Genomic DNA, 121,250 nt, shown 5'->3' with positions numbered 1-121,250 from the left:
AGCTGCTGATGCATTGAAGGTCCTTGTAGAGGCAGTAAATACTGACTCTTACCAGCTCAAGAAGAGGTGGATGAACTGGAGTGGCTCCCCCCCACTGCCATGCACTATTAAATGTCTTCTCTGCCCAACTTATAATTAGCTATTGTAGATTCAAATTCCAACCTAAAGTGTGGGGAAGAGAAGGCATTTATCCAGAGCTTGAATCCCTTTGACGTGCACAGTGGAGATAGCTATGGATCCCACTACCATGTCAATAGAAAGTGATACTATAAGACATGTTCATGTCGAATGGCATGATATCTCCCCAACTTCTTTTAACTGCTAGCTTTTACCAGGACTTGTATCTTAGATACATCAGGGTATCACTTTAACAATGGGAGAAAAAAAATGAAGAATAGCGAAATCTCAAAGGACAAACTGTACATCTTGAGTCTTGCTCTCTTTTTACCTCCGATTTATTATTTTTGTTTGTGTTAGATTGTGTCCATCCTGTTCTACTTAGGGTTTCTTCTCCTGTTATCTTTCTTTCGGTTGGTTGTTTAGAGACTCTCTGCTGCTTTGCTCCCCCATTGTAGTCTCTCTTCAAACCCAGGATTTCTGGTTTGGGAGCTCCATCTTTCCCGGCTTTTTTCGTTTCCATCTGCTTCTGTTTCCCTGATTTTGGCTTTTGGGGTTGGATCTTCTTTGGGTTTCTGAGTTGCATCCTTCCCTGTTTTGAGTCCTTTCTGTTCACGGTTTCTCTTTCTGTAGCCTCTTTTGTTAGCCCATCTCATGGGCCCATTTTTGCAGCCTTGTGTTTGTTTCAATATTTAGCCTCAGTGCTACACCTTTTTTATTCATTTCCTGCTTCCCCCCCCCCCCCCCCCCCCCTTCAGTGATTCAGTTACTTTCCCCTTTACGCTGTAAGTGATACCTCCCAAAACCCTTGCGGAGAAGAGTCATCTTCCTCATCCGATGGACTCCTCTCTAGGCATGGTTTGAGATTTCCCTCGCAGACCCTTCTTGGGGATTATTGAGAATTGTGATTTCAAGTCTAATAGTCTTGAATCATTACAACATTAGCTAGCTTCATCGAGACCGAAGAGTTCTGGAGTATTTAGATCTTGTTGGGTCGATCCAAAGTTTTCAGCCCAAGATTATGTGGTTGTTTCGCAGGCAACAATGGGTCTTATTGACACTATTGCAAATCCTAACCCTCAGCATAAGTGTATCTCTCCTTTAGTTAAATCTTATAGTTGTCGAATTGCATGGCTATGCTTTATTAAAGAAGGGAAAATTTTCCCTATTATGGATTCAATGAACCTTGGTTTCACATTTTGAAATCTTCTTTGCAGATGATTTCAATTGATTGGAGCTCGCACAATGTGGAGAAGCAGGTTCGAAGGCTGCCTGATCAAAAGCGGAAGAAGAAGAAAACTTCGGAGTCAAAAGCTTCTTCAAAGAAAGCGTAGCAGCTATAATTGGGGACAAAGAAACAGTACCAAGCCCTCAAGATATGATCCACCTAGCTAAAGAAATAATCCCTAATTGGAGTATCAAGACAAAGCTAATCTTCATCGATGGACCAAATGTGAGAGCAGTTGAGCTGGAGTTCGAATCCTCTCCCCACAGTTTTGAGTCTTCGTCTAAATCCAAGTCCAAGTCTGAGTTAAGTTTAGGATTTTCATTTCCTACAAAGTGTATTTATATCAGTCCCTCTAACCAATTTTATTAATGTAAACGTTGATTCCATTTATGCCCACTCTCCACCCTCCTTTCCATTAATGAAGATTCTAATGACCCTCCCCTGATTTCCTTAAAACTGGGGAAAAGTTAGAAGAAAAGAAAGCACAACCTGTTGAAGAGGAGTTCAATTTTGCAGGTTGTGCTTTCTTTCCTCACTCAAGAAAGAACAACCTATTGAAGAGGAGTTCAAAACTATTAATATACGAATAGAGGAGACCCATGTAAGCTTAAAACTAGAGCTTCCCTCACTCAAGAGGAGGCCGGATCTTTAATAGGATTACTAAAGAATACAAGAAAATTTTGCATGGTCATATGACAATATGCCTAGTATAAGCATCGAAATAGTGCAACATTTTTTGCCATGATATTCGGATACAAAACCCATGAAACAAAAATTAAGGCGACCGAGACCCAAATGGATATTAAAAATAAAAAAGTAGTTACCAGGCAACTTAATATGGGTTTCTTAGAAGTCATCACAAAGATCTGGAATGGCTTGCAAATATTGTACCTGTTCTAAAATAGGATGGACGGATAAGAATGTGTGTGGACTTTTGGTAGACAACACCGCGGGTCATGCCCTCTTATCCTTCATGGATGGATTTTCAGGTTATAACCAAATAAAAATGGCTCCAAAAGACCAAAAAACACATCTTTCATCACAGAATAGGGCACATATTGTTATATGGTAACGCCCTTTGGACTTAAAAATGTAGGGGCAACCTATCAGGGGATTGCCACTACCATCCTTCATGACCTCATGCATAAAGAGGTGGATGTGTATGTGAACGACAAGATAGTTAAATGTATAGACCGAGATGGGTCATGTCAGTGTTCTTCGTTAATTTTCATTGCATTCATTATTTGTTAATATTATGGGGGAGCAAAATGTTGATTCATTAAAATAACATACTGAGGTTGGTGGCGAAAGTTGTCTCACTCCATAAATATATTCTTTTTATGGATTAGCCTCAATATGTTCTTTTAATGGATCAAACTTTTGCTCAGTGAGGAGGTACTATATTTATCATCCCTTCCTTTTTCAATTTGGTGAAGAGTAGTGCAGGTGTCATGCCTCCAACGTCGAAGGAGAATCTATTTGATGCATGTGGTGTTGGAGGGTTAGTTTGTATCACAATCGAAGGGGTTGATGCTGTAAAAATCTGCATTCCTAATTGATGACCCAATCCTACTGCATTCACTTCTTGACTCTTACCCTTATTTCCTCTTGAACCTCGTCCTGATTAGGTTCCTATAGATTCATGGGAGGTGTTCTGGGCCTACTTTCCCTTGAACAATTTATCTTCGATACGCTTTCCGGTAGCCATGAGTGATTCGAAAGTTTTCAAGTGCTGATAGTAGAGACGACCATGGTATTCGTAGGTACCGTTTGGAGCCTCCTCTTGAATGTCAGGGTCTTGGATGGATCCGCCTAGCAGACGGGTTGATGGTCTGAAGAGTGTTATTTCTTCCACGTGGTCCCTTCGAAACTATTGGGGGGTTTGGGATAATACAATATTTAAAAATAAAAATGGAGTCGCCACCTAGGATTAGGCCCTAGGACCCAATGGGTGTAGCCCTATCCAACAAAATTGGAAAGGACTACATGATTCCATATGATCTGTTCAGAGATTTTGGGTAAGTGGTGATCAGTTTAGGAGAGTGTGAAGGTATTAGGCACCCATTTCGCCAGACTGATCGGTCTTTCTGCTAGATGCTTGATTTCAAATGTTCTCCCATGATGATGCACTTTATACTAACATATAAGATGATAAATATGCATAAACTAATGAAAAAGAGCATAAATATGCTAAAACAATTTACATTGTGCCAAAATAAATGGACCAAATGAAAATATGTATTTGACGGTGAAATTTATCAAAAACACGAAAAATGCGAAATGGGGGACCACCTGGCTCAGGTGGAGATGAACAGATTACCTGCCTCTCTCTTGATAGGCAAAATAATAGCTATAAATGATGTATTTCACTACTCAGACTTCGGGCAAAGTAGCAGCTATACCTTTGTAAAAGCAGGCTCGTAACTTAGGCTCGGGTAGAGTAACGGCTATAAGTGGGAGTCCTGCTACTCGGGCTTCAGACAGAGTAACGGCGTCACCAGGGATGAAAGAGCCTATTGCTCATACTTTGGGCAGCACTCGACGCCATATGGACTAAACACCGGCAGAGCTTCCTAGACACCGACGGGGCTTCCGTGGCATAGTCACCAGCAGGGCCTCCTGAGGGCCAAAATAAAGAGAAAACTGGAAAAATTGACAGAACTTCTCTAAGGACCAAAAACTCCCTTTTTTCAATCTGATTTTCAAGGAGAAGAGACCCTCTTTTTATAGAGAATCCCTAGGGTTCGGTGGCACCACCCAGGCTTTGGCAGGGCGGCCCAGGTTTGGGCTGTGCCGCCGGAGCTTGGGTTTTGCTACTGGTCCTGGGTTGGCTCCGTTTGTCTTTGTGTGGTCTTTGGTGACATCTGATCATTTTTTGGGTGTTTTTATGGGTTTTGGGGTAACTTGGGAGAGACGTCATCTGTCCATGTTCGGTTATCATCATTGTCGGGGGTTGACAAAATTCAATGTCTATAGTATTCCCCATAGATTTCTCTAGGTTCATCTCCACTTGTTTATTGCCGTTGAACGATTCCACATTTTTGCAGCCTTCTCCCTGAACCTCATAATGAAATTGGAGAACCCTTCAGTTGGCTTTTGCTTCGGTATCTCCAACTCTCGTCGGGTGATATCAACCTTAGGGTTGTATGGTTATTGCTTAGTGAAGGTTTTTACAACTGTTGACCAAGTCTGAGTTTGTGTCTAATCTAGTTGTGTTAACCATCACATAGCAAATCTAGCGATTAAATAAAGAAATGCTTAGCACAACTAATGTGACTGCCCAAGTGCGAGTGAGGCATTGATGTCTGTCCGTGTCCAATAATCGTCATCGCCAAGGGAGGGTGACAATTTTCAACATATACAATGAGCAATAAATAACTTTGGTGATTTAGTAAATCTTTTCAAAATCAAAACTAGTGAAAATAAAACAAATTTTAAACCTACTTGCCCTGTAATAAATTTTCTTATCATGTGGATCTGGGCAATTTCCCTATAATTCAGTTGATTTAATTGCTTGGCCTAAAGAAATGTCCTTCGTGGTGGCTTGGGTGAGCAGATCATTATTGCATTATTCAGTATGAAGCATTTCAATATTTTATTTAAGGGAGAGGGTTGGGCATGCTGTTGGCTTTCTTGGAGCTAGCAGCTATATGCCCAATGGAGGGTGGGATGGGGAGGTTGGATCTCCCAAAGTCCCAGCCCGAGTACAGTTCAGTTGGGCTTAGAGTTGGCGATTTGAGACTATGGGCTGGGCTTGGATTTTCCGCCACTGTCTTCCAAAATGCATAAGAGTGTTCCGCCAAAGAGATGAGCGACTTTAGTAAATGAAAGGAAGATAGAGCATTATTAGGGTCTACCCACGAGGGCAGTCACATTTAGTCGTGCCGTGCCGTGCCGTGCCAGTGCGTGAGCGTGAGTGCGTGACTTGCTACGAATGAATCAGTGGGCCGTGAGGAAAGAAACTCTCGTACAAGCCCAAGCAAGTAAACCGACATCAATACCGAAAGCCCTAACGTCTTCTCTCACAGACGCAGAAGTACGACGGTGAGTTTGTTCGTTTGTCTCCATGTCTACCGGCGACTGATAAATCTCAATTCATTCTGGTAATGATTATTTCACTTCTTCTTTATCTTATTTTCTCATTCTTGAGCTTTTTGTCTGTCTCAAGAGTTCTTCGGATATCTCATTATCTGAGTCTGAAATCCGCACTTTTACAACTTCTTCGATTGTTTGTGATGAGAATTAGATAACAGAAGGGATTTTGCCATGTAAACTCTATGGAGCCACTTCATAGCTCTGCTTCAGTCCACAAGAACATGAATAATCAGTTTTGTAGGGGCCAATGATGAGTGACCGACTCTCAGAAGCTGAAATTTTTAATGACTCTTAAGAGTTTCCTAAAAAGTAGTAAGAGCTGAATTTTCTTTGAGAACACACACTTGCAAGCGCCCACAAGACAATGACTCTGGATGGGGTTTTAACAATGTTATGGTGGAACTGTTAATAATAGTAAAACATTGGAGAATTGTGATTGTTTAACTTGAAGAGTTTCCTGCTTTTCAGAAATTTGACTTTTGTACCGCTGGAGTAGCTTCTTGGTTATCCTTAGAATCGTAGGCATCTTCTTGAACCTTGCTTTGTGATCAACCTTGTTTAGGTTGATGTCTTTATCTACATTATTTAGGTTGAATACTCTAGCATTTTATGGGACTGTTAGAATCGTAGACTTGTCCTTTGCTTGTATGTTCTAGTTAGAAAATGTTTTAGTTGAGTCTGCTGGGTTTCTAGTATTAAACGTAAATCTCTTTTAATTTTTTTTCTTGTTAGAGGCTTTTATCACATTAGAAGTTTCAAGTTCAATTGTGGTAACTTGTTGATGAACCAGTGAAATGAAAATGACCTGTCCCTCCTTGGGTGCAAATTGGACGGGGATGGGTGGAGATTAATAAATTTTGAGCTTGAGCTCTCTCCCCCAATTTTTTTTTGGGGTTCAAATGTAGTCCCATTTTATCATATTGGTTGGTCTGAGTTGCACCCCTCTGAATCTTCATATTCATTTCTCACCAATTTGAACTCAATGAAGAAATTGATAATGTTGAACCAATCCAGTCTTGATCACATTTTCTTCTTCTTTGGTCATCAGTGGACCCTAATTTTTTTTTTTGGTTTTGGGGGGGGGGGGGGTTGTATTAATGATTCTAAGAATGATGTCTTCTGGTTATATCTTTATTGTTTTTGGGAATTCTACAATTTCTGCAGTACTTTTAGTATCACTGTCATTCTAGTGATAGTTTCAGATTATCATGTAAGTCAATGGTTTGGTAAAATGATCTCAAATGTACTTTTAAGATTTCTGTCATGCTAGTGAGTTTCAGAATATCATATAAAGTCAACAGTTCAGTAAAATGCTCCCAAATAGGTCAAAATCTACCCTTTATCAATACCTACATGTAGAAATATCTCAAAATCATAGTTCAAAAACTCGGCGAAATTTCGAACTCCCTGAGATGAAACATCATATGAAATGTTGAAACCAAAAAAGACAATGTTTCGACCGTTCGGAAATTTTGTTTTGAAATCTCACTCATTTCAGTCTAAAAATGCATTGTTTTGTCGAAATTTGGTTATTTCAGTCATTTCGGCCTTTTGCACCTCGAGATGGCCGAGCAAAACTCATAGAAAATGTGAGAAGCATAGAATCATTTAGTAGCAAAAAAAATAAAATAAAATTGAACTTCACTAGTTCACCTCTCTTGTTTACTTAGTTTTTTCCCTCCTCTAAATAATGCTGTTTCTAACATATGCCGTAATGATGGTGCTAGATATAGTGGCAAATTAGTGCATAGATTCAATTTGTTTTGTTGTTTCTATAAGAATAATTATATTATTTCTATAACAACAAACACAGCCTTTTCCCTATTTAATGGGATCGGCTACATGGATCTAGAACAACAAAGAAAAAGGGTAATGAGGAGATGGAGAAAAGGGGGGGGGGGGGAAGGGGTTAGACATGAGATGAGGATTGCAAAATGACAAATGAGAAATGGAAACTAAAAAAAGAAAAAGGAAGAAAGAAAGAAAGAAAGAAAGAAAGATAAAAGATGAAAGTAAGAGGAAAGCGGCACATCCCAGCAAGTTAGGAGAATCTCAGCTAAATGGGGTGTGCTACATGGATCCTTGCCCTCGAATAGGCTCTCTCTAAGGTCATAGTAGGTAGAAGACCTAGACTATGCATGTCCTTCCTCACAACTTCTCCTATGGTCATTTTAGGCCTGCCCCTCGCTCTTTTAGCTTCTTCAATTAAACATGACCATACCACCTCAGATGACTCTCTCGGAGCTTGTCATTGATCGGGGCAACTCCCAAGTCAATTCTAATCCGTTCATTCCGTACTTTATCCCTCCTAGTTTTTCCGCACATCTATCTTAACGTCCTCATTTCCACTATGCATAGCTTCTCAATATGACACTTCTTAACTGCCCAACATTCAGCCCCATACAACATAGCTGGTCGTAGGATAGTCCTACAGAACTTTCCATCTTAACATCCTCATTTCCATTATATTATTGCTACGCTAGATATAATGGATACTTAAAAAAATAAAATAAAATAAAAATACAAGGGCACTTGGTGACGCCTAGCTGGGTGCCTTGTCACCTAAGTTCTTAGGAGCTGCTCCAAGGTCTTGGGTTGCCTAGGCACCTTGACAACTATGGCTGAAACTCATAAGCAGTCAACCACTTGTGAGAACTTCCATTCAATCTCGTATAAATAGAGGGCAGGGTACATAACATTACTCTTTAAATATGGATCCTACTATAGAACTTCGGTAGTCCCAATACAACTTAAACGACTACTTATTTGACCAATAATAGACTGAAAATAGTGTAACTAGACTCCTAATTTTACTAGGAATTAAAGAATAGCTAAAACTCCAGAAATCCAAATGAAACTAGGACTAAACCACATATTAGAATCTCAAATTCCTCAGTCTACTAGAAAAAGACTTGGAATTCGTGTACCTGATGTAGATCAGAACATCAAGAAGAGGCCAAAACACTGTTCACGTGAACAGTATCACAGCCCCTTAATTTGGCTTGGTGAGAATATTAGTGGAAGAACCGTGGGGGCAGAATAGTCTTTTATTTATTAGTGATTCAAGTCTTTAAGTAAGGGGTATACTTGTCTCTTTGGGCCTAAGTATTTAAAGGATACTTGCTAGAATCGATGGGGCTATATTGAGATGTGGGGACTACCACTAAAGAAAATCGGCAGCAATATTTGATCACTTAAAAAGTGGGGTCCATAATGAACAAGCATTGATTGGAATATTTAGAACTCCTAGAAGACTTGAAGATTATATCTAGTTTCTATTTTTGAGTCAATCCTAGTTACTATTTTCTTTCTATTTCCAAGCTTATTTTCTAATTTCAGTTTAATAGTTTCTATTTTCTTTTAACTTGAGGTGCAAGCATAGTCCTTTATATAATGTAAAGGCTGTAGAACTCCCCACGATTTGAATAGTTGAATGAAATTTGCTTTGAAGCATGAAAATTCTGTTATCCCCTGTGTGGATGAAGGGCTGAGAGGCCTGGCTAGTGAGAGCCAAAACCCCTAGGGCTGAGAGAGCCGAATCTCCTTATCCCCTATTTTCTATTTTCTATCTTCTGTATTCTCCTTTTCCTTGCAATCGATCCCTGTATTGTTGCTGTTCTTTGTTGAGCAATCCCAGTGCTGTGAAGACTCATTCAAAAGCTGCAATCAACCCCAAACCAAGGAACTAAAACTCATATCGAGTACAGGTTTCGACCAGCCAAATTTCCGAGTTGACTCGAGATCTCGCTCAAGTTGGGGTAATTTTTTTTCCAACTCGATGGCTGGTTTCGATGGGTTTTAGACCTATTTTAGGGCTGAAACTTGGTTATTCAGCCTATTTTAGGCCATTTAAACACAATGACACTATCAGATTTTGCTAAAACAAAGTCCAAATAGGAGTTTCACTTAGTGGGAAACCAGGATAGACACTTATACTAGAAACCAGGACAGACACAAGACAACCACTTATTTATGCCTAATATCAGATATTATTCATAAATAAGCAAATACCCCCCCAATTTGAATCCAATAAAAATAGTTAAAAAAGTCAAATTCCAAAAGGAAAAAAAGTCAACCCCCCAATTCAAGAACAAAAACTAGATTTTCAGCTGTTGGTGCAATTTTCAACTTTCTAATGCTGTGGTTTTTCTAAAATCTAAAAATTCCATAAATCTTAATGTGGTATAACATTGCTAAAAACCAAAAGTGCGGTAAAATATTCATTTGTTTTCATGTCCAAAAAAATATTTTCATTCAGAGCGATTTTGTCAGCATTCGCGCACACCAAATTAAGTTTGACCGGTACATAACTCTTTCAATAAATCAGATTTAAGCAATCTTGGACTTGACCGGTACATAACTCCTTCAATTAACTTTTTGAATTTGTTTAAGTAAATGAAATACAAATACAAAAACATTTACTTAAATGATATTAGGCATAAATAAGTGTCTGTCCTGTGTCTGTATACCAAGGTTTTCATAGATAGGTGTCTGTATATCAAAAGGGCAGTCTCAGTAGAACTCGACAAAGAACTCGTGAGTTCTGGAACTTTTAAAAGGCAAAAAGGGTCGAAATCTGGGTTGGGTCGAGATCTCGACTCGACCGAGATTGACTGAGATATTGTAATTTTTTTAACTCGGCATACATCTCGTCTCGACCATGGAAAAAACCAAGATCTCGTGAGTTTTAGTTCCATGCCCCAAACGCTCCAAGACTGTTGCTGCTGTTGCTGCCATCGATTGAAGCCTGCTGCTGCTCCTACAGGGTGAATTGTTGCTGCAACTCCTGAATCCATAACTTCACATCCCTCCATCAGAACCTGCGGAGATTTGGAGCATAGAATCACACCATCAACCACCCCACTTGATCCCAATCTTGGCCTATTCTGCTGGCAGGGTTGCTCTACACCACTAACCTTTTTCATCCCTAACTCCCGTCTCAACTTCTGGCCATCAGAACTGAACCAAACTTGCAGCAAAGCTTCTCACCATCAAGGCCTACACTCAATCTTCATGGAGCCCAAATACAGTACTGTTTGTGAGATATTCCATAACCTTCTATTTTGTAGTTCTTTTCGTATCTCAGCATTCAACCATCAGAATTGGATGAATTTTGGAGCATAAACCCTGTTCAACATCATCTTCACTTCACCTAAGTTTGACACTGTTCAACAGGCTGGTTTGGTCTCTACCTCCTAAGTTACTAATTCTGGTTTTATTGCTAGTATGATGGTCTGCTGCAACCTGTCATCGATCCTACTGTAGAGTGGTTCTTAGTAACCCCCTTCTACATTAGTACCCCCTTGGCTGAAATTTTTGGGCTTAATAATTGAATCCATAACAATAAAAAACACTAAAACCAAAGACCGATAACAATCTAATACCAAAACAGGGACTATTGTTGAAGCATTATTGCAGTAGGATAGAGTAAAATCCCTTTACACAGCTCTTGTGCTGCTGATCAGCAAGCACATTGTGAAAGAAGGGCTTCCATGAGGATACTATGTTCCTAGTAGGTAATCAATGGCTTTGTTTGCCTTGCTAGATGAGAGAGCCTCCGTGGATCTCTCTTGAAGATTTTATCAGACACATTACCATTGCTGATCCCCTTCAATCTCCTTACTCCAAATATTCAATGATGAGGAGAATCCAAAACCAAATATTAGTGCTTTTAGCTCTACTGTGACTGCAGCTACACTATTTGCACTAGAATATATATTCCTATTGCATTTTCCTTGCTGTCCCAGGAAGCACCAATGCACCACAGATAAGGCACTAATACTATGGCACCACCTATAACCTGTGTAGCCAAAGCAATAATGGTTCATATAATTCCAGTAAAATAAATGTGATATCATCCTCCTTGAATCATCCAATTGCAGTATAAATTGGTGTGAACTTGGTCTGGATCCCTCATCAATGGTTGGCTGAAGTGTGTATGATACCAATGCCAACAATGAAAAAAATGAGAAGACAGTGTTGAGCTATGGGTCGTGACAATATTCTCTTGTTGAAGACAAGGACAGATGTGAAACATTGTAACAGGTTTTTATTTCTTGAAAACGAGGGGGTAAATAAAAAGATTTTTGGAGAAACGTATTACCCAGAAAATGTATCTGAAGTCGTTTTCTGGGTAATGCCATATCCTCAAGTACATGTATCTGAAGTCGTGCTTCTTCCTCACTGTTTTACTATGGATCCTCCAAGACAGATATTGATGGAGTTATAGATTTTGTACATGCAACTAAAAAGCTGAATACATTAAAGAACTGGATAGGCTAATCAACTGGATAACTGAAATCAGGCCTTGGCAGCTCGTTTAAGGAGCATCTTGGTAAACTTAATAAGCCCTGAATATCCCTGCTTATAACTTGGAGGGGATTATTGCACTCCATAAAATTTCTTGTATTCCTGCCTTTCTATACTCCTGGTCTCAACAAATGTCAGATGTAAGGATTACTTATGGTTGGCCCAAACAAGTTGGACTACTAAGATATGTGCTGATGTAACTCAACATACCTCAAATATTATTTAATGCAATAGTTCTGAACATCATGAATTACCAGACAATACGTAAGTGATCCACATGCTCTCTCACGGTTTGCACATTTGTTAGGGATCATTTGACCTCTAGAAATCACCTGATCAACAGTGAGGATTTCGGGAACAAAAGTGTGTGTGAAAGACCCTATCCATGGTTGCACCTGCTTGCTTATATGCCGAAGAAGATTTGGTCCTCTCCTCATTCGTTAAGATGCAGATGTAAAATAATTTACAGTGATATGCCCTTGGAGTTAGTTCAAGATTCTTTAGTCTTTCATATAAAGGTGGATTCTTGAATTATATAATTTTCTCAAGAGATACCTTTTTCTGTTTATAAATCTTGCATTTTTTTTTTTCTCCCCTTTTGGGAATATCGGCTCTATGTAATGATTTGTTCTTTTGTTACAATGAATGAATCCGCTGGGATGGTGTTTTTCCTTGGAAATCACTTAAACTTGGTTATATCTTGCAAAACCTTTCGAGTTCCAATCCAGTTGCCTAAACTTTTTCTTTATCCACCCCAACTTAAGGGTATAAGAGTGCTCAAAATCATCATGAATCTCTCCAGTTTCAGTTTGGTTTTCTATATTAGATGTTAGCCTGGACCCATGTTGCTCACTTGGGCCACTTGAGTGGCACTTGCTTCACTTGCTTGTGCTGTCATTTGGTCACATCCTCACCATAGATTTTTGTGGTAAGCTCACCAAGGCATCAAAATCATAGTTGTCAAGGCGACTGGGCAACCCAAGACGTTGGAGGGGCACCCACCTAGGTGTGCTATGCGTGCAGTTCATAGTTGTCATGGCGTCGCCATGCCATGGCGACCTGGCGCTGGAGAGGGTTGCATGGCGACCTACGCCATGGCGTCCCTCTTTGATTTCTTCTTCCTGTCTCTCTTTCCCTCTTCGATTTCTTCTTCCTGTCTTCAATTTCTTCTTCCCTCTTCGATTTCTTCTGTCCCTCTTCAATTTCTTTCGATTTCTTCTTTCCCTCTTCGATTTCTTCTTCGATTTCTTCTTCCTGTCTTCTTTCCCTCTTCGATTTCTTTCGATTTCTTCTTTCCCTCTTCGATTTCTGAATTTTCTTCTTAAAACTTGAGAAACAATAGAGAAAAAATAAAACATGGCTTGAGTATACATCTATTAACACATTAAAATAGAGAAAATAAAAAATAAAACATGGTCGACATGCTCGCCATGTCGATATATCGACGTGACACCCCTCCACCGACTTGGATCGCCGTGATGCCGTGACAACTATGGTGCAGTTGTATGTAATATATCAATGATAATTTTATATAATTATGCTTATATTCATCATAGAAAACATGTCAATGCGATATAACTAATATGAGAAAACCAACATATATAATAAACAAAGCATAGGATATAATATAAGCATATCCTTGTCTAGGATAAGTTAACCAATTCTTGGTTGATCACAGGGCCAATGAGAATGAGTTGATGCATACTTTTGTCATTCAGTTTCTACTTGCACACTTTCTTGCTGTATCCTCAATTACCTAAACTTTCATTCATATAATATACAATAGAAATTCTGTTGCCTCCTTTTTCTGGAAGAACAGTTATAACTCTGTCAATAAATGTTTATATTCCCCCTCCAAAAAAAGAGGGGGGGGGGATCTCATTTTGCATGTATATGTGCTATTACATCTATGCAACAACTGCACAGAATATAGTTGAATTTTTTGTTCCATGCTTTCAATTTATTGAAAGGATTTTTCTTTTTTGTTATGCTTTTTGGGTACACTGATGACCAGCTCTACCCCTCCCCCACCAAAACAAAATTTTCAGGCTTTGATTTTCTCAAACATTGGAAAATCTCTAGATTATCATTATGGATAAGAACAGACCAGGTTCTTTCAAGAAACGGTTCCAATTCAAGAAAAAAATGACCAACAAAAAAAGCACAAGGCCGAATTTTAGTCATGAACAGAATGCTGGGTCTCCTAATGTTTCTGACACAGTTTATCGTATTCTCTGTCCGAGTAGCAAGATTGGTAGTGTTATTGGAAAAGGCGGTAGCATAATCAATGCCTTAAGAGATGAGACCCGTGCCAAAATCAGAGTTGCTGAATCTGTTCCTGGCGCAGATGAGAGAGTAATCATTATCTTTAGCTCTGCTACAAGAAAACCTAGGAGATACAATGCCAATGAAGATGATGAGGATGATGTTATCACTGAGAATGAACATGAGTCCATGCAGCCACATTGTCCTGCCCAGGATGCTCTGTTAAAAGTTCATGAACGAATTGCTGAGGAAGATGATCTATTTGGTGGCATAACATGTGAAGATGATAATGAAAACAATGTGGTCACTGCACGCCTTCTTGTTCCAAACAATCAAGTGGGGTGTCTTCTAGGCAAAGGTGGAAACATCATCCAGAAATTGCGGACTGAAACTAATGCAAACATTCGTATCCTGCCTTCAGAGCTTCTGCCTGCATGTGCCATGAGCACTGATGAGTTAGTGCAGGTAATTTACTGTCGCACCTGTTCACTGGTATCTCAGCATGCTTTTGTGTATCCTTGGTGTTTGGAAGCAACAATATGGTGCATTAAATTTAAAGTTTGTTGTTTTTTTAAATATTTTTGTTTATTTTTCATATAAGCTAACTGCATCAAGTTTGGAAATGCCATATAGAGTAAATGTTATCTATAATTTCTTTCTGTCGTATTGCATGATCTTTCTTCCTTAAATTACATAATTCTGCCAGATGAAACATCATCATGGAGGCAAGGTGATGCAGTTAGAAGTGGGGTTATTTAGGGATTGGTTGTATTTTTTTTTTATGGTAAGATTCGTAGGAAGGTAGAGTCCAATTAGAGTTGAATTTGTTTTTCTGTTTTAGATTAAGATAGAATTAGAGTTTGTTTTGGTGGAGTCCAAGATAGAGTCGATTTCTAATTTAGACTTCGACAAGGATTATGGTGGTTGAGTCTTTATGTACTCTTTGTAACCATCGTATTATTCAGATTTGATTTTGGAATTGAATTAAAGTGCTTACTGTGTTGCTGCCAGAGCTGTGTGCGCAGGTCTTTTTCCCGCCTGAACTCCTCTCTTGTTTCAGGTACAATCGACCCATACCCTCACCCTTGTTCTGTCATTCTCGTCTTTCTTTCCTATTTTATTCCTTCTTTTCTGTTGCTGTTTTCTATCGAACTACAAAAGAGTTAATACATCTCCTCTGTTACTGATTGGGTTGGCCAGATATTCTGGCCAAAGATTGCCCTTCCATAGGCGTCTCAAGCCCTAGAGTCTCGCTTCCCAAATTATTCCCTACCAAGAGTATTTGATCTGCAACTGGAGCTAAACCTGTACCAACCGCTGGGTTCTGTTTCAGACATTAATATTAATTTTCTGTTGGCTATTTTGGGTGCATGTTGAATTGATTCAATAGGCTCAAGGCTTGGAAACCTTTCCTTAAAATCTCAGGCTTGGAAACCTCTCCTTAAAATCTCATCTGGATTGGATTCCAATCGAAGGAGAGTTAAGCTGGCTTCCACTGGTTTCCATTGTGTTCTTGCTTTTAACGTGAGGTAGAAGAAGACGAGTTTCCTAAATTTACATAAGGACTGACTTCTTTTATTTACACTGAAGCCCATGTTTTTGAACTAATTTATCCCCAACCTGGTTCTAATTCCAGAATTACCCTTCATCTTTAACTTCAATTCTGGATTTATCCCTGCTACTGTTTACTTAGTTACTTTTAAGGACCAGTTTTGCTTCAAAATGTACAGATTTGCCACTGAGCCTTTAATTTGAAATACATATCATTCTTGTGGGCCCATAGTGAACCCGTAATCGAGGTATTGATTCTGGGATTGCATCACAAAGTTCAAAATTTCGGTTTCGACACGTGAAATGAAATCGTTATCAACTTCATATGAAGGACAGATTTCGGCGAAATGGTTAGCTGAAATGGCTGAAGCTTCGTAATGTTTCAATCATTTCGTCAAAGCAATACGAAGCTGTAATATAAAACCAAACTTCGACAAAATTCGTTAAAATTTTGACAAATTTTCACCCTTTTTGCCTGCAAGTCACTAAGAGCTTTGTAAACCCGGATTTTTGGTCAGAATCATTTGTTTAGCTTCTGGATCAAGGTTTGGTGGTCGACATTGGAGCATTCACTTCAAGATTTGGGTGGACTTGAGCAACGTTTAGCCAATCTCTAATTGGATTGTAAATTTCCTCGAATTTTGAATTTTTACAGTAACTGGGGTAAATATATGTTGGTTGGGTTCAATTTTTATAATGTTAGATAGATATCGTAAGCTGATCAATGACTTCATATGCTAAACAGAAACTCAATCTATGATATAAATTTCAGAATAAACAGATACTAAAGTTCAGATATTGATTAGCCTTCAAAGCAACAAGACCCCAATCCCACTTGTAGTAGGACTGTAACAACCATGCAGCAGAATCAGAATTTTATCTTCGAAACATGACTTAAGAAGACAAACCAGAATAAGAGACATAATTAGAAATAGAATGTTGATTACAACTACGAGTAACTTTCTGTTTAGCAATAGGGATATCAAGATTAGAAACAATAGGGTCAGCTGGAGGAGTACTTTCATCAGGATCTGTAGTGGAAGAAGACGTGACAGAGTCCGTGAGTACAGGAAGGGCAGCATATACCATCGGTCTTTTGCTGTAAACTTTTGTAATAGGAGGATGTTGAATAGGAGCGGTTGGAGCAGGACCCTGTAGCAAAGGAGACTGAATAACATAAACAGGAAAATCATCATCTAACTCAGATGCATTGACTGGTGCAGCATGGTATGGGGTGGACTCAAAGAAAGACACATCAGTTGTAACGAATTATTTACTTAAAACAGGAGAATAACAGCGATACCCTTTTTGGGTACATGAGTAACCAAGGAAAATGCATTTGAGGGCTTTAGGATCCAATTTAGACAAACCTGGCCGATGGTCATGAGTGAAGCAAACTCAAAAATACGAGGCAGTGTAAACAATGGCTCAGTAGGAAACAAAAGGGAATGAGGGATTCCTCCCTTCAAAATGGAGGATGGCATGCGATTAATAAGATAACATGCTGTCATCACAGCATCAGCCCAAAAAATATTAGGTACTTTCATCTCAAATAATATAGAGCGAGTAACTTCCATTAAATGTCGATTCTTCATGTCAGCCACACCATCCTGTTGAGGTGTGTCAGAACAGAAAGATTGATGAATCATACCATGCTGAACCATAAATGCTGAAAAATACTCTTTTGCATTGTCACTATGCAAAATTTTCACACAACCAAACTGAGTTCAAACTTCAGAAACAAAGGCACAAAAAATAGAGAACTCAGAACAATTTTTCATTATATAACCATGTAACCCTTGAATGGTCATAAAAAAATGTAACAAAATATTTGAAACCCAAGTTGGAAGTTACTGGACATGGACCCCATCATAGTTGTCAAGGCGTCGCCTAGGCGTCCAGGCGTGTTGCTCTCACCTTGTTTTTTGGTGTCACCTTGGTCGTCTTAGGCGACGCCTTGTCGTCTTGTTGGTGTCTACTTGTTTTTTATCCCCCTCGACTGCCTTGATTCGCCTAGGTGCCTTAACAACTATGGACCCCATACATTAGAATGAACTAAAGAAAAAGGAAAAGCTGAACGCTTATTGACTCTAGGGGGATAACCCACACGATGAAGTTTCCCAAACTAACACGACTCACATTCAAGATTAGAAAGAGAAATAAAACTAGGATCTAATTTTTTAAGACTCTCCAACAATGGATGACCAAGTCGACAATGAATTTTGTGAGGAGATGCAACACTGGAGCAAGCAAAAGATTGAGAACCTTCAAGTAAATACAGCCCCCCTGACTCCCGTCCTCTACCAATCGTCTTCTTCATAGTAAGATCTTGAAAGACACAAGAACCAAGATAAAATGTCATAGAACAATTAAAGGCTTCGGTTAATTTACTAACATACATAAGATTAAAAGGAAAATTGGGAAGGTAGAGAACAGAAGACAAGGATAGAGACGAATTGGGATGAACAGTACCAGTGCCTTTAACCTTGGCTAAAGACCCATCAACTAAAGTAACATTGGAAGATGACGAGGACAAAGAAGAAAAGATACCTGACATTCCAGACATGTGATCTGATGCCCCTGAACCAATAATTCAGGAATGAGAGGTAACGGAAAGACATGCAGTGGCAATACCTGGCTTAACCAAAGTAGCAGTGGAAGAACTAGGTTGTGAAATCTTGAACTAATTATATCGTGCAAACTCCTTTGACATTATGACTACCTTATCCTCAGATGATTGAGACTTAGGGATTGAATCAATGCTAGTAAGCTGAACTGCTATTGTGCTGGGTTCCCATGGAGCTTCCAACAAAATCTTTGAATGTGTCCAGGTTGGCCACAATGGTGACAAGTCTGTACAGTACTTAAGCCATCAGAAGAAGTACCCGACTGGCCAAACCTTGCTGATTTTGTCCCCTTCTTGTGCCACGGCCACTTCCACGGCCACCTCCACAGCCACGACCTCCCTCACGGTTTCCGCTATCTCCACCCTCCAATTCCAACAGCCCCTGTTTGCGATACCAGGGCTGAACTCTCAATTACAGGTCTAGCATCACGAGAACTCTTATGAGATACTTGAAGCACTTGAGAAAAGGTATCCGTGAATGAAGCAACAGTCTCACCACCAAGGATCTGGGATCTAATTGACTCAAATTCCTGTCCAAGTCCTCTCAAAAAACCCATAACCGCCAATTGCTCCCTTTGGTTTTGCATCTGCTTCACATCGGAAGAGATTGGAAGGAGGGAATTCAACTCCTCATACAACCTCTTGAAGTCTGCAAAATACTGAGTGATAGAACGCCCCTTCCTCTCAGTCCGATAGAATTCCTTAGACAACTCATAAATCCGAGTCAAGTTGTTCTGACCAGAATATAAAACTCCCAGATAATCCCGTAATTTTTTAACAGTATCGATGTGAGTAACCAAATCAACTATATGATTCTCCATCGAATTCAACATCTGTCCAAGAATTCTGGCATCGATAGTATCCCAAGTCGTATCATCAACAGGTTTGGTTTCTGTTGGATGTGCCTGCTGATCATGACCTGTCAAAACAAGGTTCACAATTTTTCTCCATTGCTGAAAATTTGTGATACCTTCAAGTTTTTTTTCCGTGATTTGATTGGAGGATGAGGACACAACCTCTGTGACCACTGCATTCTTTTTATCATCATCACCCATGCTATTCCTTTGAAGAAAACACCAATTGAATCATAAAAAATCGAGAAACACCTCAGCAACCTGCTGTCACCAAACCCTTCACATATATCACCACAAATCGAAAACATCAAATCAGCAACTTGCTGTCATCAAATTCCTCACACACATCACCATAAACACCACCAGAAATCTGCTTTTTTGTCGTTGAATAAGCAGATTTAAACCATTAGCTTCGTTCTCTTATCCGCAGCCAAAGAACAAACAAAAAGGAAGGGTGAAACCACCCCTTTTCTTAGACCTCTACGTAGTTCAACCAGAAATCGCAGAAACGGAAAAGAAAAAGAAGGAGAGAAGAAGAGGGAGGGAAAGGAAAATCTCGCAAGGCTGTGTACCAGTCCTAGTAACCAAGTTCTGATACCATGTAACCTGCGAAAAAACTGAGAAGAGAAGAGAAGAAGAGAAGGAGAAGAAGAACTTGCAGCCATAAGTAGTAATTCAATTAATGAATGAAAGAGATACAAATATATAGGTCTAGGGGCAAAGATGGAAAAACCAAAAGTGAAAGGAACAAAAATCGAGGCCCATAAGGACTCTCGGTATTAGTGCCAGGCGCTAATCCCGAGACCCAAGAATGGGCCCCACACGACACTTCCAACATGAATGTTAAGAATGATGAAAAAGGAAAATCCAGAAATGGTGTGTGACTGTGTGACATACTGACATTGGTACTTGAGCTATTTTGAAGATCCATTTAACTTGAGTTTTTTTTAATGATTCTTTACTCTTTTCTGAGACGAGATTTTATTTAAGCAGGAGGTTGTGCATAATTGGGAGGTGTACAGGGAATCAGGTTTCTTGACCCTCGCCTGATCAATGAAATGCATTTATGTACCTAGTTATTGGATATGGTTTCGTCATTGCTTTGACCAATTTTGCATTTATTTCCAACAGAGTTTACAAGGTTTGTGACCTTAGGTCCTAGAATCTGTGAATAAAAGGGCTTTAAACCTAGATAGTTTAAAGATGGTTGCACTACAGGCACAACTTAGTTATTTTTTTGGATCAGTGTGTGCTTGTTCTCATACTCTTTATGTTGTCCAAAGTTTGATCTTTGTTTGTTTCTAATGATTCATAATTTCAAGGTTTTCAACAGAGCATGTGTAATATCTATTCCTGAAACTTCTAATTCAATAGGCTTCTATTTTATGTGGTTGACGTTACATAGCAATTTGTCAGATCTATCTATTGAGGGTGTTATGTTCCCTATGTATCTATACTCTCTTTTCTGGGTCTCATATATTTGAGTACCCTTAAGTTATAGAGTTTTAGTTGTTCTTTTAGTAATTGTTGATGTTTGATTCTTCAAGCACACAACATACATGGTCTACAGGAGATTGGTTCTGGAGAGTCTTGGATGATCTTTGTTGTCCCTGATAAACTCTAATTTTGGAAGAAACTTTTCAGATATCTGGAACATCAGATGTGGCAAAGAGGGCTCTCTATGAAGTTTCTACTCTATTGCACCAGAATCCACGTAAAGACAATCCATCAGTGAATTATTCTATGCCTGCTGGGAGCCCGGGTTTTTATCCTTCTGGCCCTCCTGTGCCAAATATGTTGCCACAACGAAATCCAATGTGGTCTCACCGGAACTCTGGTGCCCATGGTACACCGCCAATACCATGGATGGGGGGATATGGAAGTGGTTTCAACGATGTTCCACCTGTAAATGCTGGGGAGGCATCAGATGAGTTCTCTATGAAAATATTGTGTACTGCTGGGAAGATTGGTGGGGTAATTGGTAAGGGAGGTGCTAATGTTAAACAGTTACAACAGGAGACAGGAGCTAACATTCAAGTTGATGACACAGTACCTGAGGCGGAGGAACGTGCAATTGTTGTCTCTTCTTTTGAAGTAAAGCTTTCTTCCCTTTAAATGACATCTCAAAATGGCATTCTTCATTTTGGTTAATTAATTAGCATTTTCACAACGATTTTTTTTTCTGTGGATATTCAATTTATATCTCATGTCAAATTGTGATTATGAACATACTGTCACTTCAACTGGTTTCAGGCTCTCTGGAACCCAAGATCAGCAACCATCGATGCCATTCTTCACCTTCAAAATAAAACAAGTGAAACGTCTGAGAAGGGCATCATCACAACAAGGCTTCTTGTTCCGTCAAGGTTGGTTGGCTGCTTGTTAGGACAGGGAGGTCATGTAATTACTGAAATGAGAAGACGAACGCAAGCAGACATACGTGTTATATCCAAGGATGGGAAGCCTAAGTGTGCTTCTGCAGATGAAGAGCTTGTGCAGGTGATGTGGTTAGCATCATACCTCATAACAACATATTTTCATGCATTGATAATTTAATTTTTCTGTTAATCAATTTTGCTTTTTCTAATCAATTATTTATAGGCTTGTGATTCTGCCAACTGATCTTACTTTTTGTGATATAGATATGCGGAAATTTTGCTGTTGCTAAAGAAGCCCTGTCAGAGATTGCATCAAGACTTAGAGTGAGAACTCTCCGAGGCTCAAATGCTGCACTGGAACCTCCTTCTCTACCTCCACCTTTTCAAGGATTTGGTCCTCCTGGTCCTATTCCTCCAGTTGCTCATGGAAACTTCCCTGGAAGAGCATTACCACCACCTGGCATGACTGGAGTTGGTGGCTCTGGTGGATATGAACACCTTCAGGTATTTCATTTTGGGTTCTGTTTATAAGGTCTGGTATTTATGCTTAAGGTATACAGATGAGGTCCACAGCATATTCATTGGTTTGTTGATTGTGGATGCTAAAGAGAATTTCTGGCTACTTTATGGGATTTGTCTGATTAAGATTACTAGATCATGTGTTGGCCTCAGTCAGTTATGGTGTCCCTTGTATCACCAATTTTTATTAAATATGTGAGGACCCATTCATTGAATTTTTCTGGTGGAAGATGTAAAACTTATTTCGTAAAGGAAACAAGAGAGTGCAGAAGGGAGGGGGGAGGGGGTAGGGGGGGTGAGGGGAGGGGGGAGGGGGTAGGGGGGGTGAGGGAGGGTAAGATATAAAATCTAGAACTTCTGTTGTAAAGAGAAAAACGGGGCACAGGGTGGGGAGTGGGTGGGGAATAGAGAGTGAATGATTGATATAGAACTAGGGTTCTATAATGTAGTAGTCCCCAAAGAGTGGAATCAAGTTGCTATTAATCCTAGGTTTTGGGAAGTAGGACAGGGAAAGGTTTCTGTTTTTGTTATGGAAAGTACAAACAGTTCAAGGAAAAATTAGTGTTTGGGGTGAAATTAGGTTAGGGTTCAAAAGGAAGGGCATGGGTGATTTGTATAAGCTAGGGTTTAAAAGAGGTAGGGTTTTGTGAAGTTCGATGTGAGGTTGAATAGGCTGTAGTGGATTCTGATATGACGGGAGGGAAAATATAAAGTAGGGTTGAAGGAAGATGATTGGGACAGTGTTTTGCTGGTGTTTGATGAAGATTGATGGTGGAAAAGGAAGCTGTGCGGAGCTTGAAGAAGCTGCTGTAAGCTGTAACAGACTAACAGTGACAGAAAGAGAAATTAGAAGAGAAAGAAGGAGAAGAATAGGTAACCCATCTTGGAATCCACCTTTGAAGGGGCATATGAATCAATGCAATAATAGCTCAAAGCTTGAGAGAAAGCTGATTTTGTTCAATCTTGTGCGAGGGGTACAAGCCTAAATATAGGTCAATGATAAACTCCAAATGGAAACTAGTTACCTATATAAACTCCGAAATAGAAATCTGTAACATTAAAAGTCCATAGAACACAAGAAACTGATTAAGACCAAGGGCCATAACCCAATTATGTCCAATTACCATATTGCCATTGCTACACAAAAACTTTGACTGAACATATCTTCTAATCTATTAAATTTATTGCAAAATTCTTTTAACCATTTATTCTACTTATTAAACCCTACTCTAGGACATAAACATCTACTCTGGAACCCAGAAGTAGAAAATCTAACTCTCTTCCTGCCACTAGATGCCTCCTTGGGCATATAACTTTTCTTCTTGAAGAAGGAAACTGAGATATTGAAAAAAAATTTAAGGCAGAAGAAACAGAACAAAAAAGGCAGAGGCATTATTGTCAACACTAAAAGTGATAGATCTCTTTTGGACAAATTAAAGAAGCATTTATTTCCAAGAAATTTTTTGGATGTTTTGCTTTCATGTCTTTCTAGTTACAGTATGGCCTCTGCCACATTTGAGTTGACTTTAATATGCAAGATCAACCCCGATGTAAATGAGGCAATATTTCAATGGTAAACTGCCTTTAAGCATAATAGATTTGGATCTTAGCTGAGATAGTGATTGCTTTTAGATATGAGAATTGGGAAGAAGATTGGAATAATAACTGTTAAGATATATGTCACTCGTGGTTAGATATTATATTTATCTTGGTTTTATTATTTCCTAGTTAGGCTAGACTTAGGCTAGCTTAGACTTAGACTTCTATTCCCATTGTAACTCTGTTTTACTTTTAATATAAAGGAAGTACTGCTGGTACGATAGTCTACACATGGATTCTATCGCCCAGCCTTCTCTTCTTCTCCCTCAATCTCTTTCTCACTTCTCTCCTATCTTCTATTGCAGTTGCTGGTTACAGGTTCTGGGGTCGTTACAATAACCATTGTAATTTCCATAAAATAAGGGTGAATGGCAGAACAGGATTCATGTAGCCAACCCCAATTTAGGAGTGGGGGTTTGGGTAAGGCTTAGTTGAGTTGAGTATTTTCCATATGTTTAGTGCTATGAAGGCGACTGAAGCAACAAAAGGAATAATTGAACATAAGACAATTGAAGAATTCATTTTGAAGATTGCAAGGTTTGGGAATCTGACTCCTTGAGTGATGTAGATCGAAGCATGAAGAAGACAGACAATTTAAAAAAAAAAAAAGTTACTGTTCACATGAACAGTACCACGAGTTAAAGTTCACGTAAACAGTGATTTGGGGTTGATGTGGATTGCTGGTGTGAAGATTAGGTGCTGGATGTTGGTGGAATATTCTATTAGAAGCTGCTATTAATTTAGTTTCTATTTTGGCATAGGCCTAGTTTCTATTTTGTTAGTTATTTGTTTCTAAGTTAGAGTTTCTATTTTAGTTTCTTAGTTTTTATTTAGAAGTTTCTATTTTAGTTTCATTGCTTGTAATCCAAGTCTCAGCCTTACAAGAGTTTCTATTTTATTGTTTCTATTTTTATAGTTTCCAAGTTTAGGATTTGTCAAAGTTAAAACTTTCTAATTTTTGTAACTTGAGGAGCAAGTCATTGCTACCTATTTATATGTAAGGCTTTTAGAAGCCAAATAGACGATTTAATGAAGTTGATTAATATTGCTTTGAGCAAGTTTTCTCTTGCCCATGTGTGTGACATGAGGGCTGGGAGGCCTGGCTGAGAGAGCCAAAATCCTAGAGCTGAGAGAGCCTGGTTGGTGAGAGTCGAATCTCCTTATCCCTTGTCCCTTTCCCCTTATTCTCCTATACTCTACTTCTTCTCTTAATCTATTCTCTACTGTTCCTGCTGTTGTGTGACTGCAATCAAGTGCTGCTACCTGCTAATACATCTGTGAAGACCTAGAAAGCATACTAAACAACAACTGAATCTACTGTTGCTGTCCAGAGGCAAAGAAAACCACTTTCCACACTTGCGCCTGCAGCAGTTCCTTATTCACTGCTGCTGATTCGAAGGTCTTGATCTCAGCACTCTTCCTCCCAATCAGAGAGACACTTGGAGGACTGCTTCAGGCCCCTAAGGAGCCCACTAGACCTTAGTCTTGAATCCTGCTGCTGTTCCTTTCAGGATCTCCTGCTGGTTTCCCTGGTTCGAGGTCGACTTTTGCATTATTGAGTAATGAGAAAAAGGTGAATTGGGACAAAGGGAGGGTGAATTGGGACGGAATTCAACATGTGAAAATTTTACATGTTGAAAAAGAGGGGAAAAAAATGATTAAATGTCATAGGGAACCCCACCCCGATATCATCCCTTCTCCTTCCTCTTCTAATTCTAATTCCATCATCTCACCCTCTGAAGACCTCACCACGCACAAGAACGGTCCCTGACTCGCCTCTAGTCCATGAAAGAACTCTCCAATCTATCTCTTGGTAACACAACTAAGCTCCTAAATGACATCAAAGCCACAGAGCAACTGGTTTCGAGTTGAGCCACCCTATTTAGTCCAAACTGGTCTTATTCCAAAAGAGATCTCAGCCGTAGGCTTTATCGTATGTGTCTAATGGGGTCAAGGGGCCTGATGCAGATTCATCATCGAAATGGGCTTATTTCTTTAGAACTAAGTCTAGGGTGGGATATATATATGTTGGGCCTTTGATCCCAAGGGCTTTCTATGTAATAGGCCACTTTTATGGGCCTAAAGTTGGGGTACATGAGTTGCATAAGGGATTAGCCCTATACTTAGTTTATTTTCATGTTTTAAATTGAACCGGTCCAAAATTGGTTTGAACCAGTGATTCAATTTAAGTGATTTTATTAGTTTTTCTTTTAATTGTTTAATTGGGCTGGATTAGGACTCTATTTTGAGTCTATTTCAGTTTCCTAGTCAGTTTAAGTTATCTAGTAGGTTAAGGAATGGGTTAGGCCTTTCCTTTTTAGTGTAGGAGTCTAATTTTGAGTCCTTTATATAAGGTTGTAAGGGGGCCAAGTATTAAAGACAAATTTGATTAAGCTTTTGTTTGCTGCCATAGCTGCTGCTCTGCTCTGTTGGGTGTTGCCTTGTGAGTTATATCAAGGTGAAGGGACTGGTGGATCTCCAGTTGACTCCTTGCGTCTTGTAGACTGGGAGGTTCTGTTATATGGGATTGGTGGATCTCCAATTGACTCCTTGCATCTTGTAGATCAGGAGGACCTGCTTCTAGTCTTCAAGCTGCTTCCATTGAAGACCTGCCTTACCAAGTAAGTTGTTACTGTTATTAGTCGTCCCCTTCTTCTCCTAATCCTCTAAACCCATTCCCATCGATCCCCAATGTCAATACTCAATCCTTACTACCTTCGTCATTCACCATTAATACCATAGATCCATTAGAACTCTAAAACCTGCAACTATTCTGCTTCCTTTCTAGAAGGTCACATACAAGGTGATTTTTGTGAGAATTCTGCCCAGCCCAATCTAACCGTTAGAACCTGCTAAAATTTTGACCGAGTCTTCCTCAAACCCTAGGAGAGACTTGATTCAAATTTCAGCACCATCCACCCAGCTGATTGTCTTAAATTACACTTTTACCCCTCTCCCCTATCTCAAGTAGGAAACCTCCATAACTCAAGATTTAACCATCTGATTTAGCTGTAACTTTCAGCGTATATTCCCCTCCACCTTACCCACATTCGACCTAACTATTAATCCCATTCAACCACCTGATTTCCTATTATTATAAACCCTAGATTCCATCATCTTCCACCTTTCAAAACCCTAACCCTAGTTGCTGCCCAAATCCATCTAACCTAGTTCTACCCATCAAAAAATTATAAAACCTAGTTCATGAGACTCCCCTACACCTGGCTAGCTTTACCATATAAGATACACTTTCATTGACCTAACCCTAACCCTAAATTTGACCTCAAACATCAATTCTGCCCCCATTGAACCAGCAGTTCTATAGGTCCTGGTTGTTTGGCTCCTAGTAGGTCTTCTACCTATCTAGGACTACATTAGGGCCAATCACTATAACATTCAACTTGAACATGGCTCTAAAGGAGAGTTCTTCTAAAGCATTGAAGGTGCTCATAAGGTCACGTGGATGGTTATCTTGTTGTAAGGCTTGGAAGTGTTCATGGAAGGTTAGGGGCGTAGAAGTGTGAGTAATGTAGTCCTAGGTGATAAGAGACCAGTTAGGAACCAATGAACAGGCAATCTGATTGGGGTAGAATAAGGGTTTAGGTCAAAATTAGGGTTAGGGTTTGAGGATATGGTTATGCTAGGCAGGTGTAGGGGAGTCTATCAGTATTAGTCCTGTGATGGTTTGATGAGCAGAAATGTGAGACTTAAAAGGCAATAGGTTAGGGTTTCGGGTTTTTGAAAAGAGGGATGTGATGGAATCTAGGGTTTAGAGGGGGACAAGGGCTTCAGGTCGAGTTCTCTAGGAGTAGAGAGGGTCACTCAGCCAAGGTATGGAGGTCTGATGATGGCTGGATGTTGCTGGACTGTAATTTAGGGTTTTGGGTTTTAATGGGAGTTAAGAGAATTTAGGGTTTTGATGATGGGATGGGGCAGAGGTCTGGATCGAGTGGAGGGGGTGTACTAATGATGCTGTGGTTTGAATTTGAAGTGATTTTGATGGTGGGTTAGGTCTGTGAGTGATTTAGGTTATGGGAATTTGAAGAAAACAAAAGGAGGAAGTTAGGGTTGGGCTGTAGAGGGCTTAGAAGAAGTATGGGATTGGGAATGTCTCAGACGTACTTGTAGTTGCAGAGAATGACCGGCAGCAGCAGAACCTTGTGTAAAAATTGAATCTTGCAAAGGAGAACTTGAAGGAGAGCTTGTACGAACCACCTGGGCTTCACACCGCAAGGTGTCGATTGGATCACACACCAATCCCACCTTGCTTTGATCAAACACAAAGCAGTCTTCACAGGGGAAGAGAAGCAGCAACTTGCACAAGCAAAAGGTTTAGGAAGAGAAGCAGCAACTTGCACAAGCAAAAGTTTTAATTTTTCAAAGTGGAGAATGGCTCCATGATTTTCATTAATTTAAATAGGGCTTCAAGCCTTACATCTAATCAAACTAGGAGTCTAAGCACCCCTAGCCGACTTAACTAGCCCACACTCTTCCCTAATTAGTGGGAGTGTGGTGTGGACCCAAAAAAAGAAAAAATTACATAATATCAAAAAGGGTGACTCAAGTCACTTAAATTGAACCACTGGTTCAACCAGGTTGGCCCGTTCAATTTAAAAACATATAAACACTTAAAAAACTATGGATCCACTACTAATACTTCTAACACTTCTACTTGGACAGCAGCTTCTTATTCTTCTTCTTCTTGCGGATGTAGTGTTTCAGGTTTCAGCTCTGCATCAGTGAGGGTTGGAAAAAGGAAGGAAGGTCCCGGTGAGTTAAGGGGGACAATCCTGGTAGTTCGTCTATGGAGGTTGAGGTTTCGATCATGTGATCATGGCACTCCAAGAAACCAAAATTCTCTTGTCACATTTTATCAAACAGCTCTCTTGTAGCTACAGCATCACAATATATACCATAAGCAGAGATAATTGAATTCCATGAAACTAAATCCAAAATCAAGCTCTTATTGAAATCTGATAGCAGATGGAAATCTAATTCCCAAATCAAGTCAGATCCCAAATTGTGAGATCTCTCCTTCAACCTTTATTTCCAAATTCCAAACGGAAGATGAAACTTCTAGTCAACGGGATTAAAATTTTCCAACATCCAACCTACCTCAAGAATGATTGCTTTCTCTATGTGCCTCTTTCCTCTTACTTTCATCCTTCATTTTTCTTTTTCCAGTTTTTCATTTCTCATCTTTGATGCAGATTCATCATCGAAATGGGCTTATTTCTTTGGAAATAAACCTAGGGTTGGGATATATATATGTTGGGCCTGTGATTCCAAGGGTTTTCTATGTAATAGGCCACTTTAATGGGCCTAAATTAGGGGTACATAGGTTGCATACTGGATTAGCCCAACACTGAATTTATTTTTATGTTTTTTAATTGAACTGGTTCAAATTGGTTGCATCCAATTGGTTCAATTTAAGTGATTTAGTTAAGTCTTTCATTTTATGTTGTTAGGGACAATTAGGTCTTTTTACTTTAAGTTGTTTTAAGTTATTTTAGGGTTAGCTACACCCTTCCATGATTTATGAAGGAAGTATTTAAATTGTATTAGGTTTTGGCCTATGGCCTTCTATTATAAAAGATTAAATCATGGGAGGCTCCCCCACAGTTGAATATTTGAAAAAAACAGAATTGTTGGCTGCCGATTGTTGCTGCTACTGCTCTTTAGAGTGTTTTGCCTTGTAGTTTTATCAAGGAAGAAGGGCAGGTGGATCTCTTGTGACTCCTTGCGCCGTGATGGCCGGGAGGATCCCTATCCGAAGGTGGTTCTATCCTTCAATCCTGTTCAAGCTGCTGCCAGTGGAGTTCTGCTGCAATTTGATCAATATCTTCTTCTTCTAATACTCTAATTCCCCCCCCTCCCCAATCGATCCCCTTTACTTTTGTTTGAATTCCATTAAACCTAATTCCATTAAACCCTAGATCTTGCTGTCCAACCACATTTGACCGTCAGAATTATTTCAACCTAGCTCATTAAACTCCCTAAAACCTGCCTAGTTTAATCATATAAACTATATTCTCATTACTCTACCCTAACCCTAGGAATTGACCTAAAATCCTAATTCTGTCCATTCGAACCAGCAGCCCTCTTTTTATTTGATCCTGTTGCTTGGCCTCTAGTAGGATCCCTCTCCTATCTAGAGCTACATTAATCTCTTTTCCCCATCTCTTCATTCCCTTTTTTTTTGTTTGGACCTCAGTTTTCCCTACTTAGTTTTGATTGGATCCATGTAGCCAACCCCATTAAGTTGGGGTATGGCTGAGTTTGTTGTTGTATTGTTCATCTTCGAAACCCCTTGCTTGAAATTCTCTGCCAAGGGATCCACGAAAAATATGGCTCGCAACACTGTTTTCTAAACAGAGCGATGAGCTCTTTCATGTTGTCGCTCAGATCGAGAAGAGCTTGCTAAAGGTTTTCGCTCTCTTGGCAGGAAAGGATGAGAGGTATAGCCATGACAGAATCAGAGGAAGCTCGAATTCAGGTATATCTAAAAGTGGAGGAGCGCAAAGCTAGGAGCAAAGGAAACTAAAAGCGAATGTGTTGAGCCCAATAGATTAGCAAGGAATGTTTTATGGCAATTACAGATGTAAAATTTGTTAACGTCTTTTCCGGTAAATGAGCAGGTGTTGGTAAAATTTTCCCTAATAAAAAATTTCCAAACTACAAAACAAATGGCAGAAAATCTGATTTTGCAGTAATATTTGTTATACCGACTATTTTGCGTCGAAACAAAAGGAGCCTTTTGAAGGAAAAAAAAAAATATAATGGTGATGTTAGTGTGAGGAAACTCAAATGAATTTTGTTATAGGAGCTTATTTTATTGTATAGAGAAGAAGCTTAGAAGTATTTATTCTTTTCTCATGAATACAATGTTTATGTTCATTTTGAAGAAGTTAAGAGGTAGTTTGATTCTACTGTAAATTTAAGTTGCTCTGCTTTGTGTTTGGCAATAAAGAAGCAACACAAAAAGAGTGTGGCTGAGGGATGTTGGCAGAACCAGGATGGATATAATCAGTACAGAATGCATTTGAGGAGCTTATGAGCAAGGTGTCTAGTATTGGTATTGGTCAGCGCATATTGGGAAGGTGGTTTTAGGAGATGTCTTGGAGACATATTGGAGACGTAAGATCTGCTATAGATAAGCATAGAAACACTTAAGAAACATATGGATATGCTTAGAATATATGCAAAATTCTATTTTGAAGCATAATACACCTTAAATAAGAAGTAATTAGGTTCGACCACAGGACGTTGTATCCAATATGTGCCACATGGCATATTAGTGAGATCCCAAATTTTGTGTACAAGTATGCCCTATCATACTTTGATTACCTGTCACTTTTGAACTCAATCAGAGTTGTTTGTGTGGCTGTATAAAGATATAAAAATTCATTACATTTAGAAAAACAGATGGATGGTTAAAAAACAATAGAAAGATACCAATACATGGGTGAAAATCAATTGAGTTTTGCAGTGAAGATTGATATGTAACGGTTCTAGACCATGCCCTTCCTATGCAACCATTGGATTTGCCAAATCATCTTTCCATGTGGCAAATTAAGTGGCAGTGCATAGAAGCTTCGATGGGTGGTACACTAAGGTGAAGATTACCTTGGATATAAAAGGGAAAAAAGGATAGAGGGGTGGAGGTGAAGTCGGTGGAGAAACCCTCCATGGATCTACAGTTCTGCGACGTGCTGCTATTGTTTCCCACTGCTACCGTTACCATTGTCGCTGCTGCAATGTTTGCCACTGCCTTCGCCCTTGCTGCTGCGCAGGTGAGTTAATCTCTGCCAGTGGCTGGTAGCAGTGGCTGTTCTTCTTCTTCTTCTTCTCTGCCAGTGGTGGTGACTGCTGTTGGTGGTGCTGCTCCGGCAGCACTAGCTCTCTTTTTTGCAGTTTTTAAGTGCGCATCGATCGATATGGTTGATACTGGTTCGATGAAGGTTATTTATTTTTATTTTGTTCAGTACCTTCTCCCTGTTGTGTTGTATTGGTACCTATTGATACTGATACTGTTAGAATAATGTACTCCAGAATACCGTGGGGGTATTCTGGTCCTTTTGGGGGTATTTTTATGTTATTAAGTGTTATTAGCTTATGTCGGCTATGTGGGTTTTAGTCCCACATCGCCTAGCTTCTATTATTTGTAACTTCCCCTCTATTATAAATAGAGGGGCCTTTCTATCATTAATAGAAGCCATTCTAGTTATTTTATTTCCTCTCTGACCCACGGTTCAACCAACATGGTATCAGAGCTGGTCTGATCTAGGTTAGAGAGAGAAAAAAACCCTATTTCTCCCTTCTTCTCCTCCAATCGATCTCTCCCTTCTCCCTTTTCTCGGTTTTTCTCCTGCTCCTGTTCTTCTTCTTTTCAGCCCAAAAACAGGGGCAGCACTAATGAGGTAAGCATAATATTGATGACTTAGTTGCTGTCCCCCCTTCTCTTCTATCGTTTTTTATTAAAAAAACCTGCTGGAGCCTTATCTGCGATTTGGAGTTTCCCTTCTTTGAGATAAGATCTCTATGAACCTGATCCTCTAATTTTGGAACACCCTATACAGCCTTTTTCCAGCCATATTCTACCCTATTCCTAAACCTAACTTCCCTGTTTCTTTATCTCCATCTTTTATTATTTGTTTTCCAGCCTAAATCCCCAAATCGATTTCACCTTATCAGGGTTTTGAAAAACCCTGACTCCAATCGATTTTGGGGTTTCCCTTGTCAGATGCAGCCAATATTTCAGGGATAATTCCCAACTAATCCAAGCCCTAATTGACCTTAGTTTGAACACAATCTGATGGTTGGATCTATCCCGACAACAAAATCTTTACATCCTGCCTTTTATGGTTCCCTGTTAAAACCCTAACTCAAATCAATATTAGGGTTACAAGTTTGAATTCTTGCTGCCTTTTTTTGAGGGATGATTACTCTACCTACAGACACCACTCAACCTCAGTATTTGCCTCTTTCCAAGTGTTTGAAGATCCCTACCCCAATCGATCCTTCTTTTCAGGGTTTTTTACAAAACCCTGACCCACATCGATTTTAGGGTTAGGGTTGTTTGCTGCTGTTGGAGTTTTTTGTTGATGGTTCTACCATCAAGAAGGACATTCTACTTCAACTATTTTTGGCTTGAAGAAGGTCTATTGCACATGATAGTTGCTGCCCTATATTTCTGCAATTTTTTGGTGTTTCTCCCACATGAAGATCAAATCTCAATTACCAAGGAGATTGGTTATTCGAACTGGAGATCCATTCCAGCAGTGGTGGCCAGCATCTATTACCAAAAGACATCACCTTTGACAAGTCATCATCACTTTGTTGAAGCCCCCTTCCCTACAATCGACCTTTACTTTCAGGGTTTTGTAAAAAACCCTGACTATAATCGATTTAAGGGTTATGGCAGTCCACTATTGCTGAATTTTTTTGGAGAGTTTTATCAACAACAGAGGAGTATTCAGCTCATTATTCAGCATCGTTTGTCAAGTTTTTTTTTGCAAAAATTACAGTTCATTCTGTTGGCTTGGTTTCTTCAATTATCAACCTGTTTTTCCTTATTCCTATGTGGCTGGCTGCTTCAACTACATATGGATCTGTCTGGTTATTTATCTTATATTTGCTGGTTATTTTGAGCTTTCATATCTACCTGGCTGGTGTTATTGATTGGCTTCTGTAAGCATGACTGGTTGATGTGTTACTGCTGCCTTTATGTGGAATACTGCTGCCCTATGATTGTGACTGACTTTCCTATTATTGGAGATCGAATTTCTTTCGTTATGGAAGACTCGAATCTGCTACCCTGGAGATCAGCTTATTTGGGACTACAACAGTGTGTTCCACGGTTATTGGCTGCACCTACGAACCTATTCAGTTATGTGAAGCTTTTCTGGTTCATTTCTGGCTCACCTTGGAGCTTGAATCATAGCATTATTACTAATTCAGATCTGATCAAATTTTTGTTGAAGCTTCTACAATCCATTGCTGTCCAGATATTTTCGTTTGTTCTTTTAAGCATGTGGGAGTTTATACATTGGGGTTTTTGCACACTTGTTCCTCCTTGTTTGAAGATTGATCAAGCCGTAAAGAATGGAGCCTTTCCTTACTTCAAATCAGATCTGTATACTTGTCAGATTTGAATATTGGAGTTAGGAGTTTCTCCCCTGCAGGAGTTTCCATCAAAGGTGTTTGTTTGATCGTTTGACGATGGTTGGAGATTTATATGTTACATTACTTACTCCGTACTTCATTATCCCACTGCTTTTTCCTTCACCACCTCCCAAACCATACCTTTGGCATTCCCTATAACCACCTTGGAAGTTAATGGTACTCTCTTCTTTACCATTTCTTCTTTTTTCCATTACACTTGGCAACCATTGAAAAATTCTGGAATGTTGTGTTTTGCCCTTTCTCTTACATCATCTCTCTTGTGTCCACGTGCACTACACGTGAGGGGGGGATTATATACAGTATAACTGCAGCCATTGCAGAGAGCAGAATATGCAGGGACACTTGGTGCAAAACATAGAAGGTTAGAGGTTTCACCATTGCCAATGGGTATCTACTTTGTTATTGGGTTAAAGTTTGTCATAAGGGGGAGGTTGGCTTTAAAGTTTTGAAGATGTTTGGTTATTGCCTGCCCATATGAGATCCTACAGTTTGGTTGTTTTTTTCCACTACTTGATCTTTACTGCTGCTTGACTCATTTGCCGGCTACCCTAGTTACTTATCATCAAGATTATAATTCAGAGATTCATTATTGGACAAAGATTGGTGAGAGATGCCTTTTTGCTGATCAAGTCTGTTCAAGTTTGAAGGTCTATTTTTTTCAAGTTCTTGAAGGTCTATTTGGAAGCTGCATTCATTTTGGAGCTGGATGCTACAACTTTTTTTCCCCATTTTATTCAAGTTGGGCATTAGTACCTTGTATGCGCCAACTTGAGGGGGAGTGTTAGCATTGTTATGGAGAGAGTTTTTTTCTTTAGTCCAAACTGGATCTTCTTTCTTTAGTATTTGTATAATCCAGCTTGAGGGGGAGTGTTAGAATAATGTACTCCAGAATACCGTGGGGGTATTCTGGTCCTTTTGGGGGTATTTTTATGTTATTAAGTGTTATTAGCTTATGTCGGCTATGTGGGTTTTAGTCCCACATCGCCTAGCTTCTATTATTTGTAACTTCCCCTCTATTATAAATAGAGGGGCTTTTTTATCATTAATAGAAGCCATTCTAGTTATTTTATTTCCCCTCTGACCCACGGTTCAACCAACAGATACCGATACATATCAGGCTGATATATATTGATACAAAGTACCATGCTTGTGTGTATCCACATTACATAGCAAGATGAAGGAAATTTGAGATGGTTTGGCCATGTGCAAAAGAGATTAATAAATGCGCAACTGAGAGAAAGTCATATGGTGCATATTGAGGGCCTTGTAAGGGCAGTGACAAAGCTAGAAATTGCCCATATTCAATTGTAGTAAAGACAAAATATTGGGGTTTCAACTGCAGATATGGCCTAATTAGGGTGGAGTGGGTGTCCTTGATTTATACAGTCAACCCCATGTAGCGAGGTTAAGGCTTACTGAATTGAGTTTCAAGTACTTGTAGAGATAAGGTCTTTTGGAGCTGAACACCCTTATTTGGAGTTATAGGTAAGGAAACAAGTTTTTAACATCTTCAATGAGAAAGTTTTGTGAATTGTTTGTACTTTTTGTTGATTTTATCACAAGCATCAATGCTAGTGTACTTGGACTGTGTGTTTCAATGCATCAAACATCCCCTGATGTTGCAGAGTTTTTACAGTCTTTTGATCAGGAAGGGAGATGCTACACTGTTAGAAGCTGTCGCTACTATGGAAGTGAAAACTAAAAAAGGGATTGTAAGCAAAAAATCATATTCCTATTCATAAAAGCATGCAAGGAGTGGGTGAGCCTTGAAACAAGTTTTTAACATCTTCAATGTGAAAAGTTTTGTGAACTGTTTGAACTTTTTGTTGATTTTATCACAAGCATCAATGCTAGTGTACTTGGACTGTGTTTCAATGCATCAAACATCCCCTGATGTTGCAGAGCTTTTACAGTCTTTTGATCAGGAAGGGAGATGCTACACTGTTAGAAGCTGTCACTACTATGGAAGTGAAAACCAAAAAAGGGATTCTAAGCAAAAAATCATATTCCTATTCATAAAAGCATGCAAGGAGTGGGTGAGCCTTGGTACAATGGTTAAGTTGCGCTATTGCAACCTGTTGGTTGCAGGTTCAAAACTTGGAAACAGCCTCTTCTGTGAAGCAGGGGGTAGGGCTGCGTACATTTGGCCCTCCCAGACCCTGCAGTAGCAGGAGCCTCGTGCGCTGGACGTTCTTTTAAAAAAAAAAAAAAATAAAAGCATGCAAGGAGCTAAAGAGTACCCAGGGTTCCACCTGTAGGAAATATATTTGATTCAGTGTATAAGTTGTTGGATCATTACATGTTTTTATTTTTGAAATCATAGAATCTTTGAAAAGAGAGAAAATGAAACCCGAACATTGTCATAGTATATCATCCACCTTATTTCAGTAATGTCCATTTATAAGTAACCTAATAATGTACTGTTCAATTCTATGCATGTATATTTAGTTGGTGATGCATCATTTGACGTGGATGTGGTTTATCACAGTAGATTTTCTGTTCTTTTATGTGCTACTTTTTAAGTGGCAGGCATCAAATAATTTTTAAATTTTGGATGTGTGTTGTGTAGATACACTAATATTTTTTTTTCTTTATCATGCATCCTATATTTTGGATCAAAGTAGAACCTCAATCTATGTTTCAAGACATCAGCATTAAAACTAGAGCTTGATATTCACCGCCCTGATAAGAGTGCAAACCGTCTTTGGTGTTTTACATGTTAATGCTAAACTAGTTCTCATTGTGATGCATTTTGGTGGTTCTCCAATGACTTCCTCTTATAATATTGTTGAAATGGTTTTGGTATCTATCCTCTCTGATGACTAAAATATTGTTTTCGATATTTCAAGGCTCCAGGATATAAATACGAAGGTCAGAGTTATCCTGTTCAACCATCTGCTACTGGGTACAGTATCTAATCTTCTTCATGCATTTGAATTTTGTTTTTTGAGAGTATGATTCAGAGGTTCTTTATCTTCCTTGTTCTCCAGATACGCAAATGTTAGCAGTTCTATGGAGGTTAGGGTTCCCAACATTGCAATAGGTTCTCTTCTTGGAACAGGTGGAAGCAGTATCTCCAATATTCGTGAGGTACGACTTTAAGCCTGTCCATTGTGTTAAAAAACGACCAAATTTCCAACTTCTGTCGGATATCCCAGATGGGCGTTAAAACCTGTTAGGATGTAGCTCTGTACTAGATTAATCTATTAAGGATTTATTCTATGAAGTTCTGATTTGTGATTTTATTAGTAAAAATGAGAACCTTTTGTTGGTGAAAAAAAGTCAACTTCCATTCTCTCTCCCAATCCCCCTCCTAAAATACAGGTTTCTGGAGCAAGAGTGAAACTGCAAGATCCTCAGTCTGGAGCATCAGAATGTGTTGTTGAGATCCATGGGTCTAATGAGCAAATGAATGCAGCTCAGAATCTTCTTCAGGCCTTCATTGCATCGGCAGTACAGAACTTCAATTCGCAGCAGCAAGCTCCTTATCAATAGTAACTCTGTCCATTTTTTTCTTTTATAGGTCTTGGATATTTTTGTACCATAGGTAACCTTTGTTTCTGCTCTTCATAAGGGTGATAGTAAACTCTTTGTGACAAATTAACCCCAATTAAAGTTGATTGTTACAGGCCTTAGCATTACTAACAGGATCACTAGTGGCTCTTCGATTTTCTCATGGTCATGTTATCTGTTTAGTGGCAGAATTAACTTGTAAAAACCCTCATAACTTTACCCAACTTGCCAATTTCCTCGTGAATAGGGGCCTGTTTTTTTTGGTATGGCATAATTGCAATACTAATTCCAATTAAATATGGGTAGTACAATCTCTCAGGAATCAGTATAACCCTTTACCAGGCAAGAAAGGAAAACTGTCCTTTTTCTTTTTGCAAGTTTATTTTGAACGACTAGAAATGAAAATTTGTTTAACATTAAAGAATTTTCCAAATTGTTCAAAAACCTCTATTCTACCTCTTCACCAGCTCAACAGACAACAGAGCTTCTTACTCAGAAATCCGAACTGCAAATGCTCTCCTGGAAGACTTCCTCACACGGTGATCAACAACAACCGAAAAAACCCATGCCTCGCACACCCTTTTAAAAAAACAAAAAGAACTAATACGGTATGAGGCCAAAACCACTGATGCCAATTACTCATTGTTTTTCATTAACTTTCCATTGCTAGAAAACTAGAATAGTAATGCTTACCAGTACTTAACCCTACATTATCTGTTTCCAATTCCAATATCAGTTTTGAGTACTTTGTCATTTGGAGATCTCTGTATGCTTTGCCTCATGTTTTTTTGGCATTGCTACCACCTCTGATTCTTTCCTTAGTACACTTCCCACTTTTTCCCTTTACTCTCTTGAATTGTCTCTCCTTGATGTCTTATATACTTCAAGTTTCGTGTTTAAACTTAAGAATAGATTCGTCATGATCTCAAGATTTTTCCCTTTTTAAGTTTGTTATAGACAGTCGAAGGCTGTTACAATATTATTGTGAAAACAGATACTTCGATCACTGGAACCATAAAAAACACTAGAAATATTTATCAGGAAGGGAAATAAGATATTGGATCCAATAATGCAGGAAAGGATCAAATCTTGCGTTATTTTTTCTTTCCTGTATCTTTATTGTAATTTTCTTGAAAAGACAATGAAAAAGTCATCTCAACAATGGATTTGTATATGTATTAAGTATACTAAAGGCAGTATTAAATCTTAATGTACATACGGACCTATTGTTAGAAGTTTTCTTTCGCAGATTTTGTGTAACATTGCCTTCCAATGATGGGTTAGGAAGCCTAAAGGCTATATATGAGATTGATTACTACCCTAGCAATAACATTGCAAATATATAGGTCCCATTTCTCTTGCAATCAGTGTAGCATAGGGTAGAAGTTCCAGTTGGGATCCAGGGCTTGACTTGTCGGCATTCATCTCTATGGCTTCAGGTACGCATTGCATTTAATTCATAATGACTATTTGTTTTTCTTATTCTATATATTGATTTTGAGATTATGGATTCAACATGTGGTATCAGAGTTTAACAAGAAATTCAACGAGGAATAGTCTATGGCTATGTTAATCAGATTCCCCATACCAAACACACCAATAGTCCCTGATTTGCATTTTCCCACAACCCGCGACCATGCTCATATTCCCACGTGCCATGCACCATGAGCCCTTAGACCATGAAGTTGATATTGACATTCTATTGGTGAAGTAACATATTGTTAGATGATAAATGTGGAAAATAAGGAGCAGGCGAGCAGTGGGAGTGGAAGAGTGAGGGGCTGGTGTTTGAATTTATTGAGATCCAAACTCTAGTTCGTAATATTTATAAAAAAATCAAGCGAAGCCCTTTCTCCATCCCAAGCCGCGGCCATGCACGCTTCAAGCAGTGAGGCCAAATCTGCGCCCCATACTCGTTCTGTAGCCCAAGTCGGATCTTCCCTAACTCGTTGGACATATCATAGCTTTAGATACCTTTTCCTTCAATACAAATTAATGGGGATTTTATCTAATTGAATTCAGGTTTGAGTGTAGTACTAATCTCACCCCAATCTTTTTATGTACTGCTTTAAGTAAGTAGTGGTTATAAGTTTGAAATTGGCTCATGAATGAATTTAAGTTTTTTTTTAGTCAAAACTTCTGAACTTAATAAAAAAAATATTTTTCTCAAGTCTGTGAATTTAAGAAGTTTTCTTTCAGGCCATTATTCCCACCTTAAAACTGTAGTCAAAGAAATCTGAATCACCCTAACCAAACCTGAGACCACAATATGTTAACTACACTTGTGCAAGCTCCAAAGCCAAGAATTAGATAGGCACCCAAACACTTCTTGCCTTCTATGGCTGTAAGCCAACAAGCTAGCCTATAGGCTTGTGGCTAGCAGCCGATGGCGATAAAACCTCCTCAGTTGGTCCTTTTGTTAGTTGTTGTTAGGGTTGGTTGTGTCTTAAATTCTACGGGTCCACATAATTGTAATTGGTTTGTATTTGTAATTGAGACGGGTTTTAGGTTAATTACATGTACAAAGGTAGAATTGTAATTGTGTGGGGATTAGGGTTTTGGGTTTTCCTATTGTCTATGTGTGGAAAACCCTAGTCACAAGTAAAGGAGAATACTTTGTGAGGTGGAGAGTGATGTAGAGAGTTTTTCAGGAAATAGTGGAAAATCTCTGGTTCTCTTGGGTGGATGTAGGCAATCTTGCTGAACCATAATAAATTCCTTGCATTGAGTATGATTGTTTGTTTGGGTTCTTCCTCGTGGTTGCACATTCGTCCCCAACAAGTGGTATCAGAGAGGAGTTCGGTTGATCATTATAGGCGATGTGTGAAGATCTAGGAAACAACGATGTGCAAGGAGAGAAGAAGAAGGTTCTTGAAGTACATGTTAGAGGTACAATTTTGAAGGAAACGTGAAAGAGGAGAGGAAAAACACAGGATTTGTGCATGTGTGTCGTTCTCAGAAAACAAACAAAACAGGGAAGCGCGTTTGCAGGGAGAATTTGAAATAGTGACCGTGACAATGTCGAAGTGAGTTTTTCTTTCTAGTTTTTTCTTTTATAGAAAGGTCAGTGTGACTGGGATTTGAAAAGAAAACAGTTGTAGGATTTATTCGTACAAGGATTTGAAGTTTAAAAAAGGTAATGATTATAGAAGAATAATTATTGAAACTACGAAAGGGAAAAAGGGGTTCTGTGAATTTTTTTTTTCCGAATTGGTACTGTATGAGTTGGCTTTGCACAGGAAATTTGATTTTGTGCAGAGAGTGGTACGGAGGTTAGCTATTCCTAAGATTTTTCATCATTCCAGATTCAGTGGAGGGGACGGATTGGCAAATTCCACTCCGTTGGATAGATCTTGTGGGGGTGAAATGACCAACCTGCCCCATGAAAGGCAGAAATTTCGCTCCCAAGATGCTAGTGCGTGTGCTCTCATTGGCTACTATACCTGCGTGGCCCTGTGTTCCCCTATAGAGAACGCTCTCCCTTTAAATTATTATGTATTTGTGTTTCTTAATCTATATATTGATTTTGGTATTACAGATCTAACACCTAATCATACAGAAGATATTGCTTGTTCTCCTAAAACGTTGTCATTCATTTAACAAAAAGAATTTCTATGATGTAAAATGAAAATCTTGAAACAACTATCCTATCATGAGTCACATCTCAATTCAACAGCTTCAGATTTCTTTTATAATGGTGACCTATTTGTGTTCATGACTATGTTGAGGTCCATTGTCATGCAATGATTGGATCAGACCACATCCTTGTTATGCTTTATTTACTCCCTCATTAGCGAAATCCTAGAGTATGATTTAGCTTTGAAGCTAAATGTAAATCACTTTGATCCTGTTAAATTTGCATGGAAGGTTACACCCGTTGGATCTGCGTCCGATAAACTTTCTTGTAGCTTATTGAATGTGGTGTCTAGTTGCGTCGATGGAGCTAAACAATTTTTTAGAATAGTAGCATTGAGATTGCAAATGTCACTTTTGTGCTTGAGGAGATTCAGGGAAACCTAAAGTGCTTCCGTTTCCTAACATTAGTATAGGACCTACAATATTCCATTTATATATTATGAATTTTGGATATGAAAACCATTGTATGATGTGTGGTTGGATGTACTATTGTGTGTGCTAAATGCGAAATAGATAAATGTTATCCAAGTAGCTGAAGAAGTATAGTTGAAGAAAGAACAAAACATGTTGATTGAAAGAGGAACTATTGAAGATGGTCTTCCATGAAGAGAGGACGGTATTTTGCATGCTTGAAGAATCAAAGAGTTGCATACTACATCAAATGGAAGATTCCTTAAAGACTTGGCATTAAGATTTGATTCTATTGGAATATCTATGTAATGAACATATTAAACAAGATGTGAAAAACCCAAAAAATGACATAAAAAATGACTTAAATAAAAAAAAACAAGAAACTAGGTAGTTTAACTTAGAAATCTAAGTCTTCTATCTATGATATTCTGTGAACAGGGACGGATGACCAAGTTTTTTTGGTGGATCCAAAATATTCTAAGTCTGAACTCAATGACAACTAGTTTAATGCTAAGGATCCGCAGCTGATCACTATAGTCTTTCCGTGTGATCTTCCATTTATGTTCGAGAGTTATCAGATTGAGTCTTCGTAAACGAATGATGTCACAATCTTTCGTGATCATATTCTGTACATATTTAAGAGTGACCATCTTAAGTCCCTGAAACCACGGTCTTTCATGACGGTTGCACAATATTCTGTACGATAGTGTTTAATTCTACATGATTAAGAAGTTAGAAATTCTTTGGCTAATTATTAATTACCACTTAGACTCTAATTACTTGAGTGAAACTCTTAAACATCTTCATTGATGTTAATGAGCTCTAACAATTAGTTTTTCTTAAAAATCATTAGTTAAATTTTGGAATACTTCTAACTGATTTATAATCTTTGTAGTTCCCCAACAACTAGTTTCTCTTAGGATTAATGAAAGATGAATTCAAATGTTCAAAGGAGAAACTTAGCTTGACTCTAATGATTAGTTCATTTTGTCTATAAATAGATGAAATCATTTGATGTCATGTATCAATTAAAAATATAATCTACAACAAGCTATAAAGTACTCAAATTGATCTATTATCTTGAGAAGAGTTATGTGCTTTATTGACAACATCATCTTGGAAAAGAGCTACTGTGAATGTGCTCAAGTGCCATATCATATTTGAGAAGAAGGGCTGAATACAAGAGCTTTAACATGTAAAGTTCAAAGTTGGAATTATCTTGTATTGATCATAGTGTGCTTAATTGGTTTACAATTACTATTCTTAAAATAAGAAGCTATTTTTGTTGTATATGAAGACTGTGAGGCTTAAGAGAAATCTTTGGTTTATGTGACTTGGGTAAAAATCCTTGGCCAAGGTGGTCTGGATCCTCAACCTTAAAAATTAGTTGGGTTTGTGTAAGGGCTTGATTCTTGCTTGGGAAAAAAATTAGTTAGTGGAGAAATCTCTGGTCCATGATCAAGGTAGTAAGCATAAGATAGGTTGGTGAGAACCACTCTAAATCCTGGTGTGCTTTCTTTCTCTCTCATTAGAAGACAAATACATAGATAAATAGGGATAATAGCAAAAACACAACAAATGGTTGAAAATATACGCCTCACACCAAATTGTTGGAGGCTTAGATAAATGAATGAAAATTAGGGAAAATGAGAATGCACCATTTTCTTTATTATCACAAGTAAAATCCAAGAATGTTGATGAAACATAGAGAGATGAACATTGGGTCATAGAAATGAATGAAGAGTTGAATCAAATTAAAAAGAACAACACATAGGATTTGGTTCTGAGGTAGCATACAAAAATGTGATGGATACAAAGTGTGTCTTAAAAAACAAGTGGAATGAAGATTGAAAGATTGTAAGAAACAAAGCCAGATTGGTCTGCAAAGGCTATCCCAGATGGAACGGATCGCCTTTGATGTGACATTTTACCTATTGCAAGATTAAAGTCTATTAGGATGTTTTTGGCATTGGTCGTGTTCAAGAGGTTTAAAGTGTACCAAATGGATGTTAAGTCAATAATTCTAAATGAAAATCTTGAAAAAGATGTCTAAATTGAGCACACAGATGATGTTTAGCTTGGAGATAATCTACATATGGTATGTAATTGAAGAAAGCACTATAGCTTGGGCATGGTACTTTAGGTTGGATACATATTTGCATTAGTTAGGATGAGAAAAGATAATATGGACAATAACCTTTATATGATGACAAAGGCTACTAGTCAGCTGGTGGTTGTGGTCTATGTGGACGACATCATCTTTGGGGGGACATTGTGATGAACGGTGTTAACCATTTGTGGAGAATATGAAAAGAAAGCTTGAAATGTCCATGTTGGGGGAGTTATCTTACTTTTTGGGTTTGCAAGTGAGTCAAAGGAAAAACATCTTCATTTCTCGAACGAAGTATGTCAAGGAGATGTTGAGAAAATTTATGGAGGATAGCAAACCAGTAGGTACCCGCATGGTTGTTGGTTTCAAGTTCGAGTTTAAATGATGAATCAATTTTAGTGGATCAAACAATGTACAAGAGTATGATTGGGAGCTTAATGTATTTGATAGCATTAAGACTTGCCATAATGCAGCCAGTCTACTTGGTTGCAAGGTTTCAATCGAATCCTAAGGAGACATATTTGTTGGCAATCAAGAGGTTTTTTAGGTATATTAGAGGTACAATGTAGTATGATTTGTAGTACACAAAAATTGGAAAATATGCTCTCACAATATTCTCAAATGCAAACTGAGTCGACAGTGTAAATGACAGGAAGAGTACTAGTGGTGTTGCATTTTTTATAAGAAAGAGTTTAGTGGTTTGGCACAACAAAAGCAGAAGGAACTTGTATCCTATTTTCCTAGATTCAGCTTCTTCATGGCACAAAAGGCAATGGAACTCCTTTTCGACAGATCATGTCATCAGTAGGAAGCCGTTTATGAAGCCATACACTCTTTTGGTTCTTTTGTTGGGCATCAGACAAACTTTGAAGCAGAATTATTAGGACTGACATGTGGTCTAAAGTTTGTAAAAGATTTGGGAATTCAAAACTTATGGGTGGAGTGTGATTCGATGACAGTAGTGATATCAGTATATTCCAACTCTATACTTTGGTGTGTGCGTCAAAACTGGCTTTTTCTTCAACCTTTTTTGGTATACATTGAGTGAAAAATTTCTCATTGCTACAGAGAGTCAAATCCAATTGCGGACTATTTATCAAAATCTGCTACAAAGAGTGGTACTTCTTTTGTCTCTCAGCCTTTTCCTCCTTCTATCATTGATGAGTTGGAGGTTGATGCTGTAGGAAGACCTTGTTTTTGGATATATTTTTAGTGTTTTTTTTGGGCAAGTCGCTTTCCTACTGATGGATTTGCCGTATGTGGGACTTTTTATCTTGCTTTTGTTGCTACCTTTGGTTCCCTGTCTACTCTATCAGGGTATAAATTCTCTTTTCTTATTACAAAGGATCTTTAGCGAAAAAAATGTATCACCTTCTACAGTTGGGGCAGAGTACATAACAATTGCAACTAGTTGTACTCAGGCATTATGGATGATAAGACATATTTTAGATTTTAGGATTCAAAACGATGAGCCAGTAGCTATTATGTGTGATAACATGAGTACCATCAACATTTTCAAAATTCATGTGAAACATTAAAGAACCAAGCACATTGACATTTGATACCATTTCTCAAAGGAGAAGGTTACCACGAATGAAGTGAAGTTAGAGTTTGTATCTACAATTGACCAAGTGACCGACATTTTCACCAAGACAATCCCAAAGGACAACCTTGAAAGACTCTGTGACAAACTTGGGGGTGGTTTCTTACAAGCCACCTTAGGTGGTGTTGGTGTGAGGGAGTGGGTGTATGCATAGAACATCACATTTCCATAGGATAGGAAGATGTGATGGACACTTCTATGGGTGAGTCTATGTAGGGGGAGCTCTTATGTAGGGGATAGGTATCACTCTTTGTATTAGGGGTAGAAGAGATGATATGGTGGTGTAATGTTGCCAACAATTCCAAAGGGGAGATTGTTGGGCATTTGGTCCTGTTGTGTGTTGTCATTGTTGGCAACGGTGTAGTGGTTGAGGTATTCAATGTATATCTCAGGTGCTTGGGCTTATTTGGCAGTGTTCTGAATAGTTCAAGGGCATTCTGATAATTTTCCATCAGCATGTTCTAATATGGCCTGGTATGTTACAACATGTTTATGGTAGTGACTAGATAGCTTAAGGGAATTTTTGTAATTTTACACAGGCTTTGGTATAGTTGGTGATGTGTCTAAGATGTTTATGCATAACAAATGATGTATATAGTGTATTATAGGTGTGGCAGAGCGTATTGAGTGCATGCGAGATAATGTGCATAATATATATATATATATATATATATATATATATATATATATATATATATATATATAACATGATGCATGGCCAATGTTTGATGCAAGGATGCATAGTTGTGTAGATGATGGATGGTGTTGTGCATGCAAAACATGATAGTGTGATGCAAGAAAATACATTAAGTGTAATGTGGATGTGGGACCCACAAGATGTTGACATGGCAGCAATGAATAAGGTGGTAGTACGGTCTGATGTGGCAAGCCACATGGCCACATAAGGCCCCGTATGGTCAAATCCAATCGACTAGGTAGCATGGTACAAGGGGCCAAATGGCCTATTGGTAGGATAGCACTAGGGCCATATACCACTGGCAGGAAAGGGGTACGGGGCCTCGCGTGTAGGCGGCTCATTACAAGCCATACCATGGTAGCAAGGCAAATTGTCTCCCTAACGGTCAATTAATTGAACAACTACTGAGGTTATTTATACTAAGAAAAATTTCCAAGGTCAAAAAATGACCCTCTCGGGAAGCATATGGGACTGAGACATTGTTCAAGTGTTTTTAATTGGTTCCAAAGTTTAATCGTCAGATTAGTGCATTCATCATCAGATGTCGATTCTAAGAAGCGGACAAAGGTGTGCAAGAATTATTTTGGCCTGAGGCATCCTATTGGTCCGAAACTAGAAGTTCATCCAAGTGGGGCACCTCAAAAGGTCGAATAGTCAGTAGGTTCGGAAAAAGATTCCTTCGTGTGAGTTTTAGTTGGTTACGCTGGGATGCCTTTGCATGCGAGGTCACACATTTTTCATGTCCTGCGATACACTGTACTGTGGAGTATGGCAGTGTACGACGTTCCATTGAAGTGTTTCCATTTAATAGGCCAAAACCATCAATTTTTACGCTGACAGATTTGAGAAGATTCAATAAATATTGTTCCATGTGTGAATTAATGCAAGATCTAACAGTTATTACGTCAGCTGAAGAATCTGTGACACATAGCTACATCATGCCGCCCCTCATGAAGTCCCTATTATCACGAAAAAAGTACGACTTAGATGTCTCGTATTTCTCAAAAAAGTGATTCGATTGATGGGATTTGGTATGATACTTATGAAATCGATGATCTTGATGAGATTGATATTCAAATATTTCTTCTTAGAACGTATTGATTTGACCCCATAAGCGGGACCACCACCCAATAGCATGTTGCTGCCAGAATTAGTAATCCAAGATTCCAGACTTTTATTAAATGAGAGAGAGATCCACCAGGGTAAAAAGACTATAGATGCAAGATATGGGAGGGGCGTGAATGCTTTCTTTTTTGGCATTTTTAATCTGTGAAATTGAAATCACCAAAATGTTCCCATACTTTAAATAGCCATATCTTGGCCATTTTAAGTCCATTTTGGTGATTCAAGTTGCAAAAATTTCATAAAAAATGAGAGGAATTCATTGAAAGTGAGTGTGGAAATATGATGGTTCTTGAAAGTGTATTTTTGGTGATTTTTTATGCTCTAGACATTGTGGGACTCCAGATCACGGCGAATCACATTATGTGCATTTTTTGGATTCTTTAGAGCATGGTGGAGTGCTACAAGAGGCTAGACCACTTTGATGATTTCTAAACCCAATCCCTTTGTGTTTGTAAATAGTATGAGTTAATTGTGATGAGATGTATTAGTTACATGTAGTTTGGGTTGGGATTGCAATTTTGGTATTTATTTTATTCATTATAAGGGTTGTTGAGTTTGTGCTCAAGAAGTAGTTAAATTACCTAGTTACATAGTTGGTACTATTGTAAGGGAGTTGTTGTCCTAGACCATGTTATGGCACTTTTAGATACAAAAGTAGGGGCTCTTGGATTGTTGGAGCAGTTGAATTGTAAGTGGAGTGTATCGGGTAAAATACGAAGCTCAGAGTTGGACATTACCCCATGGATGTAGGCACACTGCCAAACCACATAATATTTTGAGTGTTGGTTGCTATTTGTGCATTGGAGTGTATTCTATTTTGCAGGATGGGCATGCAAAGCTTGATAGGCTTGACCTCTCTTGGTTGAAGGCAAGGGTGCATGCGAGGTGTAGACGATAAAATTGGAGTGCTCCAATCGGTGGTGTGCACATGTATTTGATATGGTGACAGTTCAGTGTATGTAGTGGGTTTGAGTTGACAGCCTCTGGGAGAAAATTTATAGAACAGTGATTCAAACCCTCTTAGTGTGTACCTGAGAATATCATATTTCTTCAACTGATCCATATTAGTTAAATATGGTATTTTGATCACATCTGAATCCACTAGCTTGACGGTTTTTCCAGGAAGTATTTCTACTACAACAAAGGGACCACTCTAGTTTGGTGTGAACTTCCCTTGTGGATCATATATGAGACCCTTTGCTCTGTAGGACTAGATCACCATCTTGTAGTTGGCGAGGTATGATCCTTTTGTTGAAGGCAAGGGCCACTCTTTGCTGATATTTCTATATACTATCCATTATGCACGTGCACGTCTCATCTATGAGGTTGAGTTCTTCATATCTGGATTGAAGCCATTCGGTTTTTAGTAGTTGACAATCCATGAGAACTCTCAAGGAAAGAATTTCAGCTTTGCTAGAAGTATTGTTTCAATACCATACACCAACAAGTATAGTGTTGCCAGAGTCGAGGTGTAGATCAAGGTATGGTATGCACAAATTGAATAAGGCAACTTATTGGCCAATGTGAATTTGTGTTAGCCATCTTTTGTAGAATTCTCTTTATATTTTTATTGGTTGCTTCAACTCCCCCATTAGTCTGTGGTCTGTATGATGAGGATATATCTCTGGATATTAAACTTATCACATAATACCCTTGTCTCTTAAAATGCGAATCTTGATTTGATAGTAGCTCTTGTGGTAAGCCATGACGATAGATGATGTTCTCACTGATGGGTCTTTGCTTTCTTAAATAAAATCTACAATATTTCTTACCATTGTCGTCTATCTTCTGTTAAGGCATTAATGGGTGCTCAGTTATGCTGGTTAATGTCTTAATTTGTTGATCCTAAAAGATAGTACCTTTGAACCGGCGTGGCCTAGCTTTGACTATGGATTTCATCCTCTCAAATATGGTGCACTGCCTAGTGCACCCACGTGGTGCATCTGACGGTGCACCACACTTAAAAGTGATGGATCTTTATTCTTTTAAATGTGGTGCACCGTCTGATGCGCTAGATCCATCACTCTTCAGTGTGGTGCACCGTCAGATGTACCACGTGGGTGCATTGGATAGTACATTGCACTTAAGTGAATAAATTTCCCTTCAACCATGGAAGCAAGGGTTGCTAACGTGTCGACCAATCGATTATTATCCCATGAGATCTCGTATACAGAGATTCTACATTATTAAAAATATCCAGATCCATATACAGAAAGAGATAGTCTAAGTAAAAACACAATCCTTATCTTCTTAAATTTCCATTTGATGCTGGTCTCCCTTTTTAACCCCCAAATTTATACACATCATGCATGGCTGTACTTTCTGATTTCCATCCACTTATGTGTCTACAGAAAAATAAGTAAACTAACAAGACAGAGAGGAGAAGAAAGTCTCAGAAACGAGAGAGAGAGATAGATTTGGAGAGGGGGGTGGGGGACCGCAGCACAAACCGAAGGTTTAAACAGGAATAATTGAAAGGTAGAGACAAAATCCACAAATGGGTCTCATCCGTTTCACAGAGAGAGAGAGAGAGTGAAAGGATGAGACAAAGAGAGGGAGACGGACCCATTCTCAATTTGTATGTGGTTCCACAAGAAATCCCTTCATTAGACAGGTAGCCAATGGGAAGAGAGGGATTAGATGGACATTAGAAGTTCAGCCAATGAACGACGAGATAAGGCCTAAAAGTGGGCCCCCAAAGCGCAATCCTTCTCAGTAGAAATCAGAAAACTCCCAAAAAGCGCATGGAAGGGAGAGAGAAAGAGAGAAAGAGACTAGTTTGAGAGCAAAAGCACCTCTCCTTGTTCATTCTTCATTCATTCTTCTTAAAACAATAATTGCAGGCTTTGCAATATTGCACCCTCTAAATAAGAGCTGGGTTTGGTTTGGTTTGGTTTCCAATCAACCTTTCCTTTCTCTGCTCCAAAATTCCTCAACCAATGAGCTCCGATCGGAAAGTAGCCAGTGCTATAGGCGGCAAGACCGCCCGAGCCTGCGACAGTTGCGTGCGTAAACGCGCCCGTTGGTACTGCGCAGCCGACGATGCCTTCCTCTGCCAAGGCTGCGATGCTTCAGTCCATTCTGCCAACTCTTTAGCTCGTCGCCATGAAAGGGTTCGACTAAAAACTGCATCACTAAGGCCTCCCAATGAAGATGACAATTCTTCTTCATTCCAAAATTCTCTCCCTTCATGGCATCAGGGTTTCACCCGCAAGGCTCGAACTCCTCGAAATGCCAAATCAACTATGAAACCACCCAAAACCGAAGAATCCATTCCTTTAAACCCTCTTCCTCTAGTTCCTGAGATGGGTAGTGATGAAGCTTCACCGGACGAGAACGAAGAGCAGCTTCTCTATCGTGTCCCCGTCTTTGACCCTTTTGTTGCTGAGCTCTGCACCTCTACAGCATCCAGTGAAGCAGCAGCACCAGCTACCACTACTTCCTGCACAGTTTCTGCCGTAGAAAACGAATCTAAGGCTTCGTTTCCTGTTGCTATGGATAACTTACCTGAGTTTCTACCGTCAGATATGGATCTTGCCGAATTCGCAGCTGACGTGGAGAGTTTATTAGGTCGAGGACTTGACGAGAACTCGTTTTGCATGGAAGGGTTGGGACTATTGAGTGCTAAAGAGGAAGAAAGAAACATGGATACTACCATGGTGAAGGTTGAGGAAGAAGAAGAAGACGGAGATGACGTGGACACTGTTATTGGGTGCCACGTGGATCCAGACATTGAGATGGGGAGAGAGACACTGGACTTGAACTTCGATTATGATTCGCAAACAACCGGTGAGGAGGAAGAAGAGGAGAAATTTGGTGGTGGTGCAGCAGCAGATGGTTGTAGTGGAGGTTCGGCCATGATGATGAAGATCAACGGTGGATATAATTTAAAGCTGGATTACGAGGCGGTCATCGCTGTGTGGGTAGGCCAGGGCCAGGGTTCACCCTGGACTACCGGAGACCGGCCCCAACTCAACCTGGACGATTACTGGCCCGACTGCCCGGTAAGATCCGATAAGGCTAATAAAACTCTTCTTAATGTCTTCAAACAAATCAAATGGTTAAGTGAAGTGAAAATTTTCATTAATTTTTTCAGAATTCGAGTTCGATGGATGTTCATCTTCATCATCATCATCATCATCATCATAATCATATTCCATATGGGGGGGATATGGTAAGAGGAGGAGGAGGAGGAGGAGGAGGACACGTGGCAATGGGTGATGGAGGAAGACAAGCTAGGGTTTCGAGATATAGAGAGAAGCGCAGGACGAGATTGTTCTCGAAGAAGATAAGGTACGAGGTGAGGAAACTTAACGCAGAGAAGAGACCAAGAATGAAAGGAAGATTCGTTAAGAGGACTTCTTTTGCTGGAACTGGTTTTACCTTCTAAACCCAAATAGTCATGGACTGAATAACCTTATTGGAACTTACCTTATTTTTCTCTGCTCCAGGGGAACAATATTGGAACTCCAATTGTTAATTTCAGTTTTTACTTAAGTTACCTATACTTACACTAATGACAAGCTAATAAATTTATAATCTTTTTAGCTTAAAATCAATCGCTCTCTATCAATCTCGCTCTCTCTCTCTCTCTCTCTCTCTCTCTCTCTAGATTTTGAAGTCTGAAGATCCTTATCCTAAATTTCTGTACATATTGGGTATCATAGTCAATTAAGAAAATGACAGTAGAAGCAATCCACATACCACCATATCAATTCTCATGGGAAGATAAATAACAATTGGACTTTTCATTTTAACATACTAATCTCTCTCTCTCTCTCTCTCAGAGAATCTTCCAATCCAAATATGGCATTAATGTAGGTAGGCAATCCACATGCTCACATCAATTCGCATGCCAAACCATTTTCAAGAAAACTATTCGGGGAGCAGCCCACTTTTGTTGACGTTCTTTCTGGTATTATTAATTATTATTATCTGTTAAGGATTCAAGGCAATTAGATCCAAGAAACTAGAGATCGATCTTCAGCCCAAAAGGTTTCTTTAGTTCTTTCTAGATGTCAGCAGTAGTGAAAAAGGATTCTCTCTCTCTCTCTCTCTCTCTCTCTCTCTCTCACTCATGGGAAATAGTATATAGTTAGTACTTGTGCCATCAATACAAAAAAGACGTTTTTGTCTTTTTGTCTCGCACCATGGGTTTCTTTAATACTTTATGTACAGAAACCTTCTGAGAAGGATACGAACCACATCTAAAGCTTAACTCAACTCCCGTCTCGCAGAAGCAAAGAATTGAAGAAGTACCTTTTTTTAATACCCCAAAAAAATTTGAAGAAAAACCTCCGCTAGCCCCTATTTTCGTGTGTGCCTGAATCTTTATCTGTTTAATTACACTGTTTGTACTTGACATCCAGTACATCTAACAGAAGAAAATGGATCCCACCTCATGTAAGGGGTAGGATAATTATTTCTGTCTTTTCTATTAGATGTATTTGACATCAAGTACGGACAGTGTAATTGAGAGGATAAAAATTCTATACACCCTACATACAACGGGGGTGTGCAAAAGACCGCTTTATTCCTGCTCGAGCACCTTACTCGAATAGAAATAAAACGATCGTTGCACACTTTATTGTGTGTAGGACACAAATAAAAGAAGGGGCAGATGGAAATAGAGGAAGTAGCTTTTGTTTTTTAAAAAATCTGTGTAACGGTGTAGAAACGGAGGGGGAAAAAAACATCAAAACAATAAACGAAAACAAAAGGAGCAAATTGTACAAGTACCAACTTGGGTGCGGTCCCACTGTTTTGGCCAATTCCGTGTCTGGTCACAGTCTCATGACAAGGAACTAAACATGGATGGAACGAGAATGATGTAGAAGCATGATTTTTTTTTTTTTTTTTTTATTTAAAATTTTTTGTCAACAATGAAAATTTTTATTAGCTAAAAAATCGTGAATGGATGCTCGAGTCGATATTCTTCAACTTTCTGTGGTCCGGTCCGAACACAGAGAGAAAATCCACTACATTCCCTAAGAGTCTATTTTCAGGCCCAAGGGGGAGGGGTGATTGGGAATTAGCGGATAAAGACGTGAATATAACAGATATTTTGAAACAAATTTGGTGAATATATGGCTTCTTGAAAGGAATCTTTGTGGGCTTATGTGGGTCCACCACAGATATTTGAGGAAGGAAACAATCTGGACATGGACAGTGAATTGAAGACCACCCAAAACTGTTTCTGGGTGTGGAGGAAGATCATCAAATATCGTGATCCTGTAGCGCCATTTATCCATCATTTCATCGGAGATAGGCCTATCTACTAAGTTGTGGTTCGATCCTTGGTATCTTGATGGCATTTTGATTCTTAGATATGGGAATCACATTTGCTGCGATTTAGGTTCAAATAGATTCACTTGTGCTGGATCAGTTGATCTAGGACGGAAATGGATGGAGCCCTAGTCCAGCTTCCCCAATGGACCTTTGCCAGGTGTGGGATTGGTTGAGTACCCTAAAATAAATAGGTCAATGTTTAGTTCGATAGTGAGAGTGTCACTCCGGCCACCAACGAGAAAGAGGGGCGATTAAACAATATTGAGGGGTGACCCGCTTCGAAGGGAAAGATCAAACATTGAGAAGACCCTGTAACTCGAGTATAGGCATGAAAAGAGGCCTTTCAAATTGGAAAACGCAGTTGGATGGGCTTTTACTGCCTATGAGTGATGGAGATGGACTAGGAAAGCACAGGCAGAGCAGGAAGGAAGAGAAGCGGCAGATCGAATTCCTCCCTTTCGATTTTGAGCTTTCAAGTAGCCTTTCGCATTGCTGTTGAGTCATCGGACTTATCCACGTCCGCTAGCTAAAAAAAATCCCACTTTTGCATTGGGAGATTGAGGGGGAGTTGTCAGTTCCCATTTGTAAGAAGGGTAGCAAGTCTGATATCTTCTTTATCAGGTTGGCTTGGGATAACATCAGGTGCCAACACCCAAGGTGATGTGGGCGGATTCTATTTGGTTTCAAAACTTTATTCCTCGTCAGTCGGTTACGGAATGGAGATATTTGGTTGATGCTCTCCCCATATTAGACCAGCTTCATAGGTGTGCCCTACAGGTTCCTCCATTTTGTTACTTTTGCTGGGTGGGGTTTGAGAGTAGAGATCATCTTTTCTTCAGGTGTCCTTTTACCTCCCTTATTTGGGGAGATATCTTGGACCTTTTTTCTCCTCTAGGAGACCAGGGAGCTAGGAGAGTTATTTTGAAATCCCAATGGGTGGGGAAATCCTATTAAGGGTGGATGTATTGGTGGGATTGCCAAGGTTGCCTTCTGCTGCTCTATTGCCAACATATGAATGGAAAGTAATTTTAGGGTATTTTGGAATAAGACTTGGACCAAACCTGCTCTCATTAAGGACATACACTCTTATGTTGAGGACCATTGCCATGCCGCCATCCTAAGAGGCCTAAGTTGCCTAGAAAGCGAGAGCGTCCTAGATGAGGACATGGACCCTTAACTGATTGCTCAGGCTGGCATGATTAAGTTTTTCAAGGTCAATAAAGACCATATGGAGATCCTTCTTACTCTCTCTAAATTTTTCCATTAGTCTCCTTATTTAGTAGATAGCTTTTGTAGTGGATCTTCTAGACATAAAATCAAATTGATTATCTGAAATAGTGGTTTCTTTTCTTATGCGTGTTTCAATAACCCTCTCCCATAATTTCATAGTATGACTCATTAGTTTTATGCCCTATAGTTGCAACTTTGGATATCACCTTTATTTTAGTAAATCAGGGCTACAAAGCTTCTCCTCCGTTCATCTAGAATTCTCTCGGTGCACACAATATTATTAAAGTACAGCTTGGTTAACCAAGATAAGCCACATATCCCTAAGCTCTTCCATACTTATATCGAGATCCCATATGGGCCTAAACACTTGGCTATTTTCATCTTATTTAGTGCTTCTATAACTTCAAAAGCCCTAATTTTACGTATATTCCTCCAACATGTGTCATGATATGAGGAACCTTCTTCCACTCCATTATATCCAGGATTGGTTTCATTAAGTAGGCTATAGAAATAACCATTTCATCACTCCTCGATGTCCTCATTCCTTACTAGGGCTCTACCATCATCACTTTTAATGCATCTGACATGATCGAGATCTTTACTCATCTGTTCACTCATAAGCTTATATGTCAAGAAGCATAAAGACGTTTAAAGGGAGAACGAACATGGACGTTGGAAGTTGGGTATCGAGGAGAGCATATATTTAATTAGGAGATCCTTACCTGCTGCTGATAGAAAAATTAATTTCCATCCACCTAGAAAGCTTGGATTGAACAGTGTCAATGATACTTTGAAAAGAAGTTCTCTTCGAATGACTAAAAATAGTAAGAAGCCCTATATATTTCTCATGATCCTGAACCTCATGAGATCCCGTATTCCCTAAGGCTAGGATTCTAATATGAAGAGTATGGGGACTAAAAACGACACTTGATTTACTATAGTTAATAGTTTGACCGAAGATAGAGTGGTATTGATCAAGGATAGTCATAACTTAATTGCACTCTAACTACCCAAGCTTATTTGGAAAAAAAAGCATGCAGCCATCGACAAAAAATAGATGTGAGACCCTAGCTAGGACCCTGTCCTACTGGCAAGGGGATACTAGTGATGATGGTAAGAGGCCACCCCCACCGAGACTGTTAATGTGCAAAGGCGTATCACGAGGTCTATGGACCCGGCTAATAAATCCACACTCTTATATATGCTTACCATGAATTTTCTCTTTTGGAACATCCATGGTATGGGGAATAAGACTACTGTTATGGCGTTTGAAGTCTATTGTAAGATGTCCAATATATATAGACTTGGTGGCTATATTAGAACCAAAAATTGTCTTCAACAAGGCACCTTCAATTATGAGGAGGATTAATTGGTATGCATCAATGTTCGTTCAATGGTGATGATGGAGGGAATAGGATTTGGGTTTTCTAGAATTGAAGGACCATTTAGAGGTGGAGGTGTTGGAGGTTCACACTCAATTCGTTACATTGTCTTGTAAGGTGAAAGCTAGGCTAGATAGGGTCTTCTGTAATCATCTTTGGTCTTCTATATATGTTCCAAATTTCCAGGGTTCTCCATCTGAATAAAACTTGTTTGGATCACTCACCTGTTTAGTTGAAATTTGCTGCATATATCCACTTCTAGAATATCCATCATCTTCTTTTAAGTTCCAATAAATGTGGATCTCCCACCCGTAGTTTAAAGCTTTTGTGACTGACACCTGGTCTACTACTTTTGTGGGTACTCCGCTTTATGTTTTATTCTTAAAGTTGAAATATTTATGGGTTCGTCTCAAGACTTGGAATAAGGAGATATTTGGAAACATTGATCAAAATTTTAAAAATATCGAGGATAATGTCAACCGTGCAGAAGCAGCGTATGATCGACTTGGCCGGATTCCATTGAGAGTTCTTTTAACCAACTTCGTCTAGCTCATGACCATCTACAACAAATCCTATATCAGGAGGGAATTTTATGGAAAGAAAAGTCTAGGATCAAATGGCTTCAAGAAAGGGAGAGAAACACAAATTCTTCTATACTGTTGTTAATGTTAAGCGGAAAAGATGTGGTATATATAGCTAGAGAAGCTGGTAAATAGTCAGGGTGAGTGAGTTGTTGGGAGCTAATTAATGGTGTTAATGTAGAAGCGGTGAAGTATTTTGGTGATGATTCTCTACTGAGCCAAACATTCCTGATCCATCCGGATTTACTAAGGTAATTCTCACATTTTGTTACTGTAGATGATAATTCCCATCTTCTCTCGAGTAGGCTTAAAGTCTATGTTTTTTGAAGAGGGTGGTTTGGCAAAAAATATGTAGGCCAATGTGGGAGGGTGGTTTGGGTATTAGAACTCCAGAGAAATTCAATCTCTCCATGAGACGCAAAGGCCTATGCCCGGTGAGTTATATCTGAGTTCTCTCTTTGGAGCTCATTTTTTAAGGCCAAGATCTTTAAGGATGGTCACATTATTTTTGCCCAACCAAATAGAGTTGGTTCTAAAACTTAGAGGAATTCGATTGGCCTTAAAGACATCGATCATCTTATCAAAGTCTAAATGGATGATTGGGCATGGTAATGTTCTGTTGTGGCTGGATGATAGGAGTGGAGAAGTTCCTTCCTCTAATACATTACATGGATGGTGAGATAAATGTTGGGGTTGATATTCGAATTAAGGACGTGCTCCATGAAGATGGCTTATGGGACTAGGCAGTGATAAATATGATTGATAATGACTCTCTCTATACGTGAAAGAATTATCAATAGTAGTGTGAGAATCTCAGATAGGGAAGACATGTTAGTTTGGACTTCGGCCTCTAATGGAATTTTTTTTCTATCAAATAAGCCTGGAATATAATTCGAAATCTTTACCCTTTAGCTCCCTATGCCAAATGGCTATGGAATATGTTGATGCCTTCCAAAATCACTTTTTGTTTTTATTTGGCAGGTTTTAAATGGTAAAATTGCAACAAGTGAAGTAGTGATGAAGGTAGGTGTTTAGATGGCTTCCAAATGTGTCTGTTGTAGGAATCCTTGGCGGTAAACAGCCTCCCACATTCTTGCAATGGGAGTCACTACTTCAAGAGTTTGGGAGATTTGGTAGGCATTTTGATGTGGCAGTTCTCCCCACACAGGATGTGGGTAATAGAAAACTAGTTTTGCCACTTGCAGGCAGCTTCACACGGATTATGTGAATATATTATAGGGATTGTTCCTTCTTTGATTGTGTAGGAGCTTAGGAATGACAGAAATAATCATCGACATGGTAATAGAGGGCAGGCCTTGGTGCATTGGTAAGGTTGCTTCATTGTTACCAAGTGGTAACGGTTCAAGTACTATGGAAACAGCATCTCTGCAAAAGCAGACCTTCCCCAGAACCCACAGTGGTGTGCGAACGATCACGATGATTATTGAAAATATTAAACACTGGATTCGAGAAATCCTCTAGCCTCTAATTTCAAAAAGAAACCATCAATGAAGGATGAGTTGATTTTGGAAATCGTTCAAATTCCCTACTATCAAGTAGAGTGATCCCAATATTTGTGCGCCCCAACACCCCCCCCTTCCCCTCCTTAATGTTGATGAGGCTAGTAAAGGAAAACCAAGTATTAGTGGAGGTGAAGGAATTATCCGCGATCAAAATGGTAATTTTATTATGGTTTTTGCCAATTACAAAGGAGTTTGCACCAACTCAAATGCAGAGATGAGGGCTCTTCTAGATGGTATTTATATGCATGCCGATTTGGATTATACAGGTTGTCATGTCAGCTTTGACTCCCAGACTATTGTTTGCTTTGTCTCTTAGAGGGTTTGCACACTATGGAGTTGTTGGTATTGGTTCCAGGAGGTTGTCTCTTTAGTTGAATCTCTTGGGGTTAATCTTTTTTTTTTTTTTGTGTGTTTCGAGAAAGCAATTGTGCAACAGATTTCTTGGCTAACTTTGCTTGTGACTCTTTGGTTTGCACTTCTTTCCATGCAGGATAGGATCTTCCAAAAGACTTATGGTGTGTGCTATGGGAGGATAAAACTGGATTACCAGTAGGTGATAAGAATAGAAATGAAGGCCATCATTCAATGTATAGTATGTGGACCTTTAACCATGCCAAATCAAGCTTTCAAGATCCACAACCTTGCTGATTGTGGACTAAAGTGATGTTAATTATAATTATGAAAAGATATATTAACAATGGTGAAAAATTGTGGTTCACCTTTGCTGAAATGGCCAAAATAAGATCTGAAGCCAGTTGTCATTTTCATGAAGGATACAACCTCAGAAACTACAAAAAATTTGGGGGGAGGGGAGGCAATCTTTGTATAATAAGTTTGCTCAACCTCTTAGTCAACAAAGTCTTGTCCCAACTGCTTCACAAACGAAAAGTTAACAACTGTCAAGATCTTCCTTTGAGGACCTTTGAGATGGCTCTAATGGTGGAAGGTGTTGTCCTACAACATCCTCCAATGAGTTTGGCTCCTGAATCGCGCCATCTTGTTGCAAACAATTTGAACTTGTCATCGTCAAAACACTTGGAAGGCTGTAAAATCGAAACCACAGTAAGAGACTGATTGAAAGGACAAAGTAAAATAATATTAGAATGAGAATCCTCTATCAGCCAATTGATCTGAATGAGTTCACTGGATGGATAATTGATTGGCAATTGGTGGAGCATAGTTCAGAATTGGAATAATATCGATAACACACCCCAGTCTACTTTGCCATATCCATCCGATAGGTGACCCAAATTGACAGCAAAGTCAAAATGTAGGTGTAACACAGTCAGTAGGACACCATTCAACTTGCCACAGGTAATGAGGGAACTGAGGACTAGTAAATCACTATATCTAGAGTGGTCTCAAAAAGATAACAGAATTATCAACACTTGATGTAGACATGCAAACAGGAGATAGAACATAAACAAGAATTTACTCTGCACTCACCAGCCATCTCTTAGCTCTGCCATCCCACACCTCCCCACTATTGGGATAAACAACTATTGGTTTTTCAGTAAACTGGAAAAGAGAGAGCAATGCAATGTTAAAATCTGGAAATGACAGTTTAACTAAGAGACGCATGAAAAGAGAAGAATTAATCCATACTAAAGCTTACTGTATGTTTACCTTTTTAAACTTGCAAATTAGGCCTTCCATGAACTGGGGAGGTGCACAATTTATCCCAACTGCATTCACTTTGTCACTGCTATTTATCATATCAAGGCACTCCTTAAAGCTTTCCCCAGAGGGAGCATGCTCACCATCCACAGAGCTGAAGCAGATCCAAGATGGAATTTGGACTTTTTCTTCATCAAGTAGCTCAACACAGGCCTGTGCAATAGCTCTTCAGAAACCATGTTATAAGCTGTGCAATAGCTTTTCATAAACTAGTATAAAAAGTACTTTTTTTTCATTTCTTTTAAAAGAAAGTTCTTAGGATTAGATCGCTACAGAAATCAGTCCAGAGAGGTCAAACTATTTTTACTACTTTATTCTCACAGCTCAAGAGCAGGATAACATTGAAGCCTGTGGACATAAATGTAAATCATTTAATAATTCCAGTATCCAAAATTCAGCTTTGATCGACATAGTGACTGGAAATACAACAAATGACACATTACTGAAAACCTGCAGGGTGAAAATTTTCTTGTTCATTTGACAAAAATACTAAGAATAAAAAAGCATACGAAAGTGACACCTACTCAGAGAGTTGTAAAGTTTGTGTGTCAAGTAAGATGGGTTTTCCTGTTCACGCCAAGGGGTTGTGCAAGCACTAAGAAAATCGGCATACCAAAGTGAAGGCAATGTGCATTCTAGTCAAAATGTGTCAAAACAAGGCTACAATTACTTGTGTAATGTTGAAGGAAAATCCCTGCCTTTGGGCCAGTAAATAAGTTATCAAACCACGGCAATTGGAAAATACTGCTTCTGGTAAGCTAAGGTACTTGTGAGATGTTGGAGGAGAAGAAGTGAAACCGATAAATGACTTATTTAGAGTTATTCCTGAACATTTGACCAAATGTGCATTCGAGTAAAAATGTGTCAAAACAAAGCTACAGTTACTTGGAGTAGAAGGTTCATGTCCCCTTGGTTCTTGCATATATGACTCGACAACATCAACATTTAGAAAACTGGCTCATGATTTTGTTCAGTCCACAATCCACATCTGCAACTAAGAGAAAACTTACTTACTTCACCTAATTACATTCATGATCCATAGGTTTCTTGGGGAGTAGGAGAAGTACAGGTGGGACTCAATTACGGTTCATAGTAACTATATTGTGTTGGTTACACCAATAGTGTGCTGCAATTCCACTCTAGCCAAATATTTAACTTCACTGGTGTCCTCTTTGGAAAGGTCTTCCCCTTGTCCTATTAAAATTTGGTTTAGCCATTGGTCTTCATAGCATCTGATCAATCAATCAAATTGACCCTGTTGTCACACCTAATCTAAGTTCCTAAAAGTGCATCCCTTTCTAAACTAGGAGTTTAATGTAGATCACATATTTTTTATAAGGCAGATAGAGGATGAGGTTCTATGATTCCATTTCGTATGATTTTATTGAGGACTATGTTAATTAGACTAAAGCAATGAGAACATGCACGGTTAGAACTGTTGAAAGATGTTTCATAATCAAAAGGTTTTAAAATAACCAGGCTAACGGGATGCTGTTACTTGTTTTGTTTATTTAGGAGAACAGAGAGGTCAAAGACAGAGTAGCAGATTGACTAAGAGGACAAAGTGAAAGTGTGCTTCTTTGTAGTCCATGTTTTGCAAATTAGACCACGCTAGCATATTACAAGAATCTTCATATGCTTTTCTAGAGCCTTTATGTACTATGTTAATTAGACTAAAGCAATTACATGCACAGTTAGAACTGTTGAAAGATGTTTCATAATCAAAAGGTTTCAAAATAACCAGGCAAACGGGAATACCTCAAATTGAGGGTTGTTGTTATCTTGTTTTGTTTATTTAAGAGAACAGAGACATCAAAGACAGAGTAGCACATTGATTAAGAGGACAAAGTGAAAGTGTGCTTCTTTATAGTCCATGTTTTGCAAATTAGACCACACTAGCATATTACAAGAAACTTCATATGCTTTTCTAGAGCCTTCACACAGCCTTGGCAAGTGAAGCACAAGATTTGTGTCAAAGTCCTAAGTGCACCATATGCCAATAGGTATATGACAACAGATCTGAACTTATCAAGAGAACTATTGAATCAGAAGATTGATTGACTACATAAAATAATTCAATTAGCAAAATAATTTTTTTGTTGGATCTACAAATTCATCACCACAATTCATGTTAAAACTTCACTCGAAGTTTCGTCTCTGGCAATAAGAGCAGGCAGATGAGAAGAGAATCAATATAAAGTGACACTATTACATCAAGCAGGGTTAAGCTTTCAGAAGTCAGCTAACATGGACAGAACTTGATACCAGAGTAAAAGCTACACAGAGAACACAAACATAAATGGGGAGAAGTGCAGACCTGAGCTTCAAGTTTATTGGGTATGGTCTCAAACGCAAGCAAGTCTGGACCCGCCTCCACAAGAACTTGCAATCGACGCCTATGGAAATCTTTCAACTTGTCCAAGCTGATCTCAGGTCCATAATTCCCACTATATGTACATGCCACAGATACATCTAACTCAGGTAGCAATTCCAAACAAAGCCAAGTATATAAAAGAATATTAAAGTTACAGGGTCTATAAAAGAATATCAGTGTATCAAACAACAGAAATGTAGAAAAGTTTTAATAAATAATGAGAAATCACAAAGCACCTGTACTCTGAACCATCAGCAAGATAAGCCCCGTAGCTTCCGAGAGACGCAGCAACCAAAGCCCGGTTATAACTGCGATCAGGGATATTTTGTGCAACAGCCCAAAATTCATCACGGGCTTCCAGAGTCAATATGACACTCTTTCGAAGCAGCATTTCTGCTTCTTCAATCGATAGTCCCCTGGACAAAAATCCTGGAATTGTTGCCTGGAACCCCAGAAGCGTTTGAACCCAGAATTAATTGAAGCATTAAACTGAAAAAAAAAACAGAGAGAAAACAATACAAAAATTGCAGGAGTGCCCAAATTAACCTGATAGGAGGAAGTCAACAATATATCTGCACCGGCCTCAAGGTATTCAAAGTGAACCTGAATCATTTGCACATTAGTTAATATATTTTTCTTAATCTTCAGAGACACTGTCACATTGGAGAGATCTGAAACAAATGAGGGAGCAATTAACAAACCCGTTGGACAAGTTCGGGGTTCTTGATAAGGCAAAGAGCGCTCCAGAGAGGGTCGTTAATGGCTGCACCGTGCTTCTCAAGCTGGGTAGCAAAACCTCCGTCGATCACAGCGCACCCACCTGCCCTCTTTATCAGATCTTCCAGCAATGTCTCTCTAGCAGAGTCTGTCACCTTCCCTAGCCCCATCTCTCTCTCTCTCTCTCTCTCTCTCTGGAATGGCTCTCCCCGAGGCCTCGAGTCTTGCTTGACCTGTATAGAAAACCGAAATAACTTATAGTAGTTGGGCGTCGATAACCAGGGTCGATATGTCAATCGTATGAGAAGTGAATCGGGACGAAATAAGGTTCAGGTTCAACTGTGAATGGAGACGAAATAGGGTTTAGGTTCGATGGGTCAGTTACCTACTTCTACCATTTGGTTTGAGGATTTGAGCCTTTTTTTGGATTAAGAGCTTGTATAATTGGGGTGGGGATAGGTCCAAGATAGTTTGAACTCATGACCTCTTATTGAGGAGTTGGTCTTTTCTCAACTGAGTTGACCCCTTAAAATGGATTTGAGGCTTTTAAATTTTAAAAAGAAAATGGGTATGAGATCCATCATGGTTCATATTCTTGGTACCGGTGCATTGGATTGGTATCGGATCATCTTTGATCAATCTCGATATGGCTTAGATTCTGGCTGATTTAAACGCATTTACCCTGATTTTTAATAGAAATCCAATTTTATTATCTTTTTACCCTTGAATGTACTAGTGGATCGAGATCCGGATTGATCTCAATTGATATTAATCCGATCCAATCAACATTGATCGATTTGATCCGAGATTACGAAACTTGGGACCGACTCATACGCAGGGTTTCTTATGGGTCTTCTGTCTTCAATGTTTGGGAACGGGTCTGGTGTGCAGATGAGTCGGGCTCTGCCTTACCCCTGCAGTTTTTTTTTTATAATAATCTAACCCCTGCATTCCTAAATCATAATACACTAGAATCCAGCTGGGTCCTGTCACTTGTGAGCTGTGACCAGGAAGATTTGGTTGTCAGAGAACCTTAAAAGTCTAAAATCTTCCCCTCTCCAAAAAGTGTTTCACACGTAAGTGGAAATAGGTGAGATGTGATGCTTATCTTTACTTCAAAGAATGAGTTTGGTTACAGTTTTGGCCCCTAAGAACTTGAAAGTATTCTTGCTTCACAGATCATTTCTTATTTCTAATTTTTTAATTCTACATTTCTAGAGTAATGTGAAAATAAGACAAAAAAATAAAGAGGAAATTTTATTTTATTTTTTTGATAAACAAAAAAGAGGAAAGTAGATGGAGTCTTAAGGTAAAAACAAGGTTGGTGAATTGACTCTAGACTTTGAGAACCAAATATTATTAAATATGCTCACCTACCAAACCATACACATTTCTTATTTCTTTGAAAAATATAAGAAGTCAACAAAACTCTTTCTCAAGGTTAGGATGGAAACCGCATCGATGGCCATGGGTGGAAACGGGGAAAATTATCGCCCCCAGGTGCTGTGCGTATTGTGCGGCGTAGCATCGCCCATGTGTGCATAGTAGGCCCCATTGTGCACACGTGGGCGGTACTATGCCGCACGATATGCACAACACTCCCCCCCCCCCCCCCCCACTGGGGGCGATAAGGACCCGTGGAAACGATGACAAGGTCTTCCTCTTTAGTCTTTATCCCTATTCGTAATGTGAACGTCACATGCAAGAGTTCCACCACATGGATTTCTCTCAATTCTAAATTTTTTATTTTTTTTTATCAAAACTCAAATTTATTTAGGGGAACAGAACGATAATTGGTGGCGCTCTAGATGTGGTTTCCATGTCTAAACACATAACCGATTAACAATCTAGGAAATGAATGCCTTGCTTTGTGGGATTTTTGCATTTCTATGGGGGCAAGTCGGTCATTTCCATGATACTTAGGCAGTTACTATGTTTAGGTATTGGAGCCACGTCTAAAGTGCGACCGGTTAACGTTCTTAAACCCATTTATTTATTAAGAAATACTTGTATCAAAAAATTTTCAGCTCAAAAAAGATGTATAACCATGGTTTAAGTAATCGATATCAGTAACAGTATTCGTCCCGTAGGGAGGCTTTTCTATCGATCCCACTTAAGGGTGGCAAGAAGGGGGTAAAGGATCATTCTAAGGGAGATGGCAGGGACTCTAATCTATCCCTGGGTAATTCTAAATCTCCAAAGCAGGAGGGTGGGCATGGTACTGGTAAAGGAAGAGGAAGAAAAGGCGGAAAAGAAGCTAATGGGAGGAAGACATTCAATAACAATATCGAGGTTGGTTTTGGTTCCTCATTATTGGTAGTGGCAAGTGGTTTTCTATTAGCTGCTTATTAGGGTCATGGTTCGGCTTCTTATTCTTTTTAGTTGTGCTATGAAGATCTTATATTAGAATATTCAAAGGTTGAATGCTCTTGAGAAATGCAAGGCAGTAAAAATTTTGTTGTATTTTTTATGTTTTTTAATTAAAGATTTAAAATACGTTTTTGTTTTGTGTGTTAGAGGGTTGAGTCCTTTTCCTAATAGGCTCCTAAATAACCAATGAGTGTGTCTATTGGAAGACTTGTTTGAGTGGTTAACAAACAAGCCTTATGGGAAAAGACATGATTTGGGGCATACCTTTTGGAGACATTCCTTAGTGGTATCTCTTCTTCTCTTATATAAAGAGGGGTCTTGCTTATTCTCTAACAATTGTTTTTGAAAACATCTTTAAAAACAATTTTAGTTTATGTTTTTCTTCTCCACCATAGTCTGTCAATGTCAATGATCGAGTTAGTGAATATAGTCTTTTAATTTCCTTTATAATAACATTTGGAACTACAACCTATGTGATTAGACAGAGTTGTTTTATCTTGGAGGTATAGATGCACGGTCAACCTGGATTGCAGAATTGGGGCATCTAAAAACCTTAAGGAGAGCATTGTTTGATGTGACTCAACTCTACCATTTACTGTTTGGGTTACACAAGAGGATGAGTATTGGTGTATGTAGTTCTTTCTACACGGTGTCATACTATCTACCATACCAATAATATAAGTCTTGTATTTATTGTTTATTTATTATATTTCTAGTCTTATACTTCCAGCCCATCTTATTTTATTCCAACAAAATTTGAATCAAAATTCCTCTACTTGTAAGTATGTGATACATGAAACAAAGATCAAGGAAGATGTAGTCGATTCCATTTTTAAGCCTTTGCTCTAGGGATGGAAGTTTTGCTCACAATTGTTCTCCGTCCTTAGCTACTCAGATTTGGGTGGGTTGGAATTCATCAATTCTAAAGGAGGACATTGATCAGGTTATTTCTCAGATGATCCATTTGGGAATCAAATTCTTGTAATGTCGATTTTCGTCACGACCCCAGAATGGGATGGGTTGGACTGATCCCAAAAAGCCAGATTTGGTTGGGACTGCGCAAGGTACAACAATAAATCATAAATCATAAACATCAAAAGCAAAACATTTGGGTAAAATAGGATAAAATGTTATCATTAATATGAAGCATTTTAAACATTCCTTCCAACCCCAGAACCAACATAAACAAAACGTGAGGGTAAATCTGATGGCTTTCTAAACAAACTTAATAATGTCCTATATATGAACATTGTCCAACCATTAAACATCAACATTATCTTCCAATATATAGGAGTCTATAAAACTTGACCTTCAAAATATAAATAAAAAGACACCCAAAAAGTCTTGAACCTTAGATCAAGTTCTTTTAGCTAGGCTCAACTACACTCTTTCCTTTGTCTCTGACACCTTGATCTGAAGAAGAATAAATCATTATAGGTGAGCTTATAGCTCAGCAAGCAGAGCATACATAACCATGTTACACCTGCGTACAAATACACCCTAACTTTTGTAGGTCAGATTGAATTTTTCATTAATTGGTGTGGCAACGCTGCCAACGGTCGACACCTATGACCTTAGGCCGTGGTAGTCAAGGGGAAAGCTTGATCAAAGAATGGAATTTTGCCTTGATGGCCAATGACACCAGCAAAGGGTGAACTTTTAAGCCTAGATGCTATGTGTGCATGTTACCTTAAAGTCCTTGAGGTGCGGGCCGAAGCCCGGACCTTTTTAGATTGTTAAATGCCCTATTCCTGCAGGAATCACCTACTGGTCAAATTCTGCTACTTTGGCAGATTGAACCTTGTTTAATTAAAATGACATAACTTCTTCATCCGAACATCATTTGCTTTGATTCTAATTTTTTTAGAAACTAGATTCATATATCTTCGTTTTATTAGAAGGAACCATTGTCCAAATCTATCACGCCCCCATCCCAGCCAAGGGATGAAATACATTATATAAAGGGTGACTAGGACGACGCGTGTCATCCTACTAAACTGCCCGGATCACTGACACAGTGTCCCAACGCACAGTCAAATCAATATTAACACAATATAATATTAGAACGCGGAAAAAGGAATATTACATTTCAAGCATCAGTAGTATTGCGGAAGCGTATGAATCGAATAGTTACAAGATGTTCAAAGGCTAGATGATAAATACAGTAATTAGTTACATTTCCAATGACCATCTAATAATTATCAAAATGGTATATAAGTAAATATTTCAACATAGGCCTTAGCCCCAAAAGTAAATCAAAAGGGATCAAGTCCCGAATATCCTCACGGCCCGTAGGCACAATCATCGCAAGGACACCCGTCGCCATGTTCCTCAAACACGGCCTCCGACTCCTCCTCACCAATCTCATCGTATCCCGAGGGCTGAACTCCAAGTCCCGCGAGATATCCGTCACCGGCATCATAATCTAAAAAAATGTGCGCACGAGGGGGTTAGCTCTACTAAGCCAGTGAGGGGATGGGGATGCACAAACACGCAATTCACATAGTCCAATGATGCATGCACATGTTAAGTCCATTTTTCCACCTAACAAACAACTAAGTCAATGGCATATGCTACTGTGACAACTCGGGAGACACTGTGGGACACTTAACTTATCGCCACAATGAAACCTCAATTGTCACGTGGGACCTACGCCGATCGAAGCCTCCAAGACCACTCAGTGGCAGACCCCTGATAACCAATACTACCATGACTGGTCTCTCCCACCTCCACAGAATCCGGTGTACTGATTACCCAACACCTAAACCCCTGTTGGTAAGGGTCGTAGCATAAGGGTGTGAAATCCTAGCCACAAATATACTACATGCAAGTCCTATCGTCCCGAGAGGTAATCCGGGTGCATCAACTTTTCATCTGGTTTAGTGCCCGGTTACCAGCACGGCACGGCACATACAGTTCAACATGGCATTCAACATAATTTCTTCATAAATGTATATAGTATTCGGGGTTCCGGCACCGGTACCCACCGGCATCGAGACCCATCAAAGTACAACATCTCCCATCAACATTATAATAATCATATATAAAAGTATGCAATATGCGCAAACATGCTTAATAATTATAATGATTACATAATATATGTAATGCAATAATAATATCAAGCCCAAACAACCAAACCCACTCACAATGTATATGCCAAGCACCAAGATTATAAGTTGTCGCCTCGATCAAGCAATAAGCCACAAGATGGATATGTTAACCTAAACAAAGAGTAAAATAAGGTTAAACGAGCGAAGGGAAAGGATCCCCAAAAGGTCTCCCATAATCACTTAAGTATAAGGTTTCAGAAACAGAGTGGTTGCAGGAGTGGTTTCATGCCCAAATTCTACAACTACATGTAAATCCTAGGAAACCAGGGGTTCAGGACAGTTTTAGTCAAGGTCGGTTGCAGATGTGGTTTCATGCTCAAATTCTGCAACCACATGTAAATCCTAGGAAACCAGGGGTTCAGGACAGTTTCAGTCAAGGTTGGTTGCAGATGTGGTTTCTCAGAAAAATGAAACCGCCCATAAATCCGAGCTTTCCAGGGGCCTTCTTAGGGAGGTAATTTCAGGGTGATTTCTTGCAGGTCTGAAACCACATGTAAATCCTCACACCTGCAGGTCCAAAATCCGAAGGATCCCCCTCCAAGGGCTCCATTTTCAAGTGATTTTAAAGCATAAGAACATCTAGGAAACTCCATCCTAAGCTCATTAGGGTCCTAAGACCTCTCTAGGTCCATTCAATCACAATAGGTTCAAGAGAAGGAACCGAGAAGAACCTAACCTAAAGCATAATAGGGTCCAACCTTAAATTTCTCAAATGGAAATGAGAACCCTTACATTAGAGCTCATAATGGAGTGAAATAACTCCACCATAGCTTAGGCTTTAAGGCTCCATCGACTTCTTAGGTTCCAAGAGAGCTCTAGGTCAATCTCTCCCATTACCCAACCCCTTTTAAAATCCGAAATAGAAGAAGGAAGAAGCTTCATTAGCTTACCTACCCCCAAGATGAGAGAGCTCCACGATTTATGGCTCCAAGAGATGGGGTCTCCACCTTCCACCAAGCTTCTCCACCTTCCTCCTCCTCTTTCTCTCCTCTACGGTTTAGGGTAAATGAGAATGATGAAGGAGAAGTAAATGTTCTCTCTCTCCCTCTTGGACTTATTTATAATAAATGGGTATTTGGGTACCTCTAGTCAAATGGGTCATGAGGCTTAATGGGTCGACCCATTAGTTCTATGTGGGTAAGTGAATGGAATAACCCATCATTGTGTCAATTGGTTAAATGGGCCCTTAGTGAAATGGGCCATACTAGTTAAATGGCTTCTTAAGTTAAATGGACCTGCCCACAACTTTAATTAGGGAAAAGCCCATTTTTAAGATGGGTTCATATGAGATGGGTATAAGTCCCCAATGTACTTCCCAAAGGTAAGTGGGACCCGAACTTAAAATATTCCCTTCTCTCATGAAATAACTCGAGCGGTTCAGGCTTGGACCCGCACTTCGAGGTCACCAAGGGAAGAATAAATAATAAGACTTGAGGGCTAGAACTTACTTTTCCCTTGTCATGGTTTATCACCCATGACCCCGAATAGCTTCGCCACGGCAATGCCAAGATCATCACTGAACGAATTATCCAACTGAGGTGACGGTCCAGGATGCTCTCTCCTAAACTCCTCGCTTCCCGGGCTGGTACTTGGAGGATAGTCAATGAAGTCGCCGTCAACGAACTTTCCCCACTGACGGTTGAGGAATCTTTCCTCCACAGGCAAACCCGTACTGTGGTCAACGATTTTGTAGCTAGGTTTGACCATCATGGAGAACAGGTCACCAGCATACATGGTAGCGGTATCTACACGTCACCAGAAGAAATAATATTTAATTATATCCCGGGGTACGGGTATAACAAATTCTGCCTCCAAGTGATCTGGAATTTCACTTCAAGTTGCTGTCATGGATTGAATTCTTCTATTCTGGCAAATTGACCCCTGTTCAGTTAAAATTAAATAACTCCACCATATGAACCTCGATTGCCTTGATTCTTGATTTTTTAGAAACTAGATTCATAGGACTTCATTTTGTTAGAAGAGACCATTTTCCAATTCTACCTCCAAGTGAGCTGAAATTCCACTTCAAACCCAAATCGTTCTGCTGTTGTTGTCTCTGGTCGATCAACACTGGTCGATCTGGATCAACCAGTTTGATCGACTGGTGTTGCCATCTTTTGTGAATTCCATTCTTGCTATATGGGGCCTTGTGTCTCGTACTCCGGATCATCTCCCCACGCCTTAATCCACCCGTGGAAATGTTGCTCCGATAATGCGACCATGTGGGGTCTCACTTTTAGGGTCTTGTGCTTAGGAATAAGGCTATAGAATGTATTTTTCATAAGACTTCCACAAGCCAAATAGACCCTAAGTTCCCTCTATATAAACCCAAACTTAATTCTGAAACTCATTTCTTCAGCCAAAAGAAATTGTTGAGAGAGGGAGGAGAGAAAGAAGAGAAAGGAGGAAGGAAGAAGAGGAGAAGAAGAAGCAGAGAAGGCCTTGGAGCACTTGGACCTTGAAGATCCAAGGTAAGCCCTGCACCCGCACGAAATTCTCTTCCCCTGTACCTCTCTTTAGGTTGTGATTATACCATTTCAAGTTCAGGCCATGGGATCACCAATCCCTTGACCTCCATGCCCATTTTGCTATGCTATTTTAGCTTTGGATCACGATTCCTAAGCATGCAAGCCCAAACCCCTCTTTGATTTCTTCCCTAAGCTTCAAGAACCTGAATTTACTTTGAATCTTAGGTTTCAAGCATAATTTAGTTAATTAAAATGATAGCCCATGGTCTCTATGCATAAACCCCATGAATGGGACCCAAACCTCCATGCATGCAAGCCAACTCAAGACCCAAAAGCTTAATCTAGTACTGTCATGACTTAGAAACATGGATCCCTTCATGCATGTCGAAATCTACTTATTTTCTTTACTATTAACCTTCCTAAACCCAGATTCATTGTGGATATCATTTCTAGCTTAGGAATGATTGTCTACCATGCTAGGAAATGAGTTTAGAACATGGTTTTGTAGCATAGAACTTGAATTCCTTGCATACATGATCAATCCAAGTCCAATTGTACCGGTACTGTTTAGATATAATCCAAGTTCTTTCCCTTTTAAATTCTGAAATTTATTCATGTATGAAGCTCATTTACAGCCATGCATGATAGGTTTGATGGAATATGAACCAAATCCATCATGCATCAATCTTCTCATTCAACCATGAAATCTAGCTCAAATATGACCTACCTGTGTTTCTTGATCATAAATATCAGCTTTGGATTAGTAGAATCAAGCCAAAAGACTGAAACTATACAAAATTCTTGAGTTGTATAGTCACTGGTTGATTGGCACTAGTCGATTGGATGAACCAGTACCAATCGACCACTACTAGAAACTTAAACCAGATTTAAACCTGATCAACCCCATGGCCTGAAACATCATATTAGTGGCCATTTATGTAAATCAAATAGGAAACCTTGCCCTGTCGCTACCTTTGGGCAATAGGTTGATGCACTCGGGTTGATTGGATCAACCAGTGCAAAACCCTGGAATGAAAACCTGACCAAACTATGTAGAAATTCTTAGCACATCACCTGAAAGCCCTATGGTGAGAAACCATGTAAAATTCCATAAACCCCTTTCAGTTTTGCTGTTGCCAGCACTACTGGTCGATTGGATCATCCAATCCAATCAACCACTGTTGTTGTCTTCTCAGATTTAAGTCTGGCCTTGGTTTAGATTTAAGACCAAGGGTACCCTTCGACTCCATGCCCACTTAAATACTATTTAATGCTTGCTTTTGATGCAATTAATCTTAGGATATAGCACTTTGCTTGACGAAGAGTATTGGAGTACGATCGAGAACCAACAACTAGTTGAACAACGAGATACTAAAAAAGGTGAGTGGGTTTGGGTGACTGTTTGGGTTTGACTATATGTATGCATATCTAGGGGTGCAAGTTTGGCCCTGTCGGCCCGAACCCGCCCTGGCATGCCCTGAGCCTGAACAAGACATGGGCTGAGATATTTGGCCTTGAGGGCGGGTCAGGGCTAAAAATTTTTGACCCTGAGTTAGGGTCGGCTAGGGTTAGGGTTGAGGCCTCAAGCTAAGCTTGGCCCGGCCCAGCCCAACCCTGATTTAAGTTATACTATAAAATATATATTGATATAATTTATACATTATAAACTTTAAATTTCACCCATATTTTTTTATATAATATATTATATATGAAGACAATAAGTGTTATAATATATTTTATTATATTGTTATTTTATGTAAAATTGATAATGTTCTTCCCGGCCCATTCCAGCCCATGCATTTCTTTCCCTCCTCTCCATGATTAGGGCCAATCAGGGTCAGCCCGGCCCGACCCTGAGGGAGGGTCAGGGTTGGATTTTTCTGGCCCTGAGTCAGGGTCGGGTTGGGCTTGGGCCCATCTAAGGGGACTTAAGGTTAGGCTAGGGTTCTATAAAGCCCGACCCAACCTGACCTTATTGCAGCCCTATGCATATCCATTATTATATTGAATTACATTCAAGCATGTTGCATACTTGTATTATATTATTGATTGATGGATTATATGATTTTGGTTGCCAATTGTATTTCATTGCTTATGCCGGGTTACAGTGCCGGGAGTGCCGGTACCAGAACCCCACAGAATAAATTGCTATTGCTTGTCATATTGACTTGTATACGTCATGTTGTGCCGGTACCCGAGTACTAGATGGTATGGGACGTTGATGCACCCAGAATAGCTCTCGAGATGATAGGATTTGCATGTAGTATAATTGTGGTTAGGATCTTTGTTCCCTATGCTACGACCCTTACCAACATGGGTTTAGGTGTTAGGTGATCAGGGCTCCTTACCTGTGGGGGAGAGAGGCCAGGTCAAGGATGACCACTGAACATCGGGGTCTGCCTCTGGGTGGTTTTGGTGGTTTCGACCGGCTCGGATCCCCGAGTGACAATTGAGGTTTCATTATGGCGATAACATAAATGACCCACAGTGTCTCCCGAATTGTTATAGTAGCATATACCATTGAATTAGAACTGTGTGTTAAGTGAAAAATCTATTAACATTTACATGCATAATGGACTATTTATGAATTGCTTGTACTTGCATTCCCCATCCCCTCACTGGGCTCAGTGGATCTTACCCCTCGTTGCGTAACCCTTTTTAGCTGTATGCAGGTGGTGTTTTGATGGTGCTCCCCCTTTTGATGAGAACCAATCAGAGCCGGTGATCTAGGGCTTCGATTGCTGGCGTACATTTGAGGACTATGCCCTTGGGGCATAATTTATCTTTTATTATTTTGTTTATCATTTGCATTGTATAAATTTGGTAATACTACTGCTGTTTTTAGTTTTCAATTAATCTTTTGGGATAAAGTGTAACATATTTAACTATTTATCACTTATACTTGAACCCTTTTTATAATGTAGACGCTTCCGTTACTTTTGATCTCATTTTTGGAATGTAACATTTCTTTATTTTTCGCACTCTGATATTACTGTAATTTAATATTGGTTCATGACTGTGGATTGGGTCATTGTATCTATGATCCTGATAGCTAAATAAGATGACGTGTGTCGTCCTAATCACATCTTTTATTGTATTTTATCCCTTGTCGGAATGGGGGGCGTGACATAACCATGCTACAATACAAGCATACTACAAATTCGACAAGTAAGAATAAAAAAAAAGGTTATTATTTTTGTACGACTTTAATTAGGTTAGTTCGGAGCATCTTTTCCTTTCATTTTCTCATGTAATGGTTTAGATTTTACATTCCTCTTTTTAGTTGTTACAAGAGTTATTTTTCATTTACTTCATAGCCTCAATGCCTCATAAAGTTCACTTTATCCTTTTTGTCAGGTCATATATTGGTCAAAATCTCAATGCTTCTTAAAGCTAATTGTTGGGGTCATGTTTTGGCTGGAGCCTTAGTGCCTCTCAAAATTCAAGTGTCGAGTCATATCTTGGCCAAAGCCTCAATGCATCTCAAAACACATATATCTCATTGGGCTATGTCTTGGCATCATTCATTATGCCCGTCGGCAAATATCTTTTACTTTTTTTCCTTTCTTTTGAATATTAGAGTGTTCAATCATTATCATTCATTTTCTTTCAATTTCATTGATATATATTTATCATGATAATTCATGATCCTTCGTTAATGTAACATCAATTCACATGGCAAGCATAGTAATCAATTAATCATTTTCTTTCTTAAAGAAAATAGTCATACATCATCATATATAATACTCCATCATAATAGTGTATACTCAGCAAGTAAAGTACCAAGGAAAACAATCAATTAACCATACATCATATCGTCATATCATTGCCTATGTAAATCTTACTTACCTTCAATCACTGGTAGTCCGATTTGCCTTAATTTTAAACTACAATCGTATTTGGGAAGCAAAAGTCCCTAAAAAGATACAAAATCAATCATAAAATGTTTCAACCGGATTCGAATTCAAGGAATTTGGCTCACCGGTTAGTCTACGAGCCAAACAAGATATATGAGATCAATGAGTAACCGGCTCAATATGGTTGGAATCTAGCTCGCCGGATCAGGTTCCCGAGAGCAACTGGATCAATCCGAATATTAGTCTTGGTATCAGAGCTAGGTTTTTGATCCTGGAATCTGTGGGTTATGGGCCCACCTTAATATTTCAAGGAAACACTTTAACACAGACTTAGCAAAACTTCAAACCCATTTCAATTCGTCTTAAATTACTAACTCAACATCACAAATTGTCTAATATTCTGATTCACCTTGCATTTGTCAACTATTTTGTATTAATATCTTATTGAACATTCTAACAAGAGTAAAACTGAAAAGATTAGGGGGAAATGTTGGCTTACCTCTTATTTAACTTCAGTTTAATTTTCCCCTGCCCCTTCTATTCAATTTCACTTTAAGATTTCTTCAATTCACTATCTAAGTAATCATTTATCCATGTCATTACCTCATTTACCATAATCTATTTATGCAAATGAAATCTGATGTTGACACCTACCTATAACTCAAACTTGCTCATGGTTTCAATCTTCATCTAGTAACTTGCTTCCACACTTTCTCTCTTCTTTCCTCCTCTTTCTTCTCTCCTTGATTTCTCAACAACATAGGATACTTGGTGAGATAGCAAATGAAGTACTAAGTTCAAAACTCTCCTCATATGGGGCTAGGGCTTAAAATGTAATTTGTTAACGCACATGATGACTTTCAACTATACCCCTCTAAGATTCTCAATTCCATTTACTAGCCCGCCAATAGGGATCCATCATGCAAGGCCACCAACCTCTTTTCTTTCCCTTGTTGTTTTTGGCTTCAATCCAAAATTACCTTTGAACCAACCATAAACCAAATTACTTAAATTGGACCAAAGAAACCCATTAAACCAAACTAACTTCAACTAAACCAAACATTGGTCCAAACCATGCCAAACCAATATCATTGTACTAAAACAATTACAAATCAAACCAAAAGAATCATCAATACAACAAAATAAAATAAAATAATTTAACAAACATTAGGATTGGCCAAGTAATCATTAAAATAATAATAATATAACCCCACTTATAATAAAATAAAAGCCATATAATCTTGACAAGCAATTACACCAAAAATCATCAGCATTAAAATTTCATTATTTCTAAACTTACAAAAGATTCCACAGCTTCTGAATTGGCTAGTCCATCATCACAGGATCAACCTGTTGTGGGTACCGTGGTCCTTCGAATGCGGGTTTTTTTGCTTTACTGGCGGGTTTTCGTTTGGTTTTCGGGGTCCCTTGGCGACAGGGATTATAGTTTACTATTGAGCTTCATTATTAAAATGGGGGTTTGGGATCATGCCCTATATATACTAAAATAAAAAGGAGTCGCCACCTAGGATTCAGGCCTAGGACCCAATGAGTGGTAACCCTATTCAGGGTGGGTGGAAGAGTTACCTGATTTCATATGGTCTGGTCAGAGAGTCCAAGTAAGTGGTCAGGTTACAAGAATGGGAAGGTGTTAGCAGCGTATCTCGCCTGGTTAAATCGATCTTTCTACTAAATGCTAGATTTTGAACATTCTCCCATAACGATATGTCCTATACCAACATGCAAGGCTAACTTAAAACGCATTAATCATAAAAAAAAAAAAAGTAACCATGCTATTCTTGTAAAAAAATACTGTGTGCACTAAAACAAGTTACTTTAATGGTCTATATTTTACCAAAAGTAAGAGGAAAAATAAAGATATATACCTGCTAGGGGTGCAAGTTTGGCCCTGATTGCCCGAGCCCGCCCTGACCCTCCCTCAGCCCAAACTAGGCTTGGGTTGAGATACTTTGTCCCTGAGAGAGGGTCAGGGTTAGGAATTTCTAGCCCTGCATCAGGGCTAGGCTGGGTCAGGGTTGAAGCCTTGGGCAGAGCCCGGCCCAAGCCGACCCTGTCTTCTTCATCCTCTATTTTCTCCTTTCTTCTTCTTTTTATTTTTGTTCTTCTTCTTCCCATGCCAGCCCATACACATCTCCCTTCCCCCAATGATCAAGTTCAATCAGGGTCGGTTTGGCCCGACCCTGAGGGTGGATCAGGGTTGGATTTTTTGGGCCCTGAGTCAGGACCGAGTCAAGCTTGCGCCCAGCTAAGGAGACTCAAGGTTGGACTGGGATTTTAAAAGGTCCGGCACAACCCGACCCTGTTTCAGCCCTAATACTTGCAATTAAAATCAATAAAATAAAGAATAATGCCAAAAGATACGAAATGAAAAATGTCTCCCGGCTTGGGTGGAGACGAACAAATGACTTACCACTCTCTTGTCGGATAGAGTAATGATTATGCGAAATGGGTTCGGGTTACTCAGACTTCGGGCAGAGTATGACTGTAAAACGAATTTTTGTTACTCGGACTTCGGACAGAGTAACAATGTCACATGAGATTAAAGATGATTTACCTAAAAAGGGTGAGGGTAGCAAAGTAGAAAATAGGCCAAAATATATAAGATTTCAAATAGAAGCCAGACATAATTGCGATCACACGAATGTAGGTATGACACGATAAAGGGAAATCAAAATAAGTGAAATGAGGGTATGACAAGGCTCAAAAAGAGGGAAAAGAGATTGTAAATTCAAAACCCTGAGCAAAAGCATGGTTCCCAAAGCACTAAAAGACACCCTCTAGGACGGAATTATTTTTATCCAAATGGATGATTTATTTGGGATGGAGAACAAATTCCGACCCTATTAAGAATTTTTAGGGACGGAGATCTGTTCCGTGCCAAATTGACTAACCTTTTGTATTGTATTAAAAATTACCGTCGCTCCTAACTTTTATTAGAGACAAAAAATAATTTTCATCTCTAAAAAGTGTCATTAATGCACTTTTTTTTTGTTGTAGTGATTTTACTAGTTGGGCTGTACTGTGTCAACCCAAGAAAGAAGGGGGACTAGGTCTGCACCGTACAAAAGACATGAACAGGGCTGCTACTATCAAGCTTATATGGGAAGTAACATTTAAAAAACAGAAGTATAAAGGTGGATTGGGTTTACTCTAGGTTTTTGAAAAGGGATTCCCTTTGGACATCAATCTATCCTACAGACTCCCTTGGAGTTTGGCGCCATATCCTTAATCTTAAACACCTTGCTTCAAATGCCATTCAATACAGTATGTATTGATGATGGTTGCAACACTTTTCTATGGTTGGATAACTAGCACCCACATAGAGTTCTAATCAGCACTTATAGAGACAGAGTTAGGTATGATGTATGATGTAAGGTGGGATAGATTTGCTCTAGTATCAGAGATCATTGATGAAGGAGATGGGGCCTCACCCCGCTCTACTTTTTTCAGAAACTTGGGATAGCTTCCAGAGCATCAACAAAAGACCTAGAGGGAATGGAAACAGTTATATGGAAAGCTACGAGGTCAGGTTTTTTCACCTCCTCCATGGCTTGGAATCTTGTGCAGACCCAAGCCCCTAAGGTCCCTTTGGCTGGAATTACATGGTTTTTAGATAAGATACCTCGTCAGAGCTTCATTAAATGGAGGGCTTTCTCTCTAACTCTTCCTACTAATTCATTTCTGCAATAGAGATGGATCGATTCCTACCTTCACGCAGGGGATGTTAGGAAGGTTAGGGAGTTGAAACATTTAATTCCTTTACCTCTATGACAAAAGGAAAATGGGCTTCATACCAAAAAAGAAAAAAGAAAAATGGGCTTTAATTGGGCTTGGCCCTTTGACTCCTCAGCCTAAGCCCAAGCTTATACTGGAATTAGCTTTTTCCAATCCAACCAGCAACAGAAGTGAGGGTTGGGTTGAGTTTGGGGTCAAGTTGGCTTGGCCCATGTCTTCCATGGAAAGGTTGAGTCACAACCTTGGCTATTGTTATTGATACTGATGAGAATAGTTTCATTTAATTTTTGTTTTAACTTCCTATGTATATTCAACTAAAGAAGGATTCTTAATTCTTAGAGACACAAGCAGGTAGCCTGCTGATGGTGACCATCAAGGTAGCCTGATGGTATGTGTAACTTCTTTCCTTCCCTTCTTCTTTTTATGTTGGTTTCTCATTCTCTTCTTCATTATTTATTATTATTATTATTATTATTATTATTTTTTGCAACTGTTTGCACCAGCCATGCCACGTATAATCTTCTGATTGGTTAACAGAAGTAGTGGGGCTTGGTAGATCTAGATGGAAATTTTTGACACAACTCATCTACACAAACATGAAGCCCAAGGTAGGGGCGTAAGTTAGAGAGAAATTTGGCTTGGCAAGATGGTTAATCAGTGGGTTATGTTAGGGCTGAAAATCTGGAAGTCATCCAACATGTTTCCCATAAAGGTGGAGGAGTTGGAGGTGGTGCTGGAGGTGGGGTTTCACGGTGGTGATGGTGTTAATGGTGGGTGGTGGCGGTGGTGGTGGTGGTAGTATTGGGTATGTAAAAGAAGATGATGATTTGGAGAAGATGAGGGCATTTTGGTCTTTTCAAATTTTAGCAAATAGGTTAGGGTAATTAAGTCTTTTCAAAATTTAGAAAAGATAGAAGAAAGGGTAGTTTGGTCATTTTTTTAGCATTTAACAACCAGTGTGGACTTAAATGGCTTTAGGGGGTAAAGTAGGGGTGGTCGTGGAATTTTCAGGGGTGGTACGTGGACTTGTCAGAACCTTATGGGATACGTTGGGTGCATTTTAGGGGGGTAAGCATATTTAACCCTTAATTTTTTGGGGCGCTGTTCTCTGTGCCGCAGCGCAAGCTGCGCCCAGGCACATGGGGGTGGGCGCAATGACCACCCTGCCCCCCTAAGTGGCAGGCCCATGTGCCTGGGTGCAGCCTGCGCTGCGGCCTTAAGACCATTCTCCCTTTTTTTAATGGGGAAAAAGAGCCTGTCTGAAAGTGCGGCCCCTGTGGCTAGACATAGGATAAGGCAACCATCCCACCCCCATGAAAAGCGAAAATCCCAGTCTCGTTTATACTTCTGCACGCGCTCCCGCAATGGCCTCCGCACTGCCATAGGGGCCACGCCTTTAGAAAGAAAACTCTTCCTCCCTTTTTTATAGTAAAATCTAAAAATAAATAGGGGAAAAGACTCCTAAGACGTATACTTCAATAAATGAATAAATAATGTTTATGTGAGAGACTGGAGAATTGACACAGTAGAAGAAAGGTGGGCTAGATATCGTTCTAGCACAAACGAATCCTGAATCCACAAGTAGAGAAAAGCAGGAAAATTTCTTCTATTCAGAATGTAAACTACCTACAAATGATATTTCAAAACCCTTATATAGAGAGGTTTGCTTATAGAAGAAGAAAACAAAAGTTCGAAATTCAAAATTCAAAATTCAAAACTTCGGCGGACTGTTTTGCCTTCGAAACACGCAAAAAATGATAAAAAAACGCATACGCCAATTTTGATACCAAGACTGCATTTTGTATGATTTCTTGGAATACATTATTGACCTACAATACATATCAAATGCAATCTGAGTTAGAAAAATTAGTCTAATTTGATTAAACATAATATATTAATAAAAATTAAAAAAAAATGATATTAGCATGATAAGTTCATATGGGACAAACCAACAAATCCAATCAAATTACCACCCTAATAGGAATGGAAATGGGATGGGTTAAACCAATGCCTACCTCTTCCTGGACCTACTAATTGGTAGGTTTGGTGAGTCATTCCACATAAGACGCCAAATTGTCATCCCTATCCATGTGTTAATTGAGGATGAGAAGCAGTGCTTTAAGTAGAGACCATATGGCACACATGGTACACATGATACACATGGCCTCTACTGTGCCGCAGGAGGTGCACTGCATACCCTACAATACGACAGAAGATTTTTAGGCGTTTCAGAACATGAAATTAATTTGAAGTTCTAATAATTAATCATTACTTTGATGATCGGTTTATGAGGAGTTTGACATAGGAAGTATCCATTCAGTTGGATCAAATAACCCCACCACTAAACCATATCCACCTAAGTCAACCAAATCATATCCCCCTAAGTCAACCCTTGAGCTCCACCTTTGACTTCTCAAGTGACGGTAAGAACCATTGAGATACAAGTAGGTAAGATCCTCTTGGGGGTCTTTCCTTCACATGGATGGAGACAACAAACAAGTAGGCATTGTGGGAGAGAAATTCAAAGCTTTTTCGCCGAACACAAGCACTATGGAGCTGGCAACAAAGGTGATGGGAGTGGATATCAAACCTTTAAGTACGTAGTACTGTTTGCACTCTTCAAAACCATGATTACAAAATCAGCTTATTCATAATTAGGTTATACTTGGCACTAGCTACTACACCTTATGCACATTTTGGTTGTATATTTTACCATGTGGACCTAAATCTGAAACTTATGCTTGATATATACTCCTGTGCATTAGATCAAGACAGATATAAGGATACAAAAATACGAAAAAGAATGGAAATCACAAACAAATAATCACATAATGCAAATACGAAGAATTACATGGTTCACGGGGAGATGAGATCTGTTTCACTATCAACGGAGAATAAGGTTATAGTCGCTTGTCCTCACGTCTCTCTCAGATTGCTTACAAAGAAAGAACCCTCACTACAAATTTATAGTGAAATCTTATACAGTAGTGTGCCGAATTGAACTAACCGTACAACCCTAAAAACAAAATTTTTTGACCCAGACCTCGAGGATTCTAGTCCTATGGCCCTTTTGAATCAGTCCACTTATACAGACGATAGAATACAAGACATTGTACCCCAACAAAGGATTGCCTAATTTTGAATGGGTGGTCTCCTTAACATTTCTCCTTATATTTAAGGACAAGTTGGAAGAAAAATGGTTCAACTTGGAAGGACATAAGATACTTAAGTTGTGTTTGGTATACATTCTAGAAATTATTCTGAGTCTATAACATATTCTGAAGTGAGAAAATAGAAAAGAAAAAAAAAATCAGATTTAAAAAATGTGATCTAGACCCAAAATCTATTCCAAGAATACATACCAAACGGTGCCGTAGTCATCTATACATGCAAATACCAATACTTGTTTGTTGATGATCACCATTGATGACCCATTAATGGGCTTAGCAAGAACCATAGGGGCACTTAAGAAATTATTTGAAAACTTTCTTGCAAATTACAATGATTGATGATGGGGTCACCATATGAAATTTTGTTAAATTATTGCAAAGTGGATTCACTATTCTCTCTTATTGCCAAAATCTTATCTTCTTATGTGTGGGGCACAATGGAAACATGTTATGGATATTTTCCTTGATATAACAAATAAGGTTATGATAATGAACCAAAACTTTAACTCATATACGTACGGGGAACAGCTCCTTTTACTCGTCACCAAACAAGTGTTCGTTGTTTTATATAATCCATCTCTTTTCCTTCTCATGGAGGAGGATTATTTTTATGAAAAGAAAATATAATTCAAGAAAGAAGATTAATTACAAAGTTAATGTTTTTGTTAAACGTATTTAATTTCAATCTATGAGTCCTAGTTCTTCTAGCAAAAGAATACATGATAGTAGGGGTGTAAGTTTGGTCCTCTCGGCTCGAGCCTGTCCTGAGCCCGAATAGGGCCTGGGCTGGATTTTTCAACCCCAAAGGTGGGCGGGTTAGAGTTGAAATATTTAGGTCCGAGGTCAGGGTCCGGCTGGGCCAGGATTAAGGCCTCGTGATAACCCCAACCCGGCCTGCCTGTGTTAGGTTATACCTTACATTTATTGATTACATTGCAATTTTTGTTTAGTATCTAATATTCTAATTGTCAATTGAGTATGAAACAAACCACTACCCAATCAGATGAAACTAGTTAACAAGAGCCAACCATGCTCTAGCAAAAATCAGGGTCAATGAGGGCCAACCCAACCCAACCTGCAGGTACAAAACATCGCAATCTTACGCTAACAAAACCCTTTTCTTGCGGGGTGGTCCTAACGCCTCATGGCATTGGAATGTCCCTCTCTCCTCAACGACTCGAGTTAAATGAAAGGATGGAGTATTGTGTGATTCACTCTTATAAACTAGTGATGGGGGTGTGGGGAAAGCACAATTTAAAATAACAGAAGGGAGTTGCCACCTAGGTTGTGAAGGGCCTAGAACCCTAAATAGGTAACCGGCCCAAATCCTGATTAGAGGATAGGGCTAGATTGATTCTATATGATCTGGCCACAAAATGGGTAAAAGGTCAGGTTAAAGAGATGAGAAAGTTTTACGCACCCCACTCCGCCCAGAGGAGCCGGTCCTTTGTGTCACAAATTCTTTTTAAATAAGGTCTCATAGAATAATATGCAAGATTGATCTAAAGTCAAAATATCATGATCATACATCATAAGACATTAAATATGCAAATCAACATAAAATAATAAAATTACCAAAATACCCTTGAAAGACATAAAGGCATAAAATGCAAATAAAGTCATGTTAGAGCATCACCTCAAATATGACAAAATGTATTAAAAACATATATATGACATTCCAAATATCAAAAAGGCAAACTACTCAAAATGACATTAATTGCGAAAATGCCCTTAGAGGGCAAGATTGTGAAAAAGACATGTTTAAATATCACCAATGATATTAGACATGACCAGATATGTCAACAAAACATGTATGAAATATTCCACATATCTAAAGTGCAATCCAGCATGAAATGATAATAATTATCAAAATATCCCTGGAGGAAAAGATTACGCATAAAACCATATTTAAACATAACCAATGATATTAAACATGACTAAACATATCAACAAAACATATATGAGATATTCCAAATATCTAAAATGCAATATAGTATGAAATGACAATAATTACCAAAATGCTCCTAGGGGACAAGATTGCACATAACACCATATTTAAACATTGCTAATGATATTAAACATGACTCGACATGTCAAAAAAACATATGTGAAATATTTCAAATATTAAAGTGCAATCCAGCATAAATTAACAATAATTACTAAAATACTCCTAGAGGGCAAGATTCCACATAAAACCATATTTAAACATTGCCAATAATATTAAACATGACTAGACATGTCAACAAAAATTATGTGAGATATTTCAAATATTTAAAGTGCAATCCAGTATGAAATGACAACAATTATCAAAATGCCCATAGAGGGTAGAATTGCAGAAGATGCTTGCAAATAATGCTTTGTGTCCCAAAACATGTGTTAGAATTATTAAGAGTCCTTTTGGGATCCTAAACAAATTTTGACTACAAAATTACCAAATTGCCCCTAAAGGCATAATGGTAAATAAGTGTAAAAAAAGACACTGTAGGATGTTGCAAAGATCAAAAGTGATTTTAATCAACTTCATATGACCAGACATACTAAATAGTATTATTGGAATGAGATTTCAGGCCTGTAATTGGTAAATTACCAAAATGTCTCCGAAGGGCACAAATGTAACTAATGCGAATAAAATCATATTTGGGAATCACTATTTATTAAAAACTTGATTAAAATGCATTTATATGTATGGAATAACGTTTCGAGCCTAACGGGGAGGGATCGAACATATTTTAAAAAAAAGTCAGTACTGTGACGATACAAGGATCGACAGGTCTTTTAAGAAAACGTGTAGGCGTATGGGCCAAAAATATGAAATTTTGGAATGACTAGAGTGAAACGGTAAGATTCTGTAAAATGATAGAGTCATTTATTTTATAAAGCAATAATGACCGACGGTGGATATAACCACAAAACATTGGCCGAAAAACTTCATTCTAGAATGACTACAATGAAGTATTACGATTTTGTCAAATGCCAGAGTCATTTATTCTACAAAGAAATAATGACCTACAGTGAGTACAACCACACGACATCAATCAAATCATTAGTAAAAATAACGCACACACATATCACTATAATTAATGAGTGAAGGTAGGTGTATTCCAAAGCACCGTCAATCAAATCGTTGGTAAAAATAACGCACACACACATCACTAAAACTCCGAAAAGCAATTATAGCACCAAGGGTATTTTTTTCTCTAGCATGAATTTCCCTTTATTTATTTTCATTATTTATGATATATTACATGCTTATTATCATGCTTATATCCATGTCCACCTTGCTATGATTTCCATGATTTCTATTCCTCTATGCTCTATGATGCGTTTTATGAAACCCTCTCCTTTGATTTTAATAAGTTTTGGTATTTGGGCCCTTGTAAATCTTAAAGTGAAGGTCCATCTGGTTAAACCAAATCGTTAAAAAATATGGACAAAAGTTCTCTATGGGGAGTGTAACCCTTATGCCCAAACACATGGTAGGCGAAATGACCGCCCCACCCCCATGAAAAGTGGTAATGACCGCCTTGTTGATGCCGCCACACACTCTCCCATTAGCCCACGTGCACACGTAGAGGTCACGCTCCCCATAGAGAACTCTTGCCCAAAAAATATATGACTATACTTACCTAAACCGAAATCGAACCATTTATCAACTGTTCAGTTTAGTACATTTTTTATCGGCTAGTTCCAATTTTAGTTTTCAGTTCAAAAGTGACACTCTTGGAATTTAATATTCAATTAAAAATATATATATTTTCTTAACTGGGCATCATCAAATTTGGGCTTTGTTGAACACAAAGTGTGTAGGGTAGTATCTGCGTGTTGGTTGTCATTGTTGTCAACATAGTGCATGTGTACGTTGGTTGTTGTCCAACACGATGCATCCTGGTGGAGTATAGTCAGCAGAGGGAGCAATAATAGATCGTAGACTGTGTAATGTGTAAAGGCATGCACAACAATGTACTGTTGTAGCAAGACGCCTATAGTGTGTGATAGGGATCACAGAGTCAGATGGAATGTACAATGCTAGTACAGGGATAGTTGCAATGATTTGAATATTATAAACAACATTCAGGATGAGTTGGCAGGGTTTTGGCAGTACAGGCAGTAACTAGGCAATGTTCCCAGCATCCCCAGCAGTTTCTACAGTGTTCATAGTGGTAGTGACAACATAATAGGGGTTTGGTAGTGTACATAGAGGTCCCACAGTGATTAAAAGTCATTCAAGCATAATTCTGGCATTTATAGGCATAAACATCATCACAAGGCCATTTTGGTAATTATAGTCATGGTCTGATATGTACAGTGGTGTTACAATATGTTTTTGATGTGTTGGAGAGGTGCTCAAGGTCATACACGTTTATTTGTAGTGCTTTGTAGCTTAAGGGCATTTTAGTAATTTGCACAGGCCATGATATGATTGGTGATATATTCAGATGATTTTGGCATGTGACATGACATGGCGCATGAGGAGAGAGACATAGTATAGAGAGTAAGTGGGCCCCCATATGCCACGTGACAGAAGCATGTGAGATGCATAGGCACATGGTTAGCTTTGTGACACCCATAGACATTATGGATTAATGCATATGGAAGTGGCTAGTGTAATATGAGTGTGTGTGTGTGCTCCTCAAGGTGCTGACATGGGACAGGATGATGTGGCAATCATTAGGTGAGGTGGCATGTGCATGGTAGCAAGTACAGGGAATACAAGGCCATGCCACCAGGCCACACTTGGCCAGGATCAATTGGCTTGGCAGCATGCCATAAGGGCCCTGGGCATAACACACTAGGCTAGCAAGGCCACAAGGGCCTTTGGGCGCAAGCCTGTAGATGGCATGGGGCAATGCCATGCATCCTAGGCAACATGCCTGCAGAGGCCCCCATGTGCATGGGTGCTTGCCGGGCCAGCCCTTGGCTTGATATGGGCTTCAGATCCCATACCTTAATTTTTTTTTCGGAGGTTTACATCCCAATTGGCTACTGACTACTGTGAGTAGCAAATTATGCAGGGCATTTAATTGTAATTTATATAAAATGCGTCTCTACAGGGGCACAAGGAGTAAGGTGAGGGGCTTGCATGAGATTATGAAAAGTCTTAAGATCTACAGTCCAGATTAAGAAGCGATTTTGAAGTTCGACCGCTTCTATTTCCTGGAATATAATTGGTTGACAAATTTCGTGTACCATGTGCGACTCCACATGGTTCCTCGAGCTCTATGCTTCACGTTACTTTAGTGCGGTGCACGGATTATTATCTGCTCAATTTTCCTGCCCGATCCATTTCCCCAAGTTCCTCTAATAAAGGGCGGAAATGACCACCCTACCCCCTGCTTGAACACATTGCCCCGTATTAGAGGGACTTGGGAAAATGGAGCGGACATGAAATGGAGCAGATAATTTTCCTACGGTGCACATGCACCTAGGCTGCTCTTGAGATTCTAAACTAGCTCCTCGTATTCGCTAAAGCCAAGCAATTTAATTCAGATTCAAATCCAATGGCCCAAGTCTGTTCCTGCCTTACCCAACAACATCCGCGGTCGAGCACATTTTTGTTGTACGGTCCACTCAAAAGGCATAACGTCTCTTGTTCTCTAACATGTTACTAACTGCTTGTCACGATCTGTCTTCTTGCGTACATCGACAACCCTCATGTGTCTCTACAAGATTCCTATCACGCAGCTATCATTGGATCCTGACTTCGGTATGAAGTAGTCCGGCTGACACACCTAACTTCAAATCTGTCGGCATATAAAGCCACTATGCACAGTTATTTAGATTTTACGGTCCACAAAATTTGAGAAACCCATGCACTATGTAGTCCCTATGCCACCATATTGCGCACGTATGCAAACACCATCACCCAAATTCTATTTGGGTTTGGTCAACTTTAGAGTTGAATATCTTTCTCATCCCATGTCCAAATTATGTGTTCCAACTTGCATATGGCTCATGAGAGCGAGCTCTGCACAAAGGAGAACCCAGAACACTGAGGTTGTGGCCTCAGAGGAGTGGAAATTGAAAGAACTTCTATTTCCCCTTGATTGTATACTTTAATCCATTTTCTACCATGTTGCATCGATTGTTTGGGCTCCATTGAAGTCATTAGAAAGGTAGAAGTGACTCTATTGCTGATTTTATGAGGTTTATTGCATAAAAGAAAGGGGAAGAAAGGAAGGAAAGAAAAAGAGCAAGAAGGAAAGAAAAAAGAAAGTGGAGGAAGGAAAGAAGAAGGAAGAACAAGGAGGAAGAAGGAAGGGCAGGCGGGTGTGGGCTAGGGATTGTCCACTGTCAGGACATCCCTGTAAAGTTCCACCTTTGTCAAGGAACCTTCTCCGAATTTGGATTGCCAACACTGAGTTTCTCAAAATACCGGACATCATTGACTCAACATATTGTGAGTGTTTTTTCACCGTTGACTTTGTTATTATTTCTGTTGTATCAATTGTATGCTATTATTAGGGTGTAGCATGTTGAAAACCCAGATTAGCTTGAGCTTCGGTATAGGGTATTTGTATAAGCCTAAATTTGACTATATTGAGTCGTACAGTTGCATTTGGACACAATGGTCAGGGGTTGAAGCATACAAGGTGTCTTGTGTCATTGGTGTGACTGAAATACCATTGGAGTTGATTGCCCTTGCTCCTGAATATCAGGAGTGGAAGTGGCTAGTGTAGGGCTTGGACTATGGTTACAATTAAAATCTGAAGTAATTGAGTAAATGCTAAAGTCAATGTGACCATTACTCCGTGCATGTAGGTAGCTTGTCGAAACACGTATATCTCTGTGTTGTGGATGCGAATATTGTATGTAATTTATTGGAGTGGTCTGCTACAGGATGGGTGTGCACACCGGGTAAACCTTGCCAGATAATTATATATCTATCTATGGTTGAGAGAAAATGTGTGTCACATGACTATATGTGTGAACTGATAAAATTGGGAGTGCCCCAGTCAGTTATAGTGGCATGTGTTTGTGCTGGAACAACTACAACAATTCATTGCTAGTGTTAAGAATGATACATACATGATATAGTGGTTGTCAGTGCGGGTTAGTGTTAGAATATCAGCTCAGTGATCATCAGGTATCTCAGCTCTTGGCAGCAAGTTTGGTTGAGTGCCAGTGTGTGTGGTGAGTGATATTATTGAGGATTACCAGTGTGAGTTAGGGAATAGTTGTGGGAGCAAAATTTGGGAGAAAATTTTATGACCTTGATTCACCCCCTCTCAGTGTCACCTTGGGAACTACAAGCATTTTTAGTAATTCATACTCTTGATGGTATTGTATATCCAGTTCATCTATCTTGATATTATTTGTTTGAAAAAATTGTCTCTGAGCTGGCGGAGTAGGATCAGTCTCTCTATTATCTCCTTTCCGTCCCCCATTGATGAATTGTCTTCTACCCTCCCCATTGGCAGGCTTCCCTCTTCGCCAGCTGAGATATCACTCTCTCTATTTGTTATTTTGGTAGGACTATGTTGATCTTAGTTAATGATTCTCTATCTAGAATTCTTTTATTTTGGTCCAACATAGAAAAAAAAGCATGTTTTTCTTTCCTTGTCTAGTTTTATGTTGTAAAATATGCTCAAAAAATTAGCTACAAAAAGAAAATATCTTTCATCATTGACTTAAAATATCATATGCGAGAGAGAGATTTCCCAATATAAGAATGATGTGGGAGAAGATAAGAGGTAAGAAAATAATTGTGAAAAGATTTTCTTGGATTCTCCTTAATGAAATCCTGATTTGTGTTTTCAACTTTAAAACGAAAATAAAATCAAATAAGTGTCAAATTTCAGACTCAAATTCAGTCATATATCCTCCTATATATTTTCATGCATTGATGCATACTCTTGCTAGTCCAAATATTGGCTCTATGATAATCCTCGATCTATGATGCCTTATTTGTCATATGAGAAGGGACCTTGAGAAAAGTGATCCTCTCCAGCAAGCCAAAGCAGATACGACAGCTGCCAACACTCGGGCACGTATCCTAAATGCTGTCTAGCTGTCAGATGCGCATTGGACACACTGTAATACTGGCATGCTGGGGAGGATCCGATCCGTCCACAAAATTATAGCCTCATGTATGGCAGATACTCTTTACCCAAAAAAAAAAAAAAGTAGGGTAGATAAGAAAAAAGTTCCAATAAGAAAAAAGGTTGTGCACTAAAGGTGGGAAAAAATGAGAAGAAATCAACTTTCCTTTTAGGATGTAGCAATAAAGTGTAGATAGCTATTTTTAGAATGCTTTTGTTACCCAGATATCAATTTGAGATTTCAATACATAGAATCTGTCACAGATTATTTTGTATAGTCAAGATCTTCTTAGTCTTTATCATTTCATTTAATGAAATACATACATCACCTACTAATGAGCGGCAAAAAAATCCTCTATAGATTCTAAAGTTATCAAAACTTGTGGGCAGAACTCTCATTGGCTGTCCTTGAGACAATGGCATGGACAGCCCTAGTGAATAGTCTAAGGCTGCGTTTGGTATGCATTCCAATTAATCATGTATACCAAACATAGCCTTGGTCTTTCACCCACTATTTTATACATTTGTAACCCCTATTTATTTAACATACATTCGTCATCTTATCTTCTCAACCTTAACATTGGGTCTTGGGTAGGGATGTAAATGGATATTCGAAAAATCCAAATTCGATTCCCATCTATATTCGTTAAGCGGTATTTGTATCCATTTAGGGATATCCAAAAAAAATTTATCTGATCCAAATAGATATCCAACTAATAATAAAAAATTAAATAGCTAATGATCTTGAGGGTTTTGATGATTCAACAAGTTTTAAGGAATGAGGAAATGAGAATCATGAGACGACAACAACTGAGAGACATGGATTGAGAGTAAAATCATATTTGTCGGGGGGAGGAACATTTACGTTACACAAGTCTAGGATGTAAACGGATAGTCGAAAATCCGAATTTGATTCGCATCCATATCCGTTTAGGAATATTCATATTCGGTAAAGAAATATCTGGATCCGATCACATCCAATTCGTATCCAATCCGTATACTTCTATAGTCGTGGGCATCCACTCCCTGAAGATCTTAACTCTAAATCATGGTCAAAGAAAATGAACTACACAGCTACACTTTGAAAGTGTTTGGAATCGTATAGTAGACTTTTTAAAACTAAGGCTGCGTTTAGTATGATCTCTTGGGATGCATTATCGACATAGAATGCATTCGAAGAATGCTTACCAAATACAGCCTAAGAATTTGAAGTTAGTTAAGATGTAGTGGTTCAAAGATCATTGTGCAAGCTTACCCCACTGGTTTTTTTTTTTTCCTCCTTTTTTGGGTTTCTCTTCTTGTTTTGCCTTGTAGAGAATGGTATCAAGTAAATTAATGTAATACAGTATATATTTTTTTAAAGGTCCAAGGCTCTTTTGGTGCATTTGGAGGGCCAAAAAAACAAGATTTGGGACCATCTCATAATGAGGTTATTAAGGTTTTATAAGAAATATACTCAGTGGAGCAAAGGTTGAAATACTAAGTACTAAAACATCACATTCTTCTGATGCTTAAGCACTACTTGTCAAAAATTTATCTAGAAATCATGTAGTAAGTAAAGCATGATCTATTGTGTTATAAAATGTTCAGAAAGAGCTATGGCTTTCAAAGGGCTTCTAATTCCTTTCTAGCTTCAATTTTGTAATTACATTCATGAAATGAATGTAGTTTTGGAATCTATTTGGAGACCTTAACTCTCCTTGGCATTCCAAATATTTTTGCTTACAAGGCTCATATATTTGCTGTGAAAACAGACACCTCTTTAACTCTTAGTAGAAAGTGATATATCTTCTTACTTCACATTGTTCATGTAGTGATTCTTGCTCAAGTTCTATATCTCTAGCTGTAGGCTTGGCCAATTCCATTGCAACTGAGTGTGGGAAATAAATAAATGGGAGCAGAGAAAGAAAATTAAAAGAGAGTTTGGTGGTGGGAGGAGCAGTATCACAGACCAGTACTGTAAGGAGATGATGGGCTGGCTAAGCAGAACATAACTTGAAAGAAAAAGCTTTCGGGCCTACTGCGCGTGTTTTAACATTAGCCCAAGTTGATTATTTTTCAAATTGAAAGCTAAGCACTTGGTTCAGTCGGATTTGAGTAGGTAATCAAGCCATCATTGCAATTGTATTTCTTCACTTAGTGTTTTCTCTATTTAATCATTTTTCTAATGGCATTCCAGCTTATCCATTCCTCCTCCCATGCTTCACTCTTTCTTGTTTATATATTTCTTAAATCAATAAACAATGACAATCTCATCAGTAATGGGCAATTGTGATCTTTTAAACTCTGTTTTTTTTTAAGTCCACTGATAACACCCAAAATCTTAGTATACCTTTTATTTTCTCTATTTTTTGTTACAAGCATCATTTCATCTCTTGCTGTTCATTCCTTTGAAAGGGGAGAGGAAAATTGTTAACAAGCCTAGAACATCCTCAGAACTCAACCTCAATAGAAGTTCTCATGGACTTAGAGGCTTCAGATAGATTTGAACCCCATGTTTAGGCTTAAGAGTAAGAACACTGATTGGTGCATGTCGATAGTTTTTCGAAATTGTGAAGCTAAATCGCGCTATCAGCATTGATAATATGACCTTAGCTTCCATCATTGCGAAAGCCTGGCCAATACAATTCCTAGGCCCCATTGCGAAAGGCATGAAAGGCCGCCCTGGCACAAATGACTTGGCTGCAAATCTCTCCGGGTTGAATTCATTTACATCTTTGCCCCACAATTCTTCATTGTGATGAATTGCAAGTGCAGGAATCCAAATCGAAAGTCCTTTCGGTATATGAAGTTCACCCAATTTGATATCCTCAAAGGCCATTCGAGGGAGAAGGGAAGCCGGTGGGTATAACCTGAGGGACTCATTGATCACCATGTTCAACTGCAGAGAGAGGACAGTGTAAAGCATAAATTAGTGTTCCGTTAGATAGAAATAGATTTGATCAATATTGATAACTCTCGAATGGAATATTAAAAGGGAAAGATGTTCCGAAATAATTCAGTGAAAAGGGATGTTCATAGCATAGTCTTTTCCAATGTGATAAAGTTACATAGTTTCTATTTTTATTTGATAAAGGAGTATTTCCATGAGAGAGTTGGATAAACTCAAAATCTCATGCTTACCACACTCAGCCTAGAGACTTGATCAGTTGAGGGAGCTTCTTCTCCATAGCAGACCTGGAAAACCTCTTCGCGGACCTTGTCTTGCCACGATGGATTCGTTGCCAGGAGCATGACAGTCCAAGTAAGAAGCAGAGCAGTGGTCTCATGTCCTGCAAAGAAGAAAGTCTTGCATTCGTCCATGACCATTTGGAGAGTAAAACTGAACCCATTTGCTCTCGTCTTCTGGGTCTCTTCAAGAAGCATTCCCAATAAATCATTTCCATAGGAAGAGCTACGACCGATCTCAACACACTCTTTTCGCCTCTGAATGATCTCCATCAATAATTTCTCTACCTCCATCTTCAAAGATTTGATCTCTTTATTGAATTTGCTAGGAAAGAATCTGAACAACCAAATACAAGACTATTAATTTGAGAACTTGAATAAAACAAGCTAGTTGCTTTTCCATTGATAGTGATTGGCAAAACAAAAGAAAGGAAGATTTAACAAAAAGAGAAGAATATTTCAGCATGAATGATGGTGCTCTTTTAATCTTTGCCAACCAGATGTAGAGGGAACAACAACTTACTGGCTACCTGGTAGGCAAACATAACGATTTGATTGAGCACAAAGATGTTGCAGAGAAGTAAGAAGATGGAAAATCTGCTTCCCCATCTCATAGCTACTATCAAACTCTGTCCGAGATATGATATCTGCAGTGAGGTGAGTCATATACTCTCCAATTTCAACTTCTGTTTCTCCTGATTTGACGACAGCCATTAGTGCTTCAAGCATCTGTTTTGTGCATTCCACCATGTACCCCATATTCCTCTGCAAGGAAAAAGAAGAAAAAACAGAACCCTCCATTTTATAAAGGAGAATTATTACAAACCAAAAGACTTAAAGGTGAGATTTTTTTTTTCTTTTTTTTCTTTTTAAAGTTTTAGTAATGCTCATACCTTGAGTTTGTCAGCCATGAATGCAGGAGCAACGATATGTCGTTGATGGTACCAGTCATTGCCATTAGCCATCAATAAGCCTTTTCCAATGAAATGTTTAGTCCCCTGTCTCTGTATCCATGACTTACCAGAGACCTGGCAGTATTTAGAGGATAGAAGCTCTTTGATCATATCAATCTCTGTCAAGCACATCCGAGGTTCACTTCCAACCCAATATATGAATCGTTTCCCTGTAACAGCCATGACCCACAATTGTATTAAGCATTATAAACAGGAAGGAAACCATGAACAGAGCAATCTAACCTCAATTAATAAGTTTAGTTCATGTGATAGTGATTGTGTATTGTATACCATATTGTTTAGACCAGGCAACATAATGCGGCAACAGGCGACCGACGATGTTGTGGTCGATCCAATCCATGTCTTTGGAGGTTGAATTTCCGATCAGAGAAGCCATGTCCATGATATTTCCAACTAGAAACTGAGGTTTGGGGCCATAAACTCCTTGCTTTTCCATGATCTTCTTGATGTATCTTGGAGTCAGCCAGTAACATGATATGGTTACATAGGCAACTCTTAGGAAGAAGCAGAGCAGGGGAACCAACACTGCTAGGATCAAAATTGTCGCCATGGATGGTCTTCTACCAACACACTCAGAGAGAGAGAGAGATCTTTGCAGGGATGGATACTCCTCCTCAATGGCCATTTATAGAGGACATAAATATGCATGTATCTATATCCTTCTTTTAGGGAGAAAATTCTCTGAGGGGGAGCATGGCCCTTGTATGTGAATGGAGGCCAATAGAAATGCATGCGAAGGCATCAACAAGACGGACATTTTTGCTTTTCAGGCTGTGCTTGGGCACAGTGTGCACGCTCTCCCACAGATTTCTGTTTTCCTTTTTTAAATTTAGGAAGGAGTTACTTACCTTGTGTAACCGTAGTTGGTGGGGAAACACCTCTTAGCATGGTGGGGTTTACCAATGCATCGCTGGCCCAAGGGAAAAGTCGTTGGTACAGTTTTATCCTTATGTAAGATGGTGACATCTCATAATAACCACGCTTAACTATTTTTTACCAAAAACAAACATGCTTAACTACATCAAGATTAGTCCCAATCAATATCTATAATAATCTGAATGGGTCATTGACCCGATCACATGACAAAAATGGTGTAAAGCAGTACATGGGCCGGGCTTGGGCCAAATGTTTCTTAGCTTTGGAATACAAAAGCCCAATTAAACACAATTCAGGCAAGAATTCAGAACGAGTTCATTCTTGATTTTAATCTTCTCCCAAAAAATTCTTACTCTTTATCGGAAGCCATTAGATTGACTTCATTCTACACAATTAAACAGTTAATTATAAGTCAAAAACAGCAACAAACAACCCATGTTCAAAAAATTATCTTCTCTTTGTCCCCCATAGTAAATTGTTTCTTCTGTCTTTGACTTTCTTTTTAGGGACAAAAAATGCCACCTGATTGCACAGCGCACACCGATTCGGCATCCAGACATAGGGGCACGTGTAATGACCGCTGCACCCCCTAAAAATGCCTAAATATCAGCTCATTCCCTATATTTTTTCTGATGGATTCTTCTATTCAATTAATGCTTAGATATCATCTCTGAAAATCCAAGCTGGCAATGATTTACTTATGTTTTATGCATTAATTAGTTGAACATATTTAGCAATAAATGAAAATAACAGTAAGTATTAGAAAAGGAAATGGGTTAAATCTGATTATATTCTCATTGAATAAAGAAGGAATATATATACAAAAAATGAAGCAAACAACTCCATGATTGGAGCAGCTATCCTAGGAAAGAATTCAAAAATAAAACTAATATGGAAGATACAATAAAACTATTATGAAAGATACAAATATGCATAAGGATTTGAAATTTGAATGAGGATTTGCCAACTCATTCAATCAAGACAGCTACTACTCCCCCTCAAGGTGGAGCATGAAGATTGCGAATGCCTAGCTTGGACTGAAGATGTTGAAATTGAGTTCGTCCAAGTGACTTTGTAAAAATATCTGCAATTTGATCAGTCGAAGCAATTTTGGTTGGGCGAATCAGGCCTTGATGAAGTTTTTCACGCACAACATGGCAATCGATCTCTATATGCTTAGTGCGCTCATGAAAAACTGGATTAGCAGCTATGTAAAGTGCTGCCAAATTGTCACAGTAAAGAGCAACGGGGGCGCGTAGTGGTACACCCAAATGCTGTAAAAGGTAGGATAGCCAAGTAACCTCACAAGTAGCTACTACCATAGCACGGTACTCGGCCTCGGCAGAGGATCTAGAAACAGTGGATTGTTTTTTTGTCTTCCAAGAAACAGGGCTAGAGCCAAGGAGGATGCAATAGCCGGTTGTTGAACGACGAGTCATTGGACAGCTTGCCCAATCTGAGTCACAATAAGCCGTTAATTTGAGTGTAGACTTGGCATAAAGAAAAATTCCTTGGCTAGCTGTGCCCTTTAAGTGTCGGAGTAGACGATGGGCAGCATCAAGGTGGGGCTGTCGTGGTTGATGCATAAACTGACTTAAAATGTTGACAGTGTGCACAATGTCAGGGCGAGTAACAGTGAGGTAGATCAAGCGACCAACCAAGCGCCGGTACGGTGATGGATCTGAAAGTATCGACCCTGTAGAGTCTGAAAGCTTCAGATTTTGTTCCATTGGAAAGTCTACTGGACGGGTGCCTGTAAGACCACTATCACTTAGGATGTTAAGCGTATATTTGCGTTGACAAAGATAAAGACCTTGTTGAGACCGGGCTAGCTCAATGCCCAAAAAATACTTTAGAGGTCCAATGTCTTTGGTGTGAAAAGTAGTGCAGATACGAGTCTTAATATCCTGTAGCAGGGCCATGTCAGAGCCAGTGATGATAATATCATTCACATATATGAGAATAAAGATGGAAGCCGAGCCCTGCCGAAGAACAAAAAAAGAGTGATCCGCTTGTGATTGAGAAAAGCCAAAACTTTGTAAAGCAGTGGATAACTTGGAGAACCAATTCCTTGATGCTTGCTTCAGCCCATACAACGACCGGTTTAGTTTGCAAACCATGTTGTCCCCTTTACGAAGATATCCAGGGGGGAAGCATGTAAACGGTTTCGTGAAGATCTCCGTGTAGGAATGCATTGTTTACATCCAATTGGTGGAGAGGCCAGTCATGAGCTATGGCAACAGTAAGGAGGACCCGTACAGTAACAAGTTTAGCAACGGGGGCAAAAGTGTCATGATAATCAATCCCCTCTATTTGTGTGTAACCCTTAGCCACGAGCCGGGCTTTGTATCGTTCCACAGATCCATCGGCTCAGTGTTTGATTTTAAACACCCATTTGGAGCCTATTGCTTTCTTTCTTGTGGGTAATGGAACCAATGACCAAGTATTATTTTTGTTTAGGGCAGTAATTTCATTCTGCATAGCCTCCCGCCATTATGGATGCTTTATAGCCTGTTGGAAACTTGTAGGTTCAACAGTAACGGTTAAAGCGGTAAGAAAAAACATGTGTTTAGTGGAAAAACGGTGGTAACCCAATGAAGTAATAAGTGGGTGAGCAGTACCTTTTCCAACAATAGAAGACGCATTTGCTTGGGCTAGAGATAGGTGATAGTCTTTAAGGTAGCCGGGCTGTTTTGAAGTACGAGTGGGACGTGCCAAGGGTGCGGGTGGGGCTTGAGGAACAAGAGATTGGGATGAAGAAGAGGTGTCAGGTATCGGTGATGGGTCATTGGATGGTGGTTGCGCAATGGGCTGTAATGGTTCATTGGAGGGTAATGGAGTTGGAGTGATCTCATGCAAAGGTGATGGAGGGTCAATGATGGGTGGTGGGGGTTGTGTTGGTGGTGGGTCTGAAGTATGTGGGGTATTGGGGTTATCATAGTCGGATGGTGAAATAGGAAAAACATATGTGGGAGAAGGGGTGTGTGTTGGAGCATGTTTATATGGAAAAATGGACTCGTGAAATGTGACGTCACGAGAAACATAAGTGTTTTGTTTGGAAAGATCACATATTTTGTATCCCTTTTGGCCATGGGGATAACCAACGAATATACCCGGGAGAGCTCATTGATCGAACTTGTGTTTGATTGTGGTATTACGGCCAAAGCAAAGGCAGCCAAAAATTTTGAGATGAGAAAATTTTGGTTTTTTTTGAAATAGGATCTCATGTGGAGTTTTGCCTTGGAGAACGGGGGTGGGTAATCGGTTTATTAGATAAGCGGCAGTGAGGACACAATCACCCCAAAATTGTAAGGGTAGATTGGCTTGGAATCGAAGAGCCCTTGCAATGTTTAGAAGGTGTCGGTGTTTACGCTCCACAACACCATTTTGTTGTGGAGTGTAAGCACAGCTAGACTGTTGGAGAACTCCCATGGATTGAAAGAAAGCAAAGGTGTCCTTATTAAAAAATTCACGGTCATTATCAGTGCGTAGTTGAAGGATGGGGGTATCAAATTGTGTTTTGGCCATTTGGAAAAAATAGCGGATAATGGCATTAGTTTCTGTTTTATGGTTCATTAAGTAAACCCATGTGGCACGAGAAAAATCGTCCACTATAGTGAGAAAATAATGAGCTCCTGAAAGGGAAGGGGTATGATAAGGTCCCCAAATGTCGGCACGAATTAAAGCAAAATGTCGTTTAGTAGAAATCATACTAGATGAAAATGGCAATCTAGTTTGTTTCGCAAGAGGACAAACAGTGCAAATATGCTTATTAGAAATGGGAATACGTGTATCTAAATGATGCAAGTGAGACATAACAGATGAGCAGTAATAATCAAGATGCCAGTGCCAAGACCAAACTGGGAAACAGAAGCCGTGGAAGTCATAGGAATAGAGGATTCCAAAATGTAAAGACTACCCTGTCGTTTACCCTTCGCAAAAGTCGTCCTCGTCTGTTGGTCCTGAAAGAGACAAAAATCAGGAAAAAAAGTGATTAAACAATTGGATTGAAAGGTTAATTTACTAACAGATAAAAGGTTGTAATGAAATGATGGCACATGTAAGACATTAGAGAGGGTGAGGTGGGTAAATAATGGGGCATTACCAACGTGGGTGACTTTAGTAGTATTCCCAGTAGGTAATCTTATAGAAAGAGATGTAGATGGCATAAAATTAAAAAATAAAAGAGGGTTCGAGACCATGTGATTAGTGGCCCCGGTATCAATGATCCAAACCGAATTTGGCAAAGCAAGGAGGGCTGTACCTGCAAGGTTGGCCAGTGGGTGGGTATTACCAGTGGGAAGTAATGCAAGTAATTGCTGGACTTGGTCGGCAGTAAAGGCGGGCATGGTGGGAGCCGCAGATGTGGAGGCATCGGTTTGGGTAGTGTTCGCTGCCGAGAAGTGAGTAGGATCTAAACTTTGAGGATGGCGACAAGGCTTTGGCTTGGTTCCGTCTGAATTGCGTGGAGTCCAATTGGCGGGGTACCCATGTTGCTTGAAGCAACGAGAGTCAGAATGGCCATCGATGTTGCAGTAGTTACAATAGTAGCGAGGACGAGTTCCAGACTTAGAATCTGACCGAGAACTGTGCTGCACGACCAATGCAGATTGATCGAAGGTAGCTTGGCGAGAGCCTTGTAAAGAGCGCTGCTGTTCTTCTTGGAGAAGAAGGGAATAAGCTTTAACCAATGTGGGTAATGGATCCATTAGAAGGATCTGACTTCTAACAGCGGAACAAGAATCGTTAAGGCCTTGCAAGAAGTTGATAAGAGCGTCGGTTTCAACATATGAATGCAGTGTTGTCATAGCGCCACAAGTGCAGCTAGGGAGTGACTGGTAAGAGGAAAGCTCATCACGGAAAGCTTTCAAGGTGGTATAGTAAACTGAAATGGACTCAGTCCCTTGAGAGTGGTTTGATATTGAACGCCGTATCTCAAATATATGGGGGGCATTCTGTTGTGAATAACGAGCGCTGAGGTCATCCCAAACATCCATGACATTAGTGGTCCAAAGAATGTTGTTAGCAATCGATGGAGTTGTTGAATGAATTAACCAAGATGTCACCATAGAGTTGCAGCGAGCCCAGGCTAGGAGATCGGTGGAATCAGCAGCAGGTTGCTTGAGGGTACCATCGATGAAGCCGAGTTTGTTTTTGGCCTGGAGAGCCATGGTAATGGCACGACTCCATGTCGGGAAGTTGTCGCCGATAAGTAGTTGTGTAACAAGAGGGGTGCCGGGGTGGTCAGAGTTGTGGAGGAAATAAGGTGAAGTTGGGTCGGAGATGGCAGAGATTGTGGTGTTGGGTGCCATTGGAGAAGACAAAGAATGATGAGAGAATGGATCGTTTTAGTCTGATACCATATTAGAAAAGGAAATTGGTTAAATCTGATTATATTCTTATTGAATAAAGAAGGAATATATATACAAAAAATGAAGCAAACAACTCCATGATTGGAGTAGCTATCCTAGGAAAGAATTCAAAAATAAAACTAATATGGAAGATATAATAAAACTAATATGGAAGATACAGATATGCACAAGGATTTGAAATTTCTTGAGGATTTGCCAACTCATTCAATCAAGACAGCTAATAGTAAGACTACAACATTATTAGTAGGAACCACCTCTATTGTTCCAACCCAGTAAAATCTCATCAGATTTCGTGGTTACGTCCAACCAGCTGGTTTATGATGAATTGTTTTTTGGTAGCATACACGGGTTCTTATATGAGCTTGAACTCTTTATTACACATTGTATATAGAGAATGGGTCATCTGCACGTATCAACAGGTGAACGTACATGTGAGAGCCATCCACCTGTCCTATTTTTACCATTTACAAAGGGAAGAGGGGTTTTTATGGAAACAAAATTAAAACGTGATTGGCTCTCACATGTATGTTCACCTGTTGGTACGTGCAGGTGAACCGAACTCTTGTATTTATCGATCACGATTTACCATTTTAGTTATCACAAGTATGTCTGATTTCATGTATGTGAAAGAGGACTCCATAATCGTTTCACTAACCATGTTTAAATTTGTTTTCTAACTATTTTTTATACAATTTATTTTCCCTAACGAGGATAATAATGACAACTTTTGATAATGACATAATGATATGCCATTTTCAACTTATTTTTCGAAAATCCTTTTATACTTTTATCCTAAAAGATATGTCACTTTCAACTTAATTATTGGAAACAGCTTCTTCTACAAAGCTGGAGCAAGGGGAAAAGCCACGTACATTTGCCCCTCCTAGATCCTGCAGTAGTTGGAGCCTCGTGTATGTTGGGAAGAGATGCGGAATAACCTTCACATAGGAATAACCTTCCCACCTATGTGAATCAAAGAAGCATACAAACGAAAAATGGAAACCAAACAAGCAACCACAAACCAAAAGGAACACAAGATTTAACATGAGAAACCCTTCAATGTGAAGGAAAAAAACCACGGGACAACTCCGAGAATAATCCACTAAATCAAATAGAATGATTATAATGATTCACTTCTCAAGTTTATGCCCAAACTTGAGATCCACCACAATACTGAGAAAAGAAATAACAAGCACTTAGAAAGATTACAAGATTACCTCACACTTTAAAGGAAAATGCTATCAAATCACCTTTAAAAGCCACCAGCAATTTCTCCCAAAGCTTGGAGAACCCAACCGAGAAAGCAAGCTGTAACTTCGATTATCTAGCTAAACAAGAGCATGAGATGTATCAAAAATGGTTTTAAGAATGATCCAAATGTGAGAACTAAACTTGCACAAAATTCTGCGCTTCTTCTTCTCCAAGAGCTCCAAGAACAAAAAACCTTTTTTTTGTCTTCTTCTTCTCAAAAAAAAGTGAAAAATAATTTTTTTCTCCTTAGAAAAAGTCCACTCATTCTCTCTCTTCCTTTTTCTTACAAAGAAAGAAAACCACATCTCACTTTACGTAGGAGACCTTTCAAATTCAAAAAAACCACTAAGAATGAAAAAATGGATGCCAACTCACATTTGGCCTTTTTGACTTCTCAAATGGGTTTTGACCCAACTTGGTCCAAGCACCCAAAAAAGCTCCACATGGGGTTGGACCAATATAGCCCAACACCTAACAAACTCCCCCTTCAGTCCCATGAGGAGGACTCCCCTATACTGTAGGCTCATATGGAATCCATGCCTGCCAAATTCCTACATAGTTCATGCTTCTCCTTTGGCATTGTCTTAGTCATCATATTTGATGGATTCCTATCAGTATGGATTTTATTGATCTTCATCAAACCACTTTTAAGGATATCTCTAATCCAATGATATCGAAACATCAATATGCTTGGTCCTAGAGTGGAATGTAGCATTCTTGCTCAAATCAATGGCACTTCGACTGTCACACCTAACAACATACTCTTTTTGTTCCAAACCCAACTCCATAAGAAAATGCTTTAACCATAGCATCTCCTTACAAGCTTCTGTGGTAGCAATGTATTCTGCCTCTGTAGTTGATAGAGCAACACACTTTTACAATTTAGATTGCCAAGAGATGGCTCCCCCTGTAAAAGTAAACAAATAACTCGAAGTAGACTTCCTTCTGTCAATATCTCCTCCCACATCTGAATCTATATAGCCTTCCACCATGGATGATGAATTTCCAAAGCATAAACAAATTTTAGATGTGTCTCTTAGATACCTTAGAATCCATTTTACAGCTTCCCAATATTGTTTATTTGGATTTGCTAAGTACCTACTAACAACACCCGTGGCATGTCCTATGTCGGGCCTTGTACATATAATAGCATACATCAAACTCCTTATAGGTGAAGCGTAGGGGATCTTCTCCATTTCCTTCTTTTCTTCATTGCTAGTTGGAGACAACTTAGCACTCAATTTGAAATGGTTAGCTAACGGTGTACTGACGGCCTTTGTATTCTTCATGTTGAGTCTTGCAAGTACTTTCTCAACGTACTTTTCTTGTGATAACCATAACTTCTTATTCTTCCTATCACGCTCGATTGCCATGCCCAAAATCTGTTTTGCTGCCCTTAGATCCTTCATGTCAAAGACCTTGTTTAATTTTTTCTTCAACTTGTCAATTAAGTTAGCATCTTGACCAACAATGAACATATCATCAATATACAACAAGAGAATAATAAAGGAAGAATTTGAATATTTTCTGAGGTAAACACAATGGTCAGCAATGGTTCTAGTAAAACCATTATTCATCATAAATGAGTCAAATTTAATGTACCATTGTCGTGGTGCTTACTTCAAATCATACAAGCTCTTCTTCAACTTGCATATCATGTGCACCTTGTCCTTTACAAGGAATCCTTCCGGCTGCTCCATGTAAATTTATTCCTCTAAATCTCCATGCAAGAAAGCAGTTTTCACATCCAACTACTTATTCTCCAAGTCTTGACAAGCGATTAGACCAAGGATAATATGAATAGAAATCATCTTCACCACGGGAGAAAAAATTTCATCAAAATCAATACCCTTTTTCTACTCAAATCCTTTAACAACTAGCCTTGCCTTATACCTCATTTTCTTTTTGTCGTCTTCATTTTTCAGCTTGAAAACCCATTTGTTTTTCAAAGCCTTTCGTTCTTTTGGTAGTTCAACCAACTCATAGGTCTTATTCTTATGCAAAGAATCAAGCTCTTCTTGCATAACTTTCTTTCATTCAACCTTTTGTTGATGAACCATGGCTTCTTCAAAATTTTTTGGTTCACCACTTTCAGTTACTATCACATACTTTGATGATGGATATTTTATTGATGCTTTCCTTTCTTTTTGTGATCTTCTTGGCATAGGTTGTTCTTCTTGAGGTAACTGTTCCCGTGCTCAACATTACTATGTGCATCATCATTTTCATGTACATCATCAACTGTTTGAGGAGCCTCATCACTCTTAACTTGATTTTCTTCAACTTGACTTTGCTATCCATCATCACCATAAATAGGTAAAGGGAGTTGTTCTTTTGGCAATTCATCTACAATCCTCCTTGGCACTTCCTCCTTATCAAAATCAATAAGTGTTTGATTTTCTCAAAAAATCACATCCCTACTTTTGATAATTTTTTTATCAACTGGATCCTATAATCTGTAACCAAGCTTTTCATCTACATACCCCATGAAAATACATTGTTTTATATTGTCATCAAACTGAGACCTCTCATCTTTTGTAACATGCACAAAAGCCTTGCAACCAAATACTTTAAGTGACTATAAGAAACATCTTTCCCCCTCCACACAGTTTGTGGAACATTTTCATCCAAAAAAGCAGATAGAGATAAATTGATTAAGTATGTAGCTATCCTCAAAGCTTCTTCCCAAAATGGTTTAGGTAATTTTACCGTTGAAAGCATGTACTTAACTCTTTCCATAATGGTGCGGTTCATCCTTTTTGTAACACCATTAAGCTGTGGAGACTTGCAAACTGTTTGCTCATGTCGAATACCATGAGCTTTGCAATATTTTTCAAAGGGACCACGCTCATCATACTCACCACCACTATCTGTGCGAATGCATTTGAGAGATTTTCCTGTTTCTCTTTCAACCATGACATGAAATTGTTGAAAGATTTCAAGTACTTGGTCTTTAGTCTTCATGGTAAAACTCCAAACTTTCCTAAATGCATCATTAATAAAAGTGACAAAATACAATGTACCACCAAGAGTTTTTACCCTCATAGGACCACATACATCGGAATGAATTAAATCAAGAATCTTAATTTTTCGTTTAGTTAAAGCATGTGAAAAAGAAACTCTATGATGCTTTCCAACTAAACAATCATCACAAGGGGACAAAGACGTACCTTTGATATTTGGAAGATAATTTTTCTTCACTAAAACCTCCATACCTTTCTCACTCATGTGGCCAAGCCGCCAATGCCATAAATCAAAATGAGGTTCTCCAATGGCAGTGTTCACTTCGCCATATGATAGTTGAGCTTCGATCTTGTAAAGAGAGCAACATTTCTTGTCTTTTACCATAACAAGAGAGCCCTTTTTCAGCTTCCACATTCCATTGCCAAATTGTGACTCATATCCTTCATCATCAAGCTTCCCAGTTGAAATGAGATTTAATCTAAGATTTGGAACATGTTTCATATCCTTGAGAACCAACTTATAGCCAACATTAGTTGTAATGCAAACATTATCCATTCCAATAATTTTTTATTTTCCATCATTTCCCATCTTTACCGAACCAAAGTCTCCTGACTTGTAAAAGGTAAAGAAATCTTTATGTGAAGTAGCATGAAAGAATGTTCCTAAGTCACTGACCCAATTTGAATCATTACATGTTGCATTAACACAACCATCAATACACATAGAAAAAAATAGAACTCCATCAGAAGCAACTACGGTGATTTCTTGTTCTTTGTTGCCATCACCACTCTTTTCTCCCTTCTGATTTTTCTTCAATTTTCAACAATCTTTTTTCATGTGTCCTGGCTTTTTACAATAATAACAAATCACACCTTTTCTTGATTTAGATCTTTATTTTGATTTACTTCGACTATGATTTTCTTTATGCTTGATCTTTTTCTTTCCTCTGTAACCAAAGCATGTGGGTGTGAAGAATCTGTAGATTTTCTTCTCACTTCTTCATTCAACAAACTACCTATAACTTGACTCATGGTAATAATACCATCGAGTATCGAGTTGCTAAGGGGTACAACAAGAGTCTCCCAACTATCCGGTAATGAGCTTAGCAACAATAATGTTTGTAATTCATCATCTAACACCATCTTCATAGCTGCTAACTGATTAACAATGCTTTGCATTTCATTCAAGTGCTCTGCAACCGACCTATTTTCTTTGAATTTCAAGTTCACAAGTTTTCTAATTAAAAATGCCTTGTTTTCAGCTATTTTCCTTTCATACAAATCATGCAATTCCTTTCATAGAGAACTTGTACTAGTTTTATTTGATACATGATGGAACACAACATCATCCAACCATTGTCGAATACAAACAATTATTTTTTTATCCATTTTCTTCCACTCATCATCTGACATGCTTTCTGGTTTCTTCTCTATTCCATCAACTGGCGAATAGAGGTCTCTTGAATAAAGAAGGTCTTCCATTTTGGCTTTTCAAATCAACCAATTATTTCCATGCAAGTTAACCATAATTGCATCCATTTTTTATTTACATACACAATAAAATCAGCCAAGCTCTGATACCACTTGTTGGGAAGAGATGCGAAATAACCTTCCCACCTATGTAAATCAAAGAAGCAAATAAACGAAAAATAAAAACCAAACAAGCAACCACAAATCAAAAGGAACACAAGATTTAACATGAAAAACCCTTCAATGTGAAGGAAAAAAATCACGGGACAACTCCAAAAATAATCCACTAAATCAAATAGAATGATTATAATGATTTACTTCTCAAGTTTATGCCCAAACTTGAGATCCACCACAATATTGAGAAAAGGAATAACAAGCACTTGGAAAGATTATAAGATTACCTCACACTTTAAAGGAAAATGCTACCAAATCACCTTTAAAAGCCACCAATAATTTCTCCCAAAGCTTGGAGAATGCAACCGAGAAAGTAAGCTGCAACTTCGATTACCCGACTAAACAAGAGCATGAGATGTAATAAAAACGGTCTCAAGAATGACCTAAATGTAAGAACTAAACTTTCACAAAATTCTGCACTTCTTCTCCAAGAACTCCAAGAACAAAAAACCTTTTTTTTTTTTGTGTTTTCTTTTTCTCAAAAAAAAATGAAAAACAACTTTTTCTCTCCTTAGAAAAAGTCCACTCATTCTCTCTCTTCCTTTTTCTTACAAAGAAAGAAACCCACATCTCACTTTATGTAGGAGACCTTTCAAATTCAAAAAAATCACTAAGAATGAGAAAGTGGATGCCAACTCACATTTGGCCTTTTTGACTTCTCAAATGGATTTTGACTCAACTTGGTCCAAGCACCCAAAAAAGCTCTACATGGGACTGGACCAATATAGCCCAACACCCAATAGTGTACTGGGTTGGCTTTTCTTTTTATACCTTATCTTAAAAACCCTTTTGAAAATAAAATGGGTAATTAAAAGGTATCAAGTTCTAAATACACCTATAGATGTGTCATTGAGACACTCCCTTAATTTTTTTATGGTTGAACATTAACTAGGAATGGAATAAGTGCAACAACAAACGATCGTTTTGCGATTATATAATAACTATTTAGATTCGCTCGTCCAGATCTAATCAGATTTAATTAGATGAGCTATATGGATCGACTCATGGATGCAACGGTAAGACTGCATACATTATGACCCTCCGTAGACTCTATAGTGGTAGAAGCCTCATACACTGGATAGATCCTTTTTTAAGAGAGAAAGAGGTTGAACATACTTCAACCTTAGATCATATGACCATTATTCTTTTTCCACATGGTATTTCCAATCATTCAAAGAGGCCTTTTCAGTATGAAAATTTTTTAATGCTGTAATCCTCTTTTCAACATGTTATTAAAACAACATGGAAGACTCAATTTTCTGGGTCACACACTTCGTTTCTTTGTGACAAATTCTTAATTTTTAGTCAGACATTATCGCAATGGAAAAAATACACTGTAGGTAATCTACAGCAATACATCAATATGCTTAGATCCCAATTATAAACTCATCAAGCTTATCCTACTCTGAACCGAGATGATGCTTGGTATTCTTATGCAAAGCTTTAGTTGACTAAACTGACTTTATGTATCATGCAAGAAGAAAAATTGTGGGAACGAATGTTCAGTTGTATATATAATAGAGGGTGACTGAACTAAAGCTTAAGATCACTCAGTTGCCTACTTATCCCAAATGGGGGAATCAGATCAGAGACGATGATCTATATGCAGATATGGATTACATGCAAGGGATGGGGAACATGATATGGATGCATATGTGTGTGTGCGTGTGTGTGTGTGTGTACAATTATTTGTGGGTGGAGTGATAGAATATGTGTGATTATACTATATGAATGCATGGTTATGACCAAACCTAATTGAGTCAGGCTGCTTATGTACCTTAGATAGGGATCAGGTTAATCGTAGTTTCTAGTACTTGACTGAGAGAATTCTCGGGTTTTAACCACATTAGAAGTCTAACCAGTGGTTTTGAAATGGTTGGGCCTAACATCACTATTCCAATGTCATTGGATCCTTTCCCGAAGTTTTGCGGCTTAATGGCGTACCCCATACATGTTTTGGAAAGAGACCGGCATCGCAACGACATACTTAGGGTGGAATCTATTGGATTTACCTCGATTTGCATGCCATTGGATGCCTAGGGTGGTATCTATTGGTTTTGCCTTGATTCACGTGCCATTAGGAACCTAGAGTAGTATCTATTCATTTTGTTTCAATTTACGTGACACAGGGTACTTAGGGTGGTATCTACTGGTTTTACACCAATTTGTGTGTCTAGAGTGTTATCTACTGGTATATCATGGGGTGCACCAGTGGGTAGCTACTGTAAAAAGAATTTATGTAATGCACAAATTAAATAAATGAATGAGAGAAGGTCAGAAGTGTACCTGGTCGATCTACCCCGAGTCTGGGCAGCAAAGGTGACGACTCATATCCTTCAGGTGGTCCCCTGAAGTATACCACACGACCCGATCATCCTTGGCAATAGTGCCTAAGGCTGGACCTTGACGATTGGCTCACGCATGCTTGCGGTAACTCATCATAAACAGAAAAAGCAGAAAAGAAGACTAAGGCAGAGCTCTGAAAAGAAAACAGCAAAGCTTCGCTACAAAATTTAAAGTGAAGAAATGAGGGGAGGGCCTTTTCTATAAGCCCTAGCCATTGTGGCGCCGCGGTAAAAATGTCACGGCCAAGATGCGTCATGCAAAATTTACCGCGACATTGTGGAATTCTTCGTGATGCCGCATATCGAGACGCTGCAATTCTCCGCATAGTTTGACATCACCGTGGCACTGCGATTAGATTTTGAGCATGGTCTCTCCCTTTTGACCCATTTTGGCCCTAACACAGTCGAGAGGTGCCACATCACCCTCAATTGATTAAGCACGGTCAAGAGGTGTCACATAACCCTCAATTGATTGAACACGGTCGAGAAGTGCCACATCACTCTCAATTGATTGAACACGGTCGAGAGGTGACTCATCACCCTCACTTGATTGAACACAATCGAGAGGTGCCACATCACCCTCAATTGATTGAACATAGTCAAGAGGTGCCACATCACCCTCACATGATTAAGCGCAATCGAGGAATGCCGCATTGCTTCCATATGATTAATCCGTTTTTACCATATTTTAACGTGGTTTATCAAGTGATTTTTGTCGAGATTAACTGCTCACGATTTTCCATTGCAACTCTGCCACTTCTGAGCAAATTGTCAGCAGTAAATGCTCTTGCTGATAAAATCATATGCTCTTTTGTCTTCGCCCTGCTGTTGTGGCACATGCCTCAACCAAAGAGAGGCAAACTATAGACAATAAATCTTTGCCACCACTCCCGACGATGATGATAACAGGACACAAATGGAAGAAGGAATCGCACTCTGAGCACCCAAATACCCCAGAAAATCCAAAAATCCCCAAAAAGTGACCCCTGAAAGCATACCATAATCGTGGTGCCGCGGGTTTTTTAACTTTGATGGTGCAAAAATTTTACCGCATCATCAAATGTCATCCAAATGTCATCATGGCAGATGTCTTCACATCAGGGTGTGTCAGAGTTATATGTTGAAGTGCACCTACAATTGATCGATATTTAGTAGCATCTGGGAAGAGGGCACCCCCTGAATCTGATGGCTTGAATGTAGTAGCCATAGGGGTGGCACTAGGTTTGCAATCCACCATACCCGCACGATGAAGAAGATCAAAGACATACATAGATTGAGAAAGCAAGAGACCCTTGGAGCTGTAGATCGCCTCAATCCCAAGAAAAAAAGATAACGGGCCAAGATCATTGATAGAAAACTCAGAAGAGAGCTAGCTTAGGAGCAATACAACACGATCAACAGAGTTACTGGTAACTAAAATATCATCCACGTAGATGAACACATAAATTGTGTGATGAGCATCCTTGAAAATAAAAAGGGAGGGATCCGTTTGAGATGCATGAAATCCCAATTGAAGAAGATACTGTGAGAGGCATTGAAACCATGCATGCGAGGCCTGTTTCAACCCATAAAGAGATCTGGATAAAGCTCCTGAAGGGAGCAAGTGCGTGGAGGACGTGTCAGGGCAGCAGGGGCGGTGGTGGGTAGAGGGGGAGGCTATACTATTTTTCTCTTCCCAAAAGAAAAGGTGCTGAAATAATACGTCAATAGAGTGAGAAGAAGAAGAAGACGAAAAGAAGCTCTACAAATGAAAAGGTGCTGGAACCTCTCTCTCTCTCTCTCGTTGAAATTGGTGCCCTTGTGCTCTGAAGAACGCCCCCAATGGCATTCCACAAAATGGCTCTATTTATTTCTATATAAAATATTTTATAGGATTAGCTACAAAAGCAATCACAACAGAATAAATTTAAAAAAAAGAAAAAGAAAAATCTTTTACTGAAATATTATTTATAATATGGAAAACAATTAAATTTTATTCAATTATTTTTCCATGAAAGTAGTGTGATCTTGACCATTGATACACTTGGAACATGTAAAGAACTCCACTGCTATCATATGTTTGAATCATTTCCCTCACTCAACCATGCTTCAAAATATGCTTTCTTGTTATGTTCAACAAAAAATATTGAGAAAAGTAAAATTCATGAATGAAAATTGATTTGCAGAAATATATTTTACATTTAAATAAAAGTAACATTATTTTATTACATCTTGAGACATTTATTCCATGAGATTCAATCAAATTTAGGAATCGTCTAATTGATTAATCCAGTGGTCCTAAAAACATTTCCTTTCATTTTGTTTTGAGTATCTTTCATTTCTTAAATCTTTCCACATAAGAAGCCGACTTTCTAGTTTCTGCTAGTGTATCTTTTTGTTATTCCTTTTAGATAGTCATGCAATTTAAAACCTTGGAAAGATAGTTCTCTTTTATAATTAACTTCTTCAAACAAGTTGATATGGCCAATCCATTGTTGAAGTTGATTGGAATGTTTTTGAGTCTACTACATCCTTCCCTCCATAAGAATTTCAAAAGTACCATTGAGTCTTGACATAAATTTATAGAAAGAAAACCCAAATTCTCTCTTGACCCTCTTCTATCAGGTCAGAAGTCACAAAATAGTATCAGACACAGAGTACCTAGGGTTTCTGCCACTAACTTACTTTATAAATAGCTTTATACATCAAAGGTTGATTGAAGAGCTTTAGTCACTTGGCTTTTAAAATTGTCATATATCAATTTGGGGAATGGGATCATAGGAAAGTAATTGGGTGGCCCAATCCATAGCCATGTTTGTCTATAAACACTAACTAAAATTGTAACTCTCCTGGTTATGTCTCCTGGCATCTTTTGCTGTCAAATTATATGGTTGTTTGAAGAAAACCCTTAAAAAAAAAAAACACTATATCTAGGTACTAACCTCTCTAGAGTTTATCAGTTTAGCAAGCTGCATCTTCCACAAAGTTCTAGGAATAAAATTTTTTAGAACCCACCATTAGATGAACCCTTATGTGCAATTAGGGTATCTAAAAAGGTCCCAAAAGCTATTGGTTGAAAGGTTAAGCCTCACTGTAAAGTTGTAAATGATTGATTTGTTTAAGCCTCTATAGAAAGGCTAACTAGGAAGTGACCCTAATGAAGTTAGAAGAAGAACCCACTTTAATTAATTTAGTAGTACTTGTAATGAAGTAATCATCCTACATCCACCCTGCTAAAGCCCCCCCCCCTTTGCCTTCCTCCTTTCAACTGATTTGTCTAAGCCTCTATAGAAAGGCTAACTAGGAAGTAAGAAGTGACCCTAATGAAGTTAGAAAGACAACATACTCTAATTATATTTTTTTTTAAAATTAATTAATTTTGTGGTACTTGTGATGAAGTTATCATTCTACATAGACCCTAAAACCCCCCTTTGTCTTCCTCCTTTTACCCTAAAAAATGGCGTACTCAATGCATGAGTTCATATTGTACGTAGACTTACCCCCCCTTCATGGAGAAATTTTTTTCAATTCAAACCTATTACCACTGGTCGCTATGGAGCAACCTTACCATTACGTTGAGATCCCGCTTACGGAGAGATAGTTTCAACTTTTTTTTTTTTTTTTTTCTCTTCTTTTAAGACTTTAACATGACAACATAGTAATCCCCCCCTCCCCTCCCTCTTTTTAAGTTGTATTAGGGTAACAAAAAATTAAAAGAGGGTAAAAGGGGAAGACTAAACTCAGACTGAAACAAGTCAACAATGTGCATTTGACTTTTGACCTTCTCTTTAAATGCCGGCTAACCACGTGCAACACACTACCATCTGGTAAATTGACTACTTAAAACTTTAAAAAATATAAAAAGGTTAGAGGGAATCCTTGGAATGACCCTTCTATTTTTCTTCTTGGATTTGCTTTTCCCTTGTTTTCCTCCTTCCTTTTGTATTTGGGCTTTAGAAGAATGAGGTTTTTAGACTCTGGACCACTTGTACTAGCCTATGGGTGGTCCAATGATATTGGGGCCCACTTAGATAGTCAGTGTGATTAAACCATGAGAAGAAAACACCCTTTTCCCAACTGCTATAGATACTTATTAGCGTGATGCCATTAGTCTTCATTAAGATCTTAAGTGGGTTCATATCAAACTCCAAAGAATAAAAAGGTAGAAAGAGAAAGGTAGATTTCAAATGATCATGGATTCCAATCCAACAGTTTCACAATAAAAAACTCATGTGAGTCAGGCTCCATGCAATCAAATATCCAGATTGACTACTAATTGGCACATGCCTGCCTTAGTTTGGAGGGCAAAAAAAGGAACGATGGAGAAGGAATAGTCTCTCTCAATCACTCCAAAGTGAGAAAATGATGGATTATCTAATTGCTGATGCTGTCCCCTAACCTTTTGCTGATGCTTTGATCATTGGGTTTCATATCTTCATCCTTTAGAAATTAGAACAATGCATTAGATGGGCCTGCTCCATATAGGAACTAATGGGCTCTATTGGGCTACAACTTATTACTGTTGGGCCTAGATTGAACCTACATTGTAGTTAGAATCGTGGAGGCCCATTATATATTCTATGGGTATTAGCTGTTATTGGTGAAGTCTGATCTGAGTCCAGAAAATGTTGTGGGGAATCTTCGGAGGGCCGTTTCACCTTCGAAACGTGTCAGAAAGGCCTGTAGAGCTCGTCATGACCTTTGAAATGATATGTATTTCGGCATTTATTCAATTCTGGTCAGAACCAGACCGGGTGCGTATTTTGGGTTTTTAAGGATATTTTTGTACTTTTCTAGGTTAGGGCTTCCTTTATAAAGTGTTTTTATCTCGTTGAGAGGACAAAGTGAGATCAGAGGGTATGTAACTTGCTTCAGAGAAGTAGTGAAAAAACAATTCTATCACTTGCCATGGACGTAGCCTTTCAAATTGGAGGTGAACCACGTAAAATCTAGTGTTGTGTGTTTGACATCTCTTCTTTTTCATTTTCTTCTGTAGAATCCCCATTTTTAAGCGTCGTTTTTCTGACATTAGCCACATAATTAAGCTAAATAAAAGACAATTGCAAGAGCCAGAGAGGGAAGTTAATCAATTAATCATAGTATACAAAAGTAACCGTTAAAAGCAGTTAGAAATGGTGGAGGCCCGGCCCGCCCAGTAACTTATTTTTCAAGATATGTTCATGAAAAGGGCATCAAAAGATAGAGGAAGGATTTGGTGGTCGGTCAATGGAGTAAGATACGTTCCATTATGATGAAAATATATATAGCCTTTAGCGATGGATTACTTTGTTATAAAAGAAGAGATTTGGCCAGAGATTTGGGTTCAAAAGGAACAAAATTAGTCATCAATAACGGAAAGAGAAGTGTCAGAAGTCTATATTATATATATCCTATGTACGTACGTAATTATTGATACCATGTTCGATCATCTTGCGGTTATTCACCAACAAAGGAAGATTTCAAGAGGAAAAAAGGAAACCAAAAGCTAGTGAAAGGGAAGAATGATATATAAGTGAAATATCAAAAGGAAGACCTCTTTAATGCTTAATTTGGAGCCGAATGGAAGAACCATGGAAGGTAGTTATATAATCCCAACGGTTTGATGAAATTTTGTTCGAAGCTCAGAACGAGAGAATCGAGAACACACTCTACCAAGTGTGTAACCGCGAACACAACACGAATGAAGAAAACAAACTCTAAATCAGAATGTAGTGAGTGAAACTTTCCGTGGTTTCAATTAAACTAAACTGAGTCTAATTTTATTCATTTAATTCGCTAACTTGACTCCCACCCAAGCTACATATTTATAGAGAAAAATAAAACTCTAAATCTAAGACCTTTAACCCAAGATACCCAAACTGTGGAGGGGATCCAAGGAACATAAATTCCTAAAAAATAAAGTAAAATATAGAGATACAACTCCCAAAATTCGTTCCTCTTTACTGTCCAAGCATGGATAGTTCTAATTCTCCTTGCTCCTCAAAATTATGGGTTGCCAAAATAAAAATATGGGAGAATATTCCTTTAGCTTGCACTTTCCCATATTGACTACTATAAAATACGAAATAAAATTATGGGCCTTGCCGATGTGGCATGTGAATTAGCCTGTTTGCTATCTTGGGCTTGCTAGTGTGGGTTTTGAGCTTTGTTAACCTTCTAAGAACCTTAGGATGTGAGACTTGGGCCTCCATGTCTTCAACTATTCAATATCTATCTAGACCTGCATCATTCCCCCCAAGTTGAAGGAATTCGTCCCCAAATTCGAATCTCCAACATACGGTGTCAAGTGTTTCATCACATTGAAAACATCTGATGTCTTAATGTGGGATGCTAACTTCAAGCGATATGCATTGGGATTGATGTGTTCAAGGATTTCAAGAAGCTCCATTTTACGATCACTAAGCTTATTATAAGGGCCAACTAGATATCGCTCCGTTGGTAAAAGCACCCACACAAAACCATTGGGTTCAAAAATCATGTCGTGACGCCGTTTGTCAATGGCCTTCTTATAATTTTCAGAACTCACCTCCAAGTTTTTGCTGCACATCTTCATGGATAAGCCTCAAATGAGAAACGATTTCCTCCACCTTAGCAAGAGGTTTCCAGGAAATGGAATAGGTGCAAGATCAAGGTTTGTTGTTGGCTACTTCCCATAAACAATCATAAAGGGACTATAGCTTGTCGAATGGTTCCCCAGAAAATAATATGCAAATAGACCTAATGACAAACCATGCTCCCAAGAATGAGGATTATCATCTATCATGCATCTTAACAGACTATACCCAACATCCTGTTAACAACTTCAGTCTGACCATCAGTCTGAGGGTGAAATATAATGATGAACTGAAGTGAAGCGCCAATGCTATGCCATAGCTGTCACAAAAAAAAAAATGTCTAAGAAATTTAGAATCCCTGTCGGATGTGATACTCTTCAGTGCACCATGCAACTTGAAGACTTCTTTAAAGAACTAGTTAGCTATATATAAGAAGCATCTATGGTTTTCTTGCAAGGAATAAAAATAGACATCTTGGAAAATCGATCAACGACGACAAAGATAAAGTTCATGCCTCTTTGGATACATGGCAGTCCAAGAACAAAATCCATGTAAATATCTTCCCAAGGAGCTTTGGGAATAGGCAGGGCATATAGAAACCAACATTGGTAGCTTGTCCCTTGGATACTTGGCAGACTCTACATTGCATCATAAAGCATTGAACACATCAAGTTTCAGATGAGGCCAAACATAATGAGCCGTCACCAATTGAAGGGTCTTGTCACGACCAAAGTGTCCCTCTCATTATGAATTTCAGCAATAATCTTCAAGCGAAGGGAATAATCTGGCATACAGTTGATTTCCATTAAAGAGAAATCTATCATAAAGGGTGAATCAAGCATTGGTTTTGGCATGCATCTCCTCCAAAATATATGAAAAATATGGATCTTCTTCATGGAGTTCTCGAAAGGATTAAAAACCAATTACTGTGGTATGCATCACAGAGAGTAGATTCTTTTTTCGACTAAGAGCATTAGCTACACGGTTTTGAATTCCAACTTTGTACGTAATATTGAAAGTGAGCTCTTGAAGAAATAAATCCCAGTTCGTACGTCAGGAATAGATTTTCAGTTGACTTGAAATATACTTTAAAGCTTCGGGGTTAGTGTACAAAATAAATTCTCTATGAATTAAATATTGTCTTCAATGTTCAAAAGGTGTAAAAATGTGCATAAAACTGTAAATCATAGGTGCTATAACGAAGCTTTGTACTACTAAGTTTCTCATTGAAATGGGTAATGGGGTGGCCACCTTGACTCAGAACGACTCTAATACCCAATACTCGATACATCACCGAGAACTTCAAAAATTAGGTCAAAGTTGGGTAGTTTAAGGACTAGGATGAACTGTTTTTCCTTTAGTTTCTCAAAGCTTCTTTGAGTTGCATTTGTCCACTCGAATACTCCTTTCTTCATGTAAGCAATGAGTGGGGCTAGAATGGTCAAAGTTGGGTAGGTTAAGGACTAGGATGAACTATTTTTCCTTTAGTTTCTCAAAGCTTCTTTGAGTCGCATTTGTCCACTCGAATACTCCTTTCTTCATGTAAGCAATGAGTGGGGCTAGAATGGTCAAAATTGGGTAGGTTAAGGACTAGGATGAACTCAATTTCTCCTTTAGTTTCTCAAAGCTTCTTTGAGTCGCATTTGTCCACTCGAATACTCCTTTCTTCATGTAAGCAGTGAGTGGGGCTAGAATGGTGCTAAAATGTGCAATGAATCATCAATAAAAGGAATTAAGTCCCTGAAAGCTAAGAACTTCATGCACATTAGTAGGAGTCACCCACTCTTGTATCACCTTAATTTTAGTATCATCCATGGATATGCCATTTCCAGAAACACTAAAACCCAAAAATAGGATCCTTGACACCATGAAATAATACTTGTTAGAATTTGTAAATAAATATTCATGTCTCAACAAAGACAATACATCTCAAAGATGCTACAAATGCTAATTAGTAGTTTTGCTAAAAATTAATATATAATCAAAATACGCTTCAACAAAATGTCCCAAAAACGGTTTCAGAACCTATGTCATGAAGGTCCCCTAGTTTCTAAAAATTTGACCCAAGGTCGGGTCGTGTCAAGCCTGGGCTTAACTAGTTGGCTGCTTGGAGCCCAACCCAACCTGATATAGTATGTATATGAATAAACTATAAATATAAATACCATTCACTCAATCAGCGTACATTATTCGGTTTTAATCACCGACATACACCACTCAACCCTCACATTCTTTGTTGTATAGCGGCAACCAGGGTCAAGCAGAGCCAGGCTGGGTTGGGTTGACTACATCTAAGTACACAAGATTTTGATGGAACATCTTCGACACAAGATACACCCTCACAATATTGGTTCCATATTATCAAACCCGAATCATCTAATATGACAATAACTACAAGTCGGGAAGAAAAAGAACAAAAACAATTGCTGTTTTTGGGGAACGCACTCTCTGTCTAGGATTGTGGCTCTTGTGCCAATGCAGGAGCGGCCAATGAGAGTGCATGCGAAAGCATCATTGGAACAGGATTTTCGCATTTTATTGAGGGTGGGGCAATCATTTTGCCCATCTTGGGTAGGGGTGTCAATAGGCTGGGCTAAGCTAGGTTTTTTAAAACCCCAGCCCAATCCTAAGTTATCTTAACTTAACCAAGGCCTAGCTCAGCCCTTGGTCGGACTGGGATATCTAGCCCAAGCCCAACCATGTCTGGCTCAGCCCAACCCAGCTCGGCTCTAATTGACCTTGACTGCTGCTACACAACAAAGAATGTCAGGGTGAGTGGTGTATGCCGGTGATTAAAACCAAAGAATGTAAGCGTGGATTGAGTGAATGGCATATATATGTATAGTTTATTCATATACATACTACATAGGGTTGGGTTAGGCTCCAGGCAGCCCACTAGTTAAGCAGAGGCTTGGCCTGGCCCAACCCGGACTCGGGCCTCAAAATCTTAGCCCAAGCCTGTTCTACAAGTTAAGAAACTCAACCTACGTCCTGTTCTGGCTCAGAGCAGACTCAGGTTGGCCGGGCCAAATTGACATCCCCTTGGTATGGGGATCTGGCTCCTGTCCAGCCGTGGCGGGAGCTGGACCGTCCAACACCCTCCTAAGATTCTTCCACCTGAACACGTAAACATCCAACGGTCATTTGTTTTAAAGACACACTTTAACCCATTTGACTCCCTCACCCTCTCATTTGCCAAAACCCGACTCGACTAAACGCATTTGAATTCCCCTAAATTCCATCTTCCTCTCCTTAAAACCCAGTTTCTCTTTTTCTTCCCTGTTTCTGCAAGAATCTCCATCTTCAACTCGAGTCACTCATCTTCTTCAAGGTTGGTTCCGGTGACGGCGATGGCAACGGCGAGGCTAACCATGTAAGAGAAATGTCTTCTTCTCTCTCCTTTTCTATTTCTCTCTCCCCATGCTACGTTTTATGGAGGTGGTGATGCTTTTGGTACAATGGGTCTCAAGAGCCAAAATTAAACCACTACTTTAACTACCATCAAAATGTCTTCTTGATCGATCAACTTATTTGATTTTGCCTCCTCTCTCATTTTGCTTTTTCAATATTTGGGGGTTGTTTTACTTGTTTATTAGGAGGGGCTTGTGGGTATGGAAATCTTTACAGCGAAGGTTATGGGACAAACACAGCAGCATTGAGTACTGCTCTGTTCAACAATGGATGAAGCTGTGGAGCTTGTTACGAGATCAAATGTGGAAGTGGCTGCAAATCGTGCTTAACAGGATCCATCATAATTACAGCAACCAACTTCGGCCCACCAAACAATGCTCTCCCAAATAATAATGGAGGATGGTGCAGCCCTCCTCTAAACCACTTTGATCTCTCAGCCTATTTTCCAACGCATACCTCTGTACAAAGCAGGGATAGTCCCTGTCCAGTATAGAAGGTAAACAACTGTTGCACAGTCATCATAATCAGGAATACGTATATATCTATATAAGATTTGGTTATTTATATCTATCCAATGTGAAGTCTAAACAAAAACAAACAACTCGATATGAATTACTTAATTAATTTTGAGGGATATGATTATTAATTACAGGGTTGCTTGCACGAAGACAGGTGGGATAAGATTCACCATCAATGGACACTCTTACTTCAACCTTGTGCTAGTGACACACGTTGGTGGAGCTAGTGATATTCTGGCCATCTCCATCAAACTCTAGATCAACTGGACGAGAATCCATGTCTCGAAACTGGGGACAAAACTGGCAGAGCAACTCCTACCTTAATGGTCAAGCTCTCTCTTTCAAGGTCACAACAATGTGATGGACGATCTGTGGTCTCCAACAACACAACTGAGAGAGACAAGAAGACATTTCTCTTACCTGGTTAGCCGTGCCGTCGCTCGCCGGAACCAACCTTGAAGAAGATGAGTGACTCGAGTTGAAGATGGAGATGTAAGGGTATTTGTGTAATATCCCTTCATATGTTCTAATATAATCCTACTTGTATTAATACTCAGGCTGTGAGGTGCAATCTAGTATTTAGCCCATCTGACCTAAACCCTAGTTTCCTATAAATACTAACTGGAGGCAGCAGTCTGGGTATTCCAAACTAGATACTCAGGGTGTAATGCTTTAAGCAACCTAGTGCTTAAACCCTAAACCCTAACAATCTTAAAGCGTTAGGTATTTTATCTCAATCAACTTTGGAGATCGAATTACGGTTGGAAGATCGATTTTGCAATCCTTATTTTATTGGCGTTTATCATTCACGGCAAGGTGATCTCTATGATCGGCTTAGGATTTTGGATCTCTTTCTCTGACTTTATTTTGTGCGTTGTCATTCACGGCAAGACGTTGTTTATTACTTTGATCCACAGTGCGTCTACAGAATTTGTCAGGAGGCTTTTTGCATCTTCTCAAAAGAAAGCTTCTGCGTGCTTTGATTTATATTAAAAAAAAATAAAATCAGAAGGACGTTCTGCAGCTTTTTTGTCATAGAACCTTTAATCAAAGGTATTCCATGGTGGTTTGATTACAAACGGTCAAACAGATATATTGCTTTGGAAAACCATTAAGTCTCTTTTTGTTTTGTCAAATCAAATAAAGTGAAAGTGGAAGATCAATAGAATCGTTGTTTTCAAATCTCTTTTCTACTTCCTTTGATTTGATTATTAAAAAAAAAAAACAAAGGAAAAGTAGAAGAAGACAAAACAAAAGAAGACAAAATCAATTTTTGTCCGTACAAACCTTTTGGTTGTTTGAAAAAAAAAAAAGCAGCTTTGGCAGAAAGTTTTCTTTTCTTGGTTCGGCCACTATCTGCGAGCAGTCAACACCGCATCAAAGCTGACACCAATGCAATTTTGCGATCCGTTCCTCCGCCATCTAAATCCAGGGTTCTCCATCTCAGGTGTGATTGTTCATTTGAGCATTTATTTTTATTTGAGTTTTTCCTTGGACATATAAACAAATCACATAACAATGGAGAAACATGTTGTTCCAATTGAGATGATCAAATTGGAAAGCTTTAGTGGCTCTGAGTTCAGTTCTTGAAAAAGGAGGACTCAGTTTGGACTGATGTACCTCAATATTTTCTACACTGTAGTAAATAAATTCTCTGATTGCACGGACCTAACTGAAGCCCAATGGATAAGTGATGAAGACTTTTGCAAAAGCTACCTATTGAACTGCCTGTCAGATAGGCTGGCAGAGACCTATAGTAAATATGAGATTGCAAAAGAGATTTGGGAAAACTTAGAAGCCTAATTCAAAAAGGAGGAGGACCTATCAAAAACTCACTTGGTTGACAAGTTTATGGATTTCAAGTTTCAAAAAGACAAAGAATAACTTCCTCAAGTAACAGACTTTGAGAACTTAAGAACAAAACTGAACCAAGAAAATATCTCTGTTGTTGATGCATTCTTAGTGGGTGCAATTATTTTTAAGTGACCCTCTACTTGGCATTCCTTTAAAACTGAGATGCATAGGAAGAAAACACAAGTGGGGCTAGATGATCTCAAACAGTTCATTATAATCGAAGATAAGAACAGAGCCAGGAATAACTTGGAGATGGTAAAACAACAACAGGCATCTGCCAATTTAGTTTCACAATCCAAGAAAAATTCTAAGCAGTCTAAGCCACCTAAGAAAGAACCCCAACAGTTGGAGGCCAAAAAGACTAACTTTAAAAAGAAGGGCAAGTGCCGTAGCTGCGAAAAATGGGGTCACTATGCATATGAGTGTAGGGGTCCTAAGAAAGGGAACATTGACACACCACGGAAGGAAGTTCATATGTTGGTGGACAAGACTGAGCCTACTAACTTTATTGCCATGGTTGGCAAGGGTAAGGGGTTGGCCAGTACATCTTCAGATTAATGGTTAGATTCTGGAGCGGTTTGTTATGTTTGCAATAGCAAGGACCTGCTCACTGATGTTGTTCAAGTAGCAGAGACTGTCACTGTTGCAAATGGAGACGTCGTGGAAGTGATTCAACAAAGGACAGCGAACATGGTTCTTTCATCAGGTAAAATACTTACTTTGAAAAATGTTAAAATCTTTCCTGATTTTGAAAATAATTTAATTTCAATTGGAATTTTGTTTGATGCTGGCATGTATATTACTTTTAGTAGTGGTAGAGTAACATTATCTGTTAACTCCTTTTATTTTGGATGTGCTTATAATCTGAATGGTATGTTTAAGTTGAATTTAGCTAATGAGACAATAAACCAAGTTAACCATACTTCATTTGATCCCAAAATACTACACTATAGGTTAGGACATGTGAATTATAGGAAA

The 121,250-nt window shown here is 38.9% G+C and overlaps 6 protein-coding genes and 1 pseudogene across 9 annotated transcripts; 3 read left to right on the top strand and 4 right to left on the bottom strand.

The window, feature by feature from the left end:
* Nucleotides 1-5,349: 5,349 nt before the first annotated feature.
* Nucleotides 5,350-37,367, top strand: LOC122664017 (RNA-binding KH domain-containing protein RCF3-like). 2 transcript variants are annotated; one of them, XM_043859694.1, is made up of 8 exons: nt 5,350-5,448; nt 13,798-14,479; nt 20,690-21,139; nt 21,299-21,544; nt 21,688-21,927; nt 36,576-36,631; nt 36,717-36,816; nt 37,051-37,367. In XM_043859694.1, exons 2-8 carry the CDS (start codon nt 13,841-13,843, stop codon nt 37,219-37,221), a joined length of 1,902 nt encoding a protein of 633 aa, XP_043715629.1. In that variant the 5' UTR covers nt 5,350-5,448; nt 13,798-13,840; the 3' UTR covers nt 37,222-37,367. The 2 variants fall into 2 exon arrangements, with proteins under 2 accessions (XP_043715629.1, XP_043715630.1); XM_043859695.1 differs by lacking the exons at nt 36,576-36,631; nt 36,717-36,816; nt 37,051-37,367 and adding an exon at nt 24,001-24,050.
* LOC122664019 (homocysteine S-methyltransferase 1) lies at nt 34,862-62,783 on the bottom strand. Of its 3 annotated transcripts, none has more exons than XM_043859697.1 (9): nt 62,578-62,783; nt 62,423-62,479; nt 62,113-62,318; nt 61,820-61,949; nt 59,452-59,655; nt 59,272-59,343; nt 58,709-58,868; nt 52,041-52,044; nt 34,862-34,872 (listed from the first exon to the last, which is right to left on the bottom strand). In XM_043859697.1, the coding sequence occupies exons 1-7, from the start codon at nt 62,761-62,763 to the stop codon at nt 58,725-58,727; spliced, it is 999 nt and encodes a 332-aa protein (XP_043715632.1). In that variant the 5' UTR covers nt 62,764-62,783; the 3' UTR covers nt 34,862-34,872; nt 52,041-52,044; nt 58,709-58,724. The 3 variants fall into 3 exon arrangements, with proteins under 3 accessions (XP_043715632.1, XP_043715634.1, XP_043715635.1); XM_043859699.1 differs by lacking the exons at nt 34,862-34,872; nt 52,041-52,044 and adding exons at nt 42,722-42,731; nt 49,057-49,062 and having other exon boundaries at nt 58,723-58,868; XM_043859700.1 differs by lacking the exons at nt 34,862-34,872; nt 52,041-52,044 and adding an exon at nt 56,695-56,706 and having other exon boundaries at nt 58,723-58,868.
* LOC122664018 (zinc finger protein CONSTANS-LIKE 16-like) lies at nt 49,702-51,268 on the top strand. Its single transcript, XM_043859696.1, has 2 exons — nt 49,702-50,818; nt 50,911-51,268. Exons 1-2 carry the CDS (start codon nt 49,761-49,763, stop codon nt 51,209-51,211), a joined length of 1,359 nt encoding a protein of 452 aa, XP_043715631.1. The 5' UTR covers nt 49,702-49,760; the 3' UTR covers nt 51,212-51,268.
* Nucleotides 62,784-91,770: 28,987 nt separating the features above from the next.
* Nucleotides 91,771-94,058, bottom strand: LOC122664879 (cytokinin hydroxylase-like). The gene is made up of 5 exons (XM_043860903.1): nt 93,776-94,058; nt 93,425-93,654; nt 93,055-93,296; nt 92,487-92,868; nt 91,771-92,244 (listed from the first exon to the last, which is right to left on the bottom strand). The coding sequence occupies exons 1-5, from the start codon at nt 94,053-94,055 to the stop codon at nt 91,822-91,824; spliced, it is 1,557 nt and encodes a 518-aa protein (XP_043716838.1). The 5' UTR covers nt 94,056-94,058; the 3' UTR covers nt 91,771-91,821.
* Nucleotides 94,059-95,379: 1,321 nt separating this feature from the next.
* LOC122665753 (uncharacterized mitochondrial protein AtMg00810-like) lies at nt 95,380-96,576 on the bottom strand. Its single transcript, XM_043861893.1, has one exon. The coding sequence runs from the start codon at nt 96,574-96,576 to the stop codon at nt 95,380-95,382; it is 1,197 nt and encodes a 398-aa protein (XP_043717828.1).
* A 1,599-nt stretch (nt 96,577-98,175) lies between these two features.
* On the bottom strand, nt 98,176-99,552 carry LOC122665751. Its single transcript, XM_043861892.1, has 2 exons — nt 98,617-99,552; nt 98,176-98,343 (listed from the first exon to the last, which is right to left on the bottom strand). The coding sequence occupies exons 1-2, from the start codon at nt 99,550-99,552 to the stop codon at nt 98,176-98,178; spliced, it is 1,104 nt and encodes a 367-aa protein (XP_043717827.1).
* A 9,898-nt stretch (nt 99,553-109,450) lies between these two features.
* On the top strand, nt 109,451-118,846 carry LOC122665750 (annotated as a pseudogene).
* The last annotated feature ends 2,404 nt before the right edge of the window (nt 118,847-121,250 follow it).

This window comes from Telopea speciosissima, chromosome 6, assembly GCF_018873765.1.
Source record: "Telopea speciosissima isolate NSW1024214 ecotype Mountain lineage chromosome 6, Tspe_v1, whole genome shotgun sequence".
NCBI classification, from domain to species: domain Eukaryota; kingdom Viridiplantae; phylum Streptophyta; class Magnoliopsida; order Proteales; family Proteaceae; genus Telopea; species Telopea speciosissima.
This window is presented reverse-complemented; position numbering and strand designations above follow the sequence as displayed.

Bases quoted from the DNA above. Each gene is read 5' to 3' on its own strand.
- LOC122664879 (XM_043860903.1), bottom strand. From the start codon at position 94,055: ATGGCGACAATTTTGATCCTAGCAGTGTTGGTTCCCCTGCTCTGCTTC. The intron at 93,655-93,775 runs GTATACAATACA...TGGCTGTTACAG, and splicing joins TGCCTGGTCTAAACAATATG to GGAAACGATTCATATATTGG. The intron at 93,297-93,424 runs GTATGAGCATTA...TTTTCCTTGCAG, and splicing joins TCATGGCTGACAAACTCAAG to AGGAATATGGGGTACATGGT.
- LOC122665751 (XM_043861892.1), bottom strand. From the start codon at position 99,552: ATGGCTCTCCAGGCCAAAAACAAACTCGGCTTCATCGATGGTACCCTC. The intron at 98,344-98,616 runs GTTTGGATCATT...TGTCTCTTTCAG, and splicing joins TCCTTGCTTTGCCAAATTCG to GACCAACAGACGAGGACGAC.
- LOC122664017 (XM_043859694.1), top strand. From the start codon at position 13,841: ATGGATAAGAACAGACCAGGTTCTTTCAAGAAACGGTTCCAATTCAAG. The intron at 21,928-36,575 runs GTATTTCATTTT...CGATATTTCAAG, and splicing joins GTGGATATGAACACCTTCAG to GCTCCAGGATATAAATACGA. The intron at 36,632-36,716 runs GTACAGTATCTA...CTTGTTCTCCAG, and splicing joins GTTCAACCATCTGCTACTGG to ATACGCAAATGTTAGCAGTT.
- LOC122664018 (XM_043859696.1), top strand. From the start codon at position 49,761: ATGAGCTCCGATCGGAAAGTAGCCAGTGCTATAGGCGGCAAGACCGCC. The intron at 50,819-50,910 runs CTGCCCGGTAAG...TTTTCATTAATT, and splicing joins CTGGACGATTACTGGCCCGA to TTTTCAGAATTCGAGTTCGA.
- LOC122664019 (XM_043859697.1), bottom strand. From the start codon at position 62,763: ATGGGGCTAGGGAAGGTGACAGACTCTGCTAGAGAGACATTGCTGGAA. The intron at 61,950-62,112 runs GTGCTTTGTGAT...ATGTACATATAG, and splicing joins GCTGATGGTTCAGAGTACAG to TGGGAATTATGGACCTGAGA. The intron at 59,656-61,819 runs GTCTGCACTTCT...GCTATTGCACAG, and splicing joins CCAATAAACTTGAAGCTCAG to GCCTGTGTTGAGCTACTTGA.
- LOC122665753 (XM_043861893.1), bottom strand. From the start codon at position 96,576: ATGCATTCCTACACGGAGATCTTCACGAAACCGTTTACATGCTTCCCC.